General features: G+C 35.8%; 3 protein-coding genes across 27 annotated transcripts in view; all 3 read left to right on the top strand.

Moving 5' to 3' along the window:
• Positions 1 to 2023: 2023 nt before the first annotated feature.
• On the top strand, positions 2024 to 79514 carry ppp1r13ba (protein phosphatase 1, regulatory subunit 13Ba). Of its 23 annotated transcripts, none has more exons than XM_009292888.4 (19): positions 2024 to 2205; positions 29177 to 29324; positions 33672 to 33791; positions 39753 to 39820; positions 63564 to 63665; positions 66051 to 66071; positions 66208 to 66382; positions 69391 to 69587; positions 70201 to 70341; positions 72252 to 72432; positions 73122 to 73241; positions 74197 to 74306; positions 74395 to 74821; positions 74909 to 75657; positions 75793 to 75930; positions 76030 to 76163; positions 76315 to 76481; positions 76576 to 76775; positions 78478 to 79514. In XM_009292888.4, exons 1-19 carry the CDS (start codon positions 2197 to 2199, stop codon positions 78517 to 78519), a joined length of 3249 nt encoding a protein of 1082 aa, XP_009291163.1. In that variant the 5' UTR covers positions 2024 to 2196; the 3' UTR covers positions 78520 to 79514. The 23 variants fall into 23 exon arrangements, with proteins under 23 accessions (XP_009291163.1, XP_073783467.1, XP_073783462.1 ...); XM_073927366.1 differs by having other exon boundaries at positions 29177 to 29382; positions 33562 to 33791; XM_009292887.4 differs by lacking the exon at positions 2024 to 2205 and adding an exon at positions 22578 to 22795.
• Positions 79515 to 79953: 439 nt separating this feature from the next.
• On the top strand, positions 79954 to 87901 carry sdsl (serine dehydratase-like). Of its 2 annotated transcripts, none has more exons than NM_001327936.1 (8): positions 79954 to 80019; positions 80212 to 80381; positions 80627 to 80669; positions 82925 to 83064; positions 83145 to 83233; positions 84841 to 85068; positions 85153 to 85277; positions 87222 to 87901. In NM_001327936.1, exons 2-8 carry the CDS (start codon positions 80229 to 80231, stop codon positions 87410 to 87412), a joined length of 969 nt encoding a protein of 322 aa, NP_001314865.1. In that variant the 5' UTR covers positions 79954 to 80019; positions 80212 to 80228; the 3' UTR covers positions 87413 to 87901. The 2 variants fall into 2 exon arrangements, with proteins under 2 accessions (NP_001314865.1, XP_021322879.1); XM_021467204.2 differs by having other exon boundaries at positions 79978 to 80050; positions 87222 to 87535.
• Positions 87902 to 101933: 14032 nt separating this feature from the next.
• The window catches only part of daam1a (dishevelled associated activator of morphogenesis 1a), a 133128-nt gene continuing 113944 nt past the window's right edge, over positions 101934 to 121117 (top strand). For both annotated transcript variants that reach the window (XM_017351772.3, XM_017351771.3), the window contains exon 1: positions 101934 to 102012. The gene's annotated coding sequence lies outside the window, so the exon portion shown is untranslated. The remainder of the gene's footprint in view (positions 102013 to 121117) is intronic.

Raw genomic sequence — 121117 nt, 5'->3', positions numbered from 1 at the left:
TGACTTCTGTTGATGTGGAGGAGCAGCGGCTCTACTCCGAGCTCCTCCCAGATCACAGAGCTTCTCACACTATCTATAAGCGTGCGCCCTGCAACCTGTGAAGGAAACTCATTTCAGTATCCGAGATCTTGTCTTTTCGGTCTTGACCCAAAGCTCATGACCGTAGGTGAGAGTAGTAATGTAGACTGACCAGTAAATCAAGAGCTTTGCCTTTCGGATCAGCTCCTTTACCACAACAGACTGATACATCGACTGGACGACCGCATTGCTGCTGCACCAATCCGCCTTTCAATGTCACGCTTTATCTTTCCCACACTCTTGAGCAAAACCCCAAGATACTTGAACTCCACCTGGGGCAAGGACTTTCCTTCAACCTGGAGATGGCAAACCACCTTTTTCTGGTAGAGCACCATTTCCTTTCTCTAATGTATATAAGATAAATGCTATTTTATTAGTAATATTCTTTATATATCTATATAGACCTACAGATTTATTGTTGAGAAAAGTATCATGTTAAATCTAATGTTCAACAAGTCTTTAAGAATCTTTCAGCAGAATATTTCGAGCATGTTTACTTTTCTTTCTGTGGTACTTTCTTATCTTGACCACGAGTCGGTGCAATCCAGATTCACAGTGACAAGACAATCAAATGGATGTTTCCTGACCGCGAATCATACTATGGTGAAGGCTGGCTTTATGAATATTAATAACGTTGTCTAACCGATACTTTACGAAGTAGGGAACGTCAGTACTGTGTATTTGATTAACACGAGCTAGCTAAACTTTCGCAGTAGAATAATTGGTACTTTCGTTGTCCAAACAGCTGTAGATATATGGCAAGTAGCTTTAACATTTATTCCTGAAAATTTATATATATATATATATATATATATATATATATATATATATATATATATATATATATATATATATATATATATATATATAGACCATTTTGAGGGATGAAAACAAAAGCAATGGTTCTGTTTTACATTAATTTCTATAGCTTCTGAAAATCCAAAAATAGCCAAATATTGACATAATGTTATGATAGCTGTTTAACATGGAGTTTTGATTGAATTGCTTCTTGTTACAGTTATGAAATGGTTTTATAACAAGCAGGAAATGTTCATGGGCCAATGACACATTACGTTACTTATTCATTTACTCACTTCATTCGTTATGTATTCCTGTCGTTGCGGTATATATTTTCTGTCATTATTAGTAGCCCACTTGTTTAGCTTCTAGTAAAGTCACCTCTAATCCATCCCTTTACCTATTTATTTTAAAACCGACTTAATTGTGAGATATAAATTCAGATAAGAGATCGCAGAATTGCGGGAAGACATAAACAAATTGTAAGAAATAAAACCCAAATTCTGAGGAAAAAAATATGATGGAAATTCTCTGGATTGTGTGAAAGTATGTTTGAATCCTTGAAAGTTTCACAGCTTATACCTTTTATATATATATATATATATATATATATATATATATATATATATATATATATATATATATATATATATATATATATATATATATATATATATATATATCATTATACAAACTAATTATTCTGAGGAAAAATGTCATAATTATCACCTTTTCAAGTGATGTCATTGGCCCATCTGCTTGTGATCGAAGTGTTTCATAACTGCAACAATTCAGTCATAACAACGTTAAATCAGTCATACATTATTTATCAACATGTTGCTCTTTTTGGATTCTGTGAAGCTTTAAAATTAAAAAATTGAATAGGACCAATATGCTGGGACCATTGTTTTTGTATACATCCCAAATGGTCTAAACACTTTTGTTGGAAATTGTCGGAATAAAAAGTCGCAACCTACCATTTTAATCTCTGGAGTGGAAACAAGCAAACATTCTTTAAATAATACATAAGTATGATTCAACCAAACTTAAATAATCAGTTAACGCTAAAATGGCTTGCCATAAAAACCTGCACAAAACACCGAAGCCAGTGGATTGGGACGCCGTTGTGACGTAAATGACCCAGTTCAGATGGCGCATCCTTTCTCCACATTCACAGGACAAAACTCATAACGCGCTGACTGAGAGCTTGAATAACACTATTAATAAATTAATTTATAGTCCATTCTTCTTTTGGAAGTTTAACATAGACGTTCATGTTTATATATTGGTCGTTCTGTTTGATTTCGCCGTCTTGCAATCATGATGCCGGTAAGTTTGTTAGAGCTGATGATACTTTACCGCCTCAGAGCTGTCAGTCAGAAGGATGATGGACAACTCTGTCTCAACATTCATTCATAAATTCATAACTCGTAATATTGAGCTGGACTACGGGGTTCCGTTAAATCATTCATTGAATGAGTGAGAATGTGAAGAATCGAGTTAGCGAGACATGTAGAAGATAAAAAATCTCTGATTTATATGGCTGTATAATGGATTTATATTGTGTGGTGATTCTTATAATTTAAATGTTATTGGTTACCGTTATATTAAGCGCTTGATGCTGAACGCATTCAACTTTCTTTAAAATATTCTTGAAAGCTGAAAACAATCCCAATCATATGTATAGAGAGGTCTCATGAAATATTCGGACACATTTAAACAGCTAAAATGCATTTATTCCGTATTAATAGCGATAATTTTGTTTAAGATTGAAAAGAATTGCGATATTTCATGCATTTCAGAAGAACTTATACAACAGCCTTTAAACAGTTTACAATCGCTTTTGGCTAAATGGCTTAAAGTTCATGTACAATAGCATCATGCTTTGATATTTTGGCCATTTATTGGTCATATATGTTTAATATAATTTTATAATATAATATAAAAGTAAACTTGTTGTTAATAGGTATGCCTTATAGAACTTTGGGTATTTCCAGTTTATAGCATGCTAATAATAAAAAGTACAAAAAACAACCACCACAATAATGCAAGTGCTTTAAGACAACTACAAATAAATCCAACATTATGGATGTGACATTTGCTGTAAAATCCCAAAACATAAAATCACAGAGAAAGTATGTCAACATTATATTGAACGATTGGTTTATATTTTCCAAAACAACTGACCACAGAGTTAGAAGATCAGAAAAACTTCAATCTGTAAACATTTTTCATATTTTAAATGAGGAAAATAATCATGTGATTTGGATGTGACCAGAGAAGTCTGTGAGTTTACAGCATACAACATACTTTGCAAAAATTCTGTGATTTAAACTCGACAACCCAAAAAACATTGCTAATCAAAAGGATAAGAGTTGACTCACTGTAGAACAAAAATGATTGATTTTATTTTGTTTGACCTTTTTTGCATTTATAAGGAAAAAGCTCTGTTATGGATGTGACTGATGTGAAATTGCCACTTGTGTGACTTTGGTAAATCAAATTTAATTGTTTGAAAACATTAACAGGGAAATTTTGAGTGGTTTTAAAGTGCTGTAAAATTCTTGCTTACACAAAAAACTCATGACGAAAATGTTTTTTTCATGGCAAGGTTGACATTTGCATGGAATTGCTCCTATCACAGTACCGTGGTGCTTATGGGTTTTGGCGTATTGGTTAAATCACTGCATTTGTCTGACATATTAGACTGGTATAGTATGGATTTTAATATTAAATATTAAAGTTATGACTCATGAGCATTTGAATGAATTAATTTGAGCATTTCAGATTTTCACTATAGGCACAAAAAGAATTTGCATGTATTTACGTATGCCTTGTTTAAAAATCACTAAATTGGATTTTTTAAAATGTAAGCAAAATGTTTTTGTAGTTTACTTGGGCTGTTGTGCAACAAGTGTGTGCATTAAAGAACTTGAACACTTTTACATTCACAATCATTTAGCAGATGCTTTCATCCAAAGGTTTGATTAATAATTATGGTAAAAATAAAGAGGGAAAAAGTGGTTAGCACTGTCACCTCACAGCCAGAATGTCTCTGGTTCAAGTCCTGGCGTGGATTTCCCCCGAGTGCTCTGGTTTCCCCCACAGTCCAAACAAATGCGCTAGGTGAATTAAATAAACTAAATTGGAAAGGCTACTGGCTACTGGAAAGGCATCCGCCGTGTAAAACATATGCTGGATAAGTTGGTGGTTCATTCCACAGTGGCGACTCCTGATAAATAAAGCAACCAAGTCAAAGGAAAAAGAACGAATGAATGCAAGACTAAATAGTTTAAAAGTTCTCTTTATTTTGATACTTTAACCAATTTTCTTTGATTTGAATTAGTTTCTCTCACACTAGTTAAACAAAGAAATTCATAATTATAATACTATTATTATTTAATTCATATAATATTACCATTCCAGATTAGGCAAGTATAGAGTCTAGATGCAAAAACCTCCAAATTTTCTTTTAAAATTAGCTTTTTTTTCTCCGACTCCTATGAATAGGCTTAGTAATTTTACTTTTAAAGTTACAAACAAGTTATTTTCATTGCCTTGAAAGTTAAATAACTCAACAAACATAGGAGCCTCAGAAAAATGCTTATTTTTGTGAAAAATTCAGATGCAAGTTCAGATGCAAAAACCTCTTAGTGCCGTCTGAAATTTCCATCAAAAAAGAACATTTATCTCAGCCTCCTTTGTTTATGTTGACATATTCCAACTTTAAAGACACGGAAAAGGACGTATTCTTTGCCATAAAAGTGATGTTACTGAATATATACAGAGGAGCCTGATAAAAATGCTCATTTTAGAGGAAAATTTCAGATAACTTTTAGAGGTTTTTGCATCTGAACTCTTCAATTACAGATGTCGTTAAGAGGTTTTTGCATCTGAACTCTTCAAGTGTTCCAAATAACCAAACTGTCTTTCATTCAAAAGAAAAACTTTTTAAACTTCTGCAATCCCAATTGCAAACAATAGATCTGACTTTCATGTCTGGATGTATTGCAAAATTGCATTTCTTTCATTTATTCTGTTTTGGCTGATATTAGTTCCACATTCTTGTTGTGTTTGTGTTCCTCATCCTGTCAGGTGTTGTACTGTCATTGTTTCTGTGTGAGAGTGCTGCAGTTGTGGCTGAGCAGAATGAAACATTAGCCTGCGGGGGAGTATTTTAAGGCTCTGAGCGCTGAGCTCTGGAAAGGTTGGGTCAGTTGTCAGAATTCCTGAATTGTGACACACTCAGGGTTGTGTGCTTTTAAAATCCCCCACACCCAAAGTCTCGGAGCACTTTCTCCAGCCATTGCACTGAATATTGTCTAAGTAGAAATTGGCGTTTTATCTCTCATCTCTATGAGGCAGCAGCGTCTCTCAGTAGGAGACTTTAGAAGAGCGAGAGCCGAATAGGGTCAAAGATCAAAGGTGAACGAAAGGAGCTTCTTCTGTACTAAAGTTAACCTTTGACCTTTGCATGAGCTGGAGTTCAGACAGATTGAACTGTGAGAGGATTTAAAGTGAGCTGATAGAGTTAATGGACTGCGCACATCCCCTGTGGTGTATTAAAGACTGATGCACTTTTCATGTTTACCCTCTTTGCCTGTACAATAGACCACAGGAATTGTTCCCTGACAGGACAGACATGTGCGATTTACCTCAGGACCTTAAATTGACGTGTAACTGAAAGTAACAGTGCTTAGATGTCTGTAAATCCAGCTTAAGCTTGAAAATTGATGCGCCAAACAACCAACACACCCATTTCTTTTCAGAGCTGTGGTTTATGTTGACTTACTGTGGATATGAATATTAATAACTCTAGAACTGCCGGATAGGAAACGCAGAAGTAATTTCATCCTTTGGGACGGGATAAATAGAATATCAAATATGATAAGCAAGCAAAAAATATCAGTCTTCATGTTAGGTTAAAGTCACAAGGATTTTCTTAAGTTTGCTGGTTACAATAAGCAATGATCATTCATATTAAATGATAAATATGCATTACCTGACAAAAGTCTTGTTGCCTATCCAAGATTTAGGAACAACAAATAATAACTTGACTTATAGTTGATCAGAAGTTTCAGAAGTGGCTCATATGAAAGGCAAAGGGCTCTAGATTACGCTTATTTTACCAATATAAAATATGATCATGCCTTGATTTTTAATGATTTAATTAGGACAGTAAGGTCTGACTTTGCTTAGACAAAAGTCTTGTCACTTAACAGAAATAATGTACAGTATAGAATATAAAGTCATGGTGCAGTGGAAAAAGAATGAATATTGTGTATGACTCCCATGAGCTTGGAGGACTGCATCTATTCATCTCTGCAATGACTCAAATAACCTATTAATAAAGTCATCTGGAATGGCAAAGAAAGCGTTCCTGCAGGACTCCCAGAGTTCATCAAGATTTTTTGGATTCATCTTCAGTGCCTTCTCCTTCATCTTATTCTAGACATGCTCAATAATGTTCATGTCTGGTGACTGGGCTGGCCAATCCTGGAGCACCTTGACCTTATTTGCTTTCAGGAGCTTTGATGTGGAGGCTGATGTATGAGAAGGAGTGCTAACCTGCTGAAGAATTTGCCCTCTCCTGTGGTTTTTAATGTAATGGGCAGCACAAATGCCTTGATTCCTCAGGCTGTTGAGGTTTTCATCCACTCTGCAGATCTTTCACACGCCCCCATACTGAATGTAACCCCCAAACCATGATTTTTTCCTTCATCAAACTTGACTGATTCTGTGAGAATCTTGGGTCCCTGCAGGTTCCAGTAGGTCTTCTGTAGTATTTGCGATGATTGGGATGCAGTTAACAGATGATTCATCGGAAAAATCTACCTTCTTACATTTTTCCATTACTAGTAATCAAGTTATTATTTGTTGCTCTTACAACTGGGATCGACGACAAGACTTTTGTCAGGTAGTGTATATTTAAAATAGTTTTCAAGAGTTCACACTTAGCTGATGATTGATTATAAAGCTTGCTTGGCATGCTATCCTGCGAGAGAACCCTGAGCTCATAAGATCCTCGAGCCCCAGGCTCCCTCCCTTTTGTAAGTTGAGAGGGGAGTTTGAGCTCAGGTAGAACTCGAGAACTCCCCTGCTGTAGTAACTAATGAACAGATAGTGATTGCTCTTAAGAGATAACTACTTGGAGTATGTCTGTGGTGCTAATTTGGTTTAGGTATTAACTTAAGTTGCATATTTTTAGACTGTGGAAGAAAACTGGGGAATCCAGGGTGAAACCATGTGAGCATGGGGAGAACGTCTAAACTCTGCACAGAAACGTTGATTGGCTTGATAAGGACTAGAACCAGTGACGTTCTTGCTGTGAGGCAACAGTGCTAACCACTGGGCCACTGTGCCACCCATCTAGGAAAGGAGGAGGAGTAGGGGTGGAAGGGGAGATTCTTTAAAACAAAGATGGCTGTTATATGGAACTTAGGGTATTTATAGTGGCTTAGGAATCGTCTGATTGGTGAATCAGAATAATGCGAGACCAGCCGCAAGCAATCATAAGCATGTGATCCTCTCGAAATTAGTTTATATGTAAACTTCGCTTAATTCTATTTGAATGCAGAAGTCCCTGTCTTTATGATTGAATCATTAGATCATTCATTCAAATGTTTCATTCAAAACAGACGATTCATTTTAAAATGAAGCTAGTGACTCCTTCTGAATCGATCATTGAATCATCGGCTCACCTGATTCATTAAACAGATTCATTCAGCAAGTTAACACTGCAGCTTTGCTCTGAGACATACAATATTTTTTTATTATAAAACTAGCAAAATCTGAAATGTCTTGGTTGTTGATCTGTTCCAAAAATTACTTATATAGGTAAAATAGACTCTGATATTAATATTCAGTTTAATTCAAGTTTATTTATAGTGATTTTTACAATAATCATTGCTTCAAAACAGCTTAACAAAAGGCGCACATAGTCAAATTAAGTTATGAATTAAAATCAAATCTAAGTTATTATATATAAACAGTTAACCAGCAGTATCACTGTACTATCACTATATAATATCTGTCTTACAACAAAAACAAAGACTTTTAGCTTTCACTCTCATCCTAAATGAAGTCTAAAAATGTGATAATCTCAGCTAGCACATTGCTAATACGAACACTTCAGCTTAAGTCACATTCCATGCTATTAACTATACTGGCTTATTACATGCCTGTTATTAAGATATTAACTGTTTACTAGAAAAGTAAAGATTGTAGACAGACTTGAGAGAGCTTTGTCAGAAAGTTTGACAGTTTCAATAATTGAAGTAGTTTTAAGAAGTTTTGAAACAGTTGGCATATAGATAACTACATGTGTTAGCATATTACTAGTATGGACTGGCATGTTTCTTGTTAGGCGGTGGATATGGTGTTTGAGTGGTTGCTAAGGTTTTGCCAGGGTGTTACAAGGTGGTTGCTAGGGTGTTCTAATTTCTTGCTAGGTGGTTGATAAGGCGTTGGTAAGGTGTTCTGAACGATTACTAGGCGGTTCTTAGTGGTTGCTAGGGTGTTCTAGGTGGTTGTTGGGTGATTGCTAGGAAAAACTTTTTTTTTCCCCCCAAAATATAATATATTCCCCAAGAATAATATAATAATAGTAATAATAATAATAATAATAATATAAACATAAATACATATATATATTCAGCGTGCATGTTAACAGACGGGACTTACACCGGCAGCAGAGCAGCGCGTCAACGTCATGCAGGAACGGTGCGTGAGGTGCACAGGTGTGTTTTTTTCAGCGCACATGCTCAGTTTGCTTTTTGATTAAACTACATTGCCTTCTCCAGCGTTGGTTTGGTTATACATAGAGAATAGTGTATTTATTCTGGGATTACCACTCCTAATACATACACTTGCATATAAAGTAAATAGTGTCTCAAAGCAATTACTGGGGCACTGACGATTGGGTCTATCGATACCCCTGGTTTGCAGCAAATAGATAATTAATCCCCAATTGGTGCTGTCTTCAGCCTGAATATTCACAAACATCTACCACTGCTAGTACGACATTTCTGACAAGCAAATTCTGTGCCAAGTGAGTTTATGTTTGCATATTGGGTAAGTAAGCTGCAGAATGTAGTTTGTTTACTTCATTTCCTGTAGATACAAATATCCAAGCGGTAACGCTTTCTTTTACAACCCGCAAAGTACCGCGTAAGTACAGTGAAATTACAGTGTACTTTTCTGTACTTACTGTGTAAGTATAATGAACGTATGTGTAGGTATGAGGGAACAAACCGTAATGCTTGGGTAAAAAGGGGGTAACAACCAGATGTTCATCACGAAAATTACCGCGTAAGTACAGTGAAATAACGGTGTACTTTTCTGTACCTATAGTGTAAGTATAAATAACGTTTACGTAAGTATAAGGGAACAAACTGTAATGCTCGGGTAATAAGGGGATAACAACCAGATATTCAGCATGAAAGGTACCGCGTAAGTACAGTGAAATAAGGTTGTACTTTTCTTTAAATTGCAAAAGAACAAACCATAATGTTTGCGTAAAAGGGGAGTAACAATAAGATATCCATCACGCAAAGTATATTAAGTTTACGATGTACATTTCTTCAAGTATTGTATACATATGAAGAATTATGCAAGGATGGTGACAACCTATTGCTATCTGCAAATGTACTGTATATGCACCTGCGTGAGTACATTAGTACTCTTATTCAGTGCTTGGGTTTTATATGGGGTGTTTAATGAATAAAAGGTTTACAACCTGTGAAATTATGAACCCTTATTGTATACTGTATGTATTTTAAATCTGCAATTCAATATAAAATATATTTCCATACACTACTTACCTTATGTTTACTCGTCGATCTCACCAAAGCCATCAATGTCTCCATAACTCACTATCAACAAATAACTTTGCATGACATAGGCCTACCGTCAGGGTTCAATGCAGATTAAAACAGGCTCGCATCTTTACTGCTGTTGCACAGGGGGGCTAACTGTTGCATTTCAGTAAATGTATAGCTGATGCTTTATAGAAAAATCTAGTAATTTGGTCTTCAATCAATAAAAACTGCTGCTGTAGTTTACTCTGTTCTTAGTGTTCAAGTATACACTAGTATGTTAAAGTTCAGCTTCTTCCCTCTTTGTTCCCTGTAGTTAAAGGGTAAATACAGTATTTGTTCCCTCCTTGTTCCCTGTACTTACAGGGTAAATACCACATTTGAGGGTTGTAAATTAAAGTGAAGCTTTGTTCCTCCCTTGTTCCCTGTACTTACAGGGTAAATACCACATTTGAGGGTTGTAAATTAAAGTGAAGCTTTGTTCCTCTCTTGTTACCTCCTTGTTACCTGTACTTACAGGGTAAATGCCACATTTGAGGGTTGTAAATTAAAGTGAAGCTTTGTTCCTCTCTTGTTACCTCCTTGTTCCCTGTACTTACAGGATAAATACCACATTTGAGGGTTGTAAATTAAAGTGAAGCTTTGTTCCTCTCTTGTTACCTCCTTGTTACCTGTACTTACAGGGTAAATACCACATTTGAGGGTTGTAAATTAAAGTGAAGCTTTGTTCCTCTCTTGTTACCTGTAGTTAAAGGGTAAATACAACATTTGTTCCCCCCTTGTTCCCTTTAGTTTACAATGTAAAATCTTGAAGGCAGTGAAATAAATATACAAACACACAATATATTTCTTCTTTACTTTGTAACCTTTATTTTAATAAATAAGCATTTTAAAAGACTTCATATTAATCAAACATTGTCTTGTCTATCATTGCCTATACTCATTCATTTTCTCTTCGGCTTTGTCCTTTTGTTAATCTGGGGTCGCCACAGTGGAATAAACCACCATCTTATCCAGCATATGCTTTACGCAGTGGATGCCCTTCCAGCTGCAACCCATCTCTGGGAAACATCCATACACACTCACTCACACGCATTCACTACGGACAATTTAGTCTACCCAATTCACCTGTACCGCATGTCTTTGGACTGTGAGGGAAACCGGAGCACCCGGAGGAAACCCACGCGAACGCAGGGAGAACTCCATGCAGAAACCTTCTTGATGTGAGGAAACAGCACTACCTACTGTGCCACCGTGTTGCCACCCAGCTGCAACCCATCACTGGGAAACATCCATACATACTCATTCACACACATACACTACGGACAATTTTACCTTACCCAATGTCACCACATATTTTTGGACTTGTGGGAGCACCCGGAGGAAACCCACGCTAACATGGGGAGAACATGCAAACTCCACACAGAAATGACAACTGACCCAGCTGAGGCTCGAACCAGCGACCTTCTTGCTGTGAGGCGATTATGCTACCCACTGCGCCTGCCTATACTCAAACAGCAAAATAACACATTATTTCCTTCCCCCTTTTTTTCTGGCATCTCTTGCTTGGCTTCCTCTTCTGCTCTTCTCAGCTTCCACTGAGGACTCTGATGGTGAGTGGCTGATGAAATCCCATGGGTCTTGCTGCTCTGCATTTATATAAAATATATAAACAGACAGAAAGGCTTTTAGTAAGCTATAGACATGTTTATTTTCCTGTTTAATGTGTGTGTAGTGGTTGTCCAACAATTTCACACACTAAACATTTACAGATACCATACAGACACTATACATTACTATCAAACAAAAGTACTATCATCAGATCATATGGGAGATTGTGATCATTTATAGTGATAATAATTAAAGCGCAAAGGGGAAAAGGCTTAAATAGTAGGCTACTGTGCTAAAGTCCTAGGCAAACGTTACTAGTAATTGGGTGGGGGGGGGGGGGGGGGGGGGTATTGATATATCAAACTGGCATGCTACAGAAAATATCAATTTACATTTCCAAACATTAATTTTGTCATTAACTTTGCTGTAATTAACGTATAAAGGGAGAAAATCGTCAGCACAGTCAGTATGACAACAGCCACAGAGATCTGACCTGCTCATCATCCAGTCTTTCTGGAATGACATGAAGAAACTAAATCCATAGGAACTTTGGCAACATCTCTAAGATGTGCAAAGTAAACGACAGTAAACATTGGTAAATATTCGCTGCTGGCCGTTTAGATTCGGCCATGAACTAGCGTTAATTTTACGCTAAAAACAAATGAAACAAAATAAATATAATCTGGTTAATGCACAATTTCTAATCGTAACAATAGCCTTATTTACTGACAACGATTTACTCACATGTGTTACATTGTGACAAGACGGAGCAATTCCAAACGTCCCAAAAGTCTGAAAAACCTCGTGGCGTTCTGCTGCAGTTTGATTCGGATCTTTAGAGGCTTCTTGATTCACAACTCGTTTGAATCAACAAATCAGTAGGCGCGTACCTGAAGTGATACAATATCGCGAGATGGATTTCTAATGCACACGGAGCTGTCTGTTGTTCTCGCGATGTTTTGATGTCACACTGATCGGTTTGTTGAAGACGAATCGATTCAACTCTCCGTCCTCCATTCCCAGAATTTCCTGTTCACGGCAGTACAAGGACGGCAGCGCGAGGTAAATAAAACAAGTATTTTTATGACGTTATGTACATATAAGTGTTTGTTTAGGTTTTTGTTTATATCTGAAGTTTGTACCTATTTTTAACAATTACACCCTTTTCACAACACTGTTATGACGCGTTTAACGATCATCAGGATCTAAAATCCTTGAGTTTTTTATATGATTTTTTTTTATAAAATAACATTTATTTGTATCTACGTATGCATTATATAATATGATTACATGTGCGAGGTGTTTCAAACAGTGTCAATGGTCATGAGTAAATTAGAAGTTATTCTCTCTTCTTGCTGGCGTTATCAGTTTCACACTATATTTTTATTTTTCTAATTGTCGAGACAACACCATCGTAAAGTTTTCATTTTATTTGAGCAAAGAAGATTGTAAAAAAAATGTGTTGTACTTTCCCATTCACTGTGCTGAAATGTAAAAAGGGTCCATAACAGTACATCAACCATATTATGTTATCTTTCACTTTATTTAGGACTAATGATGGGTTAAGACATGTACTTTAATCAAAAACTAACCTTAGGGGTAGTTAACCCAAATGTTACATTTACTTACCATTTAATGAGTGACACAGAATTTAAATATGTACACTGAACTGCAAATAATCTTTACTTCAAAGTCTATACTGCCTGCACATATATTTAAGCCTTTTCCCCTCTGCGCTTTAATTATTATCACTATAAATGATCACAATCTCCCATATGATCTGATGATAGTACTTTTGTTTGATAGTAAGTAATGTATAGTGTCTGTATGGTATCTGTAAATGTTTAGTGTGTGAAATTGTTGGACAACCACTACACACACATTAAACAGGAAAATAAACATGTCTATAGCTTACTAAAAGCCTTTCTGTCTGTTTATATATTTTATATAAATGCAGAGCAGCAAGACCCATGGGATTTCATCAGCCACTCACCATCAGAGTCCTCAGTGGAAGCTGAGAAGAGCAGAAGAGGAAGCCAAGCAAGAGATGCCAGAAAAAAAGGGGGAAGGAAATAATGTGTTATTTTGCTGTTTGAGTATAGGCAGGCGCAGTGGGTAGCACAATCGCCTCACAGCAAGAAGGTCGCTGGTTCGAGCCTCGGCTGGGTCAGTTGGCATTTCTGTGTGGAGTTTGCATGTTCTCCCCATGTTAGCGTGGGTTTCCTCCGGGTGCTCCCACAAGTCCAAAAATATGTGGTGACATTGGGTAAGGTAAAATTGTTCGTAGTGTATGTGTGTGAATGAGTGTGTATGGATGTTTCCCAGTGATGGGTTGCAGCTGGGTGGCAACACGGTGGCACAGTAGGTAGTGCTGTTTCCTCACATCAAGAAGGTTTCTGCATGGAGTTCTCCCTGCGTTCGCGTGGGTTTCCTCCGGGTGCTCCGGTTTCCCTCACAGTCCAAAGACATGCGGTACAGGTGAATTGGGTAGGCTAAATTGTCCGTAGTGAATGTGTGGGAGTGGGTGTGTATGGATGTTTCCCAGAGATGGGTTGCAGCTGGAAGGGCATCCACTGCGTAAAACATATGCTGGATAAGATGGTGGTTTATTCCACTGTGGCGACCCCAGATTAACAAAAGGACAAAGCCGAAGAGAAAATGAATGAGTATAGGCAATGATAGACAAGACAATGTTTGATTAATATGAAGTCTTTTAAAATGCTTATTTATTAAAATAAAGGTTACAAAGTAAAGAAGAAATATATTGTGTGTTTGTATATTTATTTCACTGCCTTCAAGATTTTACATTGTAAACTAAAGGGAACAAGGGGGGAACAAATGTTGTATTTACCCTTTAACTACAGGTAACAAGAGAGGAACAAAGCTTCACTTTAATTTACAACCCTCAAATGTGGTATTTACCCTGTAAGTACAGGTAACAAGGAGGTAACAAGAGAGGAACAAAGCTTCACTTTAATTTACAACCCTCAAATGTGGTATTTACCCTGTAAGTACAGGTAACAAGGAGGTAACAAGAGAGGAACAAAGCTTCACTTTAATTTACAACCCTTAAATGTGGTATTTACCCTGTAAGTACAGGGAACAAGGAGGTAACAAGAGAGGAACAAAGCTTCACTTTAATTTACAACCCTCAAATGTGGTATTTACCCTGTAAGTACAGGTAACAAGGGAGGAACAAAGCTTCACTTTAATTTACAACCCTCAAATGTGGTATTTACCCTGTAAGTACAGGGAACAAGGAGGGAACAAATACTGTATTTACCCTTTAACTACAGGGAACAAAGAGGGAAGAAGCTGAACTTTAACATACTAGTGTATACTTGAACACTAAGAACAGAGTAAACTACAGCAGCAGTTTTTATTGATTGAAGACTAAATTACTAGATTTTTCTATAAAGCATCAGCTATACATTTACTGAAATGCAACGGTTAGCCCCCCTGTGCAACAGCAGTAAAGATGCGAGCCTGTTTTAATCTGCATTGAACCCTGACGGTAGGCCTATGTCATGCAAAGTTATTTGTTGATAGTGAGTTATGGAGACATTGATGGCTTTGGTGAGATCGACGAGTAAACATAAGGTAAGTAGTGTATGGAAATATATTTTATATTGAATTGCAGATTTAAAATACATACAGTATACAATAAGGGTTCATAATTTCACAGGTTGTAAACCTTTTATTCATTAAACACCCCATATAAAACCCAAGCACTGAATAAGAGTACTAATGTACTCACGCAGGTGCATATACAGTACATTTGCAGATAGCAATAGGTTGTCACCATCCTTGCATAATTCTTTATATGTATACAATACTTGAAGAAATGTACATCGTAAACTTAATATACTTCTTTGCGTGATGGATATCTTATTGTTACTCCCCTTTTACGCAAACATTATGGTTTGTTCTTTTGCAATTTAAAGAAAAGTGCACCGTTATTTCACTGTACTTAAGCGGTACCTTTCATGCTGAATATCTGGTTGTTACCCCCTTATTACCCGAGCATTACAGTTTGTTCCCTTATACTTACGTAAACGTTATTTATACTTGCACTATAGGTACAGAAAAGAACACTGTTATTTCACTGTACTTACGCGGTAATTTTCGTGATGAACATCTGGTTGTTACCCCCTTTTTTACCCAAGCATTACGGTTTGTTCCCTCATACCTACACATACGTTCATTATACTTACACAGTACGTACAGAAAAGTACACTGTAATTTCACTGTACTTACGCGGTACTTTGCGGGTTGTAAAAGAAAGCGTTACCATCCAAGCTTCTGGGTAAAACCATGACGGTTTTTCATTTGCTGCGAGAACATGAATCTGCCTCTTCTTGTCAATTTCCGGTTTATGGATTGAACAAATTGTGCCCTGGGTGATTGCAAGCAAACACGCACGCATTCGGGCTCGGGTTTGCTCTGTGGAAGGCAGCTTTTCTGGCTGCGAGATTACAACTTGATCTGCACTCAGAACAGAGAGTGTTGGCAGCCCGAGATCTCTAATACGTCCCGCATGGCTGTAGTGGGCAGCTCAGCCAGTGTGTGCTTTAGTTATTAGAGTCCACGCTAGTGTCAATCACTGCTCCCCAGAGCCTCGTTGCTGAAACTGTGATCTTACTGTATTGCTGAATCTCTTGGCCTATCTATCTATCTATCTATCTATCTATCTATCTATCTATCTATCTATCTATCTATCTATCTATCTATCTATCTATCTATCTATCTATCTATCTATCTATCTATCTATCTATCTATCTATCTATCTGTCTATCTGTCTGTCTGTCTGTCTGTCTGTCTACCTTCCTTCCTTCCTTCCTTCCGTCCGTCCGTCTGCTTTTCTATCTGTCTGTCCGTCTGTCCTTCATTCTGCCTTCAGTCTGTCTTTCTGTCTATCTTCCTTCAGTCTGTCCGTCTGCTTATCTGTCTGTCCGTCCGTCCTTCTGTCTGTCTGTCTTCCTTTAGTCAGTCTTTTTGTCCATCTGTCCGTCCTTCATTCTGTCTGTCTGGTTATCTATCTATCCATCCATCCATCCATCCTCCGGTCTGTCTGTCTGCTTATCTATCTGTCTGTCCGTCTGTCCTTCATTCTGCCTGTCTGTCTTTGTCTATCTATCTTCCTTCAGTCTGTCTGTCTGTCCGTCTGCTTATCTGTCTGTCCGTCCGTCCGTCCGTCCGTCCGGCCATCTATCTATCTATCTATCTATCTATCTATCTATCTATCTATCTATCTATCTATCTATCTATCTATCTATCTATCTATCTATCTATCTATCTATCTATCTATCTATCTATCTATCTATCTATCTATCTATCTATCTATCTATCTTCCTTCCTTCCTTTGGTCTGTCTGTCTGTCCGTCCGTCCGTCTGTGTCTGTTGGTTTTATCAATTGTTCAAACATTCTGTCTGCTGTATATCAGTCTGTTTGCTGTTCTTCCTGTAATTCTATCAGTCTATCTTTTATTCTATCCACAGTATAATTTATGATTCTGTTTGTCTTTGTGACATTCTGTCAATTGTTATATCTTTTGTTGTATTGTTCATTCATTTTACTTCCATCACTATGTTTAAATCTCTGCTTTTCCATTTCCATCTCTCTTTTCGTGATTCTCTCCTGCACTTGTTCAGACTCAAACCTCATCTCACCACCTTAACCTATGCCATTTCTCTTACATTGGGGGAACGAAATCTGTGTCTAATGGTTATTGATTATGAGTAAGAGGGAGACTATGAACGCCCTCGGGAAACTTGGAGTTATTTATGAATCCCTTTATGGAACTTATTCTCATTTCTCCCTTCTTTTCAGGTTCCTCTCAATGCTTTTTCATGCTGTCAAGCTCAAAACTTCCATCAAACGTGAAATCCAAACATATTCCGGTGTGTTTTCGAGCTCACTTGTTCCAGGTGTCAGCCGTGAGAGCGAGGAACTGTCAGAGGTGTTAAATGCTTAGAGATTGAGTGTGCTGTTTACTGCTGTTAACTGCACTTAACTATGCAAGTCTTCGACCGGCAGTGTAGTTAAAGATACTTGCCTGGTTCTGTGGATGCAGTCGTTGCTATGGACAACCCTATTGACGTCTCGGTACAGTAAATCAGGTGGCATTCACTGTGTCAACAATCCCACAATGCTTTTGCTGGGGCACATTTACCATCTGCATCAAATAAATTCAAACACTTATAGCAACTTTTTTGGTTTTTAGCAGTTTTAAGATATTCAGTGAAAATTCAAGCGTTCAATTGTCTTTTTTTCATACAGAAGCATTTTAGTCTGTGACATGTTGATATAAACTATAGGAAGCAATAACAGTTTTTACAGTGGAAACTGGGCAGCTATACCCAGTCAGATGTGTCCCAGCCAGAGCTCTATTTGTCAAGACTGCCTGAGACTCACGGTGACAAGGCCTGCCTGTGCCCTGAGATTTATTATTGACAAAGCATTGAGTGCTGCGACTTCACCTCCTTCTTTGGCATCAGAAAATCTTCTCTTGCTTACAGAGTAGATACTGTTTAATCATCATGTGCAAATGAACGTGAGTGCTCAACTTTACAGATTAAGTCAGTATTGATAACTTGTGTACTTATTATTAGCAGGCACATCTATATCTTACATTTTGCAGCAGTGGTATATATTTCATTAATTCATTCATTTTCTTTTCAGCTTAGTCCCTTTATTAATCAGGGGTCACCACAGCGGAATGAACCACCAACATATCCAGCATATGTTTTACGCAGGGGATGCCCTTCCAGCTCTAACCCATCACTGGGAAAACCCATACACTGTCATTCACACACACACTCTATTTACAATTCAGCTTACCCAATTCGCCTATAGCGCATGTCTTAGAACTTTTTGGGAAAATCGGAGCACGAACATGGGGAGAACATGCAAACTCTGCACAGAAATGCCAACTGACTCAGCCAAGGCTCGAACTTTCTTACTGTGAGGCAACAGCACTACCTACTATGCCACCGCGCCGCTGTGGTATATGTTCATTTATCTATTTTTACTTTTTTTGGTAGTGATACTCAGATAACGAGATTTTGCCTAATATCGATAATATATTTACTTGTTGAGCTGAGTTAGCAATAACAATAAAAGTTTTGACAGTATAAGAGACTTAAGGCTGATTTATACCTCTGCATCAAGCGCACACGTATGGTCCGGCATAGACTTTGCACAGTTGCATAGCCCTCAGACAGACAGACAGATAGATAGATTAACGTTAACATTAATTACCCAAAGACCTGAGATTTCTTTGCATGAAAGACTCGCGAATGGCAGATTATCCTGCTGCTGCTTCTCCAATATGGTAGTAGGATATTAAATATGAAAGAAATTTGGATGATGTGTCGAGATAATTGACAGGGCACGTATAAGCAACATAACGATCTGTTAACGAGGAAGTACAATGTCCCAAAGCCTGCATACTCATTTCTTACACACTCAAAAGTAGATACTTTTCTGATGGGAGAGCTGGTGGATAGAAGGGAGTAGAAAAGTGTAAGTTTGATTTAAGAGTTCGACAGTTTTCTTGTTTTTATTGCCATGTATTTCATGTCATCTCTTTGCTGATAGGACTTCTATTTTTCATATACAATTGTATGTTTGTATAATATCTGGAAAAAATAAAATAAAAATATTGAGGAAAAAAGTAGATACTTTAAGTTAATACTTTTACGGTGTAGTATAAGTAGGCTACGTGAATTAGGACGCATCAGTATCGTTCAGAAAGAACAAAACACCTGTGAATAAACTTGACACAGAGGAAAATAACCTACTGCCTGCTAGTGTTTTGGAAGTGTTATTGCAGAGCAACACAAACCTCATGCAGAAGTATAAATGCACGACTATGCACAAAGCTTGTGCAGTGGGTTGTGCCGATCACTCAACACAGAAGTATAAATCAGCCTTAATAAGGGATTCAAGACATTTTTAGAAACTCAGCAGCCATTAGCCAAGTCCTGGTAATCACCTAGAATAGCAAGACACTCACATAGCATTTCTTAGAAACTGCTAAGCAATGCTAATCCATGGTTGAGCAAGCTAGCTACTGCTTACCAATGTCTTTGCAACCAAATGTCTTCTGCATTGGTCTGGGTAACATCTACTATTTAAAAACTGCTTAAGAATGCCTTGCCAATGACCCATAACACCATAGTGAGCACTTAACAACACAAGAGTAACCATCCAGAGCTTGCTAGGAACAGCTTAGCAATGTCTTGGCAATAATCCACAATACCCCACTAACCTCTTGGCATCGCTTTGGTAACTATTTACAGTAGAACACCCTAGAAGCTGCTTGACAATGGCTTTGCAACCATTCAGAACAACCTAACTGCTTAGCAGTGCCTTGGCAACTATCCACAACAACACCCTAGCAAACACTTAGCAGTGTAGTAGAAACCATCTACAGTAGAACACCTTAACAACTGCTTAGCAAATTCAAAGTCCCTTTAAGGCAAGCCATTTCACTTGACGGCCATCTTTGAAATGCCTCTCAGGCAGTATGCTTTGGCATTCTGTCTGAATAAGGAAACATCAAATTCTCCAAAACTGTTAGCCAAGCTTACAATTACATTACATATGTGGAATCACCAATAAAATGAAACAACAACCGTCTTTTAAGTTTCAATTCTAAGTGTCGGGCAAAACTGCCCTATTTTCAGGTGTCCGAGCTAATGCACATGCACACTCAAAAGCAATGAGATCACTACACCAACCTCATTTATGGTCGTTCTTCACACTATCATCTTCTGGATAATGATCGTCTGATCACGCTGCTCAAAAAAACTTTACAAAAAACTTCTCAAGTGCACTTGGTTTATTTAAAATTACATATTAAAGCTTTATTTGGATATATATTCTGTAAAGCAAGTATTCGCTGTGATTCCAGTGCGTTTGTTGACTGTCGCTGACTGTTGAAACTGTCGTAAAAGCACATGTCTGGTCCAAGCTTTCTCCCGGAGATATGTCAGTCTATAGCGATAGCTGATTGGCTACTGTACTAGTAGGTGGGGCTTCATTCGCCATATCGACTGTTACACTTTTCCCCATGCAAAACTAAAAAAATATGTGAATGACATGTCTTGTGTATTCTATAGTCTTTGGCAAATCCTTGTCCTCCATTCTGAACATTTTAGCAACTAAAGCTATGTAATTAGAAGGCTATTGTGTATATTTACCAATGCATTGCTAAACGGTTGCTAAAATGTTGCTAAGGTGTTCTGAAGGCTATTGACTGTCTCCTATAAAGAGCATGTTAAAAGTAGGACTTAAATATTAACAAAAAATATTAACTACTTAACAATGCTTTGACACCATTCAGAAACCTTAGCAACAGTTTAGCAACAGTTTAACAATGCATTGGTAAATATGCATAATAGCCTTTTAACTACATAGCTTCAGTTGATCATCTGAGAAATCACTTGACGATGTCTTTGCAACCATTTTAAAAACTTGCTACTGCTTAGCAACTCACAGTACGCTAGCAATTGCACAACAACACCCTGGTAACTATCTTCCGTGGAAAACCTTAATGGTACATAGGCATGGGAGGATAACCGGTTTCAAGGTATACAGTGGTTTGGAAATGTCAAGGTTTTAAAATTTTTAAAAAGTGTTCTGGTATAGCGTTCCTAAGGTATAGATTTATTTATTTTTATTTTTTTGTTTAAATTTTTTTTTTTTTTTACAGTTTTTTTTACAATTATTTTATGTTGTTTTCTTAGGGCAAAAGCACATCCAGCAGAAAAGGAACCTCCAAATCAAAAGCTACTGGTCCAAAATACTTTACTGTTTCTTAATATAAAATATATAGTGTTCAATGAGGAAAAAAGTTTTTGTTTTTACCCAGTCATTTAAAAAGAACTAATTTTGAAGCAGTAATCACGAAAAAAAAAAAAAAAAATTATCCAAGGTTATCGTACCGTCAGAATCTTAGACCAGCCTATGCCTAATAGTACATTCACAGCGCTACTGTTGACAGCTTTAAAATTTATTATATGTGTAGTGAGGCTTTTTTGTGAATATTTAAGTGCTAGTTTACTTTCAACATGCTCTTTATAGGAGACAGTTACTAGCCTTACGTTTTTTACTAGGTCTTAATTTTAACGCTATTTTGTATGCATCATGTATAATAAACAGAAACCAGCCATAGCAACAATCAAGCTCTGCTTCGTTTAGCTTTAGAAACATTGTAGTTGAAAAACAAATTTTATAGGACTGCAGTCTCTGCAGTCCACAAGCATTAGATTAGTATATTGCGATAGGTTGCTGTCGAATCCTGTCATAGGTAATAACCATAAAGCTGTCCTGATTTCAACTCTCCTTGACTCCCACACCAAGTAAGAGGTGACACGCCACTTTTGCCGGAGTTCACCGCTGGCTCCCATTAAAAATGAACGACTTCTGGCTATTTTGACGCTCTCCCCAACAGACAACCATCCAGACCGCCCTAGCAACCGTGTGTTTTTCACAGCAATTCCTTGGTTACCACCGTCTAGCAACACTTTTCTACAAATCAATATACAAATTTAACTTGTTTATAGGAGCAGCTCAGTGGTTAGCACAGTCGCCTCACAGTAAGAAGGTTGCTGGTTCAAATCCCGGCTGGGCCTGGAAGCATTTCTTTGTGGAGTTTGCATGTTTTCCCCATGTTCGTGTGCTTTGTGACAAAACTGGTCGCAAGTGAATGAGTGTGTGTGTGTGTGTGTGTGTGAATGAGAAAGTGGAAGGGCGTCCTCTGCATAAAACATATGCCAGAGTAATTGGCAGTTCATTCCGCTGTGGCAATGCAGAGACTAAGCCAAAGGAAATTGAGTGAGTTTGTTTATTGCTAATTGATGATCTGCACATTTTAAAGCAGATGTCTGCATACATCACTGCATGCTGTCTATCTATTCCACATGCTTCTTCCTTCGATAACACGAGTGGTATTAGCATGACTTCCTGTATCAACTTCACTGTATGAAAGTGTGTGTGTTTTAGCCTGAGCTAGCGTGACGTCGAATTCACTGTCTATCAGTGACATGCCACAGCACTGTCTGTCTACTGTTACCAGATACCTCTTATCTTCCCCTGGCACCTCCGCTTGGTCCTGGAGGGAATGCAGTTTGGGAGAGACAGAGAGAGAGAGAGAGTGTTTGCCACCCACCCTCCCATTTCCCAAATACCCCCAAACCCCGCTCCCCTCCTCTTCTTGACCACTCTGTAGTGTCTAAACACTCTCACACACACTCGGTCAGACAGACAGTCAGGCTCCCAAAGGAGAGAGAGAAGGACACACTCCAATGGGCTCCAGTGAGCCTGGGCGGGTCGGCTCCTCCAGTCCATCAACCCCCAAATCCAGAGCTCCATGAGGAGGTTCTTTAACATGGTGCTCCGCAGCCTGGTCAGCACCTCCAAAGGCAGGCCGTGGCTGCAGAAGAGAGTGCGGGCGCAGGGGAAGGACGACCAAAAGGCGACTAAGGTGAAAGTCTGGTGGGCTTACAAGAATAGGGACAGATGAGGAGTCTCTTAGTTTAGAAGTTTAGACACTTGTGTGTGGCTTAAAATAGCAGGACATGTCTGGCGCGTGGATTTCGGCAGATTGACATTTGTTGTTAAGTGCATGTGTAAGTGAGGAGGGTTAAATGGAGACTTACTATAGTTGGAGTGGATTGCGGATTTGATTAATGAAAGGATGCTATTTCACGCACATGTTTGTGGCATGGTGGAATGAGCTTGGTGTTTGTGCATGAAGGGAAAATGTGGTTTGAGAAAAGTGGTGGTTGATTAGGAGGAAACTTTGTGCTCTTTTAGTATGTTTTGCTGACTGAAATGCACACTCTTAAATGCTGGGTTCACTCAGAAAATGACATTTGCTGTTTGTTCAAGCTACTTATTTAAATTGAGCTGAAACAACACAAGTCTTGAGCTTTTTTGGGAGATGAATTAATTGTTTAATGTTTAATCTACTTACATTTGTAAAAACTAGCATGTTAACTTAATTGCTTCATGTTGTCCCAACACAAATTGATTGTGTGGAACCCAGCATTTTTTACAGTGTTGTGTTAACCTAACGTTGGGTCAAACGTGGACTATGCAATTTAAATTTAGTTACAATTGTTCATATTTGACCCAAAATTGGGATTTTACTACCCAGCATTTTTTAGAGTGCACTTTTAATGGAGGACTATATAAATAAGATGGAAGGTTTTGAAAATGAAACAACATTACAACAAAAATGAAACAACATACAGTACCAGTCAAAGGTTTGGGGTCAGTAGGATTTTTAAATGTTTTAAAATAAGCATTTATTGTATCAAAACAATTGTGAAATGTTATTGCACTATAAAATAACTGTTCAAAAATAGTTTAGAAATTACTTTAATAATATAATCCTGTGATTTTTGAAGATGAATATTCAGCTTCATTAATCCAGTCTTCTGTCACATGATGCTTCAGAAATCTCTCTAATATTATTTATAATAATAATGATAATAATAATAATAATAATAATAATAATAATAATAATAAGTATTATTATTATTATTATTGTTGTTGTTGTTGTTATTATAAATAGTAATAGTAATACAAGCAATAATGATTTGAAAGATAATTTGAAACTACAAACAATAAAAAAGCTATTTAAAATTGTAATAAATATTTAACAATTTAGCTTTTTTTAATTTACATGTTATAAATGGCAAATCATTTTCTTAAAAAAAAAAACACATAAAAAATAAAAAATGTACCCCAGACTTTTGACTGGTAGTGTATTATTTTGAACTGCATCTAAATCTAAAATAATAAGTAGGGCCAGACAGAATCTGTGGATATTTTTTGCTATTTCTGCTGAGAATTTTGGTAAAAATCTGCGGATTTCTGCGGAATTATTTTGGGAGTATCATAACTAAAAGCCTAATATGTGAAATAAAAAAGTAATACCCTTTTAACTTTTATTTAATGTTTAAAATGCAAATCCGGTTAGATTCTCTTTATTTGGTAAACAAAGCAAGTCTTTCATAAAATTTCTCTACTAAAAAACAGAAAATATTACTTTACAAACTGCATTGTACATAAATCAGATGAACATTTTTCAATAATATTACTATAATTAATTTAAAAACTGAATAAATATAGATTTACACACATTTTAAAAAATAAACTGAATTAATGATGGGAAAAAATATACGTAATTCTGCGCGCGCAGATTCCGTGTGGGCCTAGTAAAAGGATTCCACATGAAAAAATACTTTATTAAATTATAATAAATACTACAGCGTTTTTGAACCATACTATAATAAAGGATTTGAATTATTTTCTTGTTGCAACGGAAATGCAACCACTAAATTAATATAAGTTGTAGAAGCTAGTTGTGGAGTTTTCTACAACTATTGTATATATTAGACTACAATACACCACTATTTAAGTGTAAACTAAAGTATATTGCAGTATTTATTGGATGTTTTTATTACATTGAGGGCTCTAGCATTCATTGACAAAGTGTTGTAATACACACAGTACAATATACTTTAGTATGAGATTTACTGGATACTGGAAATGCCTATTATAATTGTTCATGTAGAACATTTTAGCTGACAAAAGATTGTTGGCTTCATAATTGAAACCTTGTGGTTTAAAGGAGAGTGGCAAAGAATACACATTACAAATGACATATAGTCAAAACTATTGATAAAATAGAACAGTTTTATTTTAACACTTAAAATGCTGGGTTGTGTTAACGTTGGGTCAAATGTGGACATTGTAATAAAAATTTAACTGAAAAAAATTAACCCAAGACTTGGGATTGTCCATTTTTAACCCAACGTTGGGTTAATATACTCCTGAATTTTTAAAAATGCCCTTTTAATGGAGGTCTAGAAGTATATTATGCTTAATATAAACATTACTGTCTGCTTTTTTTGTTTGCCTATGGGACAAACATAAGATATATGTATAAAAAGTAAGGGTTTACGGAATAATGAAGCAACATACTTATTCTGAGCTGTACTTACTAAAGTAACAAGGATCCAACATGTAAAATACAATAATACATTGTAATAATACAGCTATAGTAATATATAAAATGACTTGGAGATTTCTACAACTATTGAATATATTAGACTTCAAAACACCACCGTTTACTGTAGTACAAACTAAAGTATACTACAGTATTTATTATAGTTTCTCAGTTCATTGAGAGCTGTAGCATTTAAAAAAAGTGTTGTAATATATACGGTACCATAGACTTTACTATAGTATGAGATTTACTAAGACTGGAAATGACTATTATAGAATCACACAACATTTTAGCTGACACAAGACTGTGGTTTGAAGGATAGTGGCAATAAATACAAATTTAAAATGACAAATAGTCAAAAATAGAAATACCACCGTGTTGCCACCCATACACACTCATATTCACAGACATACAGCCAGTTCAGTTTATTCAGTGTTTTTATTCACAAACTGTGGGGGAAACCGGAGCACCTGGAGGAAACACACGCAAACACGGGGAGAACATGCAAACTCCACACAGAAATGCCAATTGACCCAGCCGAGACTCAAACCAGCAACCTTCTTGCTGTGAGGCAACAGTGCTAACTATATTTTCCCCTGATAGTCAACAGAACAAACCATCGTTATACAATAATTTAACCTGTAAAGTTAACCTAATTAACCTAGTTAAGCCTTTAAATGTCACTTTAAGCTGTATAGAAGAGTCTTGAGAAATATCTAGTCAAATATTATTTACTGTCATCATGGCAAAGATAAAATAAATCAGTGATTAGAAATGAGTTATTAAAAGTATTATGTTTAGAAATGTGTTGAAGAAAGCATCTCTTTATTAAACAGAAATCAAGGAAAAAAGAAACAGGGCGGCTAATAATTCTTCAGACTTCAACTGTAGGGTCATACAACATTTTTCTAAAAATTGACAAACCAATGACATCAAATGATTCTTCCAAATATGATTTGCAAGGTTTTTTGGGGTAAATGTTTATAGTGCTGGATGATTTTTTATGTGGTTTCTTTAGTAAATCCTGTTTAAAATGTATGAAAGTCACTCTTTTCTTTGCTCAGGACACATTCAAGTCTGCAAATAAAAAGGGCTGTTTTACACTTTCATTATCTTGATGCTTAAAAAACTCCCGTTTGTCTTTGGAACCATTTTATTTTCCATGCTAATCCAAACAGTTTGTGTGGCCTAAAGCAGGCCTTCTTTTGTGTTCATAAGAATAAAGTAAATAGTGACAGAATTTCCATGTTTGGATGAAATATTCCTTTTATTTTAAACAATTTACTTTTTGTGATGGCTTTGGCTGGTAATTGAGTTGTTCTATTGCAGCGTTAGCATTATTTGACTTTTTTTTCTTGGCCCTGGGCTATTTTAATATGAGACCTCGTGACAATAAAATTCCAGGCAGCTGTCCAGATCGGGATTATCCGCTGTCTTCACAGATCACAGCAGCATTTCCCTTTCTGGATTTGTTTGGCTTCGGCCAGCGAAACAGTTTTCTTAGCTCTGTGTTGCCACACGCTCGCATGTTTGCACCCCCTCCTAATCAGATTATTATAGCTCTGCCCTGTAATCCAACCCTCACAGAATTTCTCTTTCAATCTGCTGCTTGCTTGTTTGGAGGGATTGTGTTACACTTTAGAAGTAAAGCCTCCATTCCTGGCCCGGGTGGGAATTGAATTCAGCTGCTTTCATAAGATGGCTAGTATTTACATTTTTGAGTGAAGGGAAGGGAAAGTGGGATGAAGTATATGTAAATGTGTTTAGATTTTATTGATGACTGGTGTTATAAAATAGACGCATCGCATCGCCCAAATGCCTGATATACCACAAAAAAAATTGTAATAATTATACTTGGGCAACATAGGGGCTCAGTGTTTAACATTGTTGCCTTACAGCAAGAAGATCACTGGTTTGAGTCCCGGTTGGGTCAGTTGGCATTTCTGTGTGGAGTTAGCATGTTGTCCCCGTATTCACGTGGGTTTCCTCCTGGTGCTCCGGTTTCCCCCACAGTCCAAAGACATGTGGTTCAGGTGAATTGAATAAACTAAATTGGTCGCAGTGTATGAGTGTGTGTGAATGAGTGTGTATGGGTGTTTCCCAGTACTCTGTTGCTGCTGAAAGGGCATCCACTTTGTCAAACATATATTAGATAAGTTGGCGGTTCATTCTGCCGTGGTGACCCCTGATGAATAAAAGGACTAAGCCAAAAAGAAAATTAATGATTGAATGAATAATTATACTTACTGTGCAGCAAGGTCTTTACAAAAGTATAGATGTTTTCCAAAATAGTTTACAAGATTTGTGGATTTTATTTGTTGATATAGAATTGTTGATTATTAAGAATAAGTATTATTTTAGTTGTGATTTCTAATGTTAATTACCTAACACATTATTTTAAAAAAAGACTCATTTGTAATAATTATTCTAACAAAGTTTTTCCAAATTCACAGATATTTTCCGAAATATTTTACATGACAACAAAATGTTTTTTAAATAACAAAACAATTTTTTTTGTGTTTTTAAAATATTTATATAATATAATATATAGTATAATAAGTACTTATTTACCACCCAAAAGCTGACAAATGACATCAGAAATATGTTTTAAGAATACTGTAACCTTTTACGACAACATTTTTTTAAATAAACAAAAACAATTATCATTTTAGTTGTTTATAAAGTTTTTATTTATTTATTTTATTTATTTTTATAGTACTTATTTACCATCCAAAAACTGACAAATAACATTGAAAATCATTTTTAAAATATTTATTTGTAAAAAATATTTTACTGTACCCCAAAGTTTATCTGAAATTATTTAAAAAATATATTTGTGATTTGTTTTTTATTTTTATTGATAACTAATTAATGACTTGAAATTATTGATTATTAACAATATATATTATTTTAGTTGTGCTTTCTAAAGTTTTTACCACACAAACTAATAAATGTCATTTAAAGAAATTGTAATTTGTAATAATTATTCTAATTGTACAACAAAGTTTTTTCAAATTTACCAATATTTTACAAAGTATTTCACATGGTATATTTGTGAATTATCATAATTAAATAATTATAAAATTAATAATGTATTGTAATATTATTATTAAACAACAAAAACAATACTTATTTTAGTTCTGCTTTCTTTTTTTCACAGAGAAACTGACAAATGACATTTAAAAAAATATTTGTATTAACAATGTAACAATTATTCCTACTGTATTGCAAAATTTAGCCAAAATTACATTTTTTTTTTTTTTTTTACTAAATATAAATAAATATTTAACATTTTTGGTGGGAAAAATCCCAAAAAATTCATCCCAAAAACATTCATCCCAAAAAATGTATTTGTGTTTTTTTCTTCTTCATGTTTGTTATATGATTTTGCAATGCTTAATCCAATTTGCCCGACCATTAGTTTAAGCCTCTTTAATAAAAACCCTGCTGGATGATCCTTAAAGTATCATCTAATGCCAGGATTAAATAACTCTTACATTGTCGTCTGGGTATGACACAAAATAGGTTGTCCTTTCCAAAGTTTTGACATTTTCCATTTTGTGTGCTTAAAGTCTTCTCGCCAATATGCTTGGTTTTGGTATGTAGGAGATAATAGCTCAGAAATAATGATTACTTATTCTTGAATAAACATGCAATTCCCTTGATTTCAACTCAACTTGTGAATGTCCTTTAATTGGCCTTCGTCTGCCTTTGCAACTCATTTGACCACTGGAATAATGAATGTAAACAGTTTGAGAATTATAAGGCTAAGATGAAGCCCACACAGTCAAAAATGAGAGGCTGTAAGTTGACTCAGATAACCTCAATATTCTTTCCTCTTTGCAGACGATTCTGACCGTATTCCTGAGTGATAATCAACAGTTGCTGACCGAGGTGCCCATTACTCCAGAGACGCTCTGTAAGGATGTGGTGGAGTTCTGTAAGGAGGCCGGAGAGAGCGGCTGCCACCTCGCTGAAGTCTGGAAAGGAAAAGGTACCCATCTACCACCCTACAGTGCCTATAGAAAGTAATATTTGAAATAAGTACCTCCGTGAAGTTGGCACCCCATAAAAACAAATAATCCCCAAAACTATGCCATTCGTTTGTGCAACGTTTGTGTTGATTTGTGCCGCAAAAACGAACGTTTGAGCTGGTTTGGGGTCTGAGATATTAAGCATTATTTTTTTTGACCGTGTGACGTCACTCTCCACCCCTTGTTGTGCAAATGACTTCAAAACAGCACAGGTCGTTTGTGCTCGGTTTGTGCTGGTTTGTGTCGTTAAAACGAACACGGTATCCGTTTTCCTCCTTTCGATATAAGCAAAATATTTCGGGAGCCGTGACGTCACTCTCCACCCCATTTCCTCTAAATCACACAAAACTGGTCTCATTCGTTAGTGCTGGATTTGTGCTGGTTTGTGCCGTTAAATTAAACACTTTATCTATTTTCGTTGTTTAGATATAATCAAAATATTTCGGGAGCCGTGACGTCATTCTCCACCCCAGGTTGTCTAAATCACACCAAACTGGTCTCATTCGTTTGTGCTAGGTTTGTGCTGGTTTGTGCCGTTAAAATACACACATGATCTATTTTTATTGTTTAGATATTGCCTTATCAAAATATTTCGGGAGCTGTGACGTCACTCTCCACCCCAGGTTCTCTAAATTGCACAAAACAGGTGTCATTCTTCAGTGCTGGATTTGTACTGGTATGTGCCATAAAAATAAACACTTTATCTACGTTTATTGATGAGATATTGCCTAATCAAAACATTTCGGGAGCCGCAACGTCACTCAGCGCCCCATTATTTCCTCTAAATTGCACAAAATAGGTGTCATTGGTTAGTGCTGGATTTGTGCTGTTTAAATAAACACCCTATCTATGTTTATCATTTAGATATTGCCTAATCAAAACACTTCGGGAGCCGCAACGTCACTTTGCGCCCCATTATTTCCTCTAAAGCGTACAAAACTGGTGGAGCAACATGGGGTGGAGAGTGACGTCACACGGTCAAAAAATAATGCTTAATATTACAGACCCCAAACCAGCACAAACGTTCGTTTTTGCGGCACAAATCAGCACAAACATAGCACAAACGAATGGCATAGTTATGGGGATTATTTGTTTTTATGGGGTGCCAACTTCACGGAGGTGAATTACGTACTTTATTTATCATACAGCCTGAATTCAAGTCACATTCCAAGTAACTTTTCCAGCCTTTGAAATGTTTTTCCTCCTCCTAACCTGTGCCCTTCAACAACTTTATCCCAAATGTCTTTTAAAGCAGTGTGTAATGTGAGTAAAGGCATATTTTCACAGGGTATGAAGATTTTCTATAGACACTGTATACACTCTGTAAGCAAAATTTAAACTAACACTAATTCAAAATTACGTGTAACACGTTAAAAAGTTTTAGAGCATTATTTGGAAAAAAAAAATGATGATTGATTTTTTTTATTTTTTTATGTGAAAATGTTCTAACACCATGTTTCATGTGCTTGGCAGAGTCTAACAATTTTCCAAACAAATGTTTACCAGGAGTGTCTTTTTGCCATGGCTGTATACACTATAATGGTAAAATAATAGCATTGAGCTGGTGGAAATTCTTATGAAATGTTCTTTTGTAAAAAAGTTCTTGTAATCAGGGCTTGACATTAACACCCACCAGCCTGCCTAATGCGGGTAGATTTCTGCTTTGGCGGGTTTGACAGTCACTCCCACTTGCCACTTTGGCTGGTTGAAAATTTTTAAATTGTGGGTTTCTTAAAAGCAGGGTTCGACTATAAGGATGACCAAATATGCGTGCAAATGTGATATTAGAATTGAGAAACAGCACGACTAACAAAAATAATGGTGTTCGCGCAAGCAAAAGAAAGCAGGTCAATAGTGAATAAGAGGATGATCACTCATGTTAACAGCTGATGTGATGTGAGCGACTATTTAAAACATGTGCGCGCTCCCGTTTCCTTGCGCGAAGCAACTGTGCCTGGAAGGCAACTGTGATCGGTTCTTTTTCAAATAGACTACACAAAAGTTATACGAATACACCTACAGTCTTGCTGCTTACAAGAGCTCCAGATTTGTCTTTTTGTAAGCAGCACCGGTTGCTTTCGCTTTGAACAGATTATTAATTGGTCTTAAACATGTGCGTTTGATCATCCTTTCATTATCATACACAGTATGTTTTTCACCTGCTTTCTTTTGCTTACAATTATTTTTGTTAATATGGTTTAATTATCTTCTTTTTACAATAGCATTGCTTTAATGGAGATTAACTCACCATTTATGTGTAGTTAACTGGTGATCTGAGAGATCTTTAGCCAAGACAGATTACTGTGCATATTTTTGATACATGACAATAATTCTGTTTTAAAGAAAGGCTTTTTAAAGGTTTTTTTTAAAGAAATGTTTTATTAAATAAAAAGTGTAGTATACAGCTATATGTTGCTTGTTTTGACACATTTAAGATTTGTGGCTAAGAAATAATTATTGTTTGGCGTGGTCAAAGATACATTTGGTTAATCCTTAATTTTGAGTTCTAAAAAAGTCATGTGAAATAAAAATTAATTGCAATAAAACACTATGAAACCCCTTTGCTTATACACAACACACAAAACGTGAAATGAATGAGGCGGCATGTGGACATAACACTAAATCTTAATCAAGTATTTTAGCATGTCAACGTCATATTTAAGCATATAAAAATATTTTCCCAACAACAAAATTGTGACTAGTGAAAATAGTACAGAGTGGCTAGTAATGTTGGAAAACTACTAGCAAAAGTACCATTGAGAGTGGTTGAGATAAAGCACATATTGCAGGTGTGTCCAATCTCGTTCCTGGAGGAACAGTGTCCTGCATATTTTAGTTTCAACCCCAATTAGACACACCTGAACTAACAAATCAAGCTCTTTAGGTATACCAGAAACTTCCAGACAGGTGTGTAGAAGCAAGTTGGAGCTAAAAGGACACCGTCCCTCCAGGACTGAGTTTGGACACCCCTAACATATAGCAATAGTGTGCTGAATGGGGCGGGGCATGTCAGAGAATAGAGAGCATTTGATTGGTCAGAAGATTTGATGAAAAACTAAAGTATGAATAGAAGTCAAAAAATGGATGATCCATTGAGCCAGAAGTGACAAACTGCAAGCTTTGAATGTTTATCTCTTCTAAATACAAATTTTGTCAAATTTTGAGCGCACTAGGTCATAGATCTCTTAACACTAACATACTAATGCTAATATCTAAAAAAACATTGTTAGAATTTCACAGGGACTTAAACAATATCAACATTAGCATGTTAATTGATGGTCCATTAGCCTGCCGTCTGAGGCTGAGACTATAGTGTTAATTCAACATATAATATTCATTCATTCATTAAATTTCCTTCGGCTTAGTCCCTTAATTATCAGAGGTCGCATCAGAGGAATGAACCACCAACTATTCCAGCATATGTTTTACGCAGTGGATGCCCTTCCAGCCACAACCCAGTGATGGGAAACACCCATACACTCATTCATACACTACAGTCAATTTAGTTCATCCAATTCACTTATAGTGCATGTCTTTGTACTGTGGGGGAAACCGGAGCACCTGGAGGAAACCCACGCAAACAAGGGGAGAACATGCAAACTCAAACCAGTGACCTTCTTGCTGTGAGGCGATCGTGCTAACCAAAGAGCCACCGTGCCGCCCAACATTTAACGCAGTACTGTAAAACTATGTGGTGCTTTATAGTCTCATCCTGAGTTACTGCTGTTTTCAGCTACTTATGAAAACTAACGGCTTCAATTCAGTGAGTACAGACTTGCCATATGTGCAGTAGCATTTCTATATGCTCTTCTCAATATGCCAACAGTTGTATTATTTAGCTCTTTTACATCCTGATTTAGCACTGAATGGACCCCCTTATGGAGCGGATCCCACAGAGAAAGCAACACTGTCCATCACGGAACAATGATGTCCTTGTCAGAGTTTGTCCTAGACGGTGGGTGGTAGTTTTGTGGGTCGGGATGTCTCAGGGCCTTTAGGTTTGTTTACATGACTCCTGTGGGCCTGTTATTCTAGTGTCCTACGCATGGCACATGGCCCGCGCTGTCTAATAAAACGCCTACAGCAAGGATAGCCAGACCTTTCACATCTGGACGTACCACCATGTTTTCGCTACAGGGCTGTTGTGTAATAGAAAGGGCAGTTTTCAGTTTGAAGTTTTCATATCATGTGGGCTAGATTAAAATAGAGAGGTATTGTATTGGTTTTGACATTGACGTCCTGTGAGTTGAGAGAGAAGGTTTCACATCCTAATGGAAACAAAGAGTGTTTGTGTTGTTATTTTGCAGAAAGAGCCATCCCGTTTGATCAGATGATGTTCGAGCATCTGCAGAAATGGGGTCAGAGGAGAGCGGAAGTCAAGTTTTACCTGCGGCATGAAGAGTGTCCCATCACAAATGCTTCTCAAGGTAAGGAAATTATCTAAGGAGTCAATCACCTTTGGATATATACAGTTGAAGTCAGAATTATTAGCCCTCCTTTATATTTTCCCCCACTTTCTGACTTTCTGTTTAATGGATTTTTTTTTGATACCTTTCTAAAGATAATAGTTTTAAAAAATGATTTATTTTAACTTTGCCATGATGACAGTATATAATACTTTACTAGATATTTTTAAGGTACTAGTATTCAGCGTAAAGTGACATTTAAAGGCTTCATTAAGTTAATTAGGAAGTTAAGGTAATTAGGCAAGTCATTGAATAACATTTGTTTTTTTCTGTAGACAATCGAAAAAATATTGCTAAATGGCACTAATAATATTGATCATAACTTCCTTCGCCTTTAAGTGGCCTTAAATGGCTATTTAAAATACTTTGAATGTTTTAAATTTTGTTACAGACATACAGTGTCATCCTGCAACTGTTTTGCTGCATATGAAATATCTCAAACACAATTTTTAACCGTCCAAAATGGGGGAAGAAAGTTGTTTTTAGTCTCTGATAGTAAAAACATGTTAAAAAATGTATATGTTATATATGCATTAAAAACAGTCAGGAAAAGTTTTTATGTAAATTTGGACTACGAGACCACGTATATGGACATAATTTTTCTCTAAAAGTACATTGTATCAAAAAATGATACTTATGTTTTATTCTAATTAGGTTCCAATAAGCCCAAATAGCAAAGAGAAATTAAAATGCATGTAAAAAACACATTTTTATTCTAGCCAAATAAATAAGAATAAGACTTTCTCCACAAATAAAAAATGTTACAGAAAATACTGTGAAAAATTCCTTGCTCTATTAAACATTAATTGAAAAATATTTGACAAAACAAAACATTGAATCAAATTATCAAATCTATTAACATTTTCTTTACTGTATAATCTGAACATTCTGATTAAAGAGCAGCGAATGAATCTCTCATATTGATTTTTCGTTTGATCACATCAAATAAGAGGAGTCATTTTAAGAAAGCACACATCTGTAATGAAAGCATTCCATTGCTTTCTTAACTGTTTATGCTCATTTAAGACAAAATTTGTTAAAGAAAACCCACCAAGATCAACATGTTTAGATTTTATTATTATTTTTATTATTATTATTATTATTATTATTATTATTATTATTATTATTATTATTATTATTATTAGTAGTAGTAGTAGTAGTAGTAGTAGTAGTAGTAGTAGTAGAAGTAGTAGTGGTAGTAGTAGTAGTAGTTGTATCAGTAGTAGTAGCAATAGTATATGTCTGTTCAAACACGCACCCAAAACCCAGAGTGTCCACTTTCGCACCACTTCAAATTGCGTGAACAGAATCCATTTAAGAAGCAGCGTCTATTTATCAATACATGAACTGAATTTTGAGGATAGTATAGGAGGGGCAGCGGTGCCTGTGATGGAAAGGAAGAGAATCTCGCCATTTTTATATTTATTTCAAGGTGTTTTCATACCTAAATAAAATAAAATAAAATCACAAAACAGACTTACATTTAAGAGCAAGGGGCAGCCTCTGGGGGTTTGGCAATATGGGTTGCGTATGGATCGGCTTTTTAATGTTTATTCCCACCCTTCATTAAAAATATGGGAAAATACCTTTACGGGATGATAGCAGGATAGAATTGTAAAATACGAGAGAATCCGGGGAAAAACGGAAGGGTTGAAAGGTATGAAAACAATATGTTACTGTTTATGATGTAAAAATGACTTGGTTGATTATAGGGACTTTTCTTGTTAATTGATACTTATTAATACGTAGCTTGCTGTACTAAAATGATAAATGAACAGTTCACAGTAAAAAAAAAAAAAAAACTGTTCCCTACATTAGTGATTTAAATACTCCACTTGACAGAGTGAATTCAGCTGCTGATGAACACCTGCTGTTAACAAGCAAAATCACTGAAGGGAAGAACAACAAGAACATAAGCACAATAACTACACAGTCACAGCCTTAAAAGGAGAGTTCACCTAAAATGTAAATCTCCTCATTATTTACTCACCTTCAAGTGGTTCCAAACCTTCCTTTCGTATAATGAACACAAAAGAAGATATTTTAAAGAAAGCTAAAAACCTGTAACCCCTGACTTCCATAATAGGAAAAACATATGGAAGTCAATGGTTACAGGTTTTTAATTTTGTTTAAAATGTCTTCTTTTGTGTGTTCAATAGAATAAACAAACTGATAAAGGTTTAGATCTAGAGAAGGGAGGGTAAATAATGACGGAATATTTAGTTTTTGGTGAACAGTCCCTTTACTTACTACAGAGGATGTAATTGAATAACTTAGAATCAAACAAATGTGTGCATGAAATATAGACATATTTAGGAAAAATGTGGCTTTTATAGTTGATGTATAACTTTATTACAATTTTAATAATATTACGACAAAAAACGATGGATGGCCATAACAGTCAAATTGACTGCATGAATGTTGGCGTCTGCTAATTTTTCCTTTGCCTTTAAATGTACAATGAATTATTCATATGTCCTCTCATAAAAGCAAATACTACTACTGCTACAAATAATACAAATAAACATAAAACATAAGTCATCATTATTGCCACATGTGCTAATGTAATTTGTACTTTGGCAAGTTGCTACAATATATTATATTAAATTATATATTACATGTGGTAGGCGACGCGGTGGTGCAGTACGTTGTGCTGTCGCCTCACAGCAAGAAGGTCAGTGGTTCAAGCCTCAGGCTAGTTGCCATTTCTGTGTGGAGTTTGCATGTTCTCCTTGTGTTCGCATGGGTTTCCTCCAGGTGCTCCTGTTTCCCCAACAAGTCCAAAGACATGGGTTATAGGTGAATTGGGTAAGCTAAAATTGTCAGTAGTGTACATGTGTGAATGAGAGTGTGTGGATGTTTCCCAGTGATGGTTTGCAGCTGGAAGGGTATCCGCTGCGTAAAACATATGGTGGATAAGTTAGCGGTTCATTCTGCTGTGGCGACTCCAGATTAATAAAGGGACTAAGCCGAAAAGAAAATGAATGAATGAATTAGATGTGGTAACTGTATTTTTACTAACATGTTTAACATATTTCTAATAATAATTCATTAATGTTGTCTTTGCAACTAATTTTATTCTTTAGTGCTCTCTGACATGTTCTGTCAGTAAAATAAACATAAGTAGTGATGATAATTTTTTTTTTTTTATAAAATTAAATTATTTTTAGTAACTTTCTGAAACAAACAAGAAAACATTTTGATAACAAAAACACAATCTTCAGGCAAATCTTTCAAACTTTTTAAAACAAACTGGAAACTTTTTGAAACTTTAGCATGTTTGCTTATTGAATATAATTTCAGGAAATTTTAGGCTGATGATTTCTAACTTTCTATTAGATCTAGTGTCCAAACTTAATTTGAGAATTAATTTTGAGAATTCGAGTGCTGTCTGCTTTGTGCTTTGCAGAGTTTTGCCTCTGCAGTTTTCTGCGGTTACGTAACTAATCCTCTTTGTGTGTAATTGGTCTCCCGCCTTCTTGTGCTCGTATCTGAACCTGAAACAAACCACTGCTCCATCAGACTGGAGACAACCCGCAGACAAACACAGACTTTGGATTTCAATATAAGATAATATGAGATCATTCACATTGCTCATACTTTAGAATTAGTTTCTGAAGAAACTGACTTTGTGATTTTAGGTTTTCTGTGATAAGAAAAATTACAGGAATTTTCAGCAAATAGCTTAAAGCTTTTTGGAGTTAATTAATCCTGCTAGAAGGATTGCAGAGATTTTTTAAGGATTGTGCAGACACAGTCCAAAAATATTTGTGTTAAAAAAAGGAAAAGCTTCTCACAGAAATGAGTAGTTTCCAGATAATAACAAATAACACCTAACAGTATAAACATTTCAGTGCTGGAATTATAAATATTATAAATTATAATATTTATAATTATAAATATTGTTGGATTTATTTATTGTTTCTAATTCATAAATATACTTTTGTTAAAGTGTACCATGCATTAGGCATTAACAAAATGAAAAACTAAATTGAAACAGTTTTTATAGACTATATCCTCTTTTTACCTTTTCAATATAATACTATAATAAATATTATTATAATAAAATATTAAACACAAAAAATATAAATTTAATTATTATCAATACAGGCGACACAGTGGCTCAGTGATCAGCACTGTCGCCTCACAGCAAAAAGGTCGCTGGTTTGAGTCCCGGCTGGGTCTGTATGAAGTTTGCATGTTCTTCACATGTTGGTATGGGTTTCATCTGTGCTATAGCTGAATTGGATGACCTAAATTGGCCGTAGTGTATGTGTGTGAATGTATAGATGTTTCCCAGTACTGGGTTGCAGCTGGAAGGGCATCCACTGTGTAAAACATATGCTGGATAAGTTGTTGGTTTATTACACTGTGGTGACCCCTGATGAATAAAGGGACTAAGCCGAAGGAAAGCCAGGAATTGTGATTCTTCGACATAAATACAGATTTTCATACTTTCTGAGGTCAGGAATGTAATTGTAGACCTTCCTAGACTACTGTGTATATAACACTTATATTGTGTATAGTCCTATAATGTGACAAAGATTTGTTAATATTAATAGTAATATCACACACACACACACACACACACACACACACACACACACACACACACACACACACACACACACACACACACATATATATATATATATAGTTTATATCTCATTCTTAATACAAAATAATAATAATAAGTTATTTAGTGCCTTTCCAGAAAAAAAGTCAAATGTCTTTTAGTTTATATACCAATTCAATATGAAATTATATAGTCTTAATATGAAACAAATAAGAACTAAATTACAATAATGTACACTATAAAATTTCAATGCTAACATTTACATTCAGATACTTTGAGTAAATATTAATGTTTGTCACTTTTTAAATGGTATAATACAAGTGATAAACAATATTTATTTATTGTTTAGCACTTTTAAAAGGTATATCAAATTATTTAAAACTGATAAACAATAAATATTATTTATTATTATTATTTTATTAAACAATTTAAAAAGTGATAAATAATATTTATTGTTTATCACTTTTAAATACTTTAATATACCATTCAAAATGATAAAAATGAATATTATTGTAAAATGAGATATGAAACAAATAAAGAAATGTATTTTTAATGTAATTTAATTTTTAAATGAAATGAAATTAAGTTAAATTACATTTAATTTTATTTAATTTTATTTTTCAACTGAACAACAATGGACCAAGTTCTGTCAGAACACCTTAGCAACCAAAAAATATCCGTGTAACATTAAGGCATCTTGCTTTAGCAAGTAAAGCAGCATTTAGCACATATGCACATATATATATATATATATATATATATATATATATATATATATATATATATATATATATATATATATATATATATATATATATATATATATATATATATATATATATATAACCCATCTACTTTGTCGTATCACTATATTCTAAATTAGTCTTTGAGAGCAGAGGGCAGTCAGTGGGATTGTGGAGAGACCTATCAGATGCAGCGCGTTCATGAAGGTCTAGGTATTTTCAGAGCCTCTGACAGGATTACACATAATAACACAGCCCTGGATTTACAGAATTAAGCCCCTGCTTATTTATAGATGCCACGGCTAAAAGCGCTGGCGAAACAAAGGCTCACAAAAGAGAAATGACTGGAGGTTGCTAAATGCTGTTCAGCAAAATCCAGTGTCTCGACAAAGAGTAATCAGGGTTAATATGCCAGCTAAAATCCCACTGCTAGATCACATGCTCTGCAGACTGAGAGGTATCCGTAATTTAGTCATACATGCGACTTATTATATATATATTATATGGTAGCAAGCTTTATGTTTGAGAGTTTGTGTTTTGCCATCGTTTTGACTTTGTTCGAGTGCAGGGTTGGATGATGTAATCTTGTTTTATTCCTAACAGGAAGTCAGACTGCAGATCAAGCTGACAGGAAGTGCAGAGGGAATTCGGACAAGCCCTCCGAAAATGGGGTATGTTTACATTCCCGCTTCCCTTCTAAACTGATTATCGTACCTCTTTGAGTGCATACCAATGGTGTAATTAGCTATGTTTACATCCACCTATTTTTATGTGCATTATAAGGAATTTCACATTAAAAATGCTTGATGGAAACTCCAGGATGCACATCAATTCAGAAAATTTTAAGCTAATGTTTACATTCAGGTATTTTAGAAATACCTTTTTAATTACTTTATTATACTATTTAAAAATGATAAACGATAAACATTATTGTTTATCACTATTAAATAAATGCATTTAAAAGTGATAAACAATAAATAATATTGTTTATCACTTTTATTATACCAATTAAAAGTGAAAAATGGTATGGTTTTTAAATGGTATATTAAAGTATTTAAAAGTGTATAAGAGTGATAATAAAAGCGATAAACTATAATATTTATTTTTAAATGGTATATTAAAGTATTTAAAAGTGTATTAGAGTTATAATAAAAGCGATAAACTATATTATTTATTGTTTATCACGTTTATGATACCATTTAAAAGTGATAAAACACTTTAAACACATAAAAGCACTGTAGAAAATGCACAATCCCTTCATCTTGTTGCAACTCAAATCAATTAAGATAACTTAATGGTTTTCTCAATTTTACGCTGATTAAACATAAAACAATTATGTTGTCCCTAAAAAAAACTCAAGAACTTTGTTGTTTCAACTAGTTTTAAATAAGCAGCACAACTGAGTATAAACTTTTTTATCAGATAAGAACAAATGTGCATGAGGATAGAAACGTAAACATGTATAGTACACTTGAGAATATAAGATGTTGATGGTGTTTAATGCATTAGCAGTGAATGAGCGATATGAGATTACTGAATATCCCGGGACAGATTGACTTTGTAAAATTAGAGTAAGATGGGTTTGTCTTTTAGGGCTTTGATACCTAGAGTACACAGGATTTAATATAAATATAATAATACATTTTTTAACTTGAAAAATTAAAAATGAAAATGTGGTCTTTATTTACTTTAACTCTCTGTACTGTAATATTGTTTATTAAATATATGCTTTCTAATCTCTAGTGTGTACAGAAGAATAGTAGTTGACCAGAAAAATGGTCATATCTGCAAGAAATATTGTCCTAATTCGGTCCCACTTAATATTAAGCATCCTCAACTACTATGTACTTACATCAAAAAAATAAATACAATGTACTTACTGTGTTTATAATGTATTTGAGAACACTTGTGGTGCTCTTGAGTTGGGATAGAGGTTGGATTATGGACAGGTTTGGTGGTGTGGGTAGGTTTAAGGGTGGGTTAAGGTGAAAGGGATGGTCAACAGTGCATTTACAAATGTACCTACAAAAGTTAACTACAGATGTAATTACATACATGTATTTAATCAAGCATAAGTACACAATAAATACATGTATTTACACAATAAGGACATTGTAACAACTATTACTTCCTATGTAAGTACATATTAGTGAAGGCCACTTAATATAAAGTGGGACCCTTAATTCTACTAGTATCCATTTTTTAATTATATGTAAATATGACATTTATGTATTTAGAATATAGTCTTATTTAGACTGACTTAATAAAATGTATACATTTAAAATGATTTCAGATTCAGTTAATTTCATTCATATGAACATTTAATTGTAATTAATAAAAAAACTTTGTCTGATTTTTTAAATTTATTTTTTAATCAGATTTTATTGTCACTTGTCATTAGGGGTCAAGCATGGAAGGTGTGTATGCACCTTTTGTATCCATTCCGGTTCTTATTATTATTCTTTCGGCTTTTTCTTCTTCCTCTTCTTCTTCTTTTTCTTCTTCTTCTTCCGCTCTGGGAGTCTATGGCAGCCCTATGAACCGTTTGCGGCATTTGTGCAAAGTTTAGCACACTGATAGTGATATAGGACAGTCTGATCTTCAACCACAACAAATTTGGACTCTCTAACTTAAATTCTTTAGCACCAGCATTTGTCCAAAGTTTCACTTATGTTTATTGCTATACAACATTTTAACAGAATGGGCTACAATCAAAATTCTTTTTTTTATCTCTTCATTCCTTGGCTCAAGCTGATTTAAATGCATCCCTCAAACAAAGTCATTTTTTAATTTTGACTTTTGAATAGTTTTGTCTATTGTCATGAGGCTGGTCTTGCAGATTCCTTGGATTATACATATAATTTATTCCCTAATTGACACAACTTCCTGTCCACCATTTTGAATTAGTTTGAAAATCTGCTGTTTTAAACTCTCCATAGATTGTTAGCCCAAATTCCACCATGGCTCAGACCATGCTTCCAAAAAGTTAAAGAAATTATCCAATCGCTCTGTAACTTGTTGCTGTGCTTGTTTATGGTGTGGCTGCTTGGCCCCGATAATTGCTGCTTGCAGCTAAATTTTTATTTATATTTGTTTAAATAATTTTCTATTATTAAGCTGCTTTAATGTTTTAATTGACTTTTTTTCTATATTTATTTAAAGTTTTTAAGTTGAATGTTAATCTATTATACTCTATTATAACCCTTTTAGTACTGGGTTGTCGCTGGACATATGCCAGAATATTTGGCAGTTCATTGCGCTGTGGCAACCCCTGATAAATAAGGGACTAAGCTGAAGGAATATGAATGCAACTCATTCTTAATACTATTAGTTAATAATAACAGCACTGCTTCGGAAAGCCTGTGAAATAGTAAACTGTTAGGAAAATAATGGCAGAAATAATATTTTTAAGACAGAACTGCTACTTTAAAGAGTCAGTTCTGACTGCAGCCGCCATTTAATTCTGGTCCACATGAGAGACTCCAGTTGGAAGTTAAAAGTTGAAAGCTTCGCAGCTGGAAGCTTGTGTGCAATGTGCTGATAAGCTCCAGTCCTCCGCCAAAGTCATCAGCAGTGGACTGGTTCATGTGGCGGACGCAGGACATTTAGAGAAATACACAGATTTCTCTGTTGCCAAAAAAGAGAAAAAGACACATAACACTGCCTTTCTATTTTACTCCAGATGAAAGTGATCGTGCTTTAAAAATGAGCCTGTGTTTTCTTTTTCTGAGCTTAAAAGCACACATCTACATTCCTCTGTCAGTATTTTGAGAAACAGGAAACTGTGATAATCCAGATTTACATTCAGCTATAACCATAAAACTCTGAAAGATTCAATCATTTCACTTGTTTCAGTAGTATTTATAGTACTCCATTTTAGCTTTTATTTTTATTTTCAATATTTTGACAAATTTAGTACTTAAAAATTATAATTACTTTCCTTTGTTTGAATATTATTTGTTTTAATTTTGAATTTAAATGGCTAAAATGTAATAATGACAATATTTTTATTCTTTTAAATGTCATTTAGCTAGTTTTGTTTTGCTACTTTATTTTAAAATCTTTTGAATTTCAATTAGAGAGGTTTAACTATCTAATATATTTATATTATAATGTCACATATATATTACATATCTATTAGGTAACACTTTATTTTGATGGTCCATTTCAGTATTAGTAGACTGTCTGTTTAATGTCTGTTGATAAGAAACTTTGCTAGTACATGTCAATTTACACTAACTCTAATCCCAAACTAACAGTCTACTTATAATCCAATGAGAATTAGTTGGCATGTAGATGCAATGTAACTTAAATTCAACAAGCGGACCATCAAAATAAAGTGTGACCATCTATTATAAGCTGCTTTGACACCATCTTAATCATTTAAAAAGCGTTATAAAAATAAAAATGAATTGAATTGAATATATTTTTTTCATTCAAGGTACACACTTGGTCAGTTTTTGGGAATCTGGGAATCGAACCCAACTAGCAATGCTAGTGCTTTGCTCTACTGTTTGAACTTTAAGAAAGCCTAACAAGTTCGTTATAGTTGTTATTTACACTGCTACAGAAGATTTGGAAAATAGTGAACATTTAATCTAGACAGAAGAATATTTTTTTTACATCACTGTAGTCGCCACATGATTGTTACACATAAGCAAAGTATGTTCGAGAATCAGAAAACACAGGTTTAAAAAACAACACTTGCTTTCTATTCTTCTCAATATGATACCCATCATGCCTTTTTAAGAACGTTCTTTCTCTGAGCTTAAAAACTCACATCTACAGTACAATACTCTACATCTACAATACTCAGAGTATTTTAAGGAAAAGAAAATTGATGTCTGCATGTAATAATCCAGATTCACATTCAGCAATTATCATAAAACTGTGAAAGTTTCAAACATTTCACTCATTTCAATAGTGTTTATAGTACTCTATTTTAACTTCTATTTAATTGTTTGACACTTTTAGTACTTATAATGTATAATTACTTTCATTTGTCAAAATATTTTTATTTAAATGACTAAAATCTAATAATGGTAATTTTGTTATGCTTTTAAATGCCATTTAACTAGTTTTGTTTTGTTATTTTAATTAAAAACATTTTAACTCAATCAGATTATAATATTTATGTGATAATGGCATATATTTCATTTACATGTATCTATTTTAAACTGTATATATCTATGTTAATTCATTTATCTAGGTTAAGCAGCTTTGACACAATCTAAACAATGTAAAAGCACTATAGAAATAAAGATGAATTTTAATTATAATGGAATATATTTTACATTCATGCATTTGGCAGATGCTTTTTATTCATCAAAGTTTGACATTGTTTAAGTTCTTGCTTCAGCGTACATTAACAACTAAACATTTCTTATACCTCTTCGGAGTGAAGATGAATAAATGTGTAATTTGTAAATCTTGCATTTTTCACCTTGAGGTGACTTTGAAACATACAGACTTTGTTAACAATTTGGCGCTTACGTTTTCAAAATAAAAGTCTTGAAAACATGGTGAGTGAAATATATGCTTAAAATAACTAAGGGAGGAAAACTATCACTGTTGAATGACTAGAAAACGTTTAGCTTACCGAACGCAGACTGAGGCATGCATATTAATGATTTTAGAGTTTTTTTTTAATGATCTCAGAGGTGCATATGAACAAGTAGGTATTGCTGCAGCCCGAAGACCTCCAAGTGGGAAGGGATTACACCACAAGTAGGTTGGATTTAGGTGGTGTAGGTGCGTTGGGGTAGGTGTAGACATTCATAAAGCACAATATTTGACTCTGTGTCATATACAAGACATTTAATAAATAAAAATTCCAGAAATGTACAGCCCACATGAAGCTCGTAGGCCCACCAACTTGGAGCTCAAGTCCCTCCCAGTTGGAGCTGGCTTCGACCTTCATTTATTCCCTTCTCCATATGAGTTGTGTTCATACGATGATGTCTGCCACTCATGAGGTCTGGATAAATGACCTAAAGTAGGCATACATGCAAATGTGAAAGGCGTGGCCTGTGAGTCTCGTCACAGTTTGTTTTGTTTTCTGATTGGCCTATTGTCCACTGGGGTTTTACACTCGTGGAATTGACATGAGAATGAGGAAACAGTAGTGTCTGAGGCTCATAGTATGCCCATTTTTAAATACTGATCTTTTATTATTGTTCTGTGCTTCGGTATACACAGATTTTCATTATAGGGCACCTTTAAACAACATTCTTTTTCTAAGCTCAAAAACTCCCATCTACATTCCTCAGTGAGTATTTTAGGAAAAGGGAAATTGATGTCTGCGTGTAATACTCCAGATTCACATTCCATACTGCTATAATCATAAAACCCATATAAAGCCGCTCAGCACTTGAACAGGTGGTCATCGGGACCTTCCCAGCATCACCAGTTATGTTATAAATGAGCGACGCTATTGCTCCGGTATCTCGATACGCTTTCCTCCACGTGTCCCATCATGCAGCTGTTATTAGAGATAATCCAGACAGTAGGGAGCTTCTCTTTCAAGCAGGATCATGTGATGATATTTTAATTACATCCGGCCAATAAACTTTAGGACTCGTGAAGCCCTGCGCTGGCCTGATTGTATACGGTTACTCTAAAACTGTCAGCATAATATGCAAGTCTGCAAGTGTGCTCCACTTTAAACCAGGTCAAAGGGCTGGAAGGCAAAATATATTAGATGACTAGATGTTCGGCACACCAAAAATCCCGCTCTCCCTTGATAATACAACCTAGCAGCTGCGAATCAGCAGTTGTGCTTTATCTTTATATAGTGATTCTTTTAGGGTCAGAATGCATCAGGCTTTGTTTGGGATGTTGATGTCATTATACACGTGTCAACAGTGCGTAAACTATATATTTAATGTTGTTTGCTTTGAATACATCTTTTTTCCGAGAGATCAGGTGGATGAAGGATGGTTTTATAGCACTGTTCGAAAGATGCTCAGCATGTGCTGCATTCATTTGTGTGAAAATGCAATAAGTTGCGTGATATTGAGAAATTATATTACAAATTCAGGGCTTGACATTAAGGAGTGGCCTGGAGGCTGATTTAAAAGACAAGTGGTCAAAGTTTGTTAAGTGTGTAAGCCGTATAAATTAGAATACCCACAAACTATTAGACCATTCGAGTGCAGGAAGACACTTAATTCAATACTCATAGACGTTTTCTGTGTGCACAGATTGACAACAGATTGTTTCGTTTCAAAAACAGAAACATTTTTACACTGTAAAAAAAATGTAGCATTTCATACAGTTCATTCATGTTGTCTCAACACAAATCAGTTAATTTAACTTAACAAATTTAAGTTGATCAAACAAAACAATTAAGTTGTCAACTTAAAAACCTAATGAACTGAGTTGTTTCAGCTCATTTTAATTAAGTAGTTTGAACAAGCAGCAAAAAGATATTTTTGTAGTGTACCATGATTAACCGCCGCTGGTCTCCCATACGTAATCAGCAATAAACCAGTTAGATTGATCCAAGCCTACAATAAGGCCCAATTCCAATTCTTCTTCATGTGAAGGGGTAGAGGTGTCACAGGGGGACTAGATAGGCTAGGTACCCCCTCAAACCGAGATTTTTCAGGACCATACTCAAAACCAAGGGATAAGAAAATTTCCCAGAATACACCAGCCACAACGGCAGCATAGCTGCATCCGGAATTAAGAAGATCCACAAATTAGTATTTTTTGTCATTATTATGATTTTTTACAACAAACAAGCATATGATTTGTTGGTTTCACACAATTCCTTATTGTTATCCCAACTCAAATAGATTAAGTTAACTTAATTGTTTTACAAATTTAAGTCGATTAAACTTGAAATTATTAGGTTGTCCCCAAAAAAACTCAGAAACTGTTTATTCAGCTCATTTCAATTAAATAGTTTGAACAAGCATTTGAGTGAACTTTTGGCCAAAATAGAGCACTTTCAGTCAATTTCACAGGTCTGGTTCAAATTGTTTTGGACAATGTCGTCATCTATACTTCTCACATCAAAAAATATTTCTGTTTTTAGCACATTGCTGTAGTGCAGTGATGCCTAAATAAGGGCCCGTGGGCCAAAGTTGGCCCATTGTAAACTTTGATTTGGCCCACATCCCATCTAAGAGAGTGAGAAGAATGGAGAGGGATTGGGGAGATGCCTTTAAAAGAAATCATAATTTCTAATTTGATGTAACTTTTTGTTGTAAGTTTGTTTTATTGCTGAGCTAAAAAAAAAAAAAAATGTTTTAATTAAATGTTGCAAACAAATCTGATTTTTTAAAAATGTACAGTAAATAATGTCACTTGATGGATATGGACCATGGTAAGCAAATCAAAGCAAAAACTAATGCTTCATTCAACAGTGCTCCATTTTGTTATAAATGAGATTCCTTTTACTATAATAATTTCTTTATAAATATAAAAAATGATGCTTTGTTAGTTATTATAAAGCAATGCTTTTTAGTTATTTTTAAATATTATTAAATTAATTCAAAATTTACAGATGGCATCTTTATTTACCTTTGGCCTCAATCAAGTTTGGTTTTTGGCCATTCATGAGAAAAAGTTTGAGAACCCCTGCTGTAGTGTAACCACACCGTAAACACACTCAGTAGTGTTTGCCACTGTTTTCAAAGTTGTCTGATTTTTCTTTACAGATTTTAATTAAACCATTACATTTAATTAAAAAAGGCAAGCACTGGCTTTATGCATCTCCACAGCGTGGGTGATTCCAAGCCGCAGTCTGGACAAGACTTTCATGTTTGGCTTTGCAAGAATATAAAGAGATCTTTCATCAGGCTCGTTGTTGGGTTTTCAGGCCTGTCAGCTTTGTCTCTGCCCTTGCATTGCTCCGATATCACTATCATTGACCTTCTCTTTCTTTCTCTTTTTCTGCCTCTAGATGCTCCTGTAACATTCTGTGATGATGCTTACAGAGTTACCATTTCGGTCGCACTGTGCCTCCTGCATCCAGCAGATAAAACTTTATTAGATAATCAAAATTCACCGTAAAATGCGATTAGGAGTTCTGCGAGAATGCAAATGCTCCATCCGCAGAGATGAATGCTTAGCCCTTGAAAGTTGCAGAAGATCTGCGCTTGTTTTCCCTCAAGGCACTGTGCATAGTCATAAAAGAGAAACCTTTCTGTTTAAATGCTGCAAAAAATATCTGTGAATTAATGTAATATTTTGTTTGAAGACAACACTGTAAACTCTTCTAATTATAAAAAAACTACAGTATTTACAGAATTGTGCTGAAATAACATTGTTGCTAACTGTTTTTCCTTAATGACCCTGAATTCAAAAATGTACTTCAAATTAAACATTTAAAGGGGACCTGTTATGCAAAAATCACTTTTATAAGGGGTTTAAACACAGTAATGTGCCAACAGTGTATGAATATAACCAGCTTCTCATGGTACAAAACTATTAATTTTAATTTGGCATTCTCCCTTTGTACTATACATGTCATCAGAGGAGAAAAGCCCCGCTCATTAGTGATGATCTCTCCCACATTGGAGGTTAGTCTTGTTTTTGAATCTGCCACTATGCTGACACATAGTCATTTGTAGCTCCGCCCTCTTTTAAAAAGTCTCATTTGAATTTAAAGTGACAGTCATCAAAATTACACAATGAGGATCAAAGACTAAAAGGGGCAATTTCAAAGGGTTATAAAACATTATTTGTGGGATATTTTAATCAGGCATTCTTACAAAGGCATTCTATAGGGATATCAGAGACTTATTGTTCATCTTGTAAACGGGCATAATAGGTCCCCTTTAAATATTTCACCCAAAAAAAGAATAATTCTGTTATCATTTTTTTCAACCTTAACTTGTCCACAACCTCATTTACTTTCTTTCATCTAAAGATGATATTATGAAAAATGCTGGTTGTTGGACTTCCACACTAATTTTTTTTTTCTACTGTAAAAGTCAACAGCTACTTTTATGCGCATTTTGGATATGCGCATAAAAAACGGTTAATGGAAATGACATGATGCGCATAAGTTTTGAAAATGCGCATAAAGAATGTATGTGCATAACTGAGTAGGATAAACTTTTTATTCAATAAGAAAAGATGTGCATAAACTACGATGGAAACACTTTTACTGAACAAATGCCAGGATTCGCGTTAAAGAGGTCATGTGATTTTGTTATAAGAGATCGTGTGATGATAAAAATATCTGCGAATGGACAAACCAACAGGCTGAGCACACTAAAACATCTGAAATGTTGTTTTGGTCATTCTAAAATGCCTTAATCATTTCAGTATTAGTGTTTTTACAATAATATTTAACTCCAGAACTGTCAAGAGCATCTGTGTTCCATGTCTTACACCTTTAAATGCCAAGACGCGTTCACTGCATGTCGGCATTTGTCTTCTGAGGCGCGAGTCATTTAATAAATAAAGAAAAGGTTGACGCAGCTTCTCCTACCACAGCAATTCAGATTTTACTGTTGACATTTGATGCCAGTTAATCAGGAAGTTACAATTTGGTTCTCTTTGACTCATTGGATGGAAACGCTGCTTTATTCGCATGTCTTTTATGCGATAATCCAGTTTTGCACATAAATTAAATTTTAATCTTTTGATGAAAACATGCTAATGGCTGCCAGCAATTAGCATTCTTTGAATTATCTTCTTTTGTTGCTAACAGTAAAAAAGAAACTCATAAAGGTTTAAAACCCCACAAAGGAATGTACAATGTAAAACCCAACAGTCATCTTTATCAAATGAAATGAGTGTAGTTAACTCAAAATTTACTGAAAGTTTATTCTACTCCTTTGAAAAGAGTTTTGAACTCAGTCTTGAAGGTAATTTGTTAATTAAATACCTCATTACTTTAACGTAAATGGAGTAAGTTTACAGTACTCATATGGATTAGTTTTTTTTTTTACTCAAATGGTTTGTAGCAGTCGATTTCCTCAAATGGTTTGAGTTGCCTTAACTTGTTGGGTTTTAAGGTACTCAGTTGGTTTGAGTTCTCTTCATTTATTGGGTTTTATTGTGCTCAAATTGCTTCATGTACTCAAAAAGATTAAGTTCACAGTACTCACTAGGATTACTTTTTGAACTTAAATGGTTTGTTGCAATCGATTTCCTCTAATGGTTTGAGTTACCTTAACTTGGGTTTTACAATGTAAGTGATGAGCTAATTTTCATTCTCGGGTGAACTATCCCTTTAAGTTTATTGTTTTATACTTTAAAATCTTAATTTACTGCTTTCCATTATGCTACTGAATTTTATTTAAGTTTTGTTTTTTAAGTACTCAAAAGTTCTACCCTAAAAGAAAATGAGACACGCTGCACTGCAACTAAATTAAATAAAACTTTTTTTTTCATGTTTTCTTTTATTAACAGTATTATTAATGAAAATGTTTCTTTTATTAAGTTTTACTAATTATTTTTAGTTCAAGTTAGCAATAATAACCCTGACAAACACACTCACTTTTTATAATTTATTTAATGCATTATTGCAGTATAAAATAATTAGTTATGCCATTATGCTGGTATACTAAATTTTTATTTAAGTTTTGTTTTTGAAGCAACTAGATGAAATAAAATTTTTTTTTTTAGATAATTTCTTTTATTAATATTTGTATTCTTTAAAATGTCTGTTTTTTTCCTAAGTTTTAGTTTTCTTTTTTAGTTTAAGTTAGCGATAATAATCCTGAATCTATTAGAACAGAACTGCAACCCATTTTTTTCTAGTTTATAGGCAGTGATTTACTGGCTACTTAAAACGAACAAAAAAACTAGAGCAATTCAAAGAGTAGGAACAGTCCCACTGCTGAATTCTAGGTTTAGATGGTTTGTTCAGAACAACATGTGATTATGCATCTCCAGTTTATGGATTGCTCTTTATTTGTCCCGCGTTGTTCTCCTGCAGTCGCCTATTTTTGCAGAACAGAATCATCCCTCTAAAGAACACGGCTGTCTGATGCACATTACGCTGAAGTGGAGAGCACAGATTTTGGCCTGTGGCACTAGCAGTGTTTTTTTTTTTCTTTAGCGTATGGACACATGAAGGTCAGTCATGAGTGACCGCGGTCAGTTAAATGAATCAGTACTAGGAGCTATTAAAATGCGGAGAGAACTAAATGCCTGGATCAGCATTATTATGCCACTTATTGACTGTGCCCATTTCTGTCCGAGATACCTCATCCAACTGGCACAAAAAGCATCTTGTTAAATTGCTCATCGCTGTTGGAATACTAATAGGCTATAGCCCGCATCTCACAGAAAGACATGCATTTTGTGCAGAATTGTGCATCTAAACCCCCTCGTGTTGGCTTTATTGGGTGTTTTAATTTCGAAATATGCACATTTGTAATACAATTAAGACATGTGTAATACTATTGATTAAACTGAGTCGCAATCTCTTCCCCAGTTTTAATGTAACCAGTTTGATTTTGTTTTTTAAACACTGTCTTTATTCAACTTTTAAGTATGTACTGAAGAAAAACAAGACAAAACATAAATAATTATTGTTAAAATATTATTAATAAAAATTACAATTACATGTATATAAATAAATAAATGCATGTACATACACATGCAATATAAAGGTATCTAAGCAATGGTAAATTAATAGTATGTGATACAAGATACAAGACAAAAGATTCTTATCAGCTTCCTTCAGAATCCTACACTGTTTACTTGTTAAACATCAGTCAGTCTCGTCAGCTTTTGTAATGCATATAGCGCATTGTAAAGCACACTCATGCTGTAAAGTTGTGTCGCAGAGCTGCAAACACTGAAGGCAGATGCTGTGGAGCCAGTCACGCATCTGAGTGTGTGCGGGACAGCGGTGGCGCAGCGCGGGGCTCTGACAGTGGCGCCCCCGGGAGAGGAGAGGAGAGGAGGGGAGGGGAGGGGGCTCTGGGTGTTGTGAACGAGTCCTTTTTTTGGAATCAAGTTATTTGAACTGATTCAAATACAGTTGAAACTGAAACGGAGAGAAGATTTTTTCAACAAATTTCTAAACATAATAGTTTGAATAATTAATTTCTAATAACTGATTTCTATTTTCTTTGCCATGATGATGGTATTTAATATTTTACTAGATATTTTTCAAGATGCTAGTATTCAGCTTAAAGTGACATTTTTAAGGCTTAACTATGTTAATTAGGTTAACTAGGCAGGTTAGGGTAATTAGGCAAGTTATTGTTATTGTTCTGTAGACTATACAAAACAAAATAGCTTAAGGGGGCTAATAATGTTGAAAAATAAAAAACTGCTTTTATTTTAGCCAAAACAAAAACAAATAATGAGCTTATAATAAAATAAAAAAAAAAAAAATTAAGCTCATTTAGATGATTTGCTGAAAGAAAGAAGAAAGGTTTTATTATTATTTTTGCCCATTTAAACAAACTTAGATTGTGGTCATCGCAAACGAACTCATCTGACAACCGACTAAAAGCCTCTTAAATGAATCAGTTTAATGCCAATGTAAAAGGATTTCTTGTCATTTGGAATTTTTTAGGCAAATAAAGATGGGGAAAGTCAATTTTGAACAAATAACCATAAAAATAATACAATTTGCATTAAAATAGGCCTACAGGTACCAAATATGATAAACATAATACCGGAAAAAAAAACATGAAGTAGATTTTTGTCCTTCAGGTTTTCAATAGATTTTTACTGTGTAGTCTAATAAAAAAACTACACTGCTACATTTAATTTTTTTTGTATTTAAATGTAAAAAAAAATATTATGGTCTCATAAAAAAGTTTTTTTAAATTATATTTACATTTTAAGTAGCTTAAATGAAATTTATTTTAGTTTTGTACTCTCAAAAAATAAAAAGATTCTTCTGCTTGTTCAAACTACACTCAAAAAATGATTACTGCTGCTTGTTCAAACTACCTGTTCAAAATGAGCTGAAACAACACAATTCTTGTAATTTCTTTGGCCAATTAATTTGTTTTATAATCAGTTCACTTAAATTTGTGACCTATTAAGTTAACTTAAGCGTTTTGTGTTGGGACAACATGAAGGAATTGTGTTGGTTCAACTACCTGGTTGGGGGATTTGTAGTTCCCAGCATGATTTGCATGGGATTGAATTAGGAGAGGGAAATGTTGACAATAAAAGTAATCTTAAGTCTTTAAAGTTTATAGAAAGACTTGTTAGAGTATAATCTATTCTTTAGTTTGAATATTAAAAAAAAAATGTATGTAATCCATTGTGTTTTGAGATTACCACCTTGCAGAAGCACCCATGCTTTGGGTGTTGGCAGCTTAATTAGCACAAATGCAGTTGGTCAGTGAGCAATAGCTGTCCTAAAATTAGTTTGAGATCAGTCTCAATCAACTGTAACTCATGAAATATGCTTAAAAATGGCTCTTTTATAGTTCGTTTTGGATAACTTCAAATAAAACTAGAGACTTTGAAATGTACAACACATAATAGACATTCATGATATTATCAGACCTTTGAGTTTGTATTTAAAAAAAATGTATTTAAACTTTTATTCGATAAAATCATGTTGGACCAACTCACTTGCATTTAATTGTGTAAATAGTTTTTTAGTTGGTGTTAAACACATTTATTGGATGTAAATCCTGCCCACAATTAAATTGAGTTCATCTAATGAGTTGTTTTGAGTGTACTTATTGGAAGTGAGATAAAACAACATACTTGTTGTGGTGTTTTGGACAACTTAATTGTTTTATGTTCAATCCATTTAAATTTGTTAAACAATGGGCTCTATTCACAGCTAGTGTTTTTCAGCTACTTTTAAAATTTCCGGTGAAAGCTTAATTTGACTATTTTCAATTTCATTAGGTTTCTTTTACAGCATCAACGTTGTATTGTAATGACAATACATTCAGTTCATTAGACTTAAGCAATCATTTAGTTGTTCAGGTGTAAAACGAGATGAAAGACTGTGTAAAAGCTAGCGACATCATGATCAGCTGATGAGCACAGAAACGCCATTGAAAATACTTATATTTTATATATATATATATATATATTTATATTTTAATGACATGGCAGGGGGAAATAAAATTTTATGCAGTGCATCTTGTCCGGTCTGGGCCCTCTTTATATCGTATATCTATCAGGCAGTAGAGATCAGTGACTTTAAAAGAAATCAGACCTTAAACGTGACAATTTTATAATGAAAAGAAGCGCTGAGGGTGGCTGGCTGAAATTAAAAGTCAGTGCGCATATACCCAATTATAGTGTAACATAATAGATTTATCTAAATTTTACTATTATAAGGCGATATGTTGCTATTATGTCCAATATTTTTGATTAGCCCATTTATTCTGTTAATCAGTTTAAGGGTGTGCCACTGATACTAATACTGAATCGTCTGAGAACGCTTTGAAATACTCATCCGATAGATTCATTAAAAAGAGCCGACTCAGCAGAACGACTCGTTCAAGAATCGGACATCACTACTGCAGTCTACTCCTGGGCGAGAGAAACACGCACACACATTAACAGCCAAAGAAGTGCTTGCACGTCAAATTTGAGCTTGAGAGAGCGAGCGAGAAAGAGAGAGAGAGAGCAAACTTACGCAGTCTCCATCATCACAGATCCACATTAACATTTGACAAAGGTCACGTTTTCTCTTTCCAACATATCAGTGTTTAACGTAGTGTGTGTGCAGCCTAATTACTCATCAGAGTCACGAGACTGTAACTATGTATAGTAAGCAGAAACGCGCAAAGTCAGTGGCGCGGGAGTGAGGATGACAGCCTGACTCATCGCTAATGTGCTGGATGACTTCACTCCTGCTTTTTGGAGAGGGGATTGCGGATTGGGACTGTGACTCTGGGGGTCTCATAACCACCACAGCGCCGCAGATACACACTACAGCTGCACTGCATCCGTCCGCCGCCGACGCATTGCTCGTAAATGAAGGACCGCGCACCTGACTCTTAGAGAAATAATGGAGTGGAATCACGTCGAGACTGTGCAGGAATTCACAGCTGAAGGACAATGCAGCAAAATTAAGGTCCGATCATGCAGAATAACCTGGGATTCTCACCAGGTAATGTCAGCGGGTTGGTTTGTGTTGCACTGGTTTGATTTGGCACGTTCGTTTAATTCATTTTTTTTGTTGTTGTCACACTTGTGCGTTGTGTTTATGGGCAGGGGCATGGAGAGATTGATTGAGCAGTTGTGATAAGTGTCAAAGTGTTGGATCAGGTTACTTTGTTGTCAAGTTATAGGAGCTGATTGATAGATAGATAGACAACTGTATGTACTGTATGGAGAAGAGATGCTCTGGCTGACATGCAGTATTTGGGTGGTTGATATGACGTTTCAGACTGTAAGAAAATTATTTTGTTATTATGCAAAACTAAATTTTTTAACATGAGATTTATTTTTTTTAATTATTGCATTGTTTTTTTAATCTTAGTGTGGTGAGAGTAATTTATTGTTTTTTCCCCCAGCTGTTTTGTGAACTCCAAAAAGCTAAAATGGCAAAAAAAAAAAAAAAAAAAAAAAAAACATAAACGCAAAATCATACTCGTATACATATAATTTATATGTTTATAATATTTTTAAATGCAATATTTTTTTTCTATATAGGTAAATAACTTCAGATTTCAAAATGCTGTTATTTTTACAGATTTATTTTCCTTTCAAAGTAATTTTTTCAAATAGTTTTGACTGAAAATCACTTAATGAATGAGTGATTTATGAGTGAGTGAATTAATCCACCATGCATCAAATATTGATTTCCAAACTTTTAAATTAAATCATTGGTATTATATTGCCTAAAGTTAAGCACTTTTGTTATTTAATTTAAAAAATGTTTTACACTTAAAAAATATATATTTTTAAAAGTTTACACTTTTAAAAGTTAACAATTAAAGTTATATTAAAATATGTCATATCTGAATGACATAATCTGACATAACATGACAGAATCTGCAGACATATCTTGCTATTTCTGTGGAGGATTTTGTTAAAAATCTGCGGATTTATGTGGAATTATTTTGGGAGTATCGTAACTAAAAACCTAATAAATAAAAAAAAATACCTTTCAACCTTTATTTATTGTTTGCAATGCAAATCCATCTAGATCTACTTATTAGGTAAACAAAGCAAGTCTTTCACTTAATATATCTACCAAAAGACAGAAATTATTACTTTACAAACTGTATTGTAAAAAAATCTAAGGAACACTTTACCACATTACCAAAATGTATTTAAAAACTAAATAAATATAGATTGACACACATTTGCACAGGTAAATAAATAGACTCAATGGTGGGCCAAAAATCTGTGGAAATCTGCAGATTTCTGCGCGTGCAGATTTTGTGTGGTCCTAGTAAGCAGTTTACAGAATAAAACAAATATCATGCTTTAAACAAATGCATAACTGTAAATCATAAAATCAGAGAAACTGAGAATTAAATAAAAATTGCATAACTTTATACATGCATAAAATATATATTCCGTACAATTTGCCAAAACATAAGATTCACGTAGTTTGACTGTTTTCTTCCGATTATTATTCCTAGTAATTTCTCCAATAGTCAACTGAATCGAAAGTTCTAAAACAATTGCAAAAACAAGTGCATTAAAGAATAAGGTCAGTAGACTGAACATGTAGCACTGCTTCATTTTTGCATTTATATGGAAACCAAAATGGCATATTTAAAAAAACTAAAACGTACACTTTGAAGCCTTTTTTGAAAAGTTTGCATTTGCAGGTCCCCAAAACACTCTTGTAAAACGAACAGGCAAAACATGAAAAAATTCCCATTTTTAATTTACAACTGACATGTAGCTAAGCCCCCCTAAGCGTGATGAGCTGAAGTTTCAATATAGCTTCCATGTTAAGCCTTAAAACATGCATTTCTGGTAATTGTTCCTGTGACAGGAGGAAATGAAAGTTCTCTAATTACGGCTCATTTGTTAGACAAGACATGAATAGCGGCTGCTGCGGGCAGGCGATGACCTAATGGACTATGTCATATGTGAAAGAGAGAATTACGTCTCTCGTAGATAACATTGTTGCAGGTACTGTTTGCTATAAATATAAAATGGGTATAATTTGATATCAGAATTGTCAGACACTTAATGCATCGTATGAATTGAAAATATAATTGTGGAGTTTTATAAAAATTCTGAATAACGTCTCTGAAATGATGGTCTGTTCTCTCAGACCCATCAGGTGTTCATGATCCAACACCAGATCAGCCTCAGGGGTGACCTCGTTTTCTGTGGCTTGTACAGCATTTCAGGCCAATCCTTCAGGCGTGTGAACATCCAAGGTTACTAACACTGGCATTCTCTAAAAGGATGTGCTTTTGACTGTTTGTCTGACACTTCCCTAAGTGTTTCCTTTCCCCGTTTTGCTTTCTCTGTTTGTCCTTATTTAATTAATCAAGTAGTTTATCACAAGACATTCATCACATTTACAGTTTAGGTTGGTGGACTTAAATTTCCAGGGTCTTTAGGATGTCTTCATAATGTTTGCACCTGATATAAACATGCGTTAACAGTGACCGATCATAAGTGGTCAGCTGAGAGAGATGCATTACCATTTTCGCCTGGTATTACAGGCGACCTATTATGCAAAAATCACTTTTTTTAAGGGGTTTAAACAGTTGTGTGGCAACGGTCTGTAAATATAACCAACTTCTAATGGTCAACATGTCTTAATTCTATTTTTTATAATCACGTTTTAAAAACAGACTGCAGAAACACTTTAATATTCTCAATTTGTACATGTCATCAGATTTTTTCTTCATTAGCATAAGACATTAGTCTTGTTTTCAAATCTGCCACTATGCTGACACATTTGTAGCCCCACCCCCTTTTAAAAAGAGCACAATCTCATTTGAATTTAAAGCGACAGTCACCAAAACGGAACAATTATGATCAAATCCTAAAAAGGGCAGTTTTAAAGAGTTATGAAACATTATTTTTGGGATATTCTGAGCTGAAACTTCACATAGATACTCTAGGGACACCAAAAACCTATTTGACAATTTGTAGAAAGGGTCATAGTATGTCATAGCATTGTCCACTTGTGATCTGACCAGGTTGAAAAAAAAAATACATTTCCAAGTGCCTCTATTAGGGAGTTTTAAAGGGGTGGTCTACTAAGATATCATATTTTAAACTTTAGTTGATGTGTAATGTAGCTGTGTGAACATAAACAACAACAAAATGTAATAAGCATTAACTTTTACAGAGTTAGTTTGGCAAAGCCTACAGTGAACGAAGTTTGGGGACTATGAAGAAATACATCCAGGCTTGTGAGACCACAAGGGCTTCTTGTTACGCACATTCAATACAGGCGCTGTAATGTTATAGCAAAGAAAGCTAAAATGCCGTCCAAACGCTGCTGTTTGCACAGAGCTTGTTCTGTTTCTGTATTTGGGCTTCTAAAGGACACGATGCAAAGAGAGAAGTGCTTACAGTTTAATTTTAATTATGTTCTAGAGAATTATAAAAAATATATAGATCTAGCATTTGACAAAGGAGAACTGTCAGAATCTCTCCCAGTTCAGTGCTGGATTCAGCTAAATACTCCACCAACCGATGAAGCTGTAGATTGTGAGCCACAACCTGAAACTATTTTTAATTGTTAAAAATTATCTACCACATGCAGTGTCTAATGTTAACGGTATGTTGTTGCAAGGACATAAACAAGCTTCTGTTACTACATGTACAAGTGTAACAATGGTGAAGACTGTTTGAATTAAATTTTTTGTTCCAGACGAACTTGGTTAGCCTACCTTTTACTGAACGGTTCTCGCGGTAGTGAGAAATAAGAGACTGTTCTGGGGAAATTGAGACTTCTGATCACCATTATGGGTGAATAAAACAGAGCTATTCAATATTCTGATTGGGCTACAGCCACTCTGAACCCCAGTTTAGCACCGGCGTCACTGTTTTTGAACAGCAGCGAACCAAAAGGAATACTTCACATTATCGACATAAGAAAGCATAAGGCAAAGAGGCGTTTCAGGTGACATATCGCAAATTAATTCTTCAGCCAATCAAGGGTCCCCTTCTTCCGTGGGTCCTGAGGCTTCAGCCCCACCTAGCCCTTACATTAATCCGGCCCTGTTTATGTATAGTCTTATTTATATAGATGATTTTTTCTTAATAATTAAAAATATATGTATAGGAGGTACTACATTAGTCAGTCAGTCAAAAACCATTGAGATAAATAAGTTTATTTTAAATAAGAATATTAACATAAGCAAAGCAGTGGCGCAGTAGGTAGTGCTGTCGCCTCACAGCAAGAAGGTCGCTGGGTCACTGGTTCGAGCCTCGGCTCAGTCGGCGTTTTTGTGTGGAGTTTGCATGTTCTCCCTACGTTCGCGTGGGTTTCCTCCACAGTCCAAAAGACATGTGGTACAGGTGAATTGGGTAGGCTAAATTGTCCGTTTTCTGTGTGAATGTGTGTGTGGATGTTTCCCAGAGATGGGTTGCGGCTGGAAGGGCTTCCGCTGTGTAAAAACTTGCTGGATGAGTTCTGTGGTGACCCCGGATTGATAAAGGGACTAAGACCGACAACAAACTGAATGAATGAATGAATGAATTGACTGTATAAATTCTCTCAGAGGTGTGCACGGAAATCTCTAGCATTAATTCAATCTTAATTGATCAGCCCCAATTTTAACATCAACTTGCCACATTGACTTTTCTTTTAAAATCTCACCGATGCCTCCATGAGATCATTTAGATAAGTGTACCCTCCACATGTAAGTGAGGTTTTCGCAGTACTGCTCTGACTCACCGGGGCCTGTCAGATATGCTTTAGACATTAAAAGTATAACACGTGTCCAGTGAGCCAGTTATGGGAATTGAGAGAAGCCAGTGACTCAATTATTTTGAACGTGCGCCATACTGATGTGTCAGACTGAAAGACTATCCTAGATTTGTTCAGGACATTCGGGAACATTCATCATGTATGCATCTGCTCATGTTAGTTGTCAGTGTATGGTGTGTATGTGCGCGCTCATATCAAATGACTGAAGGTTATGGAGTGTGTATGTGAGTTTACACAATTGCAGGACGTGGCATGACTCTAAGCATCCTGTTCGCTCTCTCTAGGCATTTCCTTGTGATTCTTTGCTGATTTATGGTTGAGCCTTTTATTTATTTATTTTTGACTGTACTTGTTGGGTTGTTGTTTACTGCAGATGTTTCTTTTACTCAGTGCCACACAGCTGTATACCCTGCAGAAAACAACAGCTTGAACGAGATTAAAGGTTTTAGTTGGCGGTTCATTAGTGGCACAAACTAGTATGCATGAAACATACTGTACCACAGAAAGCTAACTTAAGGAGGTCAACATTTTTCAACAGAATCGGGCACCTTGATTTCAAAACGACGTCAAAAACTCCCTCTTATCTTTGCAACATGCTTGTTCCCTACATCCCTACTTGCTCATTATGTTCCTCTGACTCTGGCCTTCTTGCTGTTCCTCGGTACCACCTCTCTTCAATGGGGGGCAGATCATTTTGTGTTATAGCACCCAAACTTAGGAACTCTCTACCACGTTCACTTCGTTCTGTTAATAATACCTCAGAATTTATATCTTAACCTAAAACTCTTTTCTGAATGCTACACTTCTGATTTGATAAACTGACCACTTTGTTTGAACATCCTGTATTCTGCATATTAGTCTCTTAGGTCTTGTTTTATATTTCCAGTTTGACTGTCTGTACGTTTGTAAATCTAATGTTGTCTCTACTTGATTATTGTTTTTTTCAATGTCTGCTTGTACTATCTCTTTTTGTTACATTCTTTGTAAAGTGTCTTTGAGCTCTGGAAATGTGCTTTATAAATAAAAATGTATTGTTATTATTATATCAAGAATTATGACAAAAAACACGTCAAAAATGTGATGTTAAAACTTTGACATCTATTTGACATCCACACATTGATGCAGTTTTGACCACCAAAATAATGATGACGAAAATGTCGACACAAAAAGGTCTGTCCTGTAATGTTTGACCTGTTTTTGACACCACCTAGCAAACATTTTTTTGTTTTTAAAAGATGTCTAATAGACCTCTAAACGTAGACACCTTGGCTAAAACAAGGCTAAATTTGGGCTGTCAGTGAAAATCTGATAAGTCTAAGAAAGTCTAAGAATAGGCAAAATCTATAGCCATCAAATAAACAGAAGTGAATGACGACACATATAAAGTCTGTCTAATAGATGATTTGTCTAGTTTTGGGCTATTCTTAGATGTCTATTAGATTTTCACTGACAGCCCAAGTTTAGCCTTGTTTTAGCCAAGCTGTCTACGTTTAGATGTCTATTAGACGTCTATTAAACACAATATTATTTGCTGGGCAATGTTGGATGTCAATTTGATATTTTTGTTGACATTAAGGTAGTTTATTATCATCAAATTGATTCATGGCATGTTATTTTATGTTGTTTTGACATCAAGATGCCCGCAAGGTTGTTTTTCTTGGATAGTGGTCTCATAAAAGTTGTGTGAGTCAGTCCCAGTATAACCAGTGTAAAATTTATCTAAAATTAAATAAGGTAAAATTTTCTGCCTGCTTCATTAATCATTTGATTTGTTGTAGGGATAAACCATTTTAACTAACAATGAAAACACCAATATTTGCACATTGATGATTTGATCGTAGTGTTTTCTTATATTTTGGCCTAGTTATTTTCTTTTTGGCTTAGTCAGGTATCACCACAGTGGAGTGAACCGCCAACTTATCCAGCAAATGTTTTACGCAGGGAAACCCAGCACTGGGAAACAACCATACACTCTTGCATTCACACCCACGCCTAAACTACAGCCAATTTAGTGTATTCAGTTCCCCTTTAGCACATGTCTTTGGACTGTGGGGGAAACCGGAGCATCAAACTCCACACAGAAATGAACTGACTCAGCCGGGCCTCAAACCAGCGACCTTGCTGTGAGGCCACTGCACCACCTTATCACTTAGCTGATGATTGATTATAAAGTGAGTTTGGCATGCTGTCCTGGGATTTTACATTGATCAATTCACTTATGACACGTTTTTTTGGCTGTCAGAGAAAACCGGAGAACCTGGGGGAAACCCACGCGAGCATGGGAATACCATGTAAACTCTGCACAGGAACGACAGCTGGTCTGTTAAGAATTTGAACCAGTGACATTCTTGCTGTGAGGCAACAGTGCTAACCACTGGGCCACCGTGCCGCCCTATAGAGGGAAAGGTGGAGGAGTAGGGGTGAAGGGGGGATTCTTCAAGGCGGAGATAACTGCAGAAAGAAACTCTGGTTATTAATCGTGAGTTAGGAATCATTTGATTGGTGAATCATGCATTAGTTAATGCGGGACCAGCCGTGTTCAATCATAATCACGTGCTCCTCCTGAAATTAGTTTATAAATAAACTTCACATGTTCAAATTGTGTTTAATATCAGCACTTTTTGTACATGTCATTAATATTTTTGTTAATAAGTTGAATTTCAGAGATTTTATTTCCTATTTAATTGTTGATAAGAGATTTCATTTAAAATTCTACCAAGATGAAATGCATGTTAAAACAAGTGAAGCTCAGCGTGTTTGTGTACAAAGCTGATGCTACAACACTTTGTGGGTGGGAGCGTGTGTGTGAGTGTGCTTGCGAGTGTGTGTGTAGGTGGGAAATCTGTGTTGTCAGAAGCTTTGCTAAGTGTTTCCTTCCCAGTACTGCTTTCCCAGTACTTCCGTACTCAATTAATCAAGTGTTTAATCGCATGTAATTTATGGCTCAAGGTGATTGGCTTAAACCTGAAAGCAGAACTGAGCATCTATGAGCAAAAGGGCTGATTTCACTTCACAGAGTTTGTCAGAAACAGTGAGATTATTGAGAATTTTACAACAAATAACAAAGCATTCATGATTTGGATGATTGATTCCAACATTTCCAATTTTATGTGTTCCTGAGGTTATGTCTCGAGGTCCCGAGGTTTATGTCTATCACGTATATTTTAATGTACTTTTTTTTTTAATATCAGTCAGCAAGATGAATGAAATTGCTATTTAAAATATTTTTGCAATTTTTTTTTTTATTTAACTCTAAATATAATATATAAATATATATATACAATTAAAAGAGGTCAGCATGGTGGCGCAATGGGCAGCACAATCGCCTCACAGCAAAAATAGGTGCCCTTTAAAAAAGGATTTTTGGATTCTCGGAAGCTGTAGAAATTAAAAATGTAAAACAGGAAATACATTGGGACCATTGTTTTTGTTCACATCTCTCAAAATGGTCTATATAATCTGTTGACTTAAAGCCTGTATGAAACTACCGTCCTGACAACAAAAGATGGCTCATTGTTTTTATTTTAATAAAGATATCATTTAAATTTAACCAAATAAAATAATTATTAAGCTTGTGAAGTTTAGACTGTTTGCTTCTAATACAGATTCATCAATATTTTGTGTGTATGTGTGTGTAGGTGGGGAATCCACGTGTGGAGCTAACACTGTCAGAGCTGCAGGAGATGGCAATGCGACAGCAGCAGCAGATCGAAACTCAGCAGCAGATGCTTATAGCGAAGGTAAGCGCCACTGGATGAAGCCTCATATCTTTATTTATTCATATGTCCTCAGATCTGAACTGTTAAATTAAGAAGAAGTGACCTGCCCTGTGCCAAACTCCACTGTTTTTGTTTAAGCTAAGATGTGCACATTTCAATTTTAGAGTCGTTTGCAGATTTGTTAACGTTGCTCTGTTGGTTTGCTGATTTCTGCTTATTAAAGTGAAGACCTCTGTGGTTTGCCATAAGCAACTGTACACACATACATACTGTAAGGGGCATATGCATGCGAACACATGGTCATATCATCTGGGGTGCATGAACTGTCAGGTTTGATTAATTGTGGTAGCTCGTTCCCATGCATCTCAGGACATTTTCTAAAAGCCTTTTAAATGATTTGCATTTCAAACGCGCAGTTGAGCTTGACGTCATCCTGCTTTAATTTGGCTCTTTTGATATTGTGTTCTTCAGCGCTGTGTCTCATGTACATACTGTCTTGAGGTCAGCATGTGAGTTTTATATGAGCCTTAGACTCGGGTCAGTGCTGGAGGGAACTGTGCTTGTTGCCTGGATGCAAAGTACTTTTCCTTAAACAACAACAGGAAAGAAAGTCCATTCGCAGAGGAAATGAGATCAGCACGAAACTGCAGCTGTCAGGAAGAGGGTGGACGTTCTGACCGCTGAGCATTGCGTGTGCTTGTATGTGTGTTCAAGAAGGTGTAGGTAAAAATTACCAGAATCAGTGAGACTTTGCAAATCAGCAACACGGGGTCTATCGATGTTCAGTGAAGTAGACTATAAGTGACGTATTGGAAATATTACTTGTTGAAAGGTACAGTAAAATATAATGCTTTATTTTTGCTAAAAAGGCTGATTGAGTTGGTGTTTTCATTTGTATTGGTGTAATTTTTGCTTATACATAGTCATGTGCGGATTGATACTAAAATATCTAAATGTCCGATACCATATGTTCTACAATCGATAACCTTATCAAAATATTGATATTTCAGTAATTTGGAGCAAATATGTAGTTTATTGGAACTAGAAATACAGCGGAAAGTAACCATAATTACCTTAGTTTATCTGAATAATGCCAACTTAGTTGGAACTATTTGTTCTTCCGCCTACCAAGTCATGTGCGTAATACGGCACTGTACAACTGCAGAGCTTGCTAGCTAGCCACTTAGTCCGCTGACACATGTTGTTCAGTCACTATTTCATTGGATATGGGTGACCGCAAGCGAAGTTATGTGTGGAGTTACTTTACTTCCATAAACTCAAACGATGCATTTTGTGACTCGTGTAACAAAACAGTGAGGTACTGTGGCAACACCACAAACCTAATCAAACATCTACAGATAAATCACAAGACAGAATATGACAATGTCATGACTAGGCGGTTAGAAGAGGAGGGAAGGAGTAGCACAGGTGATGCTAGGGCGAGACAGACATCGCTTTCAGAGTGCTTAGGTGCAGCAGGCAGGCACTATCCAGGTACAGAGGGTGAAAATGTGGCTGTATTTTGGGGGCTTGGGCTTTTGTGATAGTGAATATGTAAGTTGGCTCTTTTTTTGTATAATAATTCTTCATTAATAAACAAGAATAACCCATAATATGTTTCGTATTCAGTATGAAGTGACATTTTTAAGAACACTACTTGTTACTTTAATTTTCCAAACAGTAATTTTTAGGCAAAGGTCGCTGGTTCGAGCCTTGGCTCAGTTAGCGTCAGACTAAGCCGACAAGAAAATGAATGAATGAATTTTTGGGCAAAATATCAGTATCGCTCATACTCGCCTTCATTTTACTTGGTATCGGATTGGATAGGAAACCAGTGGTATCGCACATCACTACTTATACATTTGTTTTGTGAATTAATTTTTGGTAACTTCCATTACGTCCGAATAATTTAAACACTGCATAGAGAATAAAAAGAACATAATTAATGCATGCATGTTAACGCAGTTGTAGTGTAGTAGCCCTGCAGTTAAAACCTGCTTTGTTTGTCTGTTCATTTAGCACTGGATTGTGTCGAGTCAACACTCTGGGACTGTTAGGCCTGGCTTTGTATTTGCTCATTCTTAAGCAGACCTGAAAGTGCTAGTCAGCATGACCGCCTATGCTTCCCTCTGCTTTCTATTTTAGTCCCATTCATCATGCATTCACTTTTTGGTTGTGTAATGTTGTAATATCTCAAATATCTGAATCTTTCATACTGTTTGGGTAATTAGTGTTTGATTTTTCTCCCTTTTTTGTTGTAAGATGCATCTTTCATCGTCTCTGCTGACGTTAAATCTTAGTATTCATATTCTGTGAGGCCACTGGAATTAAATATATGTTCTTTTTTATTTCCTCTCTCTATTTTACCCACTCCTTCCTTATTGGCTTCATCCCATTCTTGTGAAGCTCTCCATTGTGCGTAGTGAGGTGTGTGTGAAAGGGCTTTTGTTGATCGGTTGCAAGATTGTTTTGATGATCAGTCAGTGCAGCATGTTCCTTCCCATTCCGTAATTGACCGTCACCCTCTCCTGTCCTCTCCTCCCATTTCCGCTCCGTCTTTTAGGAGCAACGATTGCGGTATCTCAAGCAGCAGGACCCATGTCAGGGCCAGTCTGCGTCTGAGAGTGACAAGCTCCAGAGGTTGAGGGAAAGAGTGGAGAATCAAGAAGCCAAACTCAAAAAGGTCCGTGCCATGAGGGGTCAAGTGGACTACAGCAAACTCATCAATGGCAACCTGTGTACGTACAACCATGTAAATTTCAAATGTTTTAAAGTTCCAATTCACATTTGTAGACTGTATAAACAGATGCTATTATTTGTCAAAGGATGTCCAGGCTGTGTTTTTAAGGTGGTGGGGTATTGCAGATAAATAGGTCGTTGAATGCCAAAAATGCCAATTTACTCACCATTTACCACCCTTATCCTAATCCTGCATGAGTTTGTTTCTTCTGCTGAAGATATTCTTTAAAATGTTGATAACCCAAAAGTTGACAGCTGCTGACGCTAGTAGCCTTGTGGTTAGTGTGCCAACCTATAGCACTAAGGGCGTACTCACACTAGGTACAGTTACCTTGAACTGTGCCGAACCGTGCTTGTCTCCCTCCCTTCTCCCGCGAAGGCCTGCACTCACATTGCGATTTACCTTCACACTTAGGTCAGTGATGATGCCACTGTTCAGTTTAACAGGAAGACAAGTGCTCTCCCTCAGTTCAGTGGACATTGCTTTAGTCATATTGTTTTTTTTTTAGTCGTTTGCCATGCAGTGACACGCAGTCAAATATTTCGCGGAACAGATCTACCACTTTTGACACTCATAAATTACCATAAAAGTCCTCATGCTGCACGTATTAGGAGATTTGCTGAAGGTGCAGCGAGGGGATTGTATCTTTAATAAACCATGACAGATCGTGTTTATTAAAAATTAAGAATGGCTAATAAATCCATATGAAACAGTTTCTTTAAAATTAACGTTGCGCGTTCAGATTCGCGCTCAGGCGTGCTTTGCACTCATACTACCAAACTGCACTCTAGCACACCTCTTCCAACTGAGCCAGGGTCGGCCAACTGATCCGCACCTGGGCCCGATTCACTCGACATCGAGTGCACTCGACATCATGAGTTAGTTTCACAGCTCGAGGTCCTTTGATGATCCTGTTTCCATCAACAATCTCCATTCTCCTGTCAAATTAAGGCCATCCACACAAACATGAGTATTTTTCAAAACTGCTGTTTTTACTATGATGTTTGGCCATGCATCTACATGAAAATGCAGTATCAGGTAACTGAAACCAAAACTTTTTTTTTTAAACAAAGGCGGAAAAACTGTTTATAAAATACTTTTGTAGACATGAACATGGCCTAAAGGTTAATACCCCTAAAAACACGCATACATGCAAAAGATGTGATTAACAATTAGATGTTTCTATTGTGGGCAGCACAGTAGCGCAGTGGGTAGCACAATCCCCTCACAGCAAGAAGGTCGCTGGTTCGAGCCCTGGCTGGGTCAGTTGGCATTTCTGTGTGGAGTTTGCATGTTCTGCCTGTGTTGGTGTAGGTTTGCTCTGGGTGCACCGGTTTCCGCAGCAAGTCCAAAACCATGTGGTATAGGTTTAATTGGATAAGCTAAATAGTCTGTAGTGTGTGTGTGTAAATAAGATTGTATGGAAGTTTTCCAGTTATGGGTTGCAGTTGGAAGGGTTGGATCCGCTATTTAAGACATATGCTGGACAAGTTGGCGGTTAATTCCGCTGTGGTGACCCCAGATTATTAAAGGGACTAAGCCAAATAGAAAACAAATGAATGAATGTTTCCACGGAAGGAAAAAGATTCTCCTGAAAAATACAAAATGATATTTCACCAGTTCTTTCTTTAATTTTGTTTAAGTATGTCAGAGCCTTTAGTCCCCACCAGTATGGAGTCACAGCTGGAACAGATTTTGAAACCCTAGGCATTGAACACATGCCAACTTGTAAATGGATATAAAGGAATATTATACACTAAACAGCTGAGGATCACGCACCACCAGACGTTAAAGTCATTACGAATAAACATACTTATGCGGAAATGTGACTCATTGTTTGGAGCTAGATTACCAAATTGGCTCAGTATATCAAACATGTCTTTATCCCATCTAGACATACAGTTAAAGTCAGAATTATTAGCCCCTTTCGACTTTTTAAAATATTTTCCAATGTTGTGTTGTTTATGTTGTTTAACAGAGCAAGGACATTTTCACAGTATGTCTGATAATATTTTTTCTCCTGGAGAAAGTCTTATTTGTTTTGTTTCGGCTAGAATAAAAGCAGTTTTTAATTTTTTAAACACTATTTTAGGGACAAAATTATTAGCCCCTTTAAGCTATATTTTTTCTCGATAGTCTACAGAACAAACCATCATTATACAATAACCTAGTTAAGCCTTTAAATGTCACTTTAAGCTGTATAGAAGTGTCTTGAAAAAATATCTATTAAAATATTATTTACTGTCATCATGGCAAAGATAAAATAAATCAGTAAGAAGTGTGTTGAAAAAATCTTCTCTCCGTTAAACAGAAATTGGGGAAAAAATAAACAAGCGTCTAATAATTCAGGGGGGCTAATAATTCTGACTTCAACTGTATTCGTACTTTGAATCCATGCACTGATAGGAGTTTTACTTTAAATCCGTGAACTCTGATTACACAAAATGTAAAGACTGGCAGTTGCATGGAAACTTCCAGATTGTAAATCAAGGCAAAAATCTGGACAAAAGTCATATAATGTATTCCAGACGTAAGTCAAATCTTAGCAAATCTCTCCAAAGAAGTCAAACTACAACTAACAGTTATTACTATTGTTAGACCACACAGTGGAATCTCATTCCTTGCCCCAGTTGCTTTTACCATCCACTCCCTCTGTATTGCTGGCAGTGGATCAGACATTAGGATTATTTCTGAACTGGGAGTTCTAGCTGGGGTGCGGAAGAGCCTTTGGAAGTTCTCACCCCTTATAACATTCATAAAATAAAAACAAAGATCACAATTTCGTTCCTCTCTATTTAGAGTTTGTTTTATGACATGGACTTAGCGTGCGGACATTTGGCCAGGAAACAATTTTGCACTGGACCTCACTCCCACACATGTGTAAACACACCCACTGGAAAAATCCACAGGCGCTATCATATGCATAAAGCGTTTCAGCAATCGTGCAGCTATTCACTCACTACGGTAGTATTTTTATAAATGGAATGCTTTATGTGTGCCTTTCAGCTGCAGAAATCGAGCATGTGAGCAGCCTGTTCCAGGAGAAGCAGGCAGAGCTGCAGTCGGCCATGCTGAAGGTGGACCAGCTCACGCAGCAGCTAGACGATCTGCGGCAGGGACGTCTCAATGGACTGCAGCCTCTAGGGGGACCAGTGACCAGTAATGCTGCACTGGAGCTCCGCAAACTCTACCAGGAACTGCAGGTACATGTAGGAACATTGTGCTTAAAAGATTAGAATTAAAATTTCAGATAATTGAATCACCCTTTGTCATCCAAGATGTGCAGTTATTTCTTCAGCCAAAGGAAACATTCCAGGATTTATCTTCACATAATGGACTTCAATGTTGCTCATTTTTTTAACTTTCAAATTTCAGTTTTAGTGCAAATGGCCATTGGCATCATTGTAATCATAAAGTTGAATGTTCAACTCAGTTTATCTTAAATATGTTGGACTCACTTGGGGAAAGTAATAGGAAATATACTTTCTTTTAATCCATTAACGCTGTTTGATCATCAAAAACTATTCCATTCCCTGGTGCATTTTTGAAAGACTTTGATTTTAATGCGCTTTCCTGTTTTGCCACACTTGTTTATTCTTTCCTCAAACCTCTCTGAAGTTGTTTGTGGTTTACTTTGCGCCCCAGAGTGATGCTGCATAAAATATTCAAATTACCAAGCGTGTTTTCAAACTCCAAAGATATTAGCTGCATAAACATGTGACACTTGATGAAATGGGAAAATATTCTGACGCACTAATATAATCATCAGTTCTGTATGCGGATGTATGATGCATTCATGATTGTATTAACATTTAGATCCGGAACAAGCTAAATCAGGAACAGAACAGCAAGCTACAGCAACACAAGGATATGCTTAACAAACGTAATATGGAGGTGACCATGATGGACAAGCGAATAGGGGACCTTAGAGAGCGTCTCTACAAGAAAAAAGCAGAGGCAAGTGATAAGGAACCAGTATGCAACTTCAGATTTCTACACCAGATATGTAATGATGCATTGAGTTTCATTGAAAATACGTTATGGTTTTTAAAGATACAATGCATCTGGAAAGTATTCATAGCACTTCACTTTTTTCACATTTTTTATGTTACAGCCCTATTCCAAAATGGATTAAATTTATTGATTTCCTCAAAACTCTACACACAATACTCCATAATGACTATTTGAAAAAAGAAAATTTTAAATTGTTGCAAATTTATTAAAAATAAAAAAGCAGAAAAATTACATGTATATACGTATTCAAAGTCTTTGCCAGGAAGCTCTAATTTAAGCTCAGGTACATTCTGTACATTCATACATCCACTGATCATTCTTGAGATGTTTCACCAGCGTAATTGGAGGTAACCTGTGGTAATTTCAGTTGATTGGACATGATTTGAAAAGGCATACACCTGTCTATATATGGTCCCAGAGTTTGACAGTGCATGTCAATGCCCAAACCAAGCATGAAGACAAAATAATTGTTTGTAAACCTCAGAGACAGGGTTGTTTGAGGCACAAGGCTGGGGAAGGTTACATAAAAATATCTGCTGCTCTGAAAGTTCCGATGAGCACAGTGGCCTCCATCATTTGTAAGTGGAAGATGTTTGGAACCACCAGGACTTTTCCTAGAGCTGACCGGCCATCTAAGATGAATGATCGTTGTAGAAGGGCCTTAGTCAGGGAGGTGATCATAACTCGATGGTCACTCTGTCTGAGCACCAGCTTTCTTCTGTGTAGAGAGGAAAACCTTACAGAAGGACAGCAATCTGTGCAGCAATCCACCAATCAGGCCTGTATGCTAGAGTGAAGCCAGACGGAAGCCACTCCCCGCCTGGAATTTGCCAAAAGGCATCTGAAGGACTCTTCAGAGTCAAGGACTCTTCAAAGACTAAAATTGAACTCTGGAGTAAATGCCAGGGGTTACGTTTGGAGAAAACCAGGCACCGCTCACCACTAGGCTAATACTATCCCTACAGTAAAGCATGGTGGCAGCAGTATCATGCTGTGGGGATGTTTTTCAGCAGCAGGAACTGGAAGACTAGTCAAGAGAGAGGGAAAGATGAATGCAGCAATGTACAGAGACATCCTGAATGAAAACCTGCATCAGAGTGCTGTTGATCTCAGACTGGGGCAACGGTTTATCTTCCAGCTGGACAATGACCCAAAGCACGCCATCAAAATATCAATGCAGTGGCTTCACAACAACTCAGTGAATGTCCTTGAGTGGCCCAGCCAGAACCCAGACCAAAATCCTGTTGAACATCTCTGAAAAATCTGATAATGATCTGTAAATGGCTGTACACCGTTGCTTCCCATCCAACCTGATAGAGCTTGAGAGGTACTGCAAAGAGGAATGGGCAAAAACCCCAAAGACAGGTGTGTCAAGCTTGTCGCATCATATTTAAAAAGACTTGAGGCTGTAATTGCTGCCAAAGGTGCATCAACAAAGTCTAGAGCAAAGGCTGTGAATAATTATGTACATGTGATTTTTTTTTTGAGGGTTTTTTCATTTTTATAAATTTGCAACAATTTCAAAATTTCTTTTTCACATTGTCATTATGGGGTACTGTGTGTATAATTTTGGGGAAAAAAGAATTTAATCCATTTTGGAATAAGGCTGCAACATAAAAAAATGTGGGAAAAGTGAAGCGCTATGAATTTTTTTCCGGATGCGCTGTACCCTGGAATTGATTATTCATTTAAACCTAATTAAAAATGTTTCAGACCAAAGTATGACTTTTCACATGGGAACCCACATTCAAGGGCCTATATACTGCAAATGCATAAGAGTAAAGAATAGAATTGTAGTAACAAACCATTTATTGCAAACTTGTGGATTGAGTGACCATTTTTCTTCTCTGTAGCTCGGCCGAATGAATGGTCCTCCCTCCCCTCAGCCTACCCCTGGCAGTTCAGGGCGGGTGGCAGCGGTCTGTCCCTACATCCAGGTCCCAGTGCCTGGAAGAAAGGAAGGTTACACTTTACCTCCAGAGCCCTTGAAGCCACACTCTTTTTCCACAGTCAACCATGCTCGTTCCAAATCAGGTCAGTCTCCTATTCTTTGACCATGCTTTACTTTTGTGCTTGCAGCTTTCTAGCACTGTAACCGAAAATTTTGAAGGATGTCTGTAGATTTGTCAAGGGGTGAATGTGTATCCGAGAACCCTCTTGATATTCTTACACATAAAAAATATCCATATAAAAGATCTCTGTGGTAAAAATGGTGCACATCAAATGGGTTTACAAGGGTCATGACCCCATTCAGGAAGATACTGCTGTATCAGTTATGATAGATGTATAGTGTCATTAAGCTTGTGTGGATATCCATCACTCAGCAGCAGAAAGCTGCTCACCGGCTCTCCTTGCGAAAATGAATCTTCTTTCACACCACCACTGTGAAATCATTCATCTCATTTGAAATATCTTTCTACGCCTCTTTCATTTTTCTGATTTGAAGTCTTTGTCATTCTTGACGTCATAAGCGTTAACATCTAGTTGGATAAAGAATCCCAATATCGCTTTCCATCTAAAAGGGAGAGTTCATAAGCACCAAGTTTTGAAACATATCTTTATTTAGATATTCTCATTAATGTCATACTAAAACATCTTTGTTTTTCATCCAGCCTTTAATTGCTAACATGCTTTTCCATTTTCTCATGTCTGTCATCTTTTCTTCTCCTTCCCCTATTCGTTTGTCATGCTTGTGTGTCACATATGTTGGGGCGGCGGGACAGAGGAAGACAGGGTGAGGATGCCTGCAGGCCCATGGAAGGTCTCAGACTTAGACATCATAGTGGACCCTCTGGTGCCATCCTCAGAGCCTAGCAATGGGCCAGACTCCGACTGTTTTTCTAGTGAGTTTTTCAGGCACAAGGAAATCTTTGATCAGAATGCATAAAAAGGGTTACACAATATAGACATTTCCTTGTGTTTGCTTTAAAAAAAAAAAAAAAGATTTATGGTGTAGAACAGGTATATTTAACAACTCCAGAATTAATTGATCAATTATTCACTCACACTGAAATAATAAATCGTAAAAAAATCATCTTGCACTAAGGTTGTCAGTAGACAACAGAGAAAGTCCTATACATAATGCCTTGGCTAAACGAGTACCGGCAAACATAAAGTGCATTGACAATTTAAGCTGCACTCATTATTCTTCAAAGCACACTTAATAAGTACACTTACTGTATAGTAGTCCAGTAGAAGCTAAAGTTGGATTCACAAGACAGTTCTCAACTGAAAAAAGTAGCAGTTATGTAACAATGTTTATTTTTGTAAGTAGTCATGAAGATGTAAGTATTGCCTTAAGGATACATAACAAAGGGCTACATTCAACATTAACCACCGTTAATCGCTGGAAGATTTTGACCTATTTAGAGAAAATAAAACTCATATTTGTTGATGTAGTATTATAGTCATTTGCTTCACTGCATTTCTTCATTGTGGGACTCAGCCAGTGAGTTTGATAGCGTGTCTGTCAGACGGATGGGATAAACATGCGTCATCGCCCATGGCTTTGACAAGCAGCGCAGTGGACTTGGACACATAGGCTTAGTAATCCATTTAACCCAAAGAGAGCTGGATCTGAGCAGAGGACAGGACAGAAATATACCCCACTCAAACACCTGATTAGAAGTGCCCTGATGTCACAGGGGTCAGAGAAGTGAGTGTAGTCTTGTTTGAGACTCATCTCCTGCTTTAATGACCCAATGAGCAGGTCAGTCTGTCATAATGAGGCTGACTGAAGAAAGAACATATACGTCTCAGTCTCTTCCTTTGTAACTAATACTGCTGTGCTCCCAACAGCAAATGATGCAATCTGGCCCTCCTTCAGCAGTAATAGGGTTCCTCTAAAACCTCCAGATTGGAAAGACGCAAACCTAGATCATACCAGCAAGATGGGTACCTCAGACAAGGTGAGATTTAACAGTCTCCTTAGAGCCTCTTCTAAAAGACGTATTTGAGTCTTGTCCATGCTTAACTCGTGGTGTTGTCTCTTTACAGGAAGCCCCTAAGCTCTTAGGGACAGTAACAGCATTGTCTAAGCAGCCTCCACCCATCTATGGAACCTATCCCAGTGCAGGCCATCACTCCACAGTCTGTGCTACCAGCTCTTTGCCCCGCTCTGCTCCTGGCACCCTAGGTTGGCAGAGAGCACCCCCCACCTCTGGTTCCACTTCACAACAAATCCAACAGCGGATTACTGTGCCTCCCAGTCCTACGCCTGGGTCAGCTCTTTTTCCTCACGGTGAGAGAACAGAACCTCCTCTTGCTGTTGCGGTGCGTCCCTTTATTCCAGACAGAGGTTCCAGGCCCCAATCTCCAAGGAAGGGCCCTGCCACGATGAACTCCAGCTCAATCTACAATATGTACCTGCAGCAGCCTACAGCCAAAAACTACTCCGGTAGCAGCAGAACTGCTGTTAAAGCAGGTAAGATGCAGTTGCAGCTAAGCAGGAAATTAGCTTAGACTACACGTTTCCTTATTTTAAACTTTATTTATTTTAATTTTCTTACAGTATATGGAAAACCAGTCCTACCAGGCTCCACCTCTCCGTCTCCAGTTCCACTCTACCAGCAGTCATCCACAGATGAGACAGACAGAGAGGCAGCCCAAGAGAACCATCCCTTACCTCCTTCTAGTGTGGAAAACATCCCTCGCCCTCTCAGCCCTACCAAGCTGACCCCTGTTGCCCACTCCCCTCTCCGTTACCAAAGTGACATTGATTTGGAGGTGCTAAGAAGGAAGTTATCCAATGCTCCCCGACCACTGAAGAAGAGAAGCTCCATCACAGAACCAGAAGGCCCCAGTGGGCCTAACATCCAGAAGCTCCTGTACCAACGATTCAACACCCTTGCAGGGGGTATTGAGAGTGGAGTAGGTGGTACACCCTTCTACCAGCCTGACAGTCCTCTGAACTACATGGCCACTGCTTTGGGCAATGTAGACACAGCTAATGGGAACCTGATGGAGTCAAGCATGTTAGTTGAGCCTTCAGCAGAGCTGGTAATGGTTCCTCCTCCCACCGCTTCTGTGTCTCCTACAGCTGATGACAATGAGAACAAGTTGACACATCTTTCTAGTGACTCAGGGGGTGCCCAGTCTGCTGATGCCTTAGAACATTCTCTTAAAGACACCCATGAGGACAATCATAACAACAACCACACAAATGTCACGGACACACAACCTAGTTCAGTACCAGAACCCCACTCCCCTGCAGAGGAAGACATCACAGCACAGTCGGGAATGTCTCCTGGTTTATCTACCGTGAGTTTGCGATAGCATGTTGTCTAGATGTAGATGTACCCTCTTTATCTAATATAACACTTATTCATTGTATTCATGTAGTTTTAAATGTTAGTCTTCAAAATGTGAAAACGAAACTAATATTTTATGTCACAGGTCAAGCGTACCAACTTGAAGAAGCCTGGTTCTGAGAGGACAGGTCATGGCTTGAGGGTCAAATTCAATCCTCTTGCACTACTTTTGGATGCATCTTTGGAGGGCGAGTTTGATTTGGTGCAAAGGATTATCTATGAGGTACAATTTAGCTGCCAAATGCACCTCACACCTTAAGTACACACTGTATACTTGACCTTAAGTTAATTTCTTCTCAATTTGTTTTGACTCCATCCTCAGGTGGAAAATCCTAGCACACCAAATGATGAAGGTATCACCCCTCTCCATAATTCGGTATGTGCAGGTCATCACCATATTGTAAAATTCCTGCTGGATTTTGGGGTCAACGTTAATGCAGCTGATAGCGATGGATGGTAAGGAGTATCACCTTTTCTGATAGTTTACCTCCTGAAATTTGCCTGTATTAAAGAATACTTGATGTTTTCATTTTATTTTGTACAAACAAATTTTTTACCTATAAAGCGATGTCGTTAGTTTCTAATTTATGATCTCTCTTGTGACCAGGACACCCCTTCATTGTGCAGCTTCATGCAACAATGTTCATCTTTGTAAATTGCTGGTGGAATCTGGAGCTGCCATTTTTGCCACTACTATCAGTGACGTGGAGACGGCAGCAGACAAGTGTGAAGAGATGGAGGAAGGTTATGTCCAGTGCTCTCAGTTTCTTTACGGTAATTTCCAAAAACATTTTTTATACTTATTGTTAAGGGTGTAGTTTCATAACGGTTCCTGATTTTTAAAGCTAAGTTTTTCTTTTTATTCCAGGTGTGCAGGAGAAACTGGGGGTAATGAATAAAGGGACTGTTTATGCCCTGTGGGACTATGAAGCTCAAAGTGCAGATGAGCTGTCTTTTCGTGAAGGTGATGCTCTCACTATAATGAGTCGTAGGGACGACAGCGAGACAGAATGGTGGTGGGCCAAAGTAAATGACAAAGAGGGCTATGTACCACGCAACTTGTTAGGGGTAAGATATCTGCATAAGCTCATTTATTTCTTTGCTCTAGGGCTGCACAAAATATCATTTCAGCATCAACAATGCAATGTGCACATCCACAGTTACAGTATGTGCCATTTCAAGATGGGATAATTATTGACTGGGCACCACAATTTAGAACACATGTGATTTCTGGAGACATTGCAAAGTTTAACCATAATAGAGAGAAAGGTTATCATTTGCATGTGTTTTTATGGACTGTGAGACATGCATTTCAAGCAAGTTCAGGCAGAAAAAATTTTGTAAAAAAGTTTGTAGCTTTATTTCAAAATCACCCAAATAATTATAAAATAATAAATTCTTTCTAAGAATTAGCTATTCAAGTCATCTGGTAAAATTGTATTTAGAAGTGATGGGCAGTTCGGATTATTTTACTGACTCTGACCCTTGAGTCTCGTTCAGTGAGATGAACATCTTTTTTCAAGTCATTTAGTTAATTTCGCTAAAATACTATTAAAATGATTAAAGTTGCTTCCAAACGCATCTACCACTACACCAAACGTTGATCACACTACAAACAAGTCATAACTAGAGTGCTATAAGAAAGAAAAAAACAATTATATACTGTTTACCTAGTCTTAAGTCTATTATGTCAGGTCACCTCTTCTGACATGTCTATAAATTTGAGTAGTTTGTTCACTTTACACTGACAGTCTTAACCAATGCACACAGTCTGAGCTGAAAAGAGCCAAGTTTAGTTCACCTTTAGAGTCTTCTGGTTATTGAGTCATTCATTCATCACGTGACAGCATGTGAAGAGAGATGACTCAAATCAAAGACTCGAGAAACGAACGGATCAGATAATTTCTCTGCTCTAAATGCATATAATTGACTTCTGTCTTTCACATGAAGAATTAATTACTCAAACCTAGGACTTGAGAGATGAACGAATCAAATCTTTTTCCGACTCTAAATGCATATGATTGACTTCTGTCTTTCATGTGATGAATGAATAACTCAAACCTAGGACTTGAGATGAACGAATCAAATCTTTTTCCGGCTCTAAATATATACTTTTGGCTTCTATCATTCACAAGATGAAAGAACAACTAAAAATGAGGACTCGAGAAATGAACAGATCAAATCTTTTTCCGGCTCTAAATGCATATGATTGGCTTCTGTCTTTCACGTGATGAATGAATGACTTATAGAAGAGCTATAGATGACCGATAGAAGACTCAAAAAAGGAACCAATCTTCTACTCCACCTGCACGAATGGGGACATGCGCAAATGGACAAATTACTCTGAAAGGACACATTGTTCTCGAGTTGTACAAAGATTTTCTCAAAATAACCAAATAGTTCAAGAACGACATATCACGTCGGCACCAGTGGTGTAGTGGTTAGGGCATCGACACATGCACTGCGGTGCTCACGGCGACCCGAGTTCAATTCCCACCTCACGGTCCTATGCCGATCCTTCCCCTCTGCTCCCTATGCTTTCCTGTCGATAATCTCTACTGTCCTTTACATTAAAGGTAAACCCCCCCCCCAAAAAATTTTTAAAAAAGAATGACCCATCAGTAGTATTCATATTGCAATTTATCCCAATATTGTGCAGCCCTAATTTTGTGCATTAAAATATTTTGTTCAAATTTTAATTAGGAAGTTGTAAATAGTTTGCAAAGTATCTTCTTAATTTGGAAGTTGCTGTTCATTCTTGTTTTTCCAGCTGTACCCAAGAATCAAACCCAGGCAACGTTCTTTGGCATAGATGGCCTGAAGAGACAGTATTATACACAGCACTTGGCATGAAACTGTGGGATGCTGCCCTGCCCTGTCTTTGCCGTCACCACAACACAGAGCCCACAGGGGTGGCAAGATGATGGAGCACGTCTGGTGTCGGACAAGATGGATTTACCCATGAGCGGGGAATTCAGTGGTCTTCTGTTTGCATCCCAGATTTATTCGTCACTATGATGTGTTGTTTTTGCAGTGTCCCTCTCACCCATATCTCTGTTGAGGAACATGTTAGCTATTCTGTCCTCTTCCACAGCACAGACCTCCTGAGTATGTGTGCGTTTGTGAGTGTTTCAGAGTGGGATGTGTTCTGTAAGAGTGGGAAGTGCATGTGACATGATGATAAGAGTTGGTGACAGAGTATGCGGTCTTGGATTCCAATGTTTCGTGCTCTGTGGGTATTATCAGGCAAAGAGGAAACCAATGGAACTGAAGTTTCATTTCCCACGGTTAGGAAGTCGCTGATTCAGGGAAAAGGAAGGAAGGTGCTGGAAAGTGTTTACAAAGAGGCCTTGAGGCTGGTCAAGCTACTGATGGATGATAAGGAAGTGGCCTGTTATGGAAACATGTATGTATGTATGTTTGTGTGTGTTGAGGATTATATGGGCTTGAGGAGGTGAAATTGTGTAGTCATTTGTGACTTGGGTGCTGGAAGAAAACTGATGACATGACTAATACAGTGGCTGTTCTTCAACAGGGGATACTGTCAACATATCACACAAAACCTATAGCATATTCCTATGCTTAATTTAAGTCAGGCTTGATATTTTTTTATGCTACATGATTCCCTTTTAAGGGTTCTTTATTTAATGGAAGTAAAAAGAAATTCTTTAAACAGCTTGATATAAGCTTTTATGGCTGCCAAAAGAGCCAGGATCTGCCGAGTGTTTGTGCTGCCATACAAGAGCAGTTTATGTAATGTCATGTATATGTGCACAATAAAATTTCCACATTGGGACAAAGTCATAAGTTGTACTGGCTCTATTTTTCAAAGCATGTGTTTTATAGTGATGCTGTGTACTGAGCACAAGTAAAATGCCTTTGGGGGTTTAGTCTTGAAATATCAATATATATAATGATGGCCTTGTTGTGTAGTTCGATATGCACATTACTGATAGGCTACTAAGTTTTTTTCTCATTGTTTTGTTTCATTACTATAGTTTGACTATAAAATCCTATGTTTATCGAGGTGGACAACTGTTAGCAATCAGTATGACTATAAACATAATATTAAATGCAAGTTAAGCACTATCCCAGACTGTTTTACGTTACTTTTACGATATCTTTGAGAACAGTTTCTCATAAATGAATAACCCAAGTTTACCCTACATTACATAATTTCGCAAGCTGTTGAGGTTTATCTAGCATCTTTGGACATTAGTTCATTAGTGCCCGATTGCTTTATTGTCAGCAAATGAACTTTGAGCTCCTCGGCAGTGCTCATGCTAAAGAGAATCGTCTAGCAACGGAATAGGTGAGTGGACTATCAAACAGCAAATTAACAAGTAAGACATTGTACTTTTTATGTGTAAAACTCAGACTTGAGATGAAAAGCGCGCGAAATCGATCATGTTTTATGTTCGTCAGTTTGTGCTAAGGTTGTTTACCAACCGTAATGGGACATTGTTGTTTGCTCTCTCTCCCTTCTTATCTGTTTGCATTGCAGAACATTTTGAGGAAAAAATGTCAAAGCAAAATGGATTTCACGTCGTCACCCCACTTCTCGAGAGCACGGGCATGTCCAAGTTGGTGGGTAGCACCGTGTATCTGAAGATGGAGAGCTCACAGCCCGCCGGTTCCTTCAAAATCCGTGGAATAGGATACATGTGTCAAAATGTGAGGAAAAATGTTGCTTGTTTCTAAAAGTTAAGAACCAAATTTCTTGAAAAACATATAACTGTATATAAATGTCACCCATTACGTATTTTAAAATTAGTTTACATTATTAAATTTTAATACGTTCGGAGCACGTTCAGGCCTGTATAGTGTGTTCGCACTACCCTCTGGTGTCCTCTAGGAAGAACTGCATATTTTTTTCCAGGAGTACAAAAAATAACAATATGTTTTTATTCATTTATAAGGTTGCAAGCTCTAATAAGTCTAGAGGTGTAATTTGTTCTTCAGGTGAGTGAAATGATGAACATTCGTTTTTTTCCATTCGTGTATAGATGTTTCTTTGGCTCATTCCACCAGAGACGTACATTATCTGTACCTAAAATAGAAAAATTTACAGTGAATTAAAAGTATTTCATCCCAAAAATTTCTAAAATGGACTGATTTTTGATTTCTGTGAGCTGTTCTGTAAAGGAATATGTCATTCATTTGTTTCTTAGGTTTTTTTCTTTATTTAAAACACTTTAATGTACAAACTCTGTCATTGTCCTTGTCCTCAGCCCAATTGAACCTACAGCTATAATAGTTTTGTTATTGCTAAAAACTGTCTTTTAGGAAGAAATACTTCAAAAATAGCAAGTTTAAGTTGTTATCATTCACATCGATTGATTAACAACAAAAAATGATAAATAATTCTACAAAAAAAAAAGCGGCAAATATATAATACAAATACATTTACGATTGTCCCCATGTTTCTGTCAGTCCTGTCACTTTTGCATTAAATTTGACATATGTGTGCAATACATTTTTTTAATTGAATCTTAAAAAAATAAAATCACTGTATTGAAGTGAAAGCATCAATCATTAAGAAAAAAGAATATCATAAGCTTTAAATAACGTATTCATCTCATTATTAATAAGCTTAAGAAATTCAATATTGAATGAAATTTCATCAAGAAAAGTATTAAATCTAGTTATTTCCTTTAGGAACTTATTTTTGTGTATAAACAATTTACAATAAGATTGAGAGCATGATCATTACCAGAGAAATACAGAAATATATCTTTTATAGATATATTTATTATATCTATATTTATTATAGAAACCTATCTTTTATAGATATATTTAAATAATATTTAAATAAGGACGATAAATAAAAAATATTGTTGTTCCAAAGAAGTTTAACATGAATGTAACTACAAAATAAGTGAAATAAAGTCTCTTCATGTGAATTGCAGACAGTACACGAATTAGATATATCAAAATAATTAGCAATATGGGAATTTGTAGGATATACATTATGCAAAATGGTAAAATGTATCTTTCTTATTTTATTGGACATGCTAAACTTTTCAAGTAATAACCATGCTCTCTTCCATGAATGCTGTCATTCAAAAATGGTCCAGAAAAATGTACATCTCTGGGAAGTATATACAGAGTTCCTATTCTGAAAAATAGATATGTGAACGGCAATTTTGCAATATTTAAAATATATGTCTGCAACATTATATTGCTTTATAGTAACTTGTAGTCTTATGGCAATATATCACAGAAAGAATAAATATCGCAGTGTCATATTTTTCCAAATATGTTGCTGCCTTAACACGTATATCTAAACATTTATCTAATATTTTTAGACATATGTTTAATATGATAAAAATAATAATAAAACCCTTAATTCATTATAATAATTATTTATTAAATTCATAAAATTTTCTTTGCCTTAGTTTTAGTCGCCTTATTTATCTGGGGTTGCCACATCATAATGAACTGCCCGTATTATATAATAATACTATAATATTTATATATAAAATGGCTATATATAAAAATATATGAACATTTATATATAATTATACTAATTTATTTGAACATATATGTACATATAATTCCAATAGCTGAAAAGAAACATGTATATACAGAGTATAATGCATGCAATACACTTGTAAGGCTATGACTCAGAAGTGACATTGTTTGACGGAGTAGAAGCTGACAGTGATCAAAGATGCGTTCTATCATTGAATTGTACGATTTTATGCTTGTTTTTATATGATTTTTATTTTGTTTTATTAGGTGAATATGTGCAAATACAGAATGTTTGCAAATATATATGACCCTCAACAATTTACTTATGCAAATAAAATTAAAACTATTTATTTAATTCTATAATTATTTATTTGTATGCTTTTTTTGAGGATGACAAGCTAAATGTCAGACCCTGTCACACTTTTTTAAGTAAAAATGTACGTTTCTGGTATATTGAGCCATTTGTTCAACCCAAAATGAAAGTTTACGCTGTGAATTTACTTGTATACAGGCTATCCAAGATGTGACTTGTTCACCTACTTCTATAGGAGCAAATTAACACTACATGTTTATTCTGTCCAAAAACGTTTTTCAGAACCACTTTAGGTGTATAAAATTTCATTTTGAGTGAACTGTCTCTTTACACTTTTGTTAAACAAAATTGTCAGTATTGCGTTTAACATCATTCCATGATACAAATTACATATTACTCTTTTTTTTTCTGTCCCTGTATGTACTTATAGGTGGTAATGCTGGAATGGCCACAGCATATGCAGCAAGAAAACTTAACCTACCAGCCACTATTGTTTTACCATTATCGACACCTGAACTTGTAGCTCAGAAACTTAAAGACCAGGGAGCTACGGTCAAAGCTGTGGGCAAGGCAAGATCACAGTTGTCATTCATGCATTTGTTTCCAGGTCTTATCAAGGTTTTACAAGGGAAATCTTTGTCATATTGTAGGTATGGGATGATGCAAATGCAGAGGCCCTACGATTGGCTGAAAGTGAAGGTCTTACTGTAATACACCCATTCAACCAACCTCTGGTTTGGTGAGTTTGTACAGTAGATATTGAATGTTTTTAAGTGACTTTATCCTGTAAAGCCCCCTTGCATTCTAGGCAAATACCTATGCACATTCAGGGGGCCCAATAACAGATTATATTATTAATAACACATTAAATTATTTATTTTAATGCTGAAAGATTTTAAGACAATTGTTATATTAAAGAAAAGATCTAAAACATATTGCATGAATATACAGTTGAAATCAGAATTATTAAACCCCCTTTGATTTTTTTTAAAATTATTTCCTAAATGATATTTAACAAAGTGAGGAAATTTTCACAGTATGACTGATAATATTTTTTTCTCTCGAGAAAGTCTTATTTGTTTTATTTTGGCTAGAATAAAAGCAGTTCCTATTTTTTCAAAATCCATTTTAAGGTCAAATTATTAGCCCCTTTCAGCTATATATTTTTTCGATAGTCTACAGAACAAACCATTGTTATACAATAACTTGCCCCTAACCTGCCTAGCTAACCTAATTAACCTAGGTAAGCCTTTAAATGTCACATTAAGCTGTATAGAAGATGAAAAATATCTAGAAAAATATTATTTACTGTCATCAATGCAAAGATAAAATAATTCAGTCATTAAAAATTAGTTATGAATACTAATATGTTTATAAATGTGTTGATAAAATCTTATCTTTGTTAAACAGAAAATGGGGAAAAAATAAACAGAGGGGCTAATAATTCAGGGGGTTTAATAATTCAGACTTTAACTATAAATATAAAATATGCATCAAAATATATGTGTTCAGTTTAGAGAGGCCTCAAAATTATATTACTTTGCTCATGACACAAAAAAGGTAAATCTAGCCCTAGATGTAAATCTAATATATGGTAATTACATAAGACATAAAAGTCCTTATTCTGAAAAATATATATGTGAACGACAATTTTTGCAATATTTAAAATATATGTCTGCAACATTATATTGTTTTAAAGTAACTTGTAGTCTTATCACAATATATATCACAGAAAGAATAAAAATCACAATGTCATATTTTTCCAAATATGGTGCAGCCCTAACGCATATATCTAAACATATATCTGATAATTTTAGACATATGTTTAATATAATAATAATAATAAAAATAATAATAATAATAATAATAATGAAAATGATAATAATAATAATAATAATTATAATAATAATAAAACCATTAATTCATTATAATAATAATTTATTAAATTCATTACATTTTCTTCACCTTAGTCTTAGTCGCCTTATTTATCTGGGGTTGCCACAGCATCATGAACCACCCATATTATATAATAATACTATAATATTTATATATAATATGGCTATATATAAACATATGTGAACATTTATATATAGTTATACTAATATATTTGAACAGATATGTACATATAATTCCAATAGCTAAAAAGAAACACATGTAAATAGCCATTTTTACAATATTTTGAAATATATATTGCATATCTGACATATTTTATGTATGTGAAATCAACATATGAACTTGTATGTCATATATAAACTGAATACAGTTTAAAATCTTTAGTTAAGGTCATTGCAACATTTGATAATGTACTGTTTAATGCTTTTTTACATATTTTTACAAAACCTTTAGGAAAGGACATTCCAGCATTGTGCATGAACTCAAAGCCTCCCTCCCATCCAGACCTGGACTTATAGTGCTGTCTGTAGGTGGTGGAGGTCTGTTTTGTGGAGTGATAGAGGGCCTGGATGAGGTGGGCTGGGGCGATGTGCCTGTCCTGTGTATGGAGACCAAAGGTGCTGATTGTTTCAATGTTGCCCTGAAAGCCAAAAATCTAGTTACCCTGCCTGACATTACAAGGTACAAGTTAAGAAATCATTACACATTAATGAACACCAGTCAAATTTAAGTTTAATTAACCACATGCAATTCACTGCCTATTAGTCAAGCGGTATGTTTGGGAGCAAAAACGGCATGCCAGCAAGCATTTGAGTACGGCAAACGGCCCACTGTCATTTCAGAGGTGGTGACAGACCTGCAGGCCCTGGAGGCGGTGGAACTGTTCCTGGGTAAGTTTATCAATATGATTGAAGCTACTAAGCAGTTTAATAGCCTTACAAATGTGTCCTGTGGTAATCCTGTCATACAGTACAGCATAAATGTACACATGAATGGGAAACAGCTCTTTCTGGTGTACCAGATTTACCATTAGATACCATATGTGCTTTTTCTATGTTTTTTTTGTAAGAATATTACAGGAATATTAACTAGAGTACAGTAAAATCCTGAGGTAAATAATACAAAAATGTTAATCTATTATAAAACATTACCACAAAAATATTATGGAAATATTGCATGGGGTACATAATATTCCTAATATGTACTATGACACATATTACACAATGCATTATGACACATTACGACAAGATCATTACATGGACTATAAAAAATGGTCAAAGTATTTGGAAATGAGTGAAAAATTCACAATGAGTGAAAAATTCTGACTTTGTATTTTAAATTTAATTATAGCCAAGTTGTGACCACAATGCTTTAGTTGGGGACTAGTTTCTTTGTGTTTGTGAACAGGGTATTTGATTCTGTACAGTGATACTGTGTTCTATTCTGTATTTTGCTTAAGAGTCGATAAAACTGTTAATCGCTAATATCATTACATGGATTTTACATAAAGTAATAGAAAGATGTGAACAACATAATACCACATATTGCCACAGGAATATTAAAAATATTACTAAACAAATCTTATTCTAAATACTACATAAATGTAAAAATAGCCAAATACCACAAAAATATTAGACCTACTATAGACCATTTCATTGTAGTAATGCCATTGACCCGTTTACATTTCCTGTTTAATATCAAACTATTTCATAACTGTAAAAAAAAAAGGCAATTCAATCAAAACTTTACATTAAAACAGCTACCATAGCATTATTTATCAAGCATAATATGTCAAGTTTTTTGAATTCCTGGAAGCTATGAAAATTAAAAATGTATAACAGGAAACATGTTAGGACCATTGTTACTGTTTACATCCCTCAAAATGGTCTATAGGAATATTACATACAGAACTATAAAATCCTGTTACAAATATTACAGAGATTTGAAAATAATACCATATCTTACCACAAGAATTTTATAGGAGTATTGTAAACATTACAACAGAATCCTGTAAAAATACTACAGGAATCAGAAGTTGATATGACAGATTACAACAAGAATATTACATGAAAAATACATGGAGTTCTTCAAAATCCTTCTGTAAATACTACAGGAATGTGGATGTAATATCACACGTAACCACGATAATATTAGGTTTATGACTTAAATTCAGCGGGGAAAATAAGTATTGAACATGTCATGTTTTTTCCTTGGAATAATTTGTCTTAAGGATACAATAGATTACCACAGGAATAATACTATAAAATGAAATATAGCAAAATATAATATAAATTAGATATAAAAATCAAGCAGAGCCTCGGGCCTTTCTTTTCTTGTTTGCAAATTTCATTTTTATTTCTCTAAACTTAATTTTCCCTTTGCAGTTCTTTATTTTTGTTAACAACACACTAATTATATTTACTGGATTGTATTCATGCAGTTTTTTGCACAACACCAAAAAAAAAAAAAAAGACAAAACAACTTGAAAGTGAATCTTGTCTTTCCTATTTACAGCAAGAATCATTTTGAATATCGCATTTGAATATCACCAGCAGTGAATTCAACAAATTTCTTTTATCAAGACTTTTTAAAACCTAAAAAAAAAAAGTACTCTCTTTAATGTAAGTATTAAGTTTAAGTTAAATGTTAAGTACAGTAAGGACTTCCATAGCACTACATATGCTGGGGTGTGAATTACAAAGGTGCATTACTGAAAATTAATGGTGAAAATCCTTGATTCTGCTGTTCATGAAAATGTGGGAATATTACAGGTTATTTTTGTAAGAGTACTGTAAGAGCAATAAGTCCAATGGATTGTTGTGTACTGTATGCAGATGAGGAGCGTGTGTTGGTGGAGCTGGCCTGCGGAGCTTCATTGGCTGCAGTGTACAGCGGTGTCGTCAACAGGCTCCAGGATGAGGGACGTCTTCCTAAACCTCTCGGCCCGCTGGTAATGATCGTGTGTGGTGGCGGCAGTATGAACATGGCTCAGCTACAGCATCTACAGGCAGTAATACGCAAATAAACACACCGGTAGATTCTCACATCTGAGGAGAAATGGTCTGTGCATTTGATTTGAGTTACACTGAAATTGTTGTGTTCGGTGATTCCTAAAATGAACTGAATAAACTACTGTAGTGTTGTCGCATTACTGGAATTTTCAACTACGATGCAAAATCTTGAAAAATATCGGTATCCGATACTATTTTCCATACTGTGGAGAACTAATTTCACCACATCAAAAGTATGCAAATGAAGTAAAAAGGCAAAAAATAACTTAACCATAATATGCTTATACCAGGTATGTCAGTAGTTTTTAAGTCCAAAAGGCAATCAGTTATAAAATAAATAAATAAATTAGTGCAATCCCATCTTATTTTGATAAAAAAAGTGTTAAAATTGCAATAATACACTACCTGACAAAAGTCTTGTCACCTATCCGAGTTTTAGAAACAAAAAATAATAACCTGACTTCTAGTTGATCATTTGGTATCAGAATTGGCTTAGATGAAAGGCAAAGGCCTCTAGATTATTTTACGACTCTCATGAGCTTGGAGAACTGCATCCATACATCTCTGCAATAACTTAATTAATTAATTAATTATAATTATATTAATAAAACCATCTGGAATGGCAAAGACAGCGTTCTTGCAAGACTCCCAGAGTTCATCAAGATTCTTTGGATTCAAAGATTATAACCTCCTCCTTTATCTTACACCAGACATGCTCAATAATGTTCATGTCTGGTGACTTGGTTAGCTAATCGTGGAGTACCTCGTGGAGTGACCTTTTTTACTTTCAGGAACTTTGATGTGGAGGCTGAAGTATGAGAAGGAGTGGTATCCTGCTGATGAATTTGCCCTCATCTGTGGATTGTAATGTAATGGGCAGCACAAATGTCTTGATACCTCAAGCTGTTGATGTTGCCATTTACTTGCACGCCCACATACTGAATGTAACCCCAAACCATAATTTTTCCTTCACCAAACTTGACAGATTTTTGTGAGAATCTTGGGTCCATGTGGGTTCCAATAGGTGTTCTGCAGTATTTGTGATGATTGGGATGCAGTTCAACAGATGATTTATGGGAAAAATCTACCTTCTGACACTTCCAAATAATCAACTAGAAGCCAAGTTATTATTTGTTGTTCTTACAAGTGGGATCAACAACAAGACTTTTGTCAGGTAGTGTATAATTAACTATTCATCTCTCTTCTCAGGCCTGTAGCCGGGGGGGTTTAGGTTGTACGAAAGACCAACCCCCCCCTCTGACAAAGTCCAGAATTTGGCCCCTATATGAGCTCATTTATCCCATTTTTGACTGTATGTCATCATCAATTGTGAAAATGACCAATAGAAAAAGGCTTTAAGAAGAATAACCAATAAAATAGCCAATAAAAGAAAGCTTTTATAATTTAAATGGACAAATTCTGGAAATGAGCTGGCCAATTTGTTATTTGCCTATATGCTACAGTTTTTAATTTAAAACAAGGTTTAACAGATTCCCATTTTTTGTTTGTTTGTCTATGATACATGAAAATTAATTGGCATTTAAAAATGAGCATTTTTCACATTTCTAAAATTCTAATCTCATTACATATAATACTGTAATAACTTACAGTTTAAATGCACATTTGTAAATAAACATACATGTTTGTAAACAAAAAATATAATTAATATTATAAAATATAAGATAATTAGTGCTTAACATGTCACTAAAAGTAGTATTTGAACCTCAAATAGCTGCAACTAGGCCCACTTTTCGAGAAAAAAAGAACCACCCATATTTATAGGCTGGCTATGGACCTGTTTCTGGTGAGAAGAGAGAGTGCAAGAGAACAAAGCCAGTATCGATACTAACCAAAACAAGATTGTGTCATTTAAAATATTTCAGTATAGATATTTAGCGATATATCAATATGTTTGACAACACTAATCTATTGTATTTCAAACAGAGCAGACTGTCTAAAACAGGGGTCTCAAACTCAATTTACCTGGGGGCCGCAGGAGGCAAAGTCTGGGTGAGGCTGGGCCGCATAAGGGATTTCACAAAAAAAAGTCCTCAAATGTCATTATTAACAGTTTTAATTATTTCTTCTGAACATGAAGTGTCCTGAACATTAATAGAACATTGAGTGAAGATTATGAACAGTTCTTCTGAACATGGCATCTTTTGCCTACTTCTTGCTGCCAGAGACTTGACAGCGCTTCTTCTCACAAATCTAAACCACATTTGGCTTTAGAGCGGAAGCAGTTGAGACCCTCAGTATGGCTTGAAGATGATCATCATTAAGTCTAGACCTGTACTTTGACTTATTGAAGTCCTAGGGAAAAAAGTGGGGGAACTCACTCAAAACTTCCATTCCCTCACCTAAAAAAAGGCGTATATATGTATAAATAAAACACCCCCACCACACTCCAGTCACATCAGTCTGTACCAGTCTGTATCTACCTATAATATATATTAGATGCAGGGCAGGCACGTGCACACATAGGGCTCAACCTGTGCAGAGCACATGCCCTTTTTAGTCTTGCATAGTAAGTGCCCTTCCAAAATGATCAAAAGTGCCCCCGCGACGCGACAAACCCTCGGTCCTGCCCTTCAGTTGGCGCGCGATAACTCCGCTCTTGAGTACGCGCGCGACAACACCGCTCGAGTACGCGCGCGACAACACAGCTGATCAAAACGCGCGCGACAACGCGCATTGAGTGACAAGCGCGCTGTGTACGGATAGAATCAGCGGAGCGGGGATCGCTCTCTCTCCCCGCTCCGCTGATTCTGTCAGAGTACAGCGGTCGACGCGGGCCACAAAATATTGCACTGAGGGCCGCAAATGGCCCGCGGGCCGCGAGTTTGAGACCCCTGGTCTAAAAGAATCTGTTTTGAGCCACCAGTAAAAACTAGAGTAATTATTTGGATTTCCTGTAAATGATTTGCTTTAGTGAAATGTGGTTTGTGTAATAAAATCTTTGTATGGAGGACCTCAGAATGTTGTCAATTACTATCTGTAACCAGTGGGTGGCGCTAGTGTCTGTCATTTTGAGATTTGAACACTACAGCACGTCAACTATGAATATGATCAGCGATTCTTTTCCTAGAGTGGAAATGAAATATAATTCAACCCTAAATACAGTATATGTTGAGTTATATAATATTACCTGTACTGGTTGATGTATCACAGGAAATTTTATTAGGAACAGCTGTTCAACTATGGGTTAATGTAAATATCTATATAAAATAATAATAATAATAATAATACTAATAATAATAATAATAATAATAATAATAATAATAATAATAAATATTTAAACAGCCAGTCACATGACAACAACTCTTTGCATTTAGGGATGTAGAGGTCAAGATAAACTGCATAAGTTCAAAGTAAACGTCAAAAAAAAAAAAAGAATTTTAAATATGGCAACATCTGCTCATCTGAGTATTTCGGAAACTGCTGATGTGCTGGGATTTCTAACCAACTCTAGGGTTTACAGTGAATGTTCTAAACCAGTAACTATATTTAAAAAATTATTATTAGAGCCAGAAGTCAGAGGAGAATGACCAGACCAGTTTAAACTGATAGAAAGGCAACAGTAACTCCTATTACAACATAAGGCCTTCAGAAGGGCGTCTCTAAACGGACAATATCAAGCCTAGATAAGCTATAGCAGAAGAATATGAGCGTAAAGGTGCCACTACTGTCAGATAACAAACAGCAACAACAAACTGTGGCTACATTATTGGCAAGTTTGGCAAAATTGGACTAGAAAGGATGCCAGGTCAGTGGGTAGCACGATCTGGGTCAGTTGGCGTTTCTGTGTGGAGTTTGCATGTTTTCCAAGTGTTCGCGTTGGTTTCCTCCGGGTGGCTTCAGTTTCCCCCACAAGACATGTGGTATGGGTAAATTGGGCAAGCGAAAATATGGCAAAAAGTCCTTCATGACGGTATTAGTTTGATTGTGGTGTTTACTTCAACAATGCCACTAATATAAGCATACTCCACATGTCTTAATTCCATTTCTGTTTAGCTCAGTTATGACTTTAGTCAGATTAAGGCGATCAAAAATTGCTGTTTCAAACTTATTTAGGCCTACTTTTCAAAATTCATGTTTAACTGAATAAACAGTTAGTAACCACAAGTCCATCTTATTGAACTATTTATTTTCAGCACCAATTAGCATATAAAACGGCTTCCTCAAGCAGTTTGTGATGCATTTTGGAAACAGGAGATGAGCCCCTGGTCTAATGTACCACCTGGCTTGAGAAACCCTTTCTCAAAAACTTACTTTTAGTCATTATTTGGGTTGTACACATATTGTGAATGCCTTTGGCAGAATTCCAATGAGTATTGTATCTATAGATTAATTCCAAGATTACAGTGAGATTAATCTAGATTAAAAAAAAATGTATCTATGCCCAGCTATAATATTTATACACTTTAGTTAGAATGATATTTATATGTGATCAAACTAATGTGCAATGTAAGCAAAGCTTATTCATTTTTTAATTATTTAGTTTTGTAGTTTGGACCCAAATAAATATTTGTTGCATTTTTAATCGTTAAATTGATTTGCTATATAGAATCTTTAAGCTATGTTTTGATGTTTCACTGTTGAGTTTTAATTTTTTAGGGTATCTGATGCATTGTTTTTTTCATTATGTTAATCAGCATTAACTGTGTGGATCAAAACACACAGGCACACTCAAGATGGACTTCCAGTGTGGATTATAATTGTATTATAATAATAAATGTCATTTTGTCAACTCTAATTATTTCCTATTTATGGCTTTAGAGCGTTTATAGAATAGAAGTTGGTAAACATATTCAAGGGTGTGAACAGATGGGTAGTATTCTGATTTTCTGTGGTGGGAAGCTCTGGCCAAAAATGCCAGGGCTGATTTTTTTTTTTTTTTTTTTGTCCCAGTCCAGCCCTGACCACAGCCTACCTGAGTTAGACCACAGTGTAATCCATCTGAGACTGGTTTCTTGAGCATGTCAGTGAGTTCACTATATACTTGGTTAGTCCAGTCCAATGGAGCACTTCTGGGATGTGTTGGAACGGAAGATTCACATCATGGCAAGCTCTTTAGGTTTTCTAACAACTGGAACAATGCTGTTAATGCTTGGCTATGCTGTAGCTAAAGAGCTGCTTTGTTTCCTATATATGGGCTTCATCCATGTACTGTAAATAATTCTGAAATTACCAAGTACTTTGTCATTTGATTGGGAAAAGGCAGGTAATTGTTGTTAGAACAAAGACTGTGGTTGTACATTACACGCTCTATGGTGGACTGGATGCTATAAGATACTTGATTGTGGTCAAGATATTGTTCTGTTTCTGACATGAGCAGACTTCTTTTTGCATTGATTGATGATTGTTTGAAATGACTGATACATGAGAATGTTTATGTAGTTATACGTTATTGAAGAGCTTAAATAAGAGAATGTTTTATGGAACCGGCTCTTTGTGGGTATAAAATTTTCTGCCAAGTTTGATCAGACGTGAATGGCTTTTTGAAGAGAGAGTGGGGTTTAAGCTTCTCACAGTTTTTGGTCATAAGGGTTAAATGCAGATCAAAGCTGCGGGATTGACTTTGAGCCCCTCAGAGGGCCCATAATCTTCTGTACTTCTGGCTCTTTTTGTCTGGTACTCTGGAGCTTTATTTCTGCAGAAACAAAAACAAACAGCTAAGAGAATTTGTTGAATAAACAAGGCAATGATAAGCTACGTAAGAGATAATGTACAGCTAGGCGTACAGTTGAAGTCAGAATTATTAAAACCCCTGAATTATTAGCCCCCCTGTTTATTTTGTCCCCAATTTCTGTTTAGCGGAGAGAAGATTTTCTAAACATAATAGTTTTAATAACTCATTTCTAATAGCTGATTTATTTTATCTTTGTTATGATAACAGTAATGTTTTACTAGATATTTTTCAAGACACTTCTATACATCTTAAAGAGACAATAGGTTCATTTGGTTAACTAGGAAGGTTAGGGCAATTAGACAAGTTATTGTATATCAATGGTTTGCTCTTTAGACTATCGAAAAAAAATAGCTTAAAAGGGCTAATAATTTTGACCTTAAAATGTTTTTTTTTAAATATATAACTGCTTTTATCCTACCCGAAATAAAACAAATAAGACTTTTTCCAGAAGAAAAAATATTATCAGACATAAAAATTTCCTGAATCTGTTAAACATCACTTGGGAAATATATATAAAAAAAAGGAATTCAAAGGGGCTTAATACATTGATCTGAGCTGTATTAACTTACTAAACTTTTAATTAAATATACAGCTTTAAGACAAAGAAAAGGCTGAATGCAGCTTACACGAACCTATTCAGTCAAGATGGTGCCAAATCACAGGTCTCAAACTTGATTTCAAAGTTTTGGTCAACCCTAACCAAGCACTGCTGATCCAACTGACTACCAGAGACTATTAAGCAAGTGTGAGTTGGAGGTGGTTGGAACTAAACTTTGCAGAGCTCTCTAAATTCTACAGTGGCCCTCCAGGAATTGAGTTTGAGAACATTGTGCCACCAAACAGTCACGAACAGCAGCATCACAGCAGATACATATGTTTATAATTATACTATCTAACGGTCAAGATGATTTGTAGTACACAAAAAATATGTTTGTTGTATGTTATAACTACTTACAGAAAATGAGCTGAACAATACAATTCTTGAGGGTTTTTTTTTGGGAACAACTTGATTGTTTTATATTCAATCCACTTAAATTTGTAACTTAATTTCTTTATCTTGCCCCCACACAAATTAGTAGTGTGGGACACAGCATTTTTTACAGTGTACCCAGATGAGCCTCATTTCAGCTGCTGTTATCTAGAAATAACCAATGAAATCTGACGGCAATTTATAACTTTTTGATTTAGTGGCTAGTTTGTATTAGTTTGTTCACTGTAAAACCTAAAAGCCAACTTTACAAATGAAATGAGTGTAGTTAACTCAAAATGTGCTTAATGTTAATTCTACTCATTTGGAAAGAGTTTTGAACTCAGTGTTGAAGGTAATTAGTTAATTAAATACCTCATTACTTCAACTTAATTAGAGTAAGTTCACAGTACTCATATGGATTAGTTTTTTTTTACTCAAATGGTTTGTAGCAATCGGTTTCCTCAAATGGTTTGAGTTGGCTTAACTTATTGGGTTTTACAGTACTCAGTTGGTTTGAGTTCTCTTCATTTATTGGCTTTCACTGTGCTCAAATTGCTTCATTTACACAAATGGATTAAGTTCACAGTACTCACTGGGATTACTTTTTTAACTTAAATTGTTTCTTGCATTCGGTTTCCTCAAATGGTTTGAGTTACCTTAACTTTTTGGTTTTTACAGTGTACAATCTCATTTGTACATTTAAGTTGGATTTGTTCATCCCCCAATTAGGGACAGGTTTAGGGATGGGGTTGGGAACATGCCTCCTTTTTTAACTGCCTTCTCTACCAAAATGGTTGACCATGTTTTGACTGTATTAAATAATGACTGTTAAAGTTGTTTAAAGACTGACTGTTTTAAATAATGGTTTACACACACAGTATTGTTGGTTTACAAAAAAAAATCTATCAAATATAATCTTGTTACACTACTAAACTTGATTTTGGTTTTATTGTAAAAAAAGAAAACCAAAACAAGAAAGTGTGTTAAATGAGATTCTGAAATATTTTATGCCACACTTCAAAAAATAAAGATGATTTAGTATTTTTTATTTAATATTATTGAAAATAAATTGGCCTTACAACTTCATATTTTCAGATTTTTCATAGTATATGTATAAATCCCAGTAAATCGACATATCAACCATTTGGTATGGGTTGATATTTTGAAAATTATTGGATGTGTTGAAAAAAAGTGCATTGAGTGTGTTAGCTAGTGTCATTTCATTAGTAGTTAATACATGCACACACCCCCCCCCCCCACACCAAAAAAAATAAATAAATAAATCAAAAATTTGTGGTGGGGCAGTTAAAGCATAAAAAATTTAAGTTTTCATATAAACATTAACATATAAATCTGTATGAATTAGCCACTTTTGTGACATAAAATTGGGTTTCATAAGATTGGGCTGGATTAACATATCTCAATGTCTTGATTGACCAATGAGAATCAAGTATTACAGAAACCTGTGTAATACCGTATACTTTAGTATAGTAAGTTGATAGATAGCTTTGCAGTGTGCAATGTTTTCTTATAAGATTCTTACAATTGAATTATACATGAAAGTCAAAGCAGGATTACATAAAAAAAATGTGGATTTAGAAATAGACCACAAGGGTTTAGGGTGCCATTTGGGTGTAGGGATACAGGGGGAGAAAATAGCAATCTGTTAAAGTTTTAAATTTAAAACTGTGGCCTATTGTGATTTATTAGGCAAATTACAAACTGGCAAACACATTCAACTGTCCTCAGTCTCAGAATTTGACCAACTGATTAATAATAATAATAAAAAAAACTATGTAAAGCTTCATGACTTTTCTAGCTTTTCTTGTAAAGAAAAAGTTCATTTGAAAATTCATGGATAACAACAATAGCATAATAAGTATTATTATGGGCCACTGTTGCTGCTTCACAACTTTTTATTACCCATTTTTTCTTTCAAGAATAAGGTCCAAGATTTAAAATAAAAGTTACTTATAAAATGTTTTCTCTATAACAACGATACAGTGAAAGTTGACTTTACCTGCATCAGATTCCACTTAGTCTTAAAGCCTTTTTCAATGGGTTATTTTGATAACTTAGGATGGCAAGTCGAAATTGGACAAATGGGCTCATGTAAAGGACAAATTCTTTACCTTGGTCAGTGGGGGGTGGGGTTATCTTTCTAACCACCCAAACCCCCCTGGCTACGGGCCAGGGATGTGTTTCAAAGTTTCTTATTTGCATAAACACAGATACTCAACATGCACACTATCTAGATTAATTGTACAATGTTTCCAAACGTCACTATTGATAAGTGATATTTGCACTTATTTAAAAAACAGTTGCAGTTAGCTTTAATCCCCTCAAACATGCACTCATCAACCTGCTTTCATCACTAGTGAACTTTGAACTTTGGTTCTCTCTCTCTCTCTCTCTCTCTCTCTCTCTCTGTCAGCATAAAGTCATCAGCAAAGGTCAGTCTAGTCTTTTGATTCTTTTTGATAATGAAAGAACTGCAGAGGCCTTTAATTCAAATTCTCCTAAATCCATTTATATTTCGTAGACAGCTAGACTTTCTGAAGAAACTGAATGAGTTAGTGACAGTATAAAGATGCAGCATTCTACACTCTCAGAAATAAAGGTACACAAGCTGTTTCTGGGGTGCAACTTTTTCAAAAGATACACGTTTGCACTTGAAGGGTACATATCGGTCCCTTAAAACTATGTATTAGTATTATTTATTTTAGCCTCCATAATCTGCTCATTTCGGTGTCTTAATACATTGTAGCTGTTTTTGTAGCCTGTGACTTTAAATGCAAATGAGCACCTTCACCCCGCCTACCGTCCCCACATGCGCGTCTGCTTCTCATCATGCATTACATTAGATAAACAGCAGTCAGTGATAAGACAGACTCAGATGAAGCTGAAATACAGCTCATTGGTAAAAAATAGCAAGTAAGTTTTTTTGATGTATTTGTGGTGGAGTTTATTCAAGCCTTTCTGAAATGACGAGTCTCACACAAATGCTGTTTGCAGTACACACACATATTAGCATTTACTGACACCATGTGGTCGTGGTGAGTATAGCGGTTAAGAATTACATAGTGATTTTACTGCCTTTATTACAAACATGCTCTGTTTAAAAACATTTTTAACTTATAAAATCACTGAGAATTTAGGGATTTCAGATTGTCTGTTAAAAAATGTTCTGTGAACGTGTATACATGTTAATATAGAAACATGGCGTCTGTCAATCAATCGGTGGGCAGGGAAAATCCACTTTTACGTCATGTTGCTGTGGAACTCTAAATCACTGGCATTTGGCTTCTGTTTTAACTTTAGGAAATTAAAAAAGAGACTTGTTGGGTTTATATCACTCCAATATGACAGTGGACACTCTATACATACAGAGAGTTCTGTCCAAACAGCTCACAAAAGTAGATTTTCATCGTAGCTGCCCTTTAAGGATATCTAGTGTGCTTCAAAACAGTGACAAAATTCACATTTAGAAAATAAAAACATCCAAAGCTTGCAGTTTGTCACTTCCACCAACAGTGGCGGTTCTAGTTTAAATGGCACCCTGGATGAACCACATACTTTTAGAAATGTACTTTATTAGAAATAAATTAAATTAAATTATTATTATTATTATTATGCAATTATTATTTTAAATGAATAACAGAAATTAATTCTAAATGTATCTTGAAAAAATGTAAAAACACAACTGGAGTGATATGCTAGGATCTTCATGTTTAAGTTTAGTTTACAATCAATTTCAAATAACAAATGCACATTTTAAAACACTTCACTGGACCTTTAAGTAACCTGGTTACATATTTTTACTGTAGCATTTTTATGGTTATTTTGCCCTAAAAATCATGGCTTATTTTTGACTTTGAAATTTAGGACAGGGTATGTTGTTCTTTAATTTTGATTTCCACTGTGATACTGATCTCAGACAGTATATGTTTGCATTGACTTCTCTTTCAGTGTTATTTGCAATGATATTAAAGCACTTCCTCCCAAATTCTGCTCAGTAATTACAGTGACAGTAAGGGTTGGACAGGCGTTACATAGATAAGTCATGTAATCCAGACAGAATTTGGCTTGAATCCTTAAGTAGATTCAAAGAGCGGGTTCGATTTTGAGCTGCTTATAGAGATCATCACAGACTCATTCCCATCAGCTCCCGCTCCAGTAACAATGTGCAGACCTGCGCTGCTTAAATATTTACACACCTCTAATACTCTCAGCCCCACTACTTCCAAAACGTGGACTTTTCTATACATTAAACAGACCGTCTTTCCGAGCATGACGGCTCTAGTCTGGCGAACGTGCTCTGAGCTGAAGTGAAACGAGCAGCTTTGGCTTCTGAAAAGACTTTTACTGACTGCCAACACAATGAGGCCTGCTGAAAGCCAAGTTACGTGTCCTCAGTGAGTTTTCGGGTGTAAAGATCTGTTGCCAAAATAGCTGAAGGAGAGATAGTGATTATGTACAGTTGTAGCAGGGAGTGGAGACATGCAGAAACAGTGACTTTTGTTTAAAGAGAAATAAAAGTAAAAGATGTGGAAAGAGCAGCAGGCAGCAGATGTGTTGCTAATATACTCGTTTCATTTCTCTCAACAAACAGTTAACTTGATGATAATGAAGAGTGTTGTGGCAATTTCAGATAAAGAGACTCTTACTGATCAAGAGACAAAGTCTTACAAGGTTTGCTTCCAAAAAGATTTGGCAACACTTTACAATAACTGTACATGAGTGATGATGCATCAATATGTAAACTAAACGTTATAATGAATTATGGATGAGATAGGGTGTGCGCTAATCATGAACTAACTTTAACTACAACATGAGTCACAAGAGTTTGTGACTAAACAGTTACTGTAATTAGTTCATGTTGTTAATTAATGTATTAATAACCAATTAAGTTCAAGCTAAATGTAACCATCATGAGCTGTTAACAGTAATAATAATAATAATATTTTCTTACATTTATATAGCGCTTTTCTGTGCAGTCAGAGCGCTTTAAACAATGGGGGGGGATCTCCTCATCCACCACCAGTGAGCAGCATCCACCTGGATGATGCGACAGCAGCCATTTTGCACCAGACCGCACACCGTACACCAGCTGAAAATAGAGTAAAAGTATCTGCTGTAAATATAAATCAAAGTATAAGTAAAAAGTAGACCTTTTAAAAGTACTCATGAGTAGTGAGTTTTATGCTGTAAAAAGCTGATGCATTTACATATAATTTGTGGATGTGTGTAAACGTAACATTCTGTAGTGCATTTATTCATTGCCCAGCAGGCACACAACGTCATAAGATGTTAACATTAGGTTAGATTTAGGTTGTGATGTCAGGTGACCAAAATTCAATGTCTAGTCAGCGTCTAAGGACAATCTTATTTTGATGTCCAATAACCACGTCAAATGTTGTTGATTTTAGGTTGTGTTGGAAAGTGACCAAAATCCAACGTCGCACCAGCATCCTAAACAAACGTCATATCAACGTCAAATACTGATATTTATTCGTCAAGTACTGTATAGCTACCAAAATTCAGCATCTGATAGACATCATATTGGTAACGTCCACACAAAATCAAGCTGTAATATCATTAGACGTTGATATTTGGTTGTATGATGTGGGCGCAGTGGGTAGCACGTTCGCCTCACAGCAGGAAGGTCACTGGGTCGCTGGTTCGAACCCTTGTTCAGTTGGTGTTTCTGTGTGGAGTTTGCATGTTCTCCCTGCCTTTGCGTGGGTTTCCACCGGGTGCTCCGGTTTCCCCCACAGTCCAATGACATGCGGTACACCCGGAGGAAACCCACGCAAACGCAGGGAGAACTTGCAAACTCCACACAGAAACACCAACTGAGCCGAGGCTCGTACCAGCAACCCAGCGACCTTCTTGCTGTGAGGCGACAGCACTCCGTACTGCGCCACTGCTTCGCCCCATTATTAATATAATATAATATAATATAATATAATATAATATAATATAATATAATATAATATAATATAATATAATATAATATGATATAATATAATATAATATAATATAACATAATATAATATAATATAATATAAATAAAAAATAAAATAAAATATAATACACGTAATATTATAATATTTAATATAATATATGAATAAATATCAAACATGCTTTGTCTTAAATCAAAATTTTTGACTTGGGACAATAATTCCTGGCATAGAGCCTGCGCTTTTGTACTGTATTTGGGGAATTAACTTTGATCATGGTTAAGAGCGGCCCCGTGGCCTCGTGGCCCCATCTCCATGACCAGCTGCTGTCATGTCTGTAATTCCTCCAGACGGCCTTACATCTACAACCATTCCCATAATCCCCTGTAAGTCTGTCTGCGGCCTGCTTTTGCCTAAATAAATCCTGTATGGATCTCTTTCCTCAATTGCTTTTAAGTGGTATGAGTGAGGCTCAGTCACATGACTGGCTGTATTTTGGGAAGGTCTTGTTAATGGGACATCAATGTTCAATTTGTATTAAATGCTTGTTCAAAAAAAAAAAATTCATATTTTTAATTTTTAATGTTTTATGTGTTATAATTGTTACATGTTGACACTATATGCCATGAATTTGATCATTGCTTTTGATATAAATACTAAACTGACTTAAAATTACGATATGTGCATATATATTTAATAATGTAATGACTACCTATTTCCAGCATTCTTCAGAATATCTTCTTTTTAAAACTTGTACAGGTCTTAAACAAGTGTAAGGTGAGTAAATGATGACAGAGTTTTCAGCTTTGGGTGAACTCTCCCTTTTATTATTAAAAATGCAATCGGATTGTGGTATTTATTCAGCCCTGGAAAGTCACCTAAATGTACAATTTGCCTGCTAATTAGTGTTCATTATGTTAATGGCCACATAATTACATGTTCCTGTGAGTTAATTTGCTGTTTATCTGCTCAGATCAGCCCTTGAGATTTGGCAGGACTTCTACCAGTTCATCTATTATAACAGAAATGATTGTGACATTATACAAAATGGGAACGGGAATATCTATTTGATGTAAAAATTCCAATAGACCTCACAGAGAGCAAAATAGCATGCTGTATAATGCAAGATTCTCAAGTGCTCTGTAAATTAATGTGAAAATAGAATTAAATTATATTTCATGTCAAATAAGCTAAACTAATAATGTTTTTTGTATTTAAATATGAAATGTTTAATTCAGCTCTTTTAATATTTGTTATTATGATTTTTTGTTGTATTATTTTGTATTTATTATATTTATTTATTTATTGTATCGTACATGATAATAGCTTGATAATCTTTTAAATGTTCATTCATTCATTTTCTTTTCAGCTTAGTGCCTTTATTAATCTAGTGCATGTCTTTGGACTTGTGGGGGAAACCGGAGCACCCGGAAGAAACCCATACGAACATGGAAAGAACATGCAAACTCCACACAGAAATGCCAACTGACCTAGCTGGGGCTCGAACTAGTGTCTTTCTTATTGTGAGGCGATCGTGCTACCCACTGCGCCACCATGTCACCGTGTAAATAATCATAATAATAATATAATAATTTTTATTTTAATGCAATAATGTGCACCTTTTTTAAAGCTGCTTTGAAACTATAATTGTGAAAAGCGCTATACAAATAAACTTGAATTGAATTAAAATGAAATGTTGCCTATACTTTATATTTTAATATTGTGTTTTATATAATTTTATTCAAAAATATATAGTGTACGTTCCAATCTCTGTTACATTTGTCAGTCATCGTTTCCCCCATTCTCTCTTCCCATCCTACATTTCCCAGTCATGCGTCTCTGTCTTTTGCGCATGCGCTCTAGCGTCAGGCCAAATCCTGAAATAGATGACGTCACCTGTCTGTCGGGTCGTGCTGTATTGTTGCACAGGGGAATGAGAGCAGCGCACGAGCTCGGAGCGTCCGCGGGGAGGATGGGACTGTTTACAAGGTAACTTCTCAATCTCCACCGCCAAACTGACAGCCACATGACACCTCAGGAAAAGCAAAACAGCCTGAAAACAGCCGACATTTTACTCCGTGTGAAGTGATTTGCCTTTAAAGGGTGGGAAGTGAAGAGACACGCCAAATCAGCGGCTCAATGGCGAATTCTCGTCTGATTTATAAAACAAATCAAACACATTCGCTTCCAGTCCCACTGCGTTCGTTTGTATCGTGATTAATTGATTATTTCTTCACTTTGATCGTGTTCACTTCAAAACCTGTGCTTCTAGTTCACTTACCAACTCATGACAGTTTGATGCAATGTTGCTATTTAAAACTCATTTACATGCTAGATTTACTTCGTCTTAATTCAGACAGTAGTTGTCACTGTTTTGCCAGCTGTTTTGCTACAGGACAAAGGCAAGTAATTATAATTATGATCTATTTTTCATGCACTGAACATGTTTATTTTGGTGATAATTAAATGGTTTGAAAAGTAAAACCCACGGATGTAACGTTAGAAGAAATGTGTTGCTCATTTAGGACAGAAGTATGCAATAAGTGTGGAGGAAAGCGATTTTGTTAGTAACTTGTGGTCTTGAGAGAGTATGCGTTGGTTTTTGGCACATTTGTTGTAGTTTTTTCTTCCTCTTGTAATAACTTGATACTGTGGTTGTTGTGGCTTGTATAAATAAGGACAAAGCTGAAGCCATGCTATTCTTTGAAATTAGATCCCGTTTGCAAAACCCCTATGTGAGTTTTGTGGCATTTCGTTTTGCTAGATTTGAAGTCATGTAATATGTTTGTGTACTTCTAGAAATGGACAAAATACTGTTTAGTGGACTTGCATCCAAAAATATCTCCTAATAATAAAGCTTCCGCTGGTTTTTTTTTTTTTTTTTTTTGCGGTGATGCTACTAAAAACCCCTTTTTTTCCCCAACCTTTCAATGAATAGTTTTTAAATTGTACAGTTATTACATTGTTTGTGGAACATTTTATTAATTTTAAGAACGTTTTGTGGACTTTACAGGTTCATCAATGAACCATTGATGCCATTTTACTGTTATTTTTTATTAATAATGTTGACTTTGTTATCGTAAAAAAATGGATCATATCCAGATTAGTGATGTACAGTATATCAGTATTGGCCGATAAATGTGTATTTTTATGGTAAAGTTGTTTATTGTGAAAAAACAAACACTATATCAGTACAAATAGTTACATATCATTATCTTTGTTGTTTTTTTACAAAAGAGAAGAACATTTTTTTTAAATAAAAATGGGAAAAAACTAACAAAAATAATAATAATAACAGAGAAAAAGAAAAATGAAAACAAGAGTAATAAGTGTATAGAAAATTACAACCATCTATCACAATCAAATGTTCAGATACTTTGTCAATGTTGAAAGTAAAAATTTACAATTAAACAGTGTAAAATAGTATTAGAGAAAGCAAACAAATTAAATTACTACAAAATAAATAAATCAAAAAGGGAAGGAGTGTGCATCTATTAAATGGAAGGCAATACCTTATGAGTTAAAGTTATAAAACATTACCACTTTTTAAAGAAATTAGTTTTCCCAGAGCATCTAACCTTTTCCAATTTTAGAAATGCATGGTATCTACAAGCCATTGTGATGTAGTTGGAGGCTTATTTGATTTCCAGTAGAATACGATGCCTGGCTAATAGTGAGGTAAAAGCCAAAATATCAAGCTGTTTAGAATTGAATTGGGACCAAATCTTTGGAACCGCAAAAATGGCAACATCAGGGGATGGGTCTATATTTACCTGCAACACCTTGGACATAATTGTAAAATAATTAATCCAATAATTCAGTAACAGAGGGCACATAAAGAAAATATGACTTAAATTACACCTTGGTGCATGACATTTGTCACATCTGTCATCGATATTGGGAAAAATTTTACATTTCAGCCTGGTTTTTGAGAAATGGATTCTATGAAATACTTTAAATTGTATTTAAAGGCGAGCACAAGTTGTACTAGAACGTATTCTCTGCAGCGCACCAAGCCACCATTTTTCCTCAAAACATAGTCCCAATTCATTTTCCCAAGATATTTTAATTTTAGTAAGAAAACAATCATCCAAGCTTAAAATGCACCAAAAGATTTTAGAAATTTGGGATTTGTGTTGCGAGTTTAGTTGCAGTAACTCTTCTCGTACCTGTAGCTTTGGCAGAAATGGGTAACCTAAGAATAAAGTAGCAGAGCAATGTCTAGCCTGTAAGAATAAAAAAAATAAAAATAAAAAATGGGATTCTGACAGCACCATTTCAGAGGAAAGTTGTGCATAGTTGCAAAAACAGACCATCCCAATGCAGGTCCCGAAAATTTCTTAAATCTTTTGCAAACCATTACTTAAATACAGGATCCGTGAGGGATGGTGGAAACATGATTTCCCAGTAGTGGCATTGTAAATTTTAATGTTATTGGTATCTGCCAGATGAGAATATAAATGATTGGCTAAATAAATAATAGATTATTTTCCCCTGTGGGGTTTTGACTGGTGCCTTTTTCTTTCTTGGAAGTTTTGTTTGTATTAGTTGCAAAGTCATATTTACATAAACACCGGGTGCATTTAAATAATGTACCTTTCTAACATTATTATAAATGAGTGTAAATTGATTTTATGTTTGCTTAAAAAAATTTCACTACATTGAATCATTGTAATTTCTGTGTGGAGTTTGCATGTTCTCTTCCTGTTCGTGTGGGTTTCCTCTGGGTGCTCCAGTTCCACTCACAGTCATGCAGTATAGGTAAATTGAATAAACTAAATTGGCCGTAGTGTGTGTGTGTGTGTGTGTGTGTGTGTGTGTGTGTTTAAATGTGAGAGTATATGGGTGTTTCCTAGTACTGGGTTGCAGCTGGAAGTGCATCTGCTGTGTAAAACATATGCTGGATAAATTGGAGGTTCATATTGCTGTGACGACCCCCGATGAATCTTTAGGAATAAGCCGAAGAAAATAGAATGAATGATTGAATCAGGTTACATTCTGTCATAGTCTATTTTTTAAACACTATGGTGTTTTGCACAGTTACTATTGCTACATTTTGTCACAGACATGCCTCTTTTGGTCAGTTTTGTCCATCTAATGATTCACCAGTTGCATTTTTTTGGGTGGACTGAAATTGCAAACTTTTGACAATAAAATTGTAAACTACAAAAACCAGATTCTGTGAAATTATCCGCTTGTTAATTCTGACGTCATGTAGGGCTGGGCCGATAAATGATATCATATCGAATTACAATAAAATTTATGTCAATAACAAAGATGAACTCTCAACTTCTCTATATGGGTCTAAGAGCCAATCACACAGCCGAAATGTGCAACAATGGGAATCTGGAAGTGTGTTGATATTACTGAATTTACAGCCACTGAAAATTATCATTTGAAAATATGTTATGCCATTTAATGAACCCTCTAATTTTTATGGCTTTAGTTATTGTTGGGGTACTCTTTTAAATCTGAAAAAGCAATAACAACTTGTATTTAAATACATATCGTTTTCGTTCAATATGGAAAATAATTATTGAGATTGCATTTTTGCCACATCGCCTAGCTCTAACGCAACTTACTGGTTCAAATCTCTATCAAACTGTACGAGAAGGCTCAACAAATGGTACTAATAAACCTTTACAAAGCTCTATAATGCTTTCGATAATCATAATCGCAATATATATCCATGCCTAATATCAGATGGCCAGAAAGGGATGAAAATATTGCAAGGGATAAATATATTATATATTGTTTAAATATTGATGTCTGTGATGCAGAAAGTCCAGAGACTGTGGATTTTATAAGAAATTCACTATAATGTGTGATATGACTTAAAAGTGGTCATGAACAAATATTTTTTCAATTCAAATGAGTAGCGGCTTGGAGCCGGAAACAGTATTCCAAACGTCACAACTTAATAAGCGGGTGGAGATCATTTGCATGGATTTTACATGTTAAGTCTGTGGGCACGAACGTGTGTGTTTACAAAAATAACATTGCCATCGGGTGACGTGGTGGCTCAGTGGTCAGCACTGTTACCTTACAGCAGGAAGGTCGCTGGTTCGAGTCCAGAGTGGGCCTGTTGACATTTATGTGTGGAGTTTGCATGTTCTCCCCGTATTCACGTGGGTTTCCTTCTGTGTTTTTCCCGACAGTCCAAAGACATGCAGTATAGGTGTATTGGGTAAATAGAATTGGTTGTAGGGTATGAGTGCGTGTGTGAATGCAAGAGTGTATGGGTGTTTCCCAGTACTGGGTTGCAGATGGAAGGGCATGTGCGTAAAACATATGTTGGAATAGTAGGTGGTTCATTCCACTGTGGTGACCCCTGATAAATAAGCGACTAAGCTAAAGGAAAATGAATGAATGAATGAATGAATGAATGAGTGAACATTGCTGTTTACTGGCTCGGCATGCATTATGCAGCTTTTTCACAGTAGCTTTTGTAGATTCATGTCAACACGAATCATTTTCACAGTATTTTGTTTTGCGAAATTTAAAAAATGCAGCTTTTAAAGACTTTTATCTTGCTTTTCTATTTTTAAAACCCGGAATTAGGGCTGGAGGATTAATCGGAGTGTTATCGAAATCCGAATCTAATTTTTCCAGGACAATGTTTTCTATTACTTTCCCTGTGTGGAGTCATGTGACCCCACTTTGTCAAGGCTAATTTATACTTATTATAAACCATTTCAATGAGGTGATGTTATTGGCCTATAAACGTATCCTGCCTGTTGCCAAATTATTTCATAACTCTAACAAGAGGTGATTTCATCATATCTTAACGTTAAAACTATCATATATCAAGCTATCATGACATTATTCATCAACATTTGGACGTTTTGGGATTCTCGGAAGCTTTAGAAATTAGTAATGTGAACCAGGAAATACGTTGGGACCATTATTATTGTTTACATCCATCAAAATGGTCTATATTATGATTTATACTTATTATATTATTCTGATATTATACTGCCAAGCAAACGTGTATGGTCCGGCGCAGCCTCGCATACCCGCACACCTCTCTTAAAAATAAAACTACACATCACAACGACATGTAGCATAGGCTTGGGTGGTATCCAAATTTTGATAACATCAAACCTCTTCCCTATTTTATCTCGGTATACGGTGTTTCCGTGCATAATAAAAAGTTATGATGTAAGGCTCAGACTGCGCCACCAAACTGTTGGCCTGTGCCTAAGCAATTCAGAAACTGAATACCATATATGCGTCTTTAGGTTCGCTGTCACTTGTTAGTTACACAATTTGCAAATTGTCTTGTTCGTATTTACGTCCCTTCTCATTCAGTCGAAACCCAAAATACTGCCAAACTGCAGAGGTTGGTTGTGTTCTTTTTCAAGACCAGGTAATTTTGTGCGTGACTCGCCATCTTTTCTCTCCTCTTTCTCTCTCCTCCACACTGTCCCATGATGACAATCATGCATACGCATTTTAAGGCATTAAATAAATAATATTTAAACTTATCTGCTATATAAATGCATTGTTTTTTATGACGGTATAACAGTATTGAAACTGAAACCGTTGCTATTTTTAGATCCGATATACCGTATTACCGCCCAAGCCCAATGTAACATAAGTTTTGTGATTGGTCGGTTTGGTAGCAGTGACAAGGGTGGGCGGCGTGGAGAGCAATGTTTTAGGCAATGTGTGCTTTAATTTCAGTTGTTCATTGTTGATGTTCAATAAATAATCATAGATAGCTGATAGTGTGTGTTTACTTCAATTATTTTATAATCAAGTAATGTACCCTTCATTCAGAAATCTCTCACTTGTAATATGTGAACACATTTAATGTACAAAACTTGTGAGTGAACTATGAGGGAAAAACATAAAGTAAATAAAATAATCGTTCATTAATCGTTATAAAGTTAAAATGTTTAATTAATTGAGATTTTGATTTTAGGCCAAATCGCCCAACCCTACCCGGAATTCCCAAAAAAATCCTCTCAAGCAAATTCATGGCTTGTCTCCCATTCACCTTGCAGCTCTACAGCAGTACAATGATCTTAAATGATAGTGAAAGAAAGACGTGTGGGGTCCGTCTGAGAGGATGAATCAAATAAAGCCTCTCCGACACTTAAATATCTTATTTTCTCCTGCATCGTTAATTGCGTGCTAAGTGGAATCGTTAAATCGGCCATCATTAGCACCGTCTGCACGCAATCCTCCCCAGTATTTGAAATAAATGCAATATCGAGTAGTTCCAGCATTCTTCTATGATCATCCTCGCATGCACAGACATGCAGTGACAACGTAAGTATTAAAGACAAGGGGAATCTCTGATCCGAGCTGAAATCGCTGCTCGCTCATGGATGATAATGCAGGTTCGTTCACATCGAAAAGTCATTTCCACATTCCTTCATATCCACGGCTGCTCATCCGGGGCTGTTTGACCTTATTAATTTGTTGCAGCGTTCAGCCATTTAGTCACACCTCTAGTACTTAACATGCCGGGCGATAAGCCAGATCCCTCCAGCATGGCCCAGAATCCTCTTGCCTCTCTTCTAAATTTTGTAGTTGATGGTTTTTGTGAACAGGGTGTGTGTGTGCATACATGGCGGTGCACAGCAACGGGAGTTTGTTTTGCCTAATTAGCCAGGCTGGTAGAGATGCTGACATGAGACGTGTGGGAGATGTCTTTAATTACAGAGGTGGAGTCACATTGACACTACTGCAGTATCTCAGGGCTGGAGAATGCCATAGTTATGCCAAAGCATGATACTGGGACTTCTGTCAGACTGCAACCGATACCAGACGCAATGCTCCACCCTTCCATTGGCCTGTGAGCTAATTTGGTGGAGCGCTTTATTTTGGGTTTGGAGTGTTGTTTATGTGTTGTTACTTAAGTATTTAGGCCTACAAGATCAACTTCAGTATAAACTACCCTCTGAGTAAGTTAGTATGATGACATTTGTGTTGAATAGAACGGTGTGTATTGTGTAATGTGCGTGTGTGTGTGCATTGATGGTGGTTTTCTTTTGCTTTGGGTGCAGAATTGAAAGTAATAGCAGGACGGGTTGGTTTGGATATTCTGGATTGTCACATGCTCATGCTGCTTTGATAAGATAGGAGATGAATTGTAATCTTGTTTCAAGTTTGAAGACCGCATGCAACCACTCTGTGTATCCATGGCAACAGATGTTCTTAAAGCACCGTGAAGGATGTCTCATGTTTGTCTGAAGTGCTGTGCAGTGTATTTATTATTATAAAAAAGCACAACTACTGTTACTTGAAAATATAAAAAGATATATGTGCCAAGTACATGTATGGCTTTTTATTTTATTGGCTCCACTGGATGTATTGTGACCTTTTCATGACAGTTAAAGGGATAGTCAAAATGTAATCACACTTTACTATTTATTTTGTTTCTATTGGACACAAATATTGAAGAAGGTTGGAAACCAGTAACCACTGACTTCTGTAGCATTTGTTTTTCCTACTATAAAAGTCAATGGTTACAAGTTTTTAACATGCTTTTAAATATCTTCTTTTGTGTTCAAGAGAAGAAACTCAAACTGATTTGGAACAAGTCAAGCATGAGTAAATGATGATTTTTTTCCTTTGATATAATACAACAATATTCATTGTTGTCATAATGTATGTTACAAAATAATCTTTATTTTTCATTAAAGTATTTGTAAATTCATATAAATTAACCAATAATTCTAAAATAATTTAGTATGTAAACATAAAATAAATGTTATTTAATTATACACTCACCGGCCACTTTATTAGGTACACCTGCCCAACTGCCCGTAAACAAAAATTTCTAATCAGTCAATCACATGGCAGCAACTCATGCATTTAGGCATCGTCAAGACAATCTGCTGCAGTTCAAACTGAGCATGAGAATGGGGAAGAAAGGGGATTTAAGTGACTTTGAACGTGGCATGGTTGTTGGTACCAGACATGCTGGTCTGAGTATTTCAGAAACTGCTGATCTACTGGGATTTTCACACACAACCATCTCTAGGGTTTTCGGAGAATGGTCCGAAAAAATATCCAGTTAGCAGCAGTTCAAATGCCTTGTTAATGCCAGAGGTCAGAGGAGAATGGCCAGACTAGTTTGAGCTGATAGAAAGGCTTCAGTAACTCAAATCACCTCGTTACAACAGAGATATGCAGAAGAGTATCTCTGAGCACACAACATGTTGAACCTTGAGGCGGATGGGTTACAGCAGCAGAAGACCACACCGGGTGCCAATCCTGTCAGCTGACAACAGGGAACTGAAGCTAAAATTTGCACAGGCTTACCAAAATTGGACCTATAGAAGATAGGAAAAACGTTGCCTGGTCTGATGAGTCTCGATTTCTGCTGCCACATTCGGTTCGTAGGATCAGAATTTGGCGTCAACAACATGAAAGCATGGTTCCATCCTGCCTTGTATCAATGGTTCAGGCTGGTGTAATGGTGTGGGGGATAATGTTTTGCCATTTTTGAGCCTATTAGTACCTAATAAAGTGGCCAGTCAATACACGTACTCTTATGTATAATTATTAATACATATAGTGTAAATAATAAATGGACATTTTGACTTGCATTTTAATGAAAAACTTTTGTTTTTTTGTTTTTTTTGTTGTTCACTCATGTTTTGCATTTTAGGTGCTTTTTCCAATGATTTTAGTTTCATTGTGAGCATACTTTATTTATTGTCACCTGCTGTTTGTTTCTCTTTCGATCTGTCCTTATCAGAGGGATTGTGTCAGTCCTGGTGCCAATCCCTTTTCACCTGTTTGTATTTGACATTTACTACACTATAAAGTAATTGCGATAAGTTTTATTGTTGTATGCCACTGACTATATAAGGATTATACAACAGCATAAACCTTAAAACGCTGTTTTATATTTTTATTTATGCATTAGTCTGTATGTATTATGTCTTTTTTATTGTTACAATATTTCTATAATTATACAAAAAGTGAATGTTGTAAATTTGGTCTGATTAAGCCATGAAATAGCCAGAAAAGCTGATGTGGCAATACATTCAAAACTCTAGAATGATAATGAAAACTGGCATAAAAGCCTTAAAGCGATAAAAACCTTTCATTTTTAAGGTTATTAAGATTCTGTGATTTGATGTTAAGTAAAATGCAAATGTCCTTGTAAAAGGGCTTTAACGTTATTTGTGAAACTCAAACTCTTTTGGACAACTTCTCCCAAAGCATCAGTAGTTTTCATGAAAATATGAAAAATCCTCTTTTCTTCAGTGGTCAGTAAGCAGAGTTTTAAATGGGTTTTCATAGCTCACTGACACATCCAACAAAGATTAGATTAGATGAGATGACAGAGGCTAAAATCAGCCAATGACATTCATTATTATGTAAACATGATATGGGCTATATATCTATTCCTTCGCCAAAATGATTAAAGTCATGTCAATGTGTTGTACGATAAGTCGATATATCGATTATTATTATAATATATTGAATATGATTAGAGTTCACTGTAGTGCATACATTTTCATTGTTTTCACTGCAAAATCCTCACCGCTTGCGCGGATATAGGAGACATTTAGGCTGAATGCATCTTTGCACCTAAAAACGTCAAACGCAGCACTCAGGAACAAATTAAAACAATTATTATGTGAACTTACCGAAGTAAAAAGGCCCTCAATGCTTGCTCCGTCTTTGTGCTCTTCTTATTGGCTCTCTGCTCTAGAACTGAACGCGAATGATTGGTTAATACCAGCCATCAATCACTCAGTCAATGCCTTCTGCCTTCAGATGACAGGAGCTACAACCGTGAATTTGTGAAGCGCTGAAGATGAGAGAATAAAAATAACACTGACAGATTTACCTACAGTTACTAATAATGGCACATCTTGTTAGTGATCATGTGCTGAATGTTAATCCACCATTTACACATTTCCTAGAATGGATAAAAGACTTTCAGTGGTTTCAAGTCCGCTACTAAAATAACTAAAGCCATTCTCTGTAAAGTCTGTGGGACGGGGTTTGCAGGTAACAGCGTTTGCCACTGAATCTACAGATTTTAAGCGCGAGAGACGCTGTATAATGCTTCATTTAGTCCTCATGATGCTGTCAGCTATGCAAGCGGCAGCTATATGTAACATTTAACACAGCTCAAGAAAAGGCTGTTATTGCTATTAAGATGACATGCAAATGATAAGTTATATATCAATATAAATGTGGGGCGGGGCGATGGATCGCGATGCCGGCTCAGCATCGTGAAGTTTGTCGGCCATCGTCTATCGGCACAGCCCTAGTAGAAATGTATTATCCTCCCTCCCTGTTTAATTTGATCTAATCCGAGTCCTGAAACACACCCCCTCTCATGCTTCATTTCTTATTCTGACGGAGCAAGCAATTCTTTTGTGAATGAATCTCCGCTATCAATGACTCTTTCACTTAGCCGACAATAATACAAGTTTCTAGCACTGCAGCAACTTATCATATTTCATTTACACTGTTCGCTTATTTTATTAAACAAAACTAGCATAAGCCTAGAATTTAGTGTGAGTTGGTGCTACTTTTCCTTATGGTGAATGCAACTGACTGTATTATCATTATCAATAACTTTACTTGTTTTGCACAAAAAGTTCATAACATAAAAACGAAATCTTACCTATGAAAAGTTCTGCCTTTTTGCTTTGTTTTCTTTGTTTGCTTGTTACTACACATGTACATCGTGCTAAAGTCCAGCATCTTCACATTGGCACACTGTCTTGTCTAGTGCAGTTCAATGACTTTTGTTCTGGGAGCCAACAAATGTAGCAGCGCTACTGACGCATACTCAGGGTCCCTGTGTGAAATTCCAACACAATCTCACGGCAATTCGTAACTTTTTCATTTAGTGGCTAATTCGTACAAATTCGTACGATCTAATTCGTACATTTTAGTACGATCTGCGTATCCCCCAATGACGGTTGGGTTTAGGGGTGGAGTTAGGTGCCACGCCTCCTTTTTAAAATCTTACATTTTCTTACGACTGAACTTAGCCACTAAACTGCCAAAACGTAAAATACTTACGTTTTCTCGTGAGATCAGGCTGGATATTCAGTGTAAATATCTATGCTGTGTTAGAGCTGCACAGTTTTGAAAAAAATGACTTATTGTGTTATCGAGTATAATCTTACCAGATGAGTTATATTGCTCGATTTGCAGTGGGGCACATCTGCACAACATTTAACAAACCAATCACATTCATTGATAAATTCAGTAAAGGAAAGTTCGACATGAAAAAAAAAAAACTTTATGATTTTCTGGGAGTGTAGCAGTATTTAGGTGCACAACCTGAATATTTAAATGAAAAATGACACTTTATAATTTCCATTGTGTATATACACTTACTGGCCACTTTATTAGGTACATCTCACTAGTAGCGGGTTGCACCCCTTTTTGCCTTCAGAACTGTCTCAATCTTTCTTGGCATAGATTCAACAAGGTCCTGGAAATATTCTTCAGTGACTTTGGTCCATATTGATCCTAACCCTTAATCAGGTAGGCTGTGGCGTTGACACGATGCTCAATTAGTACTAATGGGCCCAAAGTGTGCCAAGAAAATATCCCCATTTAGCACCAACAACCATGCTACGTTCAAAGTATAATCCCCTTTCTTCCCCATTCTGATGCTCTGTTATCATCTTGACCATGTCTACATGCCTAAATCCATTGAGTTGCTGCCATGTGGTTGGCAGATTAGAAAATTTTGTTAACAAGCAGTTGGACGGATGTACCTAATAAAGTGGCCAATGAGTGTAAACTGTGCATAAATGCAACTAATCTTTATTAAAATTGCTAAATTGTCAATTTCTTGTTCATGAATGCTTTAAATTGGCTTAAAATGCTTACACATTCACAGGGCTTAAAAATGAACACATTTTTTGGTAACATTATGGTTAAATGACTCTGTAAATACTGTGTTTTTATCTGTGGCTCCTAGTAAACTATATCCCGATTTGACATTGCAGATCCAGTGATATGACTTTTGCAGATGCACACAGTGCGATATCGAAGCTGAAATGATATATTCTGCAGCCCTACTGTATATATGCAATCATTTTTTTGTAATTATATCTGTTTAAGTAACTTTTGTTATTAAAAAGCTTCAGCAATTAATCACAACAAGAAATCCTGATGCTTCATAAGCCTCGAGTGTGTATTTGTGTGTGTCTCTGCCTGAGGGATTGTATGCACCGAATAAAGGATGGTGTTTTGGGAGGCCTATCCTCTCTCTGTCCAGTCTACTGGAACAAAAGCCCAGTGTAGCTGCTTAAATTTGCCATTCTCTCCTGGATGAAGCTCAGACAATGCTGTGATCTCATGTTATTCATATTGCGCTCTTGCTTTGGCACCTCAGAGCTCAAACAAGCATTGCACCTCTAACCACCCAGAGACAGAGGCTCTCAGCTGGAGCTGGGACACAAAAACCATTCAGACGATCCGTCATTTATACAGGTTCATCCAGTATCAAGCGCTGCCGCAGCCCGGGTTGCCTTGTTGCAACATATGAATGACGCAAGAGCCCTAGTCACATTCCATAATACAAGACACTGCAGGTGAATAAAGCAAAACAATAGTTATCACCATACTTGCACAGTTGATTGATTTCCTTAAAGGTCCCATGAAATTAAAATAAAGTTTTTTTTTTTTTTTTTAGATTTTAGTATCAGTATTGTTAATTTTTAGGATATCAACGAACTAGTGTGCTCCAAAACAGTAACACAATTTGCCTTTAGGAGATATAAAACCAATATAAACATGTAAAGCTTGTAGTTTGTCATCTCCGCCTAAATAGATCAATTTTATTCATGTCATTTCATACCTTCAGTTTCTCATCAAATCTTGACCAATCAAATGCTTTCTAATTTCTGACATGCCCCAACCCCCCCCCCCCCTCTTTAAGATGCTTCTCATTTGATGCGCTTGAGCTCAAGCACTCTCATTGGCTGAGCTGTGAGAAACTAAATGCTATTGGCTGTTTTTATAAAGGGGAGGGGCTACACTGTCTCGCCCTCTTTTCATGTTTTGTTTGAGATTTTGTCAAACATCAAATAAAAATGCAAATTTCAATGCACTTTACGGAACATTTTAAGAATTGCAAAAGTGTTTTTGTATTATGTAAGTTTATCATAGTTAAAAGTACGTTGGTCAAGCACATTTCAGAATTTTTCATTGTCAGTTTTAGCAAGTTGAAATGGTCAATTTGGAATTTCTACAACCAGCACAGAGGCCCAGGAATGGGCGAGAGACTGGATTGACCTCCCCAGATTCAAAATGCTCAAATATGCTAATAATGTCATGTTTACTTAAATCTACATTAATTTGCTTGCATTTCTGGCACAAAAATCTAAATATTGGATAGTCAGAATAAAAGTCTTGTTTCTTTTGCACATTACACATTAGGGTCAAAGGCTATTACAGAGTGGATTTTGGGAATCTGTTTTATCACTCTATAATTTAGCAAATACAAAGATAATTTATTTTCACAATTTTTTTGTGGAATAAAAAGAGCACATAAACACATAAACAAATCAACAGCGTTTAAGAACAGCGTTTTTTTGTGTGTGTGTGTATTGTTCCAGTCTTTGTGTATCTGTGTTTGCACTTACTGAACAGCAATTAAGAGTGGTGAACTGATGACCTTCATGGCCAATCACCGTCATTTCTGTTGAGCACAATGGCCAATCAGCAGTGTTTAAGAACATGCTTAACAGCGCTCAAATGTAAGTGGGAGATGGACGATTTTAAAATTTCACTAACGAACTTGATACTTTTGAGAAGCCTATAAGAAAGGAGTTATGAAAACTGCAAATAAAAAAAAAAAAATAAAAAAAAAAAACTTATTTCAATAAAAAAAATGTATGCTCGCTTGAAGTGGATTTGGGTGTGAAAAAGTAGTGTTAATGTGAGTAATGGGAGATGGAAACAGATTTGCCAAATAAATTCCCGAAGTAGCGAACTCTACCTGCGTCACATTTCAGAGGCTGCATCCTCCGAAGGATCCATTTGAAGTGTGCTTGCGTCATCACGGTGCACCGAAGGCTGTCTCATTTTAAAAAAATTTGAAGGCTCCTTTAAAAGCAGCCTCAAAATATGTCCTTCGTTTCAGATAATGAAGGACACAACCGGTGGATTCTTCACGGCCTCGAACGGCCCAAGATTCATTGCGCAGATAACGGCAAGACATTTTTAATAGAAAACTCCAGTTTAAATGTATTAATTAAGTTAATTTACTTGGATATCTAAACACATGTTATAAAAACAAAAAGAGTATGACGTGTCTTACTAAAAAGGGATTTTTATAGACCGTTTACATGTTTATGTGTACATGTATGGATCAAAGGAAATATATTTCCAGCTTCTGTATTACCTTGTTTTGCCTTCAGATCGCTTAAAATAAGTTTTTAAATCACTTTGAAAGAAAGTCATTACAAATTTTATCAGCGCTTATTAACAGCAGCTGTTACAGTTGCCTGATGATGAGATCCATCCTTTGTTGGCTAGATTGTCTCATTTCAAAACGCTCAGTTCAGCCTGTGTGGACTTCGAATAACTCACCTTTAAAGTCTGCATCCTTTGGAGGATGCAACCTCTGAAATGAGACAGCTACTGATTAGTCACATAACTTCATTATGCTTGCCTTGTTTACTGTTGGTTGTTAGATTGCCAATACTACAGTCAGTCGCGCTAACAACTTATGAAAACGCAGCTAATCTACATTTATTTTGTATTTTTTACGATCTTTGACAAGATTTGCTTCATGTTAGGATGGAAACCTGGCTATTGATAGCATGCTATAACAGCACCATTTAAGTGTAAATGGAATGTTTGGTTTATATTTAGACTGAAAAAAGAACACTTGATAAAAGGTCAAAATCTCAAAACTGACATAGATGATTTTTTTGTGAGCGCACACAGTGTCTCGCCATAATAGAGATCAATAGAGTGCCACTGACTCCGTTAAAACTATTCTACTTGGATGGTGTACTACTGTTTGACTTCTCTTTAGGAAGGTTTCTTGCTGTATAAGTATAACCAGATCCAGCATGTAGACTTTGAGCGTGACGCTGGATGGAGAGTTGCCAGTTTAGATAAACAAAACCTAAAGGCATTTCCAAATGAGGTAAAAACTGCAAGGGTCTATCTAATGTTTACACAGATCAGGTGTGGAACATGCTGTTTGTGTTTTCAAGGCTTGTAACACAGAATCTCATATTCTTTCTTGTAACCCAAGGCTTGGAAATATTCAGAGTATTTTGACTTTGTGATTAGTATCCTAAATAGATTTTTAAAGTTGCTGTTGTTGCAAATGATGTGATAATCTCCTTATGAGGAAAACAATTATTAAGTATTTTACAAATGAATTTATTTTATGAATGTTTGAACTTCTGTGAGAGCACACTATAAAAATATCTGTTAATTAACAGTTTCCGTAGTGTTTTTCATTTATTTACGGTTGTGAATTGCATTATGGGATGTTGATCTCGGCTCTGTTTGCTTTTGATGGTGGAAATTCAACTTCACAGTTTAACAAATGGACTTTTATTGAGATTTGAGTAGTTTGAAATAAAATAACCTATAAGAAATAATATACATACAAAAATAAATCTGTTAAATAGCCGAAAATGCACTGGCAGTTTATTGCATGGCTTTTTAAGGAAACATACAACATAAACCCAGACAATATATGTGTAAAGTTAATAAAAGTCAATTTTCAAAGTTTTTTTAAATTGTTTTTTTATTACTTTATTTAGAGAAGTTTTCATGAAAAAAAATAAGTGAACATCATGTATATATATTAACAAAATGATGTCAGTGTTCTTACCTGATACCAACTAGAACATGCACCAAAACACTATCAAGCAATAGAGCATTTATGCAGCACCATCAAAAAAATCTCAGCCAGACTAATGGAATAAGAAACAAAATAAAATCATGTAAAAAATATAACCGAAAAAAAAATTACAGAGTCATTATTAGAATATACATCTAAGAAAGGGGCCCCGTATTACATAATACATCTTCCAATTGCCGAATCTAGAGAAACGTAATCTTTCCAGCTTGAGGGTAGAAACCATTTCAGCTAACCATTTAAAAAAACTTAGAGGTGTCATGGATTTTCACTCCATCAGAATCTCTCTCTTGGCCAGCACCATGCCAAACATAAGGGAGAGTTGTGGATGTTTAGGCCAAATTAGAGCCTGGTCTGATCATCCAAACAATGCTACTTCCACATCAGTTTTAGGGTGCTTTCATACTTGGTTCAATTGCCTGGACCGAACCAAAGTTTGATTTTCCCTCTTGCCACCTTCTCGGCTGGTTTGTGTTCACACAGTCTTTTTTCCTTCTGAAAACCGGGATGCTTGTGTCATCAAGCTGCTGTTTTTTCTACAGCTGTAGGTGGCGGCCATGAAAGCAAAGCACCAAAATTGATACGTCCCCATATCTTGGTCAGTCTGCTTGTACTGAATCTTTTAGTTTTGTTATCACCAAAACACCAAAATATAGAGAGCCACTTGCTGCATCTATCTGCCGCAAAAAATATTAAAAACATTCAGAACATCGTACAATGTCTGCAGAAGTCGTTTTTGGTGGAGACGAGCAGATATTATCACTGTTCGCACTGGTGCAATCCCACTTGTCACCAAGGAAGGTGAAAAAGACATAAACACACAAATGAACGTTATGAAAACTGAAGTATGTTGTACAGTTGGTGGTTCATTCATACCAGAAGTGAACCGGACAAACCGTACCCCAAACCACCTCTTTCAGGTGGACTCGGGTACGATTCATGGGTGAGTTCAGAAGACAGCGTTCACACTAGCTATACCTTCCGTACCTTGACATCAAACGAACTTGGGTGCGGACCAAAAGTGCTAGTGTAAAAGCACCCTAAGATACCTTTCCAAAGTTCAGATACTTCTGGACAGGAACAGAATATATGACCATAGGTCCCGACTGCACCTTTGCATCTAAGGTGATACAGCTTATTAAGTTCGGCTTTAGTATTGTGTAATCCATGCATCACTTTAAATTGTATAAGCTGTAGTCTTACATTTATAGAGCAAGAGTGAATACGACTTAATCCCTCCTCCCTAGTAGAGGACGAGATGTCAGTTCCTAATTCTCTCTCCCAAGAATCTTTAAGGTGCGCAGTGGAAGACATTTTATGGGTTAAAACTTGTTGGAATAAAAGATAAAGGTCCCATAATGCAATTCAAAAGCATAAATAAAAAGGGAAATATAAAAACATACATCACAAACTCTAGGAAACTGCCAATTTAAGGATATTTTTTTTTACAGTGCAGCTGAAATTTCTCTTATTTTTTAAAATGAATTTTGTAGTATAATCCTTTTTCTTAGAATGAAAAATGACCCATTATGCTTTGCGTGTAACGAGGATGCTTCTATCTTCCTTTATGCGTACAAGTCACATTTGGACAGCTTTGAAACAATAGTTTTAATCTATTTTACTTGCTTTTAACATCTTTAAACTAATACTATTGTTGATCAGCGCCACCTGCTGGACTGATTATTTAAAAATACGATCTAATAGGTATGAAAAACAACATCTGCAAATCATTTAGGCTTGCCATCAGACAGACGGTGCCATTTAAATGAAGCCTCGTCATCCCAAAAGTGATCATTTTCTCTTTTTATACATTTATAAACACCAAAATGTTTGACACACACACACACACACACACACACACACACACACACACACACGCACGCGTACTGTCCCACTAACACATTCATTGAAAGAGTGGCACAAAGTGAAATGACAAAAAAACACATACCGTGGTAAATACTACACAATAAAAATGAACTAAATAAAACATAAACGGCTCGTGATTTAAATCAACATGCAAATCAGACAGAATGTCAGTAACATACTTTTTATTTTTTGGAAATTGCATGACTTATCATTACATACCTGTTGGGTTTCATCACAGTAATATGGTTTGCTGTATAATGCAGTGGTTATTGCGTGTGTGTGTGGGCACTGAAGAGCTGCTGAGTACAGTATAGCTGACACGTCACGAACACTGACGCTGTATTTCAGCATCTGATCTAATGGCAGACACTGAATTAGGAGAACGTTTTTCTTTGTGCTTGAACTGCATCTGACAGAAGTATATTGGCTTTAACACGTGTCTTTCAGAATCAAAGTTGTGGATCACACTCCGTAGGCTACTCAAAATGGTATTGTCAACTAGGGCTGTGCGATTTGAGGAAAATATCTAATTGCGATTTTTATTTATTATTATTATTATTTTGACAGACATTGCAATTTGATCTTTGATTTAATTCAAGTTTTAAGATGATTTGAATCTAATTCAAGCTTCAGCTCAATAATCTGTAAGCCATGTCAACAATTCTGTGACAGATCACACTATTTCCTTGATGTAGGGTGTTGTGGGAAGTCGTAAATAACACATGAACGTCTTGACACAAGATTCAATCGTTTCTTCTCGTGTGAAGTGGCATAGTTCATGACAGCTGATACCATGTCTGCGACGCCTCACGACTCTACGCAGAAAGTGAAGTATGTGTAATTTTATAAAGCATAGCGGACTGGTTTTGAAGATATTATTCGTTATTTTTGTTTACATAAATACTTTATATATTCTATATTGCAGCCTTTTACGATTTAACTAATTGCAACATTTCAAATTTCGTTTCGATTTCAATTAATCGCACAGCCCTATTGCCAACCATTTTCGGATCAAGATTTACTAGTTGTTAACACTGTAAATGGAAGTTCTAAGCATCCTACCAGAAGTTTACAGGAACCCTCCATGGAGCAACGAAAAAAAAGGTCTATAGCAGCCAAAATTATATTTTTATTTTATTTTTATTTTTATTTATTTTATTTTTATTTATTTTTATTTTATAATTTTTAAAAAATAATTAATTTTTTTATTTATTATTTATTTATTTATTTATTTATTCATTTATTTATATATCATTTATTCATTTTAATTGTTTATTTATTGATTGATTTATTTATATATTTATTTATTTAATTATTTATTTATTATTTATTGATTCATTTATTTATCATTTATTTATTAATTAATTTATTTTATTATTCATTCATTTT

Source organism: Danio rerio, chromosome 17, assembly GCF_049306965.1.
Source record: "Danio rerio strain Tuebingen ecotype United States chromosome 17, GRCz12tu, whole genome shotgun sequence".
In the NCBI taxonomy this organism is placed as follows: Eukaryota; Metazoa; Chordata; class Actinopteri; order Cypriniformes; family Danionidae; genus Danio; species Danio rerio.
This window is presented reverse-complemented; position numbering and strand designations above follow the sequence as displayed.

Coding starts and splice junctions, on each gene's coding strand:
- ppp1r13ba (XM_009292887.4), top strand. CDS start 22,682: ATGAGGAGGTTCTTTAACATGGTGCTCCGCAGCCTGGTCAGCACCTCC. Junction 66,072..66,207: donor TCTCCATTGTGCGTAGTGAG/GTGTGTGTGAAA, acceptor TCCGTCTTTTAG/GAGCAACGATTGCGGTATCT. Junction 76,776..78,477: donor TACCACGCAACTTGTTAGGG/GTAAGATATCTG, acceptor TTGTTTTTCCAG/CTGTACCCAAGAATCAAACC.
- sdsl (NM_001327936.1), top strand. CDS start 80,229: ATGTCAAAGCAAAATGGATTTCACGTCGTCACCCCACTTCTCGAGAGC. Junction 83,065..83,144: donor CGGTCAAAGCTGTGGGCAAG/GCAAGATCACAG, acceptor GTCATATTGTAG/GTATGGGATGATGCAAATGC. Junction 85,069..85,152: donor ACCCTGCCTGACATTACAAG/GTACAAGTTAAG, acceptor ACTGCCTATTAG/TCAAGCGGTATGTTTGGGAG.